Source organism: Stigmatopora nigra, chromosome 23 (assembly GCF_051989575.1).
Source record: "Stigmatopora nigra isolate UIUO_SnigA chromosome 23, RoL_Snig_1.1, whole genome shotgun sequence".
NCBI classification, from domain to species: Eukaryota; Metazoa; Chordata; class Actinopteri; order Syngnathiformes; family Syngnathidae; genus Stigmatopora; species Stigmatopora nigra.
In genome coordinates, this window is record NC_135530.1 from 3,196,123 (window position 1) to 3,320,432 (window position 124,310).

Here is a 124,310-nt window from a genome sequence, read left to right on the forward strand (position 1 = left end):
AGCACTTTTCCATCCGAATGGTGTCTAACACGCCGTGAAGACAAAAGTAAAAGACACCTGCACGACGCTCTGATATGTCAACAAGGAGCACGGCGGTCTGATATTTTCACGCCGTTGATTTTTCCCAGAAAGCCGTGGGAGTTTTCCCGGAATTCCGAATGTCACCAGCTGCGACAACAACAAAAAACGAGTCGTAAGCGCACGGGCGCAAATGGCCCACACGTGCGCCACCCCACGTTTTAAAATGAGACTACCGAATGTACAGAGTGACGTGATGACGCAATTAAAAAGGTGAATTGAATGGGGAAATTGAATGGGAACATCTGCTTGAGTGGAAAGTGGAATAAAACAGCAGAAGAACAAAAATGGACTTACCTTGACAAGATTACCATATGTACATCAAGGGGGTCAGACTTAGGCCGCATTAACGTCAACTCGGTTTCATGTGGGCTGGACTATTTTAGATATAATATTTAGATTTTTTTTTAAGAAATTGATTTAAAAAACTGGATGAAAAGACTTGAATATTCAGTTTTTTTATAGATCTAAAACAATGTTTATTTTTGCTTTTTAAAAATATTTTTAGATTATACATAATGATTTTTGAACTAAAAACACGGAAGAAAATTGATTAAAAAATGTCAATTATTGATTTAAAAGGGGGAAAATCAGTAAATTTAATATACATCGGACCATTTTAGATATAACATTTAGATTTTTTTATAAATGGATTAAAATCCCTAAATATTCAGTTTTTTTACAGATCTAAAACAATGTTTATCTGAGGTTTTTTTAATATATTTTTTAAATGACTTTTAAACTAAAAACACAGAAAAATGATTAAAAAATGACAATTATTGATTTAAAACGGGTAAATAAGGAAATATAATATACATCTATAATCTTCATTATAATTTGATCCTAAAACAGAAAGTCGCCACTCATGATTGACTTTCCCAGGCCACACAAAATGATGCGACGAACCATATTTGGCCCCCGGGCCGCCACTTTGACACATGCCGTACATAATAACTTTCACATCTAATGACAAGTTTTGCTAAATCTAAACGGCAGGACGTCATGTTTCCAGTCTAGTCATAATAAATATAAAAAAAATTGCCCAAATAGGCTCAAATTCTAAGACTTTCCCAAAAAGAAAACGTTAATAATCACCCGTTAAGGCTCCATCAACGAGAGAATACGTTTCAAGCTTGTAACGTCAAACACGTCAGCGGTTTTGAGACTCACCACAAAACGCCATTCGGCGTGGAAGTCGCGGCCCAAGCGTCCTCATTCCTCGTCTCCCGCCCTGCGTCACGTCGGCCGATTGGCGGCCGCGGCGCTCTGCGGGATTAACGCGTAATGGCCACCCTGTAGGGAATAATTATACGGTTAGCACATTTTTATCTTGGCAAAGAATTTTCTGGGATGAACATGAGGTGAAGAGGACGGCAAAAGAAGACGAGTTTTAGCACGGCATTGTGGGTAAAGTTGAAAAGTCAGTGAAACATTTTGTTATCAAAACAGGTTTAGGTAAATAACTCCATATTGAACATTTGTCTTGTCATTTTCCTTCAAAATGAACTTTTATTACCGTCAACCGTAATATTCTTCAATTATTTTGGTACTTTGTTACAAAATTGATGCTACTAAATGTCAAATGGCTCTTCCTATTTTTTGGGTTTGGCTTTTTAACTACGGATGACATCACTCCAATTTAGTCGGGGTGCATGAGCAACGCTAACAATAAAGTGTTTTGATAAATGTCTGCCTTGTCATTGTCCGTCAAAATGACAGCCATTGTCACTTTTCTTCCTGCAGAATTTTTATTTTAACTAGGTCTACATTGTCTTCTGTGTCTTATGTCTGTTTTGCTACTGCAACCAAGAAATGTACTGATTTTTATTTCAACTAGGTCTACATTGTCTTCTGTGTCTTATGTCTGTTTTGCTACTGCAACCAAGAAATGTACTGATTTTTATTTTAACTAGGTCTACATTGTTTTCTGTGTCTTATGTCTGTTTTGCTACATCAACCAAGAAATATCCTGAATAAGGGGTAAATATGAATAAAAATTCTAAAGTTACAATGTGTGTCAATGGGAAAGCAGTCCAGTTTTTAGAGAAATCCGGTTGGCCAAGTTAAGAGTAGCCAAGATTTTTTTTTTTTACATTTTTTTTTACTGGATTACAGCAGCAGTTTCAAATTACAAAGCAATCTCGCTGATGTCATCCCTGCCCATATCCATAACAAAATGCTCGGAGGGTGCTATGGTCAAAAGACTAAATACATTTTGCTTTTTAAACCAGGCATTCCGAACAATGCGCCATTTATCTTAAAAAAAAGATTTGTTGTTCATATTTCAGTGTACTTTTTTTGTTCATATCCTTATTTTTCACACTAGCTTAGTGGACAGGTTGAAGAGTTATAGATCTTAACTCTGAATGCATATTGCGGCTTCAGCACGGCCTTACTGTACATGACGATTTGAGACTACTACGTTGGGAACTCAATGTTCTGGGCGACCGCGGGCCGCTGCCAGCCAAGAATTTCTAGTCTGGATGTTGTCAACGGAGGCGCGCTCCAATAAGGGCAATGTTTCCTAAGCAAGGGTGCCGTGAGTGACGCTCAGGTGTGTCGTGGGAAATCCACATAGATGTACATGCATGCATACAGGAGGTCTTAACACTCAGCCATTTGTTTTGTTAAAGAGTCTGATAGCTGAATGGAACTATTATGAGGTTGAAATTGAAATATCAATTCATAGATTGTACTATAACAAGATTTGAATTGTAATATTATAAGATTAAAGTCATTGGGTTGCTTATTTTTATGTCAAGTAAACCGTTTTCTTCAATTATTGTCAACGTTAAGTTTGGCTTTTGTCGCAATGTTAGTAATATCGGGAAGAAAAAAGTTGTAATATTACGAGATTTAAGTCATTTTCCTGTTTTTGTCTCTGTGAGCACATAACTTAAGTCAAAAATTTAAATAAGGTTAAAACACATTGCACTTATAATTTTAATAACAGTCAGACTGACTTTTATGACGTTAGATTGGTGGGAAAAAATAGATTTTGTAATCATTTGTTCGGGAATATTTTATCCCTGCAAATAAAACTTTGATGGGAACGAGTTTACAATGTTAATATAGGTAACATTGTTTTAAATTTGAAGATTTTTAGATAGTTCTGTGACTTGAGGGTTGGGAAACACTGCAATTTGTCCCTGACAATACAGACGGACATTTTCTAACTCACTGCTGAACTCGTATCTTTACTAGCTTTCAAACTATTTCTTGTTCTCGCTCTAAAAAAATGGGTAGGGGTCATCCACAGGTTAGAGTACCTGAACTGAAGCTTTTGGGGGTTTCATTCTGATGAACGGCACACCACAATCATTGTTCAAGACGTTTTTATGTCCAAACAGAGACGTGGCAGTGGGTTTAAACGATTGCCCTGCGCTTTGATGTGGGATTAGTGCAGGTTGCACAACTCGAGGGCCAACCTGGCTTTTCTCAACAGTCTTGACAAGAGACACCGTCCGCAAGTTATGGACATTGTACGTTCTTACGTGCCAATTCTGGTCAGATATGAAACAGTACTTAGATATTAAACAGTACTTAGATATTAAACAGTACTTAGATATTAAACAGTACTTAGATATTAAACAGCACTTAGATATTAAACAGTACTTAGATATTAAACAGCACTTAGATATTAAACAGCACTTGGATATTAAACAGTACTTGGATATTAAACAGTACTTGGATATTAAACATTACTTGGATATTAAACAGTACTTGGATATTAAACAGTACTTGGATATTAAACGGTACTTGGATATTAAACAGTACTTAGATATTAAACAGTACTTAGATATTAAACAGTACTTAGATATTAAACAGTACTTAGATGTTAAACAGTAATTGATTATTAAACAATACTTGGATATTAAACAATACATAGATATTAAACTCTCTCTCTCTTAGATATTAAACACTCTCATGAATATAATTTTAAGAGCTGGTTTCAACATTCAAAACCATTTGACTGGCGACCAAACGTCCGAGCATCGATATGTGAGATTTTAATTTGTAGCGTTTAGATTGAGTTTCTTGAGAAAGTCGAATCTACTCTTGCTGTAATTTTGAATATTTGCGGTCATGTTGTCAAGATGCAAAGTCATTTCCGCTAGTTTGGAAATTGAACCGCTTGAATTAAAGCGTACGACAGGGTAATTAAAGCATTGTTTTTGTGGAATGACCCGCCGCCGACCCGCCTTGGATGACATTTGTTTGTACAGAGTTTAGCGACCAAAAAAAAAAAAAACGGTTGCGCAAACTTCACGTTTTGTTCTTCCTTGCGTGTTCCGCTGTACTTTTCATTTCCGATGAGATATCGCAAGAGCGTTTGAGATGGCGCCAAAGCTCGTTTTGAACATTTCGACTGAAGTTTCAAATGACACAAATTGATGCCGTGAGTCACAATCGGCTTGGGAAACGGCGCTTTCTCTGACAGGATTCCAAAGTGTGAAAAATGTATCGATTTACCGACGGAGGGCGTATTTCTCGTGGGAAGATGGCCGAGGCGCTGGTATTATGGTGATGTCATTCACCTGCTGTGTATTAGGGCGACAAAGGCTCCCTTTGTGCCTGGGCAAACACATTTCTTCCTGTTGGCCCTCACGTGAGCAAAGTCAATTGACTGCACATGTTGGGAGGATTCGGGGGGAGGGGCGGAGCCATTCATCACCGCTTCGCCGTCTCGTTGGACGAGGCGGAACACTTGCTCAAACCATGGCTTAGGGAAGGCCTGACTGGGCAAAAAGGGACGAGTCGTGTGGCGGTCAACGCGTTTCCCAGAGAAGGTGGATTACAAAACAAAGCTGTGGCCATGGAATGATTGCAACAATCCAATTAAAATATAAATCATTTAACGTCTTGTCTTAAAACATTGATTTGGGTAGAATTGAACTGGCTACCAATGTATAGGTCAACCGGATTTTGCTGTTTAATATACCCCTCATTTAATATACCCAAGTATATTAGATGGCAGGGGTATATTAGATGGCAGGGGTATATTAAATGGCGCACAAATGGGAAGGTACGATCACTTATTAACGTCAACTCCATTTCATGTGGATTTGAGATAAAATATTTAGATATTTTTTTTGTTATAAATGGATTAAAAGAACTGGATTAAAATCCCTGAATATTCAGTCTTTTATAGATCTAAAACAATGTTTATTTGATATTATTTTTAATATATTTTTAGATTTTACCAAATTATTTTTGAACTAAAAACTGAAAAAAAATGGATTAAAAAATTTCAATTATTGATTTAAAAGGTAATGTAATATAAATCTATACTCTTCATTTTAATTTGATCCTAAAACAGAAAGTCAGCACTCATAATTGACTTTCCCGGGCCACACAATATGATCTGGCGAGCCAGATTTGGCCCCCGGGCCGCCACTTTGACGCCTATCCTATAGGTAATATTGTAAAGTGTCGACACAACCATTGACTCCATGTTTACCCTCCAAACAATTTGTCTTATGTAGCGTCATGTCCGACAGCTGATTGGGGTCAACAAAGCACACAAAGATTACAACAACAACAACAAAAAAAATCAACCCACGTACGGGACTGAAGTGCACTTGGCGATAAGGAAACGCAGAGCCGGTTATGCGACGTTAATGCTAAACGACAGAAGCGTGAGGAAATGGTTTCGGTTCTTATCTCCACGGGTCAAAGGCTAACTAGTTTCGCCGCAAGGATGGAGAGCTCTCCATTGCATTCTTGTCTGTTTACAAGTCACGGATGGACGGATAAGCGAGAGGAGGCCTGAATTCTTGACTAAAACCTGAACTGATCTCAGTAAAATACACCAAAAAATACTTGAAAAACAGAAGGAGCTTTTCATGGAAGCACGTGTACGCCATGTTGTCCATCTTGGCTTGTTTTGACTTCTCAAAAATAGCAACGAGTCGCACTATGAACTCAAAAAGGACGTTATTATTTTCCCAGGAATTAGCGACGCACGCCAGCACGTGTTTGGCGATCGGCGTTCACATTTATGATGTTTACACTTAAAAAATAGGAAGTATACTTTGTTGAAGAAGTCACTTTTCCACTTAACAACGTGATGCCATTTTGGCTTTATCGAGAACTACACTTATGGAAAGAACACCCGATAAAAAGCAGTTTTTTTTTCTCTGCCAAGGTCAAGCGTTTGGCGAACCGGGAAAAAAAAACATGTCAACCTAATGCCCTAATGTGAGACCCCCGCTTTTATCTTCCGGCTTATTCTCACCATCCAATCCGGCGTTACGATTTGCCGGAGGTGGTGTTGACACAGCAAAAAAAAAAACCTTTGATTTTCTGTCAAAATGGGTCAAAAGACAAAGACACAAGGTTAGAATGTAAGGGAAGGGGACCAGGGTGCTTGAAAACGCCCCCCTTTTAGGACTATGCGGTCAAATGTAGAGCCACCCACGCTGAGTAGACGTGTCTACCTTGATCTATTCGAGGTTATAAACAAAAGCGGAGGAGGAAAGAGCTCTTGAAAAAAAGCTTTTATTTCAAGAATGTGTAAACTACAAGGAAGGCTAGAAATGTAGTTAACTGGAAATCTTTAAGTAGACAGACTGACCTGGCAACCTCGGACAATTGCTTCCCTTATTAATGATTGCAATTCTCCTTGTTAAAAGATTTTAAAAAGTTTATGAATAAACACTGAAAACTGAAAAATATTACCAGTGATTACAGATTGGAGACGAAATGGGTCCTCCCTTTAAATCAATAATTTACATTTTTAATCCAATTTTTTCTTTGTGTGTTTAGTCAAAAATATTTAGTAAAATTTAAAAATATATACAAATATTTTCGTGTTTTCCACTCCCTCTATCGTTTATAAATGACATTTTAATATTTCTTAATACTTTACTTTTTACTTGACTTTGTACTTTATACTTTTTACTTTAATGATGAGTATGTTAATACTTTAGTGCTTTTTTTCTGTTTATATTTCATATGTACTGTTAACGGATGCACTTTTTTATTTGTATCGTATCTTGTGTTGACCCGGCCCATCTGTCAATTTTTTAAAGTCAATATGCCCCCCCCAGGCCCAAAAGTTTGCCCACCCTTTCTCTAGTATGTGTCATGGTTTATCTTCAACCTACAGAAGGGACTAAAAATGGGAATTATGCCTGGGCTACAATCTTACATATTTACATATACATGTCAATTAACAATTAACAACTAACATGTCTGTTGGTGCAGCAGTTTGTTTATTTATTTTTTGTCCAATAAGGTCAAAGTAACTGTCGAAATGTCGCCTTTCCTACATTTGTAGTAAATCTGAAACATTTTGACTCATCGCCTATTATTCTAAGTCAAATTTTGGTATTTACTTTGGTGGAAAAAATCAGCAAAATCTTCCGCAAAATTAACTGAAGTCCAACTTTCTTTCAGATTGGAAAATAGTTGTGTGTCACCACCACGTTTTCATTAGCGATCCGTGCCTGCCTGCGGTTTGACAATTTTTGCCACGCTTGCTCGGAAACTAATTGGCAATCTCCACTTTTTACGTTTTTTGGAGATTTTAAACTGGTCGTACGTTGGTTCTGGCCTCGTATTTCTGTTCCGATGCTCAAATGTACTTGTCAAAATCATTGACTTGGACTTTAGTGTAAATAGTAATTTTGCGGCTATTGGCGCTCCGAATAATCTCAGCTGCAGAAAAACTGGATGAAACCCGAAACCGTGTTCTTGGATGCGGTGCTAGCCACGCCTCTTCCAATCGGCCATGTTTGAGAACGCAATACAAGCTATTGCATTGTTCCTATCCAAAGTGGCATCACCAATGCTGGCATGTTAGAAAAGAACGGCCAGTTTGTTCTCGGTTTAATATTTTCATACAAAGAGCAACGTGACTCATAAGCTCTGTTCTTTTATTTATTTTTATAAGGTAAAGCAGTGAAGTTGAGACTTGTTTTTCTTTGTAATTGACGCTCCTTGAATAAACACGCAGTTTGAATGAATAAGACTGACACGCGTGTTTTAATTGGCAAGTCAATGAATGGTGGATTCATGCTGGTACTAAATGACCATTTACAATGTATTTTTTTTAATGTTTTTTCTTGTGCTTTTTAAAAAAATATATAATTATATGCATGGCAATGACTGCTGTAAATTTGTTAACATTGTGAAGCAGAGGAGCTTTTTTTAAAAGAAATAAATATATTTTTTAAAATTATAATTATATGCATGGCAATGACTGCTGTAAATTTGTTAACATTATAAAGTAGGAGAGCTTTTTAAAAATATTTATAATTTTTTTTAATCAAATTGTATTTGTATGAATGGCAATGACAGCTGCACATTTTTTATGTAAATTTGTTAACATTATAAAGTAGGAGAGCTTTTTTAAAAAAAATATATAATTTTTTAATCAAATTGTATTTGTATGAATGGCAATGACAGCTATAAATATTTTATGTAAATTTATTAACATTATAAAGCAGAGGAGCTCTTTTAAAAAATATATATAATTGTTTTTATCAAATTGTATTTGTATGAATGGCAATGACTGCTGCAATTTTTTTATGTAAATTTGTTAACATTATAAAGCAGGAGAGCTTTTTAAAAAATATATTTATATATTTTTAATCAAATTGTATTTGTATGAATGGCAATGACAGCTGTAAATATTTTATGTAAATTTATTAACATTCTAAGAAAACGGCACTCACTTTTTTTGCAGAAAATGAATAAATGAATGAATATTCAATGTCTTTTTTGGGTTGAATTAATACATTAGACATCACTATCTTGTATAAAACATGCATTTTAGAAGCTGGCAGTTAAACACTGAGCGCCAAACCACAAAAAAAATTATCCACTTATGTTGCCAGCAGTTTCTTTTTCCAGGAATGGCGTCCAACTTCGATACGAAGGGACCCAAAAAGCCCAGGATACACAATTTTTTTTTTTAAGTCTAACCACACTATGTAATGTATGATGTGGTCCATTTTTTTACAGGCTTGTGGGAAAACGAACATGTGTGTTTTTTTTGCTCGTGGGAATTGTGTCCCACTTTGCTTTTTGGTTTTCCAATACATTTTATGGCTTTAAATGGGATTTACGCTGGACTAGTAAGAATTAAAGCTATTAAAGTTCATTTGGTGCAAATGACTTTGACACACAATTGTGCCTTTTAGTCGACTGGTGTGCATTTTTTTGTTCAGATAGGGTGACGACATCCCACTTAATTGGAGTGAAAAAGCCAATGTGGGTTTTTTTTTTTTTTTGCTGAAAACACCTTCAGATTTGAAGGTATTTGAGTAGGTGAAGTGTTTTAACTTATCAACACTAATTTAAACAAGAACAGTCAAGTGTATTTTAAGTTTTTGTTGGACTACGGCCAAAAGTTTGCCCAAAAGTTTGGTTTAGTGTAATAAATTTCAATTTGTAATAATTTTTGGAGGGTTTATTTGATTTAATTCCTATTTTTCTAGAAAAAAATGAGAATGACTTGATATGGATCCTTTTAAATATGCAAGATTTTCACTTTTTTTCACTCAAAAAAACTCTAAAGACATAAAAAGGAGCAAACGGAATAACAGCGTCAGAATAACGAGCCTTGACCTTGACCCTTGACCTATGACTCACACATTGCACAGATTTGTCGTCGTTGGCGTTAAATCAGCGATCAAAAGAGCTCCCGAAACGACGAATTTGTCTGCATTGTGTCATCGTTTCCGTCCAGACGGTAAGAAGCGTGTCGAAAAGTAGCAGGCGCGCTTTCTGCTGGGAAATCCGCCAGCTGTTTTCCATTTTTTTTTTTCAACATATAGGCCTCCGCTTGAAAAATGGACCGACTTCACCGTGGAAACCGGACGGAAACCGACAAAGAATCGTGGATTGATGAAAGTTTCGGCGGTAGTGGTGAATTTCGGGGTTCTTTAATCCATTTACATTCCCGGCCTTTATGTCATTACATGTTGATTTATGAAGCTCGTTACCCAGTCTGTGGTTTTTAGGATGAGCTCGCTCGTACGGGAAAGCGCCGTTTGCATCCTTTTGCGGGTCACAACGAGCCAAGTGCCGTGCAATTATCTCCAAAAACGACTGAATAAGAAGGATTTGATTGGGGGGGTCGCTTCTACGCCGCCACCGCCGCCATGGCGCCCTTGCCAATGAGGGATTTTAACTCTCACCGTGTGAATACAAATCGGGGTCATTTCTCTAATGTCGGATTGGATTTTGGAGCTTTGAAATGTTGGGTTTTTTGTGAATGTGTATTGGTAAAGTTGGCTTAATTTGGAGGTGCTGTTTTGTATTCATGCACTTTCTTTGTAGGGCATGTATTGACTTATTCATTATATCTGTATTTTGAATAATAAGGGATTGGAAATGATATCAATTGGCTGATGTCTATTGTAAAAGTTATAGCTGAATGAGTGTGAATTAAATCTGCATTTATTAAGGTTTTTTTTGCTGATTATTGCTATTTTTTGCTTGATTTTTTTTCTTGTTTCCAAAAATAATTGCACAAATATAAAAGGTAACATTAGATTTCTTCTTTGTACACATGTATTAACTTATATCTGTAATTTGAATAATATGGGATTGAAAATGACATCAATTGGCTGATGTTTATTGTAAAAAATATAGCTGAATATTTTACATCAGTGTGAATTAAATCTGAATTTATTAAGGGTTTTTTTGCTGATTATTACTCTTTTTTTGCTGATTATTGCTCTTTTTTGCTGATTATTGCTCTTTTTTGCTGATTATTGCTCTTTCTTGCTGATTATTGCTCTTTTTTGATAGATTTTTTTCTTGCTTCCAAAAATAATTGCACATATATAAAAGTTAACATTAGATTTCTTTAAGGTAGTGTGCTTTTTTTGGATGCCGCTTTATTTAAAAACTTCTTTGTGCGTGTATTTGAAAAAAAACATAGGCTAGGCACATTTTATTTTCAATTTAAATGTCTTTATACATTTTATAGTACTTCTAATTGACCGCATTTTATAAAAATGACTCATTTTCTGACCTTTGAGACTTTTTAAATGTATACATAACGTTAATAACCCAGTTTTTGTTCAGATTAGATTATAGATTAGATTATATTAGATTAGATAGATCTGACGTCCATCCAAGTATACACCAGGCAAAAAAATACGGCTAATACGTCTCCAGGCTTATGAAATTGTATTATTTTTAATTTCTAGAGCAGTCCTAATACTGTCAAAATATCAGAGAACACTTTAAAAAACGCCATCTGGAATTGGGTGTGTGCAAAAGTCCACGACAGAATTATATAACCAAAGTAAGAAAAGATGAATGCACTTGACAGGAAAGCAAAGTCCGATCTGCCGGCCCTTTAAATGTCATCAGGACGCGTCGGGAGACGAAGGTGTCGTCCGTTACGTAAGATTAAACGTGGAAAAATCCTTTGGCGTACGATGGGAACATTTCACGTGTCATTTACATGTTTGTCACTCACTTAGAAAGGGAAGAGGAAAAAGATGGCTGACCTAAAATATCCGTTTTTTCCATTGCATTTGTTTTTCTCTGCCTTGATTTCAGAAGCAGATTGGCTTTAGCCAAACGCCATTTTTTTTTGGAAAATACGGAAAGGCCGAAGCCATTTTTCTCTTAGTTTTGCGTTCTACTTTTTGCTACTTGATTTGGTACACGTGCCTTGGCGTGCTAATCTTAAAAGCCCGAAGAACGACGCAGACTTTTTACAGTCTTGTAAAAATGTTCACGCGAGGTCTGACTTTTTAAACGTCCACAGCTGCCCAAACAATCTTTCTCTCGGCGGCGGCGGTGGCGGCGACGGCAGCACTTTTCGATTCTCGGCCAATATTTACTTTGTATCAAAAGTAGAACGTCTCGGGGAAAACCTATAATAATTGATTTGTGGAGATGAAAAGTGGGCGCGCCCCTGTTTTGACGCCATTTTTTTTTTTTAACTCAAAGGTCGGGAAAGACCAGTCTAGACTAGAGCAAGGGTGTCAGACTCGGGTTGGTTCGCGGGCTACGTTAAGGTCAACTCGATTTTATGTGGGCCGGACCATTTTAGATATAATATTTAGATGTTTTTTTAATAAATGGATTAAAAGAACTGGATTAAAAGCCCTGAATATTCAGTTTTTTATAGATCTAGAACAGGGGTAGGGAACTTATGGCTCGGGAGGCATATGTGGCTTATTTGATGGGTGTATATGGCTTATGTGGGCTTTTTAAATCATATTTTTTCTTCATTAGAGTCTTATGCATGCATCTTCTCATTGATACTCATTGATTAGCAACAGTGAAATAATGTTCTCAAAAGAATTCAGACTTTTTTTCTTACTTTCCAAGTGGTGAAATGAATAATAAAGGCTCACATTTTTATGTATTTTGACTTTTAAATTCTGAGTATGGCTCTCAAGGAATAATGTTTGAAAATATAGATTGTTTATGGCTCTCTTTGTCAAAAAAAGGTTCCCGACCCCTGATCTAGAACAATGTTTATTTAAGCTTTTTCTAAATATATTTTTAGATTTTACAAAATAATTTTTGACCTAAAAACACAACAAATTGATCAAAAAATTACAATGATTGATTTAAAAGGGACAAACTCAGAAAATGTAATATACATCTATACTCTTCATTTTAATTTGATCCTAAAGCAGAAAGTCGGCACTCATGCTTAACTTTCCCGGGCCACACAAAATGACGCGGCGGGCCAGATTTAGCCCCCGAACCGCCACTTTGACACACGTGGTCTTGAGCTTCTAAACATTTTAGGGTCCCCTTCAAAAACGCAAAGAGCCGACCGGTCATCTGCATTATTCCACTTTTAAATGAAAACACATTTGCCATCTCTTGTTACATATGCCAGCTTTCCGAGCATCTAGCGGCTAGCCCCTGGTCCCAGACATCCGACACCCCCGACATCCCCCCCAAACCCCCTCCTACACCCTCCGCCTTCCACAGAACCCCAAAATGGAAAATTGCAGCCTATTGACTGCACCATTTGATATTTTGGAAGCATCTTTCAGCGCCATCTCAATTGCCTTTGCAGACGTACGCTTTCTAGACATGACTCAATATCCTGAGGGAGGATTTTGGCCTCTTGCAGTCGCATTCTAATTGTAAACATTGCATTTGTACTTTCTACATACGTTTTGTGTACCCCGACATTTGTGCCATTGGAGCGCTACTAAAAGTAGGTTAATTGCAGTGGTATGGAGGCTTTCCAGTATAATGGCAGTCTGGCTTTCTTATCCGTCGCGATTTTCCAACTTTTTACAGCGTGGAAAGTGCAAAGACGCGTCAAAATAATCTTTTTGCGGCAGGCCACGTCGTCATTTATACTTTTATTCGGGACTGTGGCATTTAACTAACTTTATATTTGCATATTATAGAGGATTTTTGTTTTTTTATCACATAATTGACCTAGATTTTGTCCTTGGAAAATCTTCTCTTAATATATATTTTACGATTTCTTTAAAAAGAGTGAATAAGCTCTTTGGTCATTATACACATAATATTTTTACTTGATATTTATTTGTATTTTGATTTTTTTCAATGAGAAGAAAGGATAAAGAAATAAAGCTGGAAATATTGCGTTTTAAATGCACTTTTGTTTGAATTTAAAAACAGCAAATATTATGATATTGATGTCATTTTTATATTTCTCTATTTTGGATAACAAACAAAGAATATAATTAATTTTCTTTGAATTCTGTGGTCCTTAAATCTAACTTGAAACTGCGTGGCATGAGGATAATATAAAAAAAATGCTATTAAAATGTTTTCAAATAACTAACATAGCCCCAATATGTCAGCTGTCAATCAAAAACTCACCTCATTCTGCACAACAGTGGATTTATGATCATTATGTCATAGCAAAATACTTTTGTGACGGCTAGTCATGTTAATTAATGATATTAAAACATTTTTAAATGACGCAATCAAAAAATACACCTTACCTTGCATGTTTTGGAATGTGCTTGAAGAAATGTCAATCATTCGTAGCCATTTTTGTTGCGTACTCTAAAAAATAAGAAATAAATATATTAGTTTTCAGTCAGTATTAAAGATTGTTGTTTAAAAAGTCAATTTTCTTAATCTTGCATGCACAAATACAGAATAAATGGTACTAAATATAGTGTAAAATCAATATTGTAAAGGACATGTGTCAAAGTGGCGGCCCGGGGGCCAAATCTGGCCCGCAGCATCATTTTGAGTGGCCCGGGAAAGTCAATCATGAGTGGTGACTTTCTGTTTTAGGATCAAATTAAAATGAAGAGTATAGATTATTAAATTTCCTGATTTTTCCCCTCTTAAATCAATAATTGTCATTTTTTAATCCATTTTTTCTGTTTTTAGTTCAAAAATCCTTTTGTAAAATCTAAAAATATATTAAAAATAGCTAAAATAAACATTGTTTTAGATCTATATAAAAATGGCATATTCAGGGCCTTTACTTAGGTTAATTTAATCCATTTATAAAAATAAAAAATCTAAATATTACATCTAAAATAATCCCGCCCACATAAAATCAAGTTGACATTAATGCAGCCTGCGAACCAACCCGAGTCCGACACCATTGAAACAAATCTTTACAAAATGTTAAAGTGGGCTTTTACTGCACCTTTAAATCCGACTAATTAGTGTCTTAACTTCACAAAATCCCCCAAACATTTTTATCTCTCGACGGAATTTGAACACCTTTACACACAACCTTTACAGGTGGAATAAAAACCAAAACATTGACCTATTTAGGGCGTGTCTTACCTACCAGTTATCTAACAATCACATATTCAATAACATCATAAAACAATGTAATCATCATCACAGATACCACAGCTATGCTTCTTTTTGTCCCAACACAAAACTAGCCAATCAGAAACATCCCATCGGGCAATAAAGAAAGTTTTATGTAATATAATGAAGAGGTTGCTGATTTTATGAGTAGGCGTGGCAACCTACTTTTCCATTCTTTCCTTCTACTAACATACTTTTTTTTTTTTTTTTTTAGACCAGGTTAGCAGAACAAGCGTCCATCTTGTGGTATTTAATACCTGTGGAACATTCTGTACTTCTAAGAGTACTATAGGGGGAGGGTTAGTAAGTTCACAGACTTGCTGGAAAGACATCCATCGTATCCATAATGGACATCACATACTGTATCCTAATTAGTGGAATGTGAGATTGTCGTGCAAAAGTCTGTTTTAAATGTGGTTGACGTATAAATTCAATTAAATTTCATGAGAATAACTCATGAAAATGCTGAGCCAGCATCTGCCGTCATAAGTACTGCAATGCTATGCACAAATGGAAAGTCTGCAGACCTGAATTGAACTGTATTTTTTTCTTCATTTGCATTGTAGACTAGCCAAATCCCCAAAATGGGGAGTTGGAGGTTCTTTCTTGGAAAAAAAAAACATGTCCCCAATTTATGTGTGCGTTTTTTTTAATTTTTTTATGTGTGTCCGTTTTATGGTTAAGAGCCGCTTTAAGGTCAACTCGATTTCATGTGGGCCGGACCATTTTAGATATAATATTCAGATTTTTTTTTAAATAAATGGATTAAATTAACTGGATTAAAAGCCCTGAATATTCCGTTATTTATAGATCTAAAAGGATGTTTATTTTAGCTTTTTAAAATATATTTTTATATTTTACACAATGATTTTTGAATAAAAAACTGAAAAAAATGATTAAAAAATGACAATTATAGATTTAAAAGGGGGTACATCACAAAATTTACTATACATCTATACTCTTCATTTGAATTTGATCCTAAAAAACACAAAGTTGCCACTCATGATTGACTTTCCCGGGCCACAAAAAATGATTCGGCGGGCCACATTTGGCCCCCGGACCACCACTTTGACACGTGATGTAGACCATGTGTTTGGATTAAAAAAAAAAAATATATATATACACTTTCATAATCTAAATACAAAAAAAATGTCCAAGTTAGGTCATTATTTTTAAGGTTATACTGTATGAGCATGTATATAAAAATGAGTCACTGTTATAGATTGTGCACATCTGCAGCTCATTTTTACGGGGGTGGGGGGGTTGTCAGTTTTTTCGAGGGGGTAGCAGTGGACCATCACGGCATTCAGCTCACTGTTTATCTCCTGATCCCCAAACAAAAGCCTCCCGGTTCCTGTCTGTGCAGGGCCTCCAATCAACACAAGCAATCTGCTCTTTACTTTCTGCCAAGATGGACCCCCCTCAGTCCCCCTCAGTCCCCCCCCACAGTCCTCCTCCCATCCCAGTTCACGGTACTCTGAGGAAGACCTCCTAGTTGTGTTTTTTTTTACAGTTTGGTGCAAAAGCAGCAGGTTGCACGGATAAGCAAGCACATTTTACAGAAGCTGCTTTGAGCCTAAACAGTGACTGGTCGCCATTCTATCGTTTTTTTGTGGAGGTACGATTGACTGTTGATTTGGATAATAAGTAGTCATTAATATGTATCACCTAATTACATTTTCTATTCAGTTATTGTCCCTTCAATCAATGCAAGTATAAAAGTACTTTTTTTTGTTCCTTGGAACAGGTGTGTCAAAGTGGCGGCCCGGGGGCCAAATCTGGTCCGCCACATCATTTTGTGTAGCCCTGGAAAGTCAATCATGAGTGCCGACTTTCTGTTTTAGGATCAAATTGAAATGAAGATTATAGATGTATATTATTTTTCCTGATTTTCCCCTTTTTAAACCCATAATTGTAATTTTTGAAACATTTTTTTTGTGTTTTTAGTTCAAAAATCATTTCATAAGCCCTGAATATTCAATTTTTTTATAGATCTAAAACAATGTTTATTTTAGCTTTTTTATATATATTTTTATATTATACTAAATGATTTTTGAACTAAAAACTGTGAAAAAATGATTAAAAAATGACAATTATTTATTGAAAAGGAGGAAAAAAAATTACAAAATTTAATATCCATCTATCCTCTTCCTTTAATTTCACCCTAAAACAGAAAATCAGCACTCATAATTTACTTTCCCAGGCCACACAAAATGATGCGGCGGGCCAGATTTGGCCCCCGGGCCGCCACTTTGACACATGTGCCCTAGAACAATCAAATACCAACGTGAAGGCCGAGTGTGCAGAAAATCCCTGCGAATGTGCCAGTGAGCTCTAAAGGTAACAACACTGGGGTGTATGCGTTCAGTTACATAAATATATTACATAACCTGTACTTACTTGATGCTTACTTCTTCCTTAAAGCACAGCAGGCTCCCTGCAAGAAAAACAGTACAGTAGCTTACTTGCAATCCAAGTCAACATATGAAAAAAAGGGGAGAAAAAATATCTTCAACACGCCAACTTTATGTTTTTACAAGACATTGTGTTTTAAAGATCAACTACTACAATCAGAAAGAGTCCAAAACATATTTTATGAGTACATATAGGACCCCGTCGTACAGTTCAGCTGAATTCAACATTGAGGACAACATATTTAAAATACATTTTTGGTCAATTATCATAAATTAGGGATCTGTTTGAGGGGATTTAGATAGATATTAGAATCTGATGTCAATTTTTGACATTTTTAGGTATTGTAAATAACGTAAAAGCACTATAAATACAGTAAATCACCAAAAAAATAATCCTTTTTGTGCTAAAAATTAAGTAAATACTTCATTTATTTTAATCACACACCCCCAAAAAATATAGATTTTTGGATATTAGAACCTGACATAGATTTTTTGACATTTTTAGGTAATAGTAAATAAAGTAAAAGCACATTTCACCAAAAGAATGTATCACCCCCCCAAAAAAATATCATAAAAATCATATAAAATGTCAAAAAAATCCACGTCAGATTCTAATATCCAAAAATCAATATTTTTTGGGGGGTGGGGCAAAACTATAATGAATTTATTAAGCAACACAAATTAATATTTGGCGCAAAAATGATTTATTTTCCAAGGCCTAATATTGTCCCACTCCAGTCCCGCAGCTCTATTAAAAATGAATACAAAATAGAGATTTGACACATGTTATATTGTTTTACATCTTCCCTGAATCAAAAAATAATGCAACTTTAAATTGTAAGACCAAATCTTTAGACCTCCCCAACCCCCCACTGTTGAAGTATTTTTCACCTTACTGAAATTCCTCACATACCTTCCTTGTTATCCACCTCAGATTTGAAGCAAAAAGATTTTCCTTATTTAACAAGTCTTATGAGCGTATTTGGAGGTAATACAGATAAGGTTTGAATTTACACCCGAACGCATATAAAAATGTACTTTTAAATGACAACTTTCTACTTTTTTTAGCCCTATGGCAAGGTACATTGAAGTAAAACATATGGTGGAATTTGACCAAAAAACAGGAGGAGCTAAAAATAGAATATCAGTAAATATTCAGTGTTCTAAAAATGCAACGTGGCCTATTTGGGCCGGTTACAAAAGACCCTCTTGAAGGAGGTCATGTCAACAAAGACAAGGATCGAGGCGTTTAAACAACTTCCTAAATCGCTGTTCTAAAATTAGTGCTTGACTGTTTTTGGAAGAATAAATAGGCACGCAACGGTCAACTCTATGTCTAATAAAAAACGGAGTGGAGCAAACAAATGGAAGCATCTGGGTAATATCAATGGATCTTATTTGACAAAACCTGGAGAATTTACATACCATAATATTTGGGAATTGTTGTTTCCATCACAAAAGGGGATGCTTTTTTTTCCTGATAATCCTCCATGTATCTTCATTATCTGTGTAGCAAACACCTAATAATGTTATCTTTTTCATAGTCAAATGCATTTAAAGCCATCAAACACAATTGGAATAAAACAACTGGATTAAAAGCCCTAACTATTCCATTTTTTTATAGATCTAAAACAATGTTTATTTGAACTTTTCTTTCTTAGTTAAGGAAAATCACTTTTAATCATTATGTTTCATATTATAGTGGAAAACAGAAAATATTTTTTATATATTTTTAGAATTTACAAGATTTTTGAACTAAAAACACACAAAAAATGATTTAAAAATTTGAATTATTGATTTAAAAGTGGGAAATCAGGAAATATAATATACATCTAAACTCTTCATTTGAATTTGATTTTAGCTTTTTTATATATATTTTTAGATTTGACAAAATAACTTTTTGAACTAAAAACACAGAAAAAAATGATTAAAAAATGACAATTATTGATCTAAAAGGGGGAAAATCAGGAAATATAATATAGATCTATACTCTTCATTTGAATTTGATCCTAAAAAAGAAAGTCGCCACTCATGATTTACTTTCTCGGGCCGCACAAAATGATCCGAAGGGCCATATATGGCCCCCGGGCCGCCACTTTGACACCAGTGCACTAGGGATTGAATCTGGTGTATAGGAAACTGTTTTGTGTAATGTTCATGTGCAAAAGTACATGACTTAATCTGTGGGTTTAAAAATAAAAGTCTTTCTACTTTAACTCTAGCTGTCATTGATGCCGATGGACATCCAATTTATATTGATTAGGAAGGCTGGCAGCCTCTCCAACTTTTTCTTACAGTCAAAGTTAAATAAATCAACGACATAAACAGACAATTATCTAACTACCATGTGCAACTACTGGATTCATGTGGAGCTTTGTTTCTTTAGGAGCTTCCAGTTGTTTTTCTTAAGACCATCATCATCATCATCATCATTCGTAGCGAAGGTAGCCGATAATGAGCTTCGGTATCTGGAGTTGACCTACGACCTTAAGGCTTCTGGTGCCAACTTTACGCCGCACTGCTAATCTGCTGAGTTGCTGAAGATTCAGAGGGTTGGCTGCAGAATATAAAAAAATTGTATATAAAAAGAGGAAAACTCATTAGGTTGGCTATTGTGCGCCATCTGGTTGCAACGTTATGTCACTACAGTACTTGTTTTTGGTTGAATACATTTTGTGGAGGGGTACCTTCATAGGAGTGCAGGCAGGAAGCAACTGGAGAACCCGGTGTGGCCAAATCAATAGGTTTTTTGTCGTGTTTATCTCGGGCGTAAACGTTGGCTCCGAACTCCATGAGGGTCTCGATCATTTCTACTTGCGCCCCCTTGGCGGCGAGGTGGAGCGCCGTGCGGTGCAGCCGGACGGCATTCACGTTGGCGCCTGAAAAAATACCATTAAATTCAATACAATCATGAATAGTATTCAAATAAAAAATGTAAAATATACATAAACATATATAGAACATCTCATAAGTCACTGCATTGATCTTATAGATCTAAAACAATGTTTATTCTAGCTTTTTTATATCTTTTTAGATTTTACAAAAGGATTTTTGAACTAAAAACACCGGAAAATGGATTAAAAAATAACAATTATTGATTTAAAATGGGGACAATCAGGAAATGTAATATACATCTGTACTCTTCATTTTAATTTGATCTTAAAACAAAAAGTCGGCACTCATGATTGACTTTCTCGGACCCCATAAAATATGCGGCGGGCCAGATTTGGCCCCCGGGCCGCCACTTTGACACCAGTGCACTAGAGATTGAACCTTCGCCATTCTGCCAAAATATAACTTATTTAAAAACATTTTTCCTACACTGTTTTTTCCCCCATTTTTCACATGGAGAAACAACTAGTGTGACACTTACCCGCATTGAGCAGCTCTTTGACACAATTTGCATGTTGATCATTACACGCGACGTGCAGTGGCGTTCCGCGGTAAAGATCGTAAGCCTCCAGGGAAGCCCCCTCGGCAATCAGGAGCTTCACACATTCCGAGTTGCCTGCCAGGATTTTTACTCCATTAGAAGACTCTAAAGTGGCAGGCTTGCAAAACAAAAGTGCTCACCTCTCATGCAGGCCTCGTGAAGCGGTGAGGCCGTCCGAGAGGTCAATGAAGGGTTGACCTTGGCGCCTCTCTCCAGCAGTAGCTTCACGCAATCTAGACTGCCCACGGCGCAAGCTTCGCACAGAGGAGTGTTGCCGTCCACATTTCTCGCATCAACCTAAAATGCATTAAAGGACAAAGTTTTGATCGTACATCACTATAAATAATTACAATTATTGATTTAAAAGGGGGAACATCAGAAAATTGAAGATACATCTATACCCTTCATTTGAATTTGATCCTAAAACAGAAAGTCTGCACTCATGATTTACTTTCCCAGGCCACACAAAATGATGCAGCAGGCCAGATTAGGGCCCCCGGGCCGCCACTTTGACACATGATCTACTGTATTCGTACTTGTGCCAGGGAGAACTTTTCTTACCTGTGCTCCCGCATCCAGCAGCAATTGTGCACACTGAAACTGACCATGGATGCAAGCCTCGTGTAGGGGAGTCATAGAATCCACGGCCACCACGTTGACAGACGCACCCCCCTCAATAAGATGCTGCAGACGCCAAACCTGACCCAACGACGCCGCCTTGTGGACATCGGTTCTCTCGCACCAACAACCTGCACGGTTAAAATAGGAATCTCAAATGCATACTATACCCTGTTCTCAAAAATGGAAGATCGGATCATCAACATCAACGAAAGACTATGAGTTAATTGCAAAAAATAAAATATTTATTAGTATTTCATTGTTTTTACAGTGCATTTACCTCTTCATTCTTTTCGACTAGTGGACAAACATTTGGATCAAATCAGTAAAACCTGCACTGCCTTAAGCAGACTAGATGACTACATTAACACATGCAATTTTGCTCAATAAAGCAATATTTGTGGTTTGATTTTATACCTACCAATATCTCCAAAATAATACGATTGCGTGTTTTCAAAGTCCATCATTGCCATCCTGTGCACCACAGCCGCAAAACACTCCGCTGATTGACATGCGTTGGTTGTAAACAGGAAGTAAATTACATGTGCCGAGGTTTTCTTCGCTGTTGTTTTGTGTTTTGAATACATGACCGCCACCTTTTGGTTGTTTTAAAGAGTGCATGCTACAAAAAATATATAAAAATGAAAACCACCAACTTCTGGAGTTTATCAAATAAAGATCACCATGATCATGAAAAAATTGAAGCTTTTTGTCAGAATAATAACTTTAAAAAATGATGAATGTGGGAATGCAGGTATAAATATTGATAGCAATATCATATAGTGATGATAGATAATGAAAAACAAAGATTGTCTGATTTCCCAGTTGAAAGAAGGGAAAAAGAAGCAATATATTTAAAATAAAGAATATAGAAGTATATTAAATTTCCTGATTTTCCCCCTTTTAAATCAATAATTGTCATTTTTAATCCATTTTTTTGTGTTTTTAGTTCAAAAACATTTTGTAAAATCTAAACATATATTTAAAAAGCTATAATAAACATTTCTTTAGATCTATAAAAAATGGAATATTCAATGCTTAATTTATTTAAGAAAGTTTCACACTATCTTGCATACAAAATGATTCAGTCAGTATTGCTTCACATAAGCACACACAAAGTCTGTAAAATACAATATACCACACTTTCAATTACAGCTGGTAACTACGTTTTTTTGCTTCAGCTTTTTTTGTCATTAGTACTGAACCAGGTCCCAGTATATGGATGGTCCCAGGTGATAATTTTTGGCCATTGCACTCATATGGCATTCTTCTCCCGTTACAGAAGACAAATAGTCTTCGGACCACCGTTTCGGAGTCTGTCTGAAAAGATCTTGCTTTTGGGATGAAGATTCTTTGGGCAATAAAAGGGAAGCTTTTAGTTTAAATTTTTGTTTAACGTCTGTGGATGAAACACTCACCCGTGTCATGTTCCACCAAAATGTGTCGGGCTACTCGGACCTTTTTGTCCGTATTCATACAGCGCCGCATGATAAGTAGAGCCAAACACAGCTGTAGAGCAAACGTCAACACGCCGAGTATGATAATAACGTTGTTTTCTGTTGGGGGAGAACAAACAAAGATGACATTTACATTTTTTTTAAAAGTCATTCTTTCAAAGTAAAATAAAAGGATAAAATGATTATACAGACGCTCCCCAATTTACGAGTTAGGTTCCGGGCGCTTGTTCATAAGTTGAAATAGTTCATAAGTTGAAATAGTTCATAAGTTGAAATTGTTCATAAGTTGAAATAGTTCATAAGTTGAAATTGTTCATAAGTTGAAATAGTTCATAAGTTGAAATTGTTCATAAGTTGAAATAGTTCATAAGTTGAAATTGTTCATAAGTTGAAATAGTTCATAAGTTGAAATAGTTCATAAGTTGAAATAGTTCATAAGTTGACATTGTTCAGAAGTTAAAATTGTTCATAAGTTGAAATTGTTCAAATTAAAGATGATTCAGTGCTATATTTTGAATTTTAATTATTGTTTAGGGCCGATATAAGTATATTGAAGGTTAATATAAGTGCATTTGTATGTTTAAGGTTTGTATAAGTAACCAGCATTGGTTTGTACTTAAAAAAACATTTAATAAATGGAGATAATACATACAGTACTGTATATATACATTAGAGATGGAGAGAGATTTACTAGAAACTGTCCGAAAGAAGCAATCTAATGACGATTGCACAGTTTACTTCTTTTTTTCATCATAAATGAAGTGGTAGCACTGCATGGCATCATTCAATTGATTTGCAAACCTTTGTGCAACGTTCAATATTTGCTCGATCTTTCTGTTTATAAATGGTACTGACGTTTCAAGTTGTATTCCCGTGCAACTCTCACCACTTTCTCACGCACATCAAGCTTCTTTATTATTGCCACTTTGGTTTCAAATAAAATGCTGGGTGAGCTGAGCTCTCACAGCGCACTTACGAACATTTTTCGACATAAACGCAATTTGCAGACATGTTCATATGTACTGTTTGTTCGTAACTTGAATATTCGTAAGTAGAGGAGCATCTGTACTGACCATACGCTGATAGTTTTGGGGTCAACTCCCAACGAGAAACGGCAAAGCTGGCAAACCCCTGAGTAGAGTTCTGGTTCTCCATGATTCCCATTTGTCAAGCAAATGCAACTCTGAAAACATGACATTTTCAAGATGAAAAATATAAATTCAAAACACAAACATATGGATATTTTTGATATTCCAAATAAGGCCAAAAAAAGCTCCAAAATAATGACTGAATTCTACCCAAACAATGCATTTCTAAACCACTCAACTGTTGTTAATCTAATCACACGTTGAAGCAGAATTTATCTTGAGTGAATAATTGTTTTTTAAAGGCATTATAACATCAAATTTACCTTTTTTGGAGTTATCAAAAGCACTATCAAAGATCCCCAAAAATCTCAGACAAATATGTGATTGACTTAAACATATTTGAAGCTACATTTCTTCTCATATTTATACATATATTGTCCTAACAGCTGTATACAAAGACATTTCCTTTCCATGCATTATTAATAACAAAAGTTAGTAACTCTTACTAACCTCACTAATGACGAAACTTTCCGTTTTCTCTTCTTGTCCAAGCCTGTGTAGTTTAGAATTTAACCTCAGGAGAGAATCCCCTCAAAGCCCCTCATTAAAGTTCCCGGGAAGTTTGTTTTTTATGCTCACACCACATGAGGTTCCTTGAATTTTTCTCCCTTTTTTTTGGTTGTAGACAGCTGTGCCTTTGCTTCTTTTTTTTTAGTCAACATTCAGTTCATTTTGGGACAAAATAGTTCATCTGAAGGGGCAGGTAGTTAGTGGCAATGAGTAAACTATCTAGAGGACCTTGTTCAGTGGCTTCAGGGTTGGGCGTAAGTACCGAGTAACAGTGCCTGTCATTATGCATTGTAAACAGCAGAAAGCTTGCAAAGTGACAACTTTGACCCCTTTTTTCATACTAAAGACACTATTTTGACTTAAAAAATGGACCTAAACATGACTGAAAAGACTCAAAAATGGATGATATCACAAATAATATTGATAAACTATCTTTCCTAGTGGTTTTTAGTCATGGATCACATTTCATTGTCATTAATGGACATAAAAGTCCAATTTAGTTTGCTATAAAATGTATTATTGAATAAAAAAGTGATAGTTTTTGTGGGAATGTATTGGATTTTGTTCCTATAAAATGGGGATTTCTTATTTGATTAGGAAAAAAAAGGTTTTGCAACAATATGTGTCAATATTTGTTGAATGGACTTTAGTGTAGGACAAAAAAAGGCCAAACTAAAATACTAAATGAGTTGGATAATATTCCCTTGCATAACCAGCAGAGAGCGTTAGAAAACATAGCTACCAAAAAAAATAATAATAATAAAAAAAATGTAGTCCAATATTTTCTCCCAAAAACAATTTTTTCCAATAAACATATCATTAACTGCATTTCACTTGCACTAGATTACATAACTTTAAATCACACAAAAACACTTCATCAGCCATTTCATCCCAAAAAATACACTTAACATAAAAACCCGACCTGTCAATCAAATTCACCTTTTCATATCCTAAAAGGGTCACAAACACACACTTTTATACATCAAAAAGCAGTTTTTTTAACAATAACAGCGTTCACACGTGTTAATATTAATCCGAGCAACATCTATCAATCGCAAGTGACAGTTTAAAAAGAGCAAAATGTCATTTTTTTAAGGATTACTCTTCCATGTGGTGCTTGTGAAAATTCCATTTTGATTATTAAAAGTAGAGGACAGTGAAGGCAAACTGTTTTGTTTGCCATTAAGGCCACCCCCTTTCCACCCTTAAGAGGATTATAACGGACACACACGAGTAGGATTTATATAAGGCTGTCAGGGGAGGATAATATGGGACATTTCTGCAATATCCAACATTTTGGCAGATTGAGAAACAAGTGGATGTGAAGGGGTGACCATCGGAGCAATAAAGTCAGCGGGGGGGATTTGACTTCAGATGACTGAGACTGTGCGACAAATACCGTGATCTGTTGGTCTCAGAAATTATGCCCCATCGATTGGGTGGTCTGGTGTGTCATCATTTTGACAGAGATAAGTTAGCAGTGATTAACGTCAACTTGATTTCATGTGGGCCGGAGCATTTTAGATATAATATTTAGATTTTTTTTTAAATGGATTGAAAGAACTGGATTAGAAGACCTGAATATTCAGTTTTTTTTTATAGATGTAAAACAATGTTTATTTTATTATTTCAATATATTTTAAAAATGATTTCTGAATTAAAAACTAAGAAAAGATGGATTAAAAAATTACAATTATTGATCTAAAAGGGGGGAAAATCAGGAAATTTAATATACAGCTATACTCTTCATTTTAATTTGATCCTAAAATAGAAAGTCAGCACTCATGATTAACTTTCCCTTTTATTTTAGCTTTTTTAAAATATATTTTTAGATTTTATAAAATTATTTTTGAACTATAAACACAGGAAAAATGACAATTATTGATTTAAAAGGGGGAAAATCAGGGAATTTAATATACATCTATACTCTTCATTTTAATTTGATCCTAAAACAGAAAGTCGGCACTCATGATTTACTTTCCCTTTTATTTTAGCTTTTTAAAAATATATTTTTAGATTTTATAAAATGATTTTTGAACTATAAACACAGGAAAAATGACAATTATTGATTTAAAAGGGGGAAAATCAGGGAATTTAATATACATCTATACTTTTTATTTTAATTTGATCCTAAAACAGAAAGTTTACTTTCTTGGGCCACACAATATGATGCGGCGGGCCAGATTTAGCCCCCGGGCCGCCACTTTGACACCTACTAACAAATGTCTATCATTTGTAATACATATTTTGCATTTTATGAGGTATTAACTCAGGTTGAATAAGGAATTATTAATTCTTCTTCGGAAAACCACCATGGCTATTAATGAGTTAAAGTACTTACTTAGTTTCAACATAAACATTGTGCTTAAATGATTCAATTACAGTCCATAAATTGAACAAAACAACTATATAATATTAAATGCATCTCTTTGGCAATAGTCAATAAAATATTTGATGTCATTCCACTACATTAGCTTGTATTTCACTTTTAAATAGTTGGTGAATCAGCAGAATTTCACGGATATATGATCTTAAGTGTTGAAGGTAATAAAAACACGTGCAGCAAAAACCTCCAATCAAACACGGACGGTTTTGTTTGCCGGCACAAAGCCAAGCTTCCCATCTGAGCCATGGAATTAATCCTGTCCGTCTCTCATTGGTCACTTACCACCACATATGGATCACGTGCATTTCGAAGAGCCTTCTTCTGCAAACATCGGAAATGAAACACAGAAAGGCTTCCTTCTTAAATGTCAAGGAACAAAGGGCCTTAGAGGAATGTTTGCAGGCATGCACAATGTTATAAGATAGCATGGTGCACACTTTCAAATGCCAAAGTCTTGAAAATCCAGTCAGGATTTATAAAAACTGGACATTTTGAGCTCAAACCGACATTGCAGTTTTCCCTATTAAGATGTGGTAAATCAATGATATCTATATGCACCAGGTTGCCAGATAATATCATTTTGTGAGCTTCAATTTGTTCCTAGATGCATTGGAGTGCATTGAGATAAGATAATAACATCTTAACGATGAGGTTAGATTAGGGGTGGGCAAACTTTTGGGCCTGGGGGGGCCATATTGACTTAAAAAATTTATGATACAAATAAAAAAGTGCATCCGTTAACAGTACATATGAAATATAAACAGAAAAAAGGACTAAAGTATTAACATACCCATCACTCATCATTAAAGTAAAAAGTATTAAGTAGAAAGTAAAGTAAAAAGGAATGTATTAAGAAATATTAAAATGTAATTTTAAAATAAGATAGCGGCTATAAAACAAAAAATGATTAAATCAAGGTTATGGTTTATATGCGCATAAATTAGACTTGTCATGCAGGAAACTGTCAAAAAACTGCCTTTGCTCGCGCAGGGTGCTGCCATCTTACCTTTTACATGCTTTGACGGGCCAGTTTAGACTCGAGTAGCCTTGATAGATGCTCCAGCACCCCACGCGGTCCTTGTTAAGATGATAAGATGAAACGGTTCAGAAAATGAATGAATGATATAGTTTATATATCAACCGATGAGTCAACATATCACAAAAATAAAGATAATAATTAGTCGTCTATTAAAATAGTTATAAGCCGCTTAATGGTGTAGTGGTTCACTTACCTGACTTGAATGTGGCCAGGCGTGGGCTCGATTCCCGCTGGAATGGATGAAATGAATAAAATAATGACTTGTTCTGAGTACAAGAAGGTAAATCTCTTTTTTTATAACGTATTTGGGGGCCAAAGGCACTCAGAAGAAGGTGAAACACAAAAGTCAAGTTAATTAAACAGAAGGAGCCATTTGCCAAATGCTACCATTAAACTGAACGCACTTCCATTAATGTTGCTATTTTAGCAACACGACCGATGCTTTCATTAAACTTTCACCAACAGTTGAATTACTACCCTTCAGGAAATTATTACATTTTAGCCCAGGCGCTGTGAAGATGAATGCTTTGGAGTGAATATTGATCAAATCAAGATTCATTAAAGCCAAGCACTGTCTTGTCATCTAACCTACATGTGTCAAAGTGGCGGCCCGGGGGCCAAATCTGGCCCACTGCATCATTTTGTGTGGCCCGGGAAAGTAAAAAATCATGAGTATATATAGATATATCTATATCTATATATCTATATCTATATATATATCTATATATATATCTATATATATATCTATATATATATATCTATATATATATATATATATATATATATATATATATATATATATATATATATATATATATATATATATATATATATATATATATATATATATATATATATATATCTATATCTATATCTATATCTATATCTATATCTATATCTATATATATATATATATATATATATATATATATATATATATATATATATATATATATATATATATATATATATATATATATATATATATATATATATATATATATATGTATATGTATATGTATATGTATATGTATATGTATATGTATATGTATATGTATATATATATATATATATATATATATATATATATATATATATATATATATATATATATATATATATATATATATATATATATATATATATATATATATATATATATATATATATATATATATATATATATATATATATATATATATATATATATATATATATATATATATATATATATATATATATATAAAATATAAAAATGCCTTTCCTATTTCTGCATACTCACCCTCTTGCTATATGTATATATAGTTTTTTTTTTTTTTATTTGGGTCTTTTCCTGAAAAAAACGGATCTTATGGAGAAGCACTACCAATTTCGTCATACGTAGTTTCTGGTTATGATGGCAATTAGGTCAATGTTGTTGTTGATGATGATGACAAAGCCTATGTCCGATTATTATTATATATTGGTAAATGTTAGCAGACCAATGAATGGAGGTGACTGGCATTCAATAAAAATGTGGGGAAAGCAGGTGGAGAATAGGAGGCGCTCAGTGGGATTGGCCAAATAAACACAGGCACAATGTCTGTGAAATTGCCGGAGCAATTTTATAACGTCAAGTAGAGACTCTATAAGGCACGTTTATATGAAATGTACTTGCAGGCGTGCGATTATGTTTGACATGTTCTTTGCTGAGAAATGAATTTCATCTTTGTAAGATCTGCGGGCGAGCCAGGGCAAGCAGAGACTTTCCAGGCTGTCCGTTATGAAAGCAGATGAACGATAAGAAGTCATGTCTTTTCATATTGGCGGGACTGGATTGAGATCAAGACCGTGCTGTGTTTATGTAATCAGGATCTTTTAGTGGAAAAGCAAACTCACTTATATGATGACACCATGTGTGTGTGTATTTGTATATATTTGTATTTATACTTTTTACTTCAATGATTAGTGATGAGTATGTTAATACTTTAGTCCTATTTTTCTGTTTATTTTTCATATGTACTGTTAACGGATGCACTTTTTTATATGTATCGTATCTTGTGCTGACCCGGCCCATCTGTCAAATTTTTAAAGTCAATGTGGTCCCCCCTGGGCCGAAAAGTTTGCCCACCCTTGATCTAACCTCATGTCACGACCCCTCATTAAAATGTGGTTGTGTAATCTTATAATAGCTATTTTATAGTACAGCAAATACAAATTATAGTCAAACGTGGATGTCAAATGCAGTGAAAGAGTTAAACCTGAACGTGTTAAGATGTGAAAAACACCTTGAGAGTGATATTTCCAGATTGGTCCCAAATAGATCCGTCAGAAATCCGCCTCCATTCAACAACAGCCAATTTCCTCGTCCTTTCTGGAAAAGTATCTTCATGTCCACTCTGCTTCTGAAAGGACGGCATAGTCATGTCAAATGTTTCAAAAAAAAAGACTAGCTTTCACGTTTCACTTTTCCACTATCAAATGAAAAGGCCTTTAAGAGGATTTTTGGGTAAATTGCGATCTGCTGACTCACTAAGAGGTTATTTGCTCTGTTTTAAAGCCTTCTGATGTAACAGGACTTTTCATTTATATCATCCAAAATAGATGAAACATAGCATACAAACAATGCAAGAGTGCTAAAAAGTCAAGCTTTTTATTTGCAAAATGTGCAATATGAAGCAATGAAAGAAGACGCATGTTAATTGTAATGAAACAGGAAAACTAGACAATGTCATACTACGTGCAGAAGCAAGGACAAGCTTCTTGGCACCTTGGAAACGACAGCACACATCTAAAAATATCAAACAAAGGGAGAATGTAGGTCACACCTTCCTCATTGGTTGACACCGACACGACCTGAATGGCACTTCACTCTGGCACCTTTCTATTCGCTAAGGGTCAATCCTTCCAATACTGAAAACAGTACAAAGAGTGACTGGAAAAATGGGAAAATTGGACACATCATCCCACTTTTCAATACAAAAGACAAATGTTGCATGTAGTATACAGTGTTCCCTCGGTCATCGCGGTTAATGGGGACCGGGAACACCCGCGATAAGTTAATTTCCGTGAAGTAGGGATTCCCCTTCAAAAATGCTTAATTTGAATTTAATTAAAAAATATATTTTTTTTTAGGATTTTTTTTGTTTAATTTTTTTTTGTTTCATTTTTTTATCCCCCTGTATACAGTATACCATATAGAATACGGGTAGAGAGAGTAAAATTCATGTTACAACAAAAAAAACTGTAAAATATGTTGTCACAATGTAATATTTGTATTTTTTTTTTTCCCAAAACAATCCGCGAAGCTCTGAGTCCGCGGTGGCTGAACCGCGAAGTAGCGAGGGAACACTGTACTTTCTCGGTTTAGTATTTAGGATATTTCTTAAGCGAAATGATGACCTTAGCTAGCCATTTTTTTTTTTAAAACATGATACACACAATGCATGCGAAAATGTGCATACTCCATTGTGGTTGTAGGGTTGGTATTATGACATGGAACTAAACATTACACTATTGTACATCTACAAATGTTCATGATTGAAAGAATTCATCACAATGAAATAGTTGCTTTTGTTGGAATCAATTGCTACAATATACCAACTCTCAAAAAACAGGCCAATAGAGTATCAGAGGTTGTCAAGAAATGAGCAATAGTATTCAGTCAGACTTGACAATAAAAGCTTCATTCAGTTTGTTTTGCCACCTGAACTTACAGTATTTTCTCGCATATACGCTGTATTTGTCGCAAAAAAAATTAGAAGTTAGTCTTTTGGATGGAATTTCAGGACGTTTAGGGTGTTATACAATAAGCCTGGTGTCTGTGAGGCCTTGTCCCGCTGTCCCACTTCCGTTTTTAAGTATTCCCTCAGTAATGGCAAGACTTGCGTTGATGACCGGTGACTTTGCGGCAGCACTATCACAATCCTCCATTTGTGGCTCTAAAAACGCTACCCTTTTCCCATTGGCGCGTCGCTGACCCGACTCCACATCCCTGGGGTCCGAGCAGAGGATAATAGCCCGCCCGCCGCATCCTCTGGAGGCGCCGCCTCGGTTTTCCCTACACCGGCATGGCGTCAAGTACAAGTAGAGGAGGACCAGTATGATGCTCACCACACAGGACGCCAAGGTGGTGAAAGCCGTGTTGAAATGCTCGCCTCCACCACGATGGACTAAACCGCTAGCGGGGAGGGAACTCACGTTTCCCACTACCACGTGGACTTCCGGGGACGCTCCGGGGCGGAGACGCGCCGCCACGCATACGTAGACGCCGGAATCCTCCGTTAGTGCCCCTCGTATCTCCAGACCGCCGTTAGGGAGGACAACCAGGTGAGAGTCTGGATCGTGCTCTGACAAATTCAACACTGTAGTGGGGGTCACCCAGAAAACTGATGGATCTCTGGGAAGGGACGAGGAGAAGCCAGGACATGGCAAACGCAACCCTTTTCCAGGATCCACTTGGTAGCTTCCCACCTGGACGGGAAGTTCCTCGTCCATGCTGCAATTTAACGCGAACGCCATGTCATCCTTGCACTTGTAGTCGTCTTTAAAGTCCAAGAAAGGGAGGTACTCTCGCCAAGTCCAGTACTGGAGTAGACCGAGTAAAGCACAGTTGCAGATTAGTGGGTTTCCCTGCAAATAAATTCCACCTTGTCGGCTCAGGTCGAGCAGCGTGTTGACGTCCACCCTGGCGATTCTGTTAGAGGACACGTCTAGAAAGGTCAGGTTGAGCGGACCCCCTCCGTCCGGGAGAATAACCGGGAGTGATGTCAAAATGTTCCCAGACAAGTAGAGTTTGACCAGACTGCGTACGCCGACAAAGGCGTTAGGATCGATCTGGGAAATCTGGTTACCGAACAACAGAAGCTCTTTTAACTCAGCCAGGCGGCTAAAGATAGACGCATTGAGACGCAATAGTCGGTTAGATGAAAGATCCAAGTGTAGAAGACGAGGTGTGGCGGCGAAGGCGTCAGCCTCGATTTGTCCGATGCGATTGCGGCCTAGGAGAAGCACAGCCAGCCGGCGAAAAGGCCGTGGCGTCCAATCAACGGGAAGGGCGCTTAGGGAATTATGGCTGAGGTCTAAGCGTGCCGCGTAGTCCGGTAGGTCGGGGGGCAGCGTTGACAGATTGCAGCCGCTGCAGGAGACGATATCGCTGGCGCAAATGCAACCGGGAGGGCACGCCAATGCCCACGGCGGGAAGCCCAGACAAAGGGAGAGTAGCAAAGCGGCAGCCATGGGATGGACGCCGCTGCTTCGGCGCGGGAGATGGAGCGCACTTGGACACATCCTGTTTTTTTCCCTCAGGGACGAGTATCAACTTGCCGTCTCACGTGGCTTGCACATGTCCAACGTGTGGATAGAAAGCTGAGGAGGAATCACAAAGAACAGTCTTTATTTTGATAGTATTAGTCTTGTATTGATTACTATATTTGGCCTACTTTACTATTTGACTATGATTGACAGTATTAGGCACAGTTATAGGCATTAAATCTATTTTTAACTGTAAAGTGCATTGAAACCAATGCCATTTTTGGGGGGTTATTGGCATCCAATGAGGTCATTTATTAATTAAATATTGGATTCATGTGAATGGAAAGAATTTTGGTGATGGATGGGTTTCTTTAGGTTGAGTTTTGGAAGTGGTAAAATACTTTAATATACATAAATACTAGTGAAAAGTCAATGTATACAAGCAGACAATTTGTGCCATTTGGTGTTCATTTTAAGAGTTTTATTAATTAATGGCGCCAAATGCGTTTAAAAAGAATTTAGTGGACATATCATAGGAAAAAAAGGTTAACTGTTATTTATTTTGTTTTAATGCTTAACTCATGTTTAGTGCAGGTGTTTATTCAGGTACACTTTGTACAGGAAAGTTTAGTATATAATGTGTAGGATTAGCAATTCTGGCAAGTTGTTTCACAGAAAATGTTCTATTTAGTAAAATTATGTTCTGAACAATATTTAAGGAAAACAAAATGGACTTTCAGCATTATGACAAGACCAAATGAAATGATTACGATCATAGAGTACCGTATTTACACACATTATAAGTCAATGACACATTTTTTTTCCATGTATAAATCACACTGGATTATAAGACGCCCTGTTTAATTTGGAGAAAATGTAAGACTTTTAAGTCCACCTTATAGTCATAAAAATACGTTAATCCAATTAAAGTACTACGTATTAATACTACTATGAATTAACACATTTGAATAGTAATCTTTAAAATGGCATTATTTCCTATTATATCCAAGGAGAGCACACAATGTACAATGACTGATTACCTTAAAACTATCCAGCATTATAATTTCATAAGACTTGAATTTAACAAAAGTCACTAAAGTGTCAAGTTTAAAGTCTTTTCCCAAAATCCTGCTACCAGTCCTATCAAACCAAACAATACACGAGGGATGCTTTCTACAACTCCACATGATATTGACAAAGGATAAACAAGCTGAGCGCTCACCTTGACGCCCACGACGCTGCCTCCCGTTTAAACAACGGTCATCCTCTCGTCCAATGATAACCTCGCCATCCAAGGAGCGCAATCCTCTTTTTTTTGTGGACCTCAAAGCTCAGCGCGGCGGGTCTTTTCGGAGGGGAGCGCCATTGTGTGTGTTGCCTGAAAAGCAGACAGCCCAGGGGTGGGTCTGACTGAATGGATGCATGGATGGATGGATGAATGGATGGCGAGTGTGCGCCAATGTGCGCAAGTGGCGATGGGAAGAGGGAAGCTGCATATGAACTGTTCACCTGCAGGTCGAGTTGCGTGAGTGACGCCAGAGGGAGGGGACGGACGGACGATGGGGGGGAGCCAGAGCTGCACAACATTGCACGCACTCACGCCAGTGAGTGAGTGAGCGAGTGAGTAAGTGAGTCATAAGTCATAACACTGCCCAAACCATAAATGCAGGCGACTGCTGCAATTAAGTCCAACTTTTTAAATTCAGCAATATTTGTCTTTGTTACATACAGCACGTGGCAATGTTTCTATTTTTTTCTCATTTGGCAACCATTCATTCATTCATTTTCTGTAGTGTTAATCCTCACAGGGGTCGTCGGAAGAAGTAATTACAGTTAACGACACATTTTGAGTTGGTGGTCAGCCAATCAAAGGGAGATGGACAACTATCCACTTGATCCAAGGGGTGAATATGCAAATTTCAGTCTAATAGGCAACTAATAAACGATTATTTTTATCATCAGTTGAGTAATTGGCTTATGTATTAATATTTTAGGTAGAAATATACTGTAATTGGACTATATTTAGATGACCCATACTGTTTTTTTCCCGGTACCTGGATGTTTGGTCGACGGACATTTGGTCGAACAGACGTTTGGTCGAACGGATAGTTCTCTCTCTCATTATTATAATTTTGAGAGCGAGAGATTACTTGGTTTATCGCTTTCAATAGTAAACTCTCTCTCTCATGATTATAATTTTGAGAGCAAATGAAACCGGCGACCAAATGTCCGTTCGACGAAACGTCTGGGGACCAATCTGCTTATGTAATAACATTTTAGCTAGAAATATACTGTAATTGGACTATATTTAGATGACCCATATTGTTTTTTCCCAAAGAATAAAAAGAGTTTGCTCCCTTTTGAATTTAGAATATTTTTGCAGTTTTTTTAAAAAGAAATGCATTTTTCAATATAAAGAAGTTGAAAAAAGGGAGGATTTTTAACCTAACCATCTCTTTTTCAAATAGCTATCCATTCATTTGAATGAGAATATAATAGAATATGAAAATAGTCAATATTCAAGCCACCATTTCAAGGCTAAAGTTTTAACTGTGCAGATTATGAGCAAGTATAACTTAGATACGTTAATAAATCCTGATTTTTTTCATGCAATAACTGCAGTGCTCTAGCAGACTTGAACAAAAAATGGTAACCACGCTTTCCCCTTGAAAAGGAATGATGCTGCCGTTAGCACAAGTCAAAGTGATCCTGCAGAGATGAGCCAAAGTGATAAACAACCCTGCCATGCAATGCAATTCCCCTGACCTGCTGGAGTGAAGCCTATTATATACATTTAATCGTGTCTTTTCAGGGAGGATTTCTCCTATTAAAGATAGCATCATAGCAATTAAACATGCCTGCCCTTGAAAATGCCTTTTCCCCCCATTTCCCTCCTGCAGCCTCATTATTTACACAGTAGGTCGCATGATGTGGTTTTAGAGTCTAGAGAGGAAAAGGACAGAATGATGGCTCTGTTTTGGCTAATGTTTTGGGATGGAACAACATGAGGGTCAGATGGATACTGGCAGAACAAATAGAATTGGATGGAATAGGATGTCAAAAGGCAGATGGCCTTCTTAAATGAGTACAATTCATTTCAAGCTCTGTAAATTATCGTATTTTCTCACATTTACGACGTTTTTGTCGGAAAAACAGAAAGACTGAATCGAGGGTACGGCTTATATGTGAATAAATTAGAATTGACATCCATGAAATGGCAATGACGAAACAATATGACGCAAGACAAATTAATTTTGATGTCTATGAATGAAATTCAAGAAAAAAAAAATATTTTTCATAAAAAAAAAACAAAAAAAGGCACTTACTTGTGCCTGCTGTTGCTCGTTTAGGGCGCCGCCATCTTACCTAGCGATGACAAAAGACAAAAATGGTCAAATTCCACAAATTGAACCCAATTTTAAAAGTACAGCGTATACTCAAAGGCGGATAATATGCCATAAAATGCGCTAACTCTCTGCTTTTCTGCTTTTTAGCTCAAACCGACGATGTCTATTGAGAAAGAGGAGGGAGAGAAAAATCTATTAAAATTGTCCTTGCAGAAAGACGAGTACGTTTCATTGGCCGAATGCCACGTGAGAAAAAGGCTTGATGCCTTATTACTGACTCCAGTCTAATCACAAAGCTCCGGTAATTATGGGCTTTCCACCCAGGGCAGCGTGACAGACGATTGGGTGGATGTTTCCATGGTGCCGACCATCAAAGGGGAAGGCCATGGTGTCCGTCTTCCCAGGCAGAATCTCGGTGACGGCTTATTGACAATCGGGCAGCCTTTCCGATGACGACGCCACGCTGTCAACTAATAATAATCGGACATAGGCTTTGTCATCATCATTGACTTGACAAAAGCCTAATTGTCATCATACCCAGAAACTGCATGTGACGAAATTAGTAGTGCTTCTCCATAAGGTGCGTTTTTCCGGCAAGACCCAAATATGTGATAATTTCGGACTCCTAATTTGGCATTTTGCTGTTATATAGACATCGCATCACCCTCACTTACCGTGTTTTCACGACTACAACGCGCACTTAAAAGTCTTACATTTTCTCCAAAATAGACAGTGCGCCTTATAATCCAGTGCGCCTTATATATGGAAAAAACAGAAAACCAAAAACAAAAAAACACCACTGTCGGATATTAAAACAACACAAACGCCTGAACTGAAACAATACTGTTAAATATGCAGATGCCATCTTAGTTTACAAAATCTTCCATCATATAGCTCCTCCCCAATGCAAGATTTTATACAAAAAAAATGCAAAACATCAACAATGCCTGGCTCTAGAGGTGACTGTAGTAGTGAGTGCTTCAGTGAGTGTAGGGGGAAAAAAAACTGTCCTTAAGCCTATTTGTCCATACTTTGTGAGACCTATAGCGTTTGCCAGAGGGCAGTCGCTGGAACAGATTGTGACCAAGGTGGTATGGGTCCCCGATAATGTTTACGAGGGCTGCCAATGTCTTCCAGTGAGGGCAGAGTGCAGCCAACAATCTTCTGGGCAGTGTTAATCACTCTCTGCATGGCCTTTTTGTTTGCTGCCATACTTCCAACTGTTTGAAATGCGAGAGACAGAAGCGTTCTAAAAATAAAGTACACGTCAAATTTCAAGATTTGTCACTTTGCCGTTCCCCACTGCAGAGTTTTTCAACAACTCCAAGCACTTTTTGTTAAAACCTGGTACTCCACTTTCCCCAAAAATATGGTAATACCTAATGCCTCGTTAGGAACACTTTGTCTGCGGTAAAACAAATGTTAGGTGACGACATGTTCTTCTCTGCAGAAATTGTCTTTGCTGTCGCATGACTGGACGCAAGGAGAGTTATTATGACGGCAATGTGCTGGCTTCAAAAGGAAATGTGGATATGGCGCTTCATTTTAATGAAGTTAGAACGCCATGCGTGAAGCGTAGGGTCGAAAAGGGGAGGCAATTTTCAGGTTTACTGTTATTTAAAGGTACGCCGAGGTGCGGCGGATACTGGGAAACCAAGGAAAAACAAGTCTGAGATGAAAAGGAAGGACGTCGGCTTGGGAGGGGGGAGGAAAAGGAAAAAAAACTCTCCTTTTTACTCAATCTATTTAATTCCGTATGAAGAATGACCACTGAAAAAAAAGTATTTCTTTCCAAAAGCTTTCTGCCACCTGCTAGTGTTTGCATTGTTTGGGTATGAATAATGCACAGGGATTTGTCAATATTAACGTCATTAGCCCAACATTTGGCCTTATTTGTTTGGTGCAATTGAATGCAACCACAGACACAAAATGGAGACGATAGAATTGATGGCTCATTGACGGCGTTAGATGTCTAATCCATTCGAGGTGGAGAGTAAATGGACTGGATGACTATAGTGTTTTGTTAAATATTTCACACAGGAGTGTGTAAATATGTACATAAAAAATAAAAGTATTTAATAATCTGTTAGAATTAGGGGATGTATTATAATTGGTTGTTGTTGTGTTCATTATTTCATAGATGACTGGTTAATATATTTTTTTAAAAGGGCTCTATTTGAAGGACTAAATGTGGTGGCGTACTGCCTTCAAGTGGACATTAAAGATATCACTATTAAACTCATTTTTATTAGATAAATCTATGTATACTGTATTTTCTCGCATATATGTTGTATTTGTTGCTCAAAAAATGATGACTGAACCGTCAATGTATATGTATATGTGTATGTATGTGTATGTATATGTATATGTATATGTATATGTATGTGTATGTATATGTGTATGTATATGTGTATGTATATGTATATGTGTATGTATATGTGTATGTATATGTATATGTGTATGTATATGTATATGTGTATGTATATGTGTATGTATATGTATGTATTTGTATGTATATGTGTATGTATATGTATATGTGTATGTATATGTATATGTGTATGTATATGTATGTATTTGTATGTGTATGTATATGTATGTATATGTGTATGTATGTATATGTGTATGTATTTGTATGTGTATGTATATGTATGTATTTGTATGTATATGTGTATGTATGTATATGTGTATGTATGTGTATGTAAATGTATATGTGTATGTATATATATATATATATATATATATATATATATATAAATATATATATGTATTTATTTATGAACTTACTTATTAACTATCTATTTATGTCTAAAATGTCTTTCCTATTTCTGCATCCTCACCCTCTTGCTACTGTGACAACGAAATTTCCCCGAATACGGGATGAATAAAGTTATCCAATCTATTGTTAAAGCTGTGCAAGGTCGGCTGAACTTGAGCTTCTTGTATGGAACATGTCCAAAGATACTTTCAATCTTTTCCCACGGCCCACAAAAAAAAACGGGTGGTCAGGTGTATTTAAGATCATATTAGATATTGTGTCATTCTTAATGCTCATATGCACATAACAAAACAAACCTTTACAATCCGTTTGCTTTCACAGTGGCCAGACAAACATGATCTTAAAGTGACAAGCGCCCCAGGTGATAAGGCCGTGTGCGTCATACGCTATAGTTAAAAAAAAAAATTGTGATTACATAAAGGCATAGCGTGAGTGCATTTCTCACCTCTGGCCAAAAATACTGCAAGGACAAGAAAGTAGAGATGAGCCAATGGAAATTGGTCAGATACTTACTCCTCTTAAGAAGTGTGTCATTTGAAGGCTCAGGAAACAATAGCATTCTTGCTTAGGGGACCTGAAGGTGCCCCTGACTCCCTCTTGAGTATACGGCCAAAAGCTAGAAAAACACACCACCTGGGAAATGATGCCCAATATTTTTGGGGACAAATGAATTCATAAAAATGTGGTGTTAGGGTTATTAATGTTACATTATTATAGATTTGCTTTAACTTAGCTTATTAACATTAATAAAGTCCTTATAGTCCATCTGCTTGCAAGCCTGATTTACAATGGGAAGGTCCAAAATTATATTCATGGGAGTTTAATATCTAAATATCTAGTGTTGATTCATGAGAGTTTAATATCTAAGTACTCTTTAATATCTAAGTAGTGTTGAAAACAGTAGATATTAAACTTTCTCTCATGAATATAATTTTGACAGCTGGTTTCAACAGTACTTAGATATTAAAGAGTACTTAGATATTAAACAGTACTTGGATATTAAATAGTACTTAGATATTAAAGAGTACTTAGATATTAAACAGTACTTAACTTAGATATTAAACAATTCTAGTTCTATTTAACACATTTTAGTATGCTATTAAAACACTAGTTATTTGTTACTTTAATATATGGCAAATTAGAACAAATTAAACATTTTTTCCAATCCAATATTCTGTTTTTGGTGTTTTTTCAGGTTTGGAACAAATTAATTTTACTTCATTTCTACTGGACTACAACTTTGGCTAACGCAGGGCTGGCCCAGAAAAAAAACATTTGGATATTCAAAAAATGTCTTCAATCCCTTTTAATTTATTACAGCAATAATAGGAAGATGACCAACAGTAAAAATGTTTTGGCTTTCATTGATGCGGATACAGGCGTACAATCCAAAGAGTTACTGTATTTTCACGACTATAAGGCGCACTTAAAAGTCTTAAATTTTCTCCAAATTAGACAGGACGCCTTATAATTCAGTGTGCTTTATATATGGGAAAAACAGAGTGTCATTCATTGAGGGTGTGCCTTATAATGCGGTGCGCCTTAAAATGTGGTGCGCCTTGTAGTCATGAAAAAACGGTAATTGGTTTGGGGGTTGTAGATGACATTGTTTTTGTAAGGAATGCATTGATGTACAATGGAAAAAAAACAGGGTGTCTTTATTTAATAAAAAAAAAAACATTTGGTTGCCATAATCATATTAAATAAATGACATAATATCCTGGTTTTAACATTGTAACCTTTAACCTTCTTCCCAGTATTCTGAAGTTCACCACATGAACCTCTGCGTAGCGGCGTTATCCGGCCAGCGGAAAGTTTTGGTGACGAAGATGTAAAGCGTAGCGGCGTTGACGGCTGTGTAAAACAGGAACTCCAAAACAAGTCTGGGCATGGAGGGGAGTGGCATATGTACACGGTACATTAAGTACGGGATGATGAAATAACGGAACTCCAGGAGCTTCTGAGGGACAGTGGCAGCCATGATGCATACGACCAATGATAACGTCCAGAATAACGAACGTGACTTGAGTGAGTCCTGGAAATGCCATGCGGTGAAAATATAGACCGGGATCAGGAGGAAACGTAACATTTGATGCCTTTGGAAGAACCGCTTCCAAACGTAGAAGGTAAAGTGACGGTTATCGGCAAGAAGGTACTTGTGAACGGCGGTGAACTTCCAAACCAGGAGGACGCAAATGATGGTAGCCAGTAGGAAAAGGACGGGTTGCTTTTTCATGGCTTGAAGGAATCGTCGAATGCGGCGATGGCAGAGAGAAACGGGCATGGAGAAGAAGAAGGAAAAGCAGAGGAAGTAAAAAATCTGCGGGAAGTTGAGGCAGGCTTCGTGGTTGGCGCGGTCGCCCACTACCACGCCGCCATTGCGCCACAGAAAAACCACGAACCCGGCAGCGACAAGGGCGTAGGGCCACGTCGCTGACAGCACCGCCTTCAGGTGTCCGGGGGAAGTGAAAAAATCCAAACTGAAGGCCGCGACACGCTTGAAACCACTCAGTGATAACGGAACTTGCATGCGGGTTGACTTGTCGTCAGTCTTTTTGGAATGTGCTGCTCTCCATGCTTCGTCCATCTGGTTGGCAACCAGGGTGCCGGCGCAGAACGCGACCCATACTATGTTGGTTTGACGGAAGAAGATGGCGCAGGTGGCCAGCAGAGCCGAAGTTTTGTGGCAGCTGTGGAGTGTCATGACGTACGTGAAGAGGATGAAGAAAGTGGAACCGGCGTCCGTGTAGTAGAGGAAGTTGAAGAAGTAGAGTACGGGGAAAGCGGACAGGGATAACGCGGAGAGAATCCGTCGAGCTGTTGTTCGCGTCTGGGGGAGAACGTGGAAATGTTGGAATTTGAGTAGCGTTGTGCTAAAAAGACTAAAACATTAAAAAAAACTGCGTAGTGATACTTTGGTACCTCAATCACTGTGTCACGGCTTGGATGCGAATATTATCATAACAAAGTACCATACAGTATCTGTTGAATCTGGTTGCAACTCTTTGTAATGTTTCTGCGAGCACTGGGCGGAGCATTGCATTTTTTCCAGTGTTTTATATTCGTTTTTTTTTTTACTTTAAGTGGTTATGCATTATCCTAGTGAGGATATTTTTGTGCATCATTTTCGGAATATTTTGAAGGGAATACAAACTCAAACAACCCTCGATATTGACTGAAAGTCAGAGTGGAGGCGGGGCATAAAAGAGCCAACCCGGGAGGAGAAAAGTATCAAAATGTCCAACAAAATTGGAATTAAATTTAGTGTTAGGTTTGATTAAACTTATTTTGAAGTGTGTCTGCATCGAAGTCTAAGTTTATTTAAATTTCTTTGCTATGTTACGAGCGCATTGCCGTGCAAAAAGTTGATTTCTCATCACATGTACCTTCTCCTTAGGATGCAACTTGCAGATGAGCCGGTAGAGCAGGTAGAGATTGCCGCAGTTGAAGAGGAGGTTAATAAAACGTAGCATGGCTGTGGAACACACCACCTCGCCTCTCATGTTGGCGAGACGCACAGCAGGTTTGATGATACCCACGGAGACCAAATAGAGGCCAGGGAGGGTCGTGATCATTGGGTCCCACTGTGAAAATAGAAAAAATACAACTTTTAAACACCCAATTAATTTAGAAAGAAATATTGCTGGGAAATGTAGTACCAGCCTACAAATGAGTGGATTTCCTTCAATGGACAGAAAAAAACCATGGGGTGATTTTATGTTATTTCTTAAAAGGATGACGTTTATCTGTCGATATGGCATCTTTACATTTTTAATTAAATTACAATTCGAATGAGATGGACAGCCGCTCACTTGACCGCAATTCCGGATTAGCCAATCAGACAGTCCCAGCTAATCTCCAGTCCAAATGTTTTAAAGAGTTAATCCTACCTGGTTGAATTTCCCGTGGCAATATTTTTGAGCTTGTGGAACATGGAAAATTTCGTCCATGTATGGTTCTCTTTGCTCTCTGGTGACTTTTGAAAAGATCAGGCAGGACACCAGAAAGTTGGTGCTGCACAATGCGGTGAAGATGTAGCCTTCAAATTTATCCATTATTTTCTAAATGCGATCTGATCGCAAATACTACCTGGTGCTAATTTAGGATGATAACCAATCGTTTCAATAGCATTACTTCCAAATGCACGACTAAAGAGTAACAAATACTACATGCGTAGGCTATTGTTCATCGTGCAGAAACCAAGCGGAAGCGCTATTATTATTGACAGCAAGTAGTCCGCTTTGAAAATAAAACCGTTTAGAAACATGTATTTATTATTATTTTTCTTCCTAGGTAAAGACTTTAACAAGAAAAAACATAAATCCCCGTATAAAAATAACACCTTACAATAACACTTATTTAGATTTATGAGCGCTTAATAGCATTTAGTTTATATATCCACAGTCTTGTAACATGTTTCGTGTATAGTAAATTTAGATTTCCGGTGTTACATTGTTATTAGTCCTACATTCTGTCGCTCTATCCTCTGTCATGTGCTCATTATTTCTTTAAAATGCATTTATCGCATCAATTAGAACTTTTTCCCGAAGTCAGCGTGACTCAAATTCTGTTTAAAGATGTAAAAAATGCGGCTGATCTGAGGAAAAACGCAATCGATGGTGAAATCCAAGGTGCTCTGATCAACCCAACTATGGTGAGATTTGATTGTTCTCTATTTACAATTTGATGCAAAACATACTGTGTGCGCACTCATTGTTTTTCATTCAAAAAGTATACAAGAAAAATTGAATTAACAACGTATCATTATTAAAAACAAGTTACTTGAGGAAAACATTACATACTAGAGATGCTGGAGTTAATCTATTGCAAAGATGTAGAAAATAAAACTGACCTGGTTCACTTCTGACCTATATGGTGAGGTCAAAGGTCAAATATTCATGTATTTGAATCAAGATAATGATGAACTTGAACTCTTTTGCAGCTACTGAGTCCTTTCCAAGTGTTGGTGGCTGCCAATAAAGCTGTCCACTTGCAAAAAATGAACAAAATGAAGACAAAAAGCTTGTTTTCAGAGATTATCTTCAACCTGTCACCAAATAATAAAGTAAGTTTGCCTTTCCTAGTTTGGAAAAAAAGAAGACAATTAACCAGAGCAAATAATTCATTGACAGATCTCCGAAGCCTTTAAAACATTCGGCATTTCTGACAGCGATAACTGCGTCCTGGTTGTCCTGGTTCACGACAAAGATGAATCCCAACTCAGGGCGGACATCACAACTAAAGTGGACGGACTTCAGATTCCAGTGGATGAGATGACCTCATTCTCAAACGTTGAAAAGATTAAAAAGGTACGTCCAAATAATACACTCAGTTTATCTCAATGGTCCATTCATATTACTTTTATTTTTGTTTTTTGCAGCTGTACAAAGTCACTCCTGAGGAAGAGGAATGTGGTACTCTCCAGGACGCCATTATATGCAGAATGGCTATAAAGGATGTTATGTAGCTAGAATACATTATTAGATTTTTAAGAAAAATATATTTGTCCTTAACTACACAAGGTTTTGTGATAAAATGTTGACAAAAAACAATAAAAAAACACAATTGCCTCTACAATTTAGCCTTGTGTGTTTATTGGTGAGTTTATTCCTATCAAACAAAATAAATAATGCCTTACAATAAACTGTCTTTTTTTATAAGAAAAACAGGCCTTAGTATAAATACTATAAATATCCATGCTTATCAACGAGGAATCATCCTGAAATAGTTCCGGACTGACTCACGTTTCAAGTCGGACGTATTTCTTTTACACACCCTTCCCACATGGACCTGCTCAATAACACTCGATAAATATTAAAATCAATGTAGTTTTTTCGCGATCTTAATTATTTGAAGAAATGGGCGTGATTAGGCACGTCGTGTGTGCCATGTCGGGTGGTGTTGACAGCTCAGTTGCGGCTTTGTTGCTGAAAAAACGAGGTATCAATCACACTCACACTAACATATAACACTGACCGGGTAGCCACTTTATTAGGAACACCTTCATCATAATAACCTGTCCAATGTTAACAATGAGCAATCTAATTTCAGGATATAATGTAACTGGTGTTTTCATGAAGAACTGGGATTCCCTGGATGAAAGTGGAGTTTGCATTGCAGAAAAAGATTGTGATGATGCTTATAAAGTTTGCAAGATGCTGGACATCCCCTTCCATCAAGTGTCATATGTTAAAGAATACTGGCATGAAGTTTTCAGGTACACAAAACCACCACGTTTGTCTGATAAAGTCATTTAACTTCTTACCAAAAAGCATTTTTCTTCTTTTTTAGTTATCTGTTAAAGGAGTACGAAAAAGGAAGGACTCCTAATCCGGATATTCTCTGCAACAAACATATAAAATTCAACCATTTTCACAAGTATGCAGTCTTAACTCTAGGTATGTTTATATACTTCTATAAATATGGCATCTGATAATGCAATATGAATCATTTTCCGTCTTATTTATCGTCTAAGGGTCGCAGGGGTGCAATAGGTGTAAGACATCCTTAAATGATTGCCAGCAGATGTATTAATATATATTTTTAAATGTATTTTTCCCCCATAAAAATAACATAACTAGTGGTTTAATGGTATACTAAAATGTGTTTAATAGATTTAAAATTAGACAGATTTTGCAGAAGGTAGAGAATTAGAAATAAGTATTTGCTCAAAATTGTACTTATATCTCGAAATATGTATTTGCTCAAAATTGTACTCACATCTAGAGATAATTTTTTGCTCAAAATTGTACTCTTAACTCGAAACGCTCGTATGTCTTGACCACTCTTATATCGAGGTACCACTGTATTGGTATCAGGAGCCCAAATATTGTATTGGTGCAACACTAATGTCTAAATTCATCATTTTTCTTTAAAAATTGTGACATTTTTTGATTATTTTGCAGGTGCTGATGCAATGGCAACCGGGCACTATGCTAGAACGTCCCAAGAGGATGAAGAAATTTTCCAGCAGACCCCCAAAAGTGCCCCCTTTGTGCTCTTCAGGAATCGATTTGACATCCGAAACCGTACGTCTTTTTTAACATTTTTATTATTATTATTTTTTCCTCACTCACTTTCCCCCATCCAGCGGTACGGCTGTACAAAGGAGCCGATCTCGCCAAAGATCAGACCTTCTTCCTTAGCCAGATCTCCCAGGATGCACTGCGGCAGACCACGTTCCCCCTTGCTGGCTTGACAAAAGATTTTGTGAAAAAAATAGCCACAGAAGCGGGTTTTCACCATGTGTTGAAAAAGAAAGAGGTATACCTTGCAATAAAGTTCCACTTTAGCAAGTTTGCTAATATTTTGTTATTTCAGAGCATGGGTATCTGCTTCATTGGAGAAAGAAACTTTGAAAACTTTATCTTGGAGGTAAATTGCATTGTAGATTTTGTGTCTATATTTTATTTACAAAATGTCTTTTTTATTTTAGTACCTCAAGCCTAGACCGGGTAACTTTGTGTCCATTGAGGATGGGACTATAATGGGAAAACATAAAGGTATGTAAAGAGAAAAGGGTTTTTTTTTTTTTATCAAGGGCGGAATAAAGGAAAGTACAGTGGTACCTTGAGATATGAGTTTAATTTGTTCCGGGACTGAGCTCGTATGTCGATTTTCTCGTAACTAAAACGAACGTTTCCCATTGAAATGAACTAAAAACTGATTAATTTGTTCCAACTCTCTGAAAAAACACCAAAAACAAGAAATTCGATTGTAAAAAATGTTTTATTTGTTCTAATTTGCCATCTATTCACAAAGTAACAAAACTTGAACTTGCGTATAAATGTGAAATTACTTAATAAAAATCCAAATTATGAAAGTGAAATTACTTAGTAAAAATCCAATTTATAATAAGTAATTTTTTTAATAAATATAATTTTCCCAGCATACAATTAAAACTATTAAACATTTGCAATCAAGTAATCCTAAGAGACATATTCAATATTCTTTTTTTCTTCTGAAAATGCAGAACACAAAACAGCAATTAGAAAAACTTGACATCAAGTTGAACACATCACCTCAAAAATAGAACAAAAATCTGTTTCAAATTAGTGGTTTAATAGTACTAAAATGTGTTTAATATTATTAAAATTAGACAGATTTCGCTGAAGGTAGAAAAGGCGCTGTTTCCATTTGTTCTGCCACTGGATTCAATTATTAATTTCTCAATTTTTTTACATTTCTGTCCAGGTTGGTTTACTCTAACATTGGGCCAAGGAGCGCGAATAGGAGGTCAAAAGGAGGCTTGGTTTGTTGTAGACAAGGATATCAATTCAGGTGACGTGCTTGTGGTAAGGTTCTTTATTTGACTGTTAAAACAAAATTGACTATTTTTATCACTAAATTCTCACAGAGGTTTTTGGCCAACAGGCTCCGTCAACAAACCACTCGTCGCTTTTCCGCGACACTCTGCGGACAGATCGCTTCCACTGGATCTCTGAAGAACCGCCTCCAGAATTGGCACACACAAAAATGATGGAATGTCATTTCCGATTCATACACCAGATGCCATTAAGTGTGTGCATTTCATGTTTTAACAGTAATACAGTAGTACCTCGAGATACGAGCTTAATTCGTTCCGGACTGAGCTCGTATGTTGATTTTCTCAGAACTCAAACAAATGTTTCCCATAGAAATGAACTAAAAACTAATTAATTTGTTACAACCCTCTGAAAAAACACCCAAAATAGGATATTGGATTGGAAAAACATTTTTATTTGTTCTAATTTGCCATCTATTAACAAAGTAACAAACAACTAGTGGTTTAATACTACTAAATTGTGTTTAGTATTATTAAAATTAGACAGATTTTACAGAGGGGAGAGAGACGAACAGAGAGAAGGCGGGTGTATTTTTGCATGGCAACGCGCTCGTAACATAACATAAACAAATTTAAATTAACTTGCATTACGATGCAGACACACTCAAAAATAAGAAAATCGCAAAGTAAGGTCAACCCTATAATAACAAAAAAAAAAAATCCATCAGTGCTGAGTCCTAGTAGCCTTCCGGGCCTTCCGCTGAGTTATTTTTTCATATATCCTCAGTTAAAAATATTATTTTGGGTGCCTTCCAGCTCCCTGCACTGTGACTCTCAACATGGACGGTTCAGTGTGGATCTCACTTGTGCATTCAGTCAGAGCTTTAACTCCAGGACAGGTAAGGAATTCATTCAAATTTGTGTCCTTTTTTACATTGTTTAAAACTCCTTTTGTGCTTAGTTCGCAGTGCTCTACAAGGGTGATGAGTGTCTGGGAAGTGGGAAGATTATCCAGTTGGGACCAAGTGATTTCACCATCCAACGTGGTCGGGAATGTTCAGCAGCCGATCAGCTTAAAAAAGACAAGCCAGAACCGGTTAGATGACCTGATGAGACAGAAGAGCAAAACATGGCAGGTAGAAGAGGTTTGCTAAACTGTTAATTACTAAGTACTAAATACTTCAATGAGAAATTTCACAACCCATTTTCTGCCCCAAAAGAAGAAAAGAAATAACTTACTGTTAATCAGGAAAAAAAATACCTTTTTAATTTTAGTTTTTCTTTTATTACCCATTATGCATGAATGAATACTATGCAAATGTCAACACTTTTGTGATGATTTTTTGTGAAGCTCCAGTATTTGTATTTACCATATTTTCACGACTATAAGGCGCACTGCATTATAAGGCGCTCCCTCAATGAATGACAGTTTTCCCATATATAAGGCGCACTGGATTATAAGGCGCACCCTCAATGAATGGCACATTTTAATTTTTTCCATATATAAGGCGCACTGGATTATAAAGCGCCCTGTCTATTTTGGGGAAGACTTTTAAGTGCGCCTTATAGTCGTGAAAATACAGTACGTTTTTTTTGTAGGATTTTTTTTTTATTTTATTCTGCGTGGAGGCCACTATTGGTTGAAGTACTATTGTTTATTCAATATATTTTTTTGCATTTATCAGTGTCAGTACAGATTTTGTTGTTTTCCAGCCTTATTCTATTTCAAACTTGACTGTAGAACCTAAATACCGTATTTTCCATATATAAGGCGCACCACAATATAAGGCGCATCGCATTATAAGGTGCACTCTCAATGAATGGCACAATTTTTTTCATACATAAGGCGCACTGTCTATTTTGGAGGGAATTTAAGACTTTTAAGTGCGCCTTATAGTCGTTAAAATACGATAATCAATAAATGCGGTTAGGAATTGGATTGTACCCCATTTTAGTGCATTTTTTTTGCCATATAAAAACCCAAGGGACATGTTATTAAGACCATTTTACAGTTTCTGTCCACAAGGTGGTAGACTCACATAAAATAACTCCAAATTGCAGTCAGGCATAGACGCTCGCTTGAATATTCCACTTTTTTAATCGGATAAAATTAAACTCTTTGCTCAGCAAATATATTTTTATAATGTGCTGCAACTTATCAAATAGTATAATGAACTTTTAATAACGTTTTTTTATGGCATTACTGTTGGAAAAGCAGCAAAACTCTTTAAAGGGTATTTGGATTTCACCTTATTGTCATAACAATGGATTTACTTTACGCGCATTGGTTACCCGGTTCGGGCCACTTCCGAATCTCCATGAAAAGAGGGAGGGTGGTAAAGACCCCCACCTCACTAAAAGCGTCCTACTGGGGATCTCAGCAGGTTTATGCAAATGCCCTCCTCAGCAGGAGGAGGAGGTTTTGGAGGAGGAGGAGAGTAGCGAAGCCATTTTGTAGTCATTTAAAACGACGTGTGCGCACTGTGGAGCTCCTGACATCATGGATATGAATGGAGTTTTTTCCCCAAGTTAAAACTTCCAAAATGAAGGATAAAAGTGGTACGCCACATGGGGAGTGGGAGAGCTGCCTCGGATGATACTTTTTTGGTTGTTTTACTGGAATTCTAAAGGTGGTTGGTGATGTTTTTGAGCATGATTCTGTGGAGCGCGTGGATTTGGGTTTACGTCCTCCTCAATGTGCCGCACTCTGTGGGCTTGGACATCCATCTGAAGGATTCTTTACCAGCAGGGAGCTTTTTGGCTAACTTGTCCTTAGGACCAGGCTGGATGTACAAAGTGGACAGGACTTTATCACCAGAATCCATGTGGAGTTTTTTCCAAGTTGGGAAGAATAGTGGAGTTATAACACTTTCCACCACTGTGGATTGTGCGCATGTTGTATGGAATCCAGCGCAAGTGTATTTTAAGAGCACTTCATTGACTTCTCAAGATGTCATTCTAACACATTGGAACGTATATGTCCATGGACAGAACTGTTTTATCAAATACAGGAGAAAGACTTCTCAAATTAAGCCTGATATTCATATTAAGCACCATTTCAAAGTGGAGAGTACTTCTTGTATCCATTTAGGCGGTCTTCTTTTTAATGTAACAGATTTTTTACCGGATTTCATAAGGCAGGATACTTTCTTGGACACCATGTGTGTTGGAGAGTTTGTCACCGCATTGCTCAGCCGTGGAGCTTTGTTTTTAGCCAATGAATTATGTCCGGAGAGCATGAGAAAACAGCCTGAAGTGGATTTAGAATGTACAATACGCAGGTTTGCAGGGGAAAGTCTTAACTTGAGGTTTACATTGCACTCTGGATCTGTAGTAGGGGTTGTTAAATCCGCCCGAAGAGGTAAGCGACAGGTGAATGCTTCCCCAATGTTCCAGCTCCCTAACTATCAAGTGTCAGTGCCTGAAAACGAGCCGGCTGGGACGCAGGTTATCACCCTCAAAGCCACCGATCCAGACGATGGCGAAGCAGGGAGGCTTGAGTACATCATGGAAGCTTTATTTGACAGTCGATCCAATGACTTTTTCACTATTGACCCTCAAACGGGTGGCATCACAACTACTCAGGCTTTAGACCGAGAAGTTAAAGACACACATGTTTTTAAAGTGACTGTCAGTGATAACGGTACACCGAGAAGATACGCTACTTCTTACCTGACCGTGACTGTGAGCGATACCAACGATCATAGCCCTGTTTTTGAGCAATCCGAGTATCGAGTTAGTATACGGGAGAATGTAGAAGTTGGGTTTGAAGTGATGACTATTCGTGCTACTGATGGAGATGCCCATGCCAACGCTAATATGATCTATAAAATCGTCAATGACGATGGCGTTAACTCTGTTTTTGAGATCGATCCACGCAATGGTCTGGTGAGGATACGAGAGCGGCCAGATAGGGAAACCCGGGCTCAATACCGGTTGACCGTCGAAGCCGACGACCAGGGCAAAGATCCGTGTCCCCGCCAGGCCACCGCCACCGTTTACATCTCTGTAGAGGATGAAAACGACAACTACCCTCAATTCAAAGAGAAGAGGTATGTCGTCCAAGTCCTGGAGAAAGTGGCCATCAACACCAAAGTCATCCAAGTGGAAGCGACGGACAAAGACGAGGGGAATAACGCTAAAGTTCACTATAGCATCATCAGTGGCAATGTTAAAGGGCAGTTCTACATTCATTCGCCTACTGGTGTGATTGACGTTATCAATCCTTTGGATTACGAGATGATTCGGGAGTATAATCTAAGAATCAAAGCGCAGGATGGTGGAAGACCCCCGCTGATTAACGGCACCGGAATGGTTGTCATCCAAGTGGTGGATGTGAATGACAACGCCCCCATGTTTGTCAGTACACCTTTCCAGGCGAGTGTATTGGAGAATGTCGCCATTGGATATTCTGTCATCCATATTCAAGCGATTGACAGCGATTCAGGGGAAAACGCCCGATTGGAATACCGGTTGACTGACACCGTTCCCGGTTTTCCTTTCACTATCAACAACAGCACCGGGTGGATTACAGTCAATGAAGAGTTGGACCGAGAAACTACTGAGTTCTACAGCTTCGGGGTTGAGGCCAGAGATCACGGCGTCCCCGTGATGTCTTCCTCAGCTAGCGTCAGCATCACCGTCCTGGACGTCAACGATAACGTACCCACCTTCACCGAGAAAGTCTATTCGCTGAAGATTAACGAAGACGCCGTGGTGGGGACTAGCGTGCTGACAGTGACCGCTCATGACCGCGATGTCAACAGCGTGGTGACCTATCAGATTTCTAGTGGGAACACCAGGAATCGCTTTGCTATCACTAGCCAGAGCGGTGGTGGTCTGGTTACTCTTGCTCTCCCTCTGGACTACAAACAGGAACGTCAATATGTTCTTACCGTCACCGCCAGCGATGGAACCCGATCAGACGCAGCACAGGTGTTTATTAACGTCACCGACGCTAACACGCATCGGCCAGTCTTCCAAAGTGCCAATTCCCAAGTGATGCTCAGTGAGGAACAACCAGTGGGTTCAAGCGTAGTCACTATCATTGCGACGGATGAGGATACAGGAGAAAACTCACGTATTACGTACATGATCGAAGATAGCGTTCCTCAGTTCAAAATCGACCCTGATACTGGCACTATCACAACCCAAATGGAAATCGACTACGAAGACCAAGCTTCTTTTACACTGGCCATCATCGCTAAAGACAACGGCATCCCGCAAAAATCCGACACCACCTATGTGGAAATCGTCATCCTGGATGCTAACGATAACGCCCCTCAGTTCCTCCGAGATATGTATCAGGGTAGTGTGTTTGAAGACGCACCCGTTTACACTAGCGTACTCCAGATCTCCGCTTCGGATAGAGATTCCGGTTCAAACGGAAGACTGAGCTACACTTTCCAGGGCGGTGATGATGGAGATGGGGACTTCTTTATCGAGCCGTATTCTGGGATTATCAGAACGGCTCGTAAACTAGATCGGGAAAACGTTCCCGTCTACGAACTCAAGGCCTTTGCTATCGATAGGGGAGTTCCGCCTTTAAAAGCCGCCATCCCCATACATGTTGTAGTCCAGGATATAAATGACAATGCTCCAGTGTTTGAAAAAGATGAGCTTTTTATTGACGTAAATGAAAATAGTCCGGTCGGATCTGTTGTGGCTCGGATCACTGCCACGGATCCGGACGAGGGTACGAATGCTCAAATTATGTATCAAATCGTTGAAGGGAATTTCCCGCAGATTTTTGAGCTGGACATTTTCAACGGAGACCTTGTTTCACTCATTGAACTAGACTACGAGGCTAAAACTGAGTATGTCATCGTGGTACAAGCCACTTCGGCACCACTTGTGAGCCGGGCTACCGTCCACATCCGCCTTGTGGATTTGAATGACAATCTACCTGAGCTGAAAGACTTTGATATTATTTTTAATAACTATGTTACAAACAAATCCAACAGTTTTCCATCTGGAATAATCGGAAGGGTACCAGCTTATGATCCGGATGTTTCTGATAGGTTAAAGTACGTCTTCGTGTCTGGAAACGAGCTCAATCTTCTGCTACTGAATGAAGACACGGGGGATCTAAGGCTGAACAAGGCTCTGGATAACGACAGACCGCTCGAGGCACCCATGATTGTCTCCGTCACAGGTAAAAAAAACCTTTTTGTTGTCATCTAAAAACCCAATGCGCTAGATAATTGTCTTTATTTGTAAACAACGTCGGATTCGTTTTCAAAGTGAGGTTTGAGTGCATATGAAATTTGTCCTTACTGATACAATGGCAGGTTGTTTTCTCTCATGAAAGTCAATTCAAGATGCGCCGTTGGCTCTTTTCAGGAACCGGTTCAGCTGCTTTAGTGTCGTTTAGGTTACAAATGTAAGTAGATGGTTCAGGTCATAAAATGCGCTATTTGGAGGTTTTCCACATATTTAAGCTGTTTTTGTCGTCGAAAATTCCTTGTTCAGACTCAGTATTTTTCCCCAAAGCAGACTTTGAGCTATGAAAGTTAAACATTAGACTAATACAAACATCTGGACATCACCGGCTCAACCAATCGGCTAAGGTCGCCGATATTGGCAAGTACACAAAACAAGCAAATGTTACGAGTGCCATTAATCAGGCAGTCAGACAGGATCAATCTAATACCCTGATTGAATAAACTAGCCAGGCATCTCCTGACAGCTGCTTGCTGAACCTCCTTTGTCTTTCTTCATGTGAATACCCCTCCCCTTGTTCTCAGTTTTAAGTGGGCAAATAGCCCAACCTAGATACACTCCTCCACTCTTGTCATCTATTTCCTCTCCCAAAAAGCTGAGCAATACCACTACGCCAAACGAAGAATGAAAATAGCTTTCTTTCTACCAACTAGGCAAAGTTGCACCTTCGATTCTGATTACGGTTTAAAATTAACATGCAGAAACTTCTAGGAACTGAAGAAACAATGGTGCTGCTATAATGCACACATTAGGTGGTGGAAGTCTTTTACCTTGCAGTGTTGTTTTGCTAAGTGACTAGCTCACTGTCTTTGTCCCAAACAAAAGACAGATTGTCCTTTTTATTGCTTTTAAAGACAACCCACAGAGGGTCCAGGGTTGGGTGAGGGAGGGTATGTGGTGGCTGACCTTAATAGTACCAGACCGTATAGTTGTGACCCCCACCAAGCCCCCCTACACACACACTCCTGTTTGTCAATAACAGCTGACAGGCTTTGGTGTATCCCTGACAACAGTGACCTTTTGAAGGTCCCAATGGGGTCTGCATTTAGTAGTAGCCCAGTCCAGTTTTGCCCGAAAGTGGAACATTTCAGACTTTTGAGATTTTTCCCAACTACTCTCTCGTATTCCGGCTTTTGTTTTGGTACTTACAAGGCATGGGAAGGTTGCTCCATCCCCCCCTTCAGAATTCCCTGGTATCTCTCCAGAGATATACTTGCTTAACACATTGAACTAGCCACAACACTGTCCCATCTGTACTCAAGAGATAGAATAAGAGAGCAGAGAGTTGAGGTGTACATGTTGTTTTTGTCAAAGCTCTAATCTAAGCTCGTCGAATTTCACGTTAAAACATTTGGCCGGGTTCTGGTTAATGATAACTATCTGAAGAGGTTTTTTTTTTTTTATACTATAATCCACCTCTTTGTTTTCTTTGAATTGCCCTTAAGTTTGTGGGTGTTTTTTGTTGTTGTAAATTTAAGTTCTTAATGGATAATGCTGTCATCCAGAACCACCATGTTACATTTTTATCAGTTTATTTTCTCTGGTTAATATTTGTCAACTCAAGGAATCGTGTACAGTGATACCTTGAGATACGAGCTTAATTCGTTCCAGGACTGAGCTCGTCAAGGTACCACTGTATTTTGAAATTTGCATGTATACCTGAAAGAGGGGCCTTCCAGGCTTGAAAAGTTTAGTTATGTTATCGTTAAAAGATTAGCAGTGATTGATGCTTCACTGTCTTCTGATCTTCTCTATGACCTTGTTGAAAGATGACGTGCTGCTACATGCACCCCCCACCTGCCCATCCACCCACCTATACTTTCCCCCCATGGGGCTTTAACTGCCATGCATCTGGTTTGCTTCTTAATCCGGTTCAAAGAGTTGCACAGCTCAGCTTTTTCTTTCTCCTCTTCTCAATCCCTCCGAATTTCAACTCCCACTTTCCCTCTCAGCCGTCTTTTTATGTTTGAGTTGAAAAAGCACTCTATACGAACATGTAATTATAGCAATTGCCTAATTTTGGACAGATGTGCTGTCCCGTTTATTTAACTGTGCTACATTGAATATGATCTTTTATGTTTACTAGTTTTTTTTAAATCCCTCTGGCATGCTGTTTTATGGTAGGTTGCCTCACTAATTGGAATTAAGGGTCCACTATACCCACGGTTTGATAAATTGATCTTCACTGAGTCACAAACTGGAGCTATTTTCTTTAAGAAATAAACCCAAAAAGCACAAAACACTGTTTTAATATCATTTCAATGTTCACCAGGAAGACAAATAACATGTTGCCAATGACTAGATGAGGTCTACTCCTATAATTTCAATAGTCATAGTTCTGAGTGAGTCAAATACTCTTTCACAAAATTCCACTGTTTAACTATTGTGTTAAAACCCGTGATTGTAGGACGTTGACATATTTCCTGACATGGTTCTAATGGCCAGACAAGAAATGTGACTTCTTACCTAACAAGCGTTTTGCAGACAAATCCCAACACTGGGTTGTCCCACCTGTGAGATGAAAGAAGACAAGGACTAGGATTGACCCTGAACTACTCTACACACAACCTTTCACCTTCTACTGTTAGATGCAGCAATAGCACTTCTACTAATGAGGGTGTGTGAAAATAGACAATAACAGAATGTTCTGACCTGGAAGCAACATAATCATAGTCGCAAGACCTCTGTTAATTGGTTACAAAAGAGTAAAATAGCAAGTTTGATGTGTTGAAGTCAGTCAGAAACGAGCTATGGAACTTTATTTTTCACTTGTGCCTCAATCTAACTTCTTTTAGACTCTCATGTTAGTTTTCAAAGTGTCTCTTTGTGTGTGGCCAAAGAAGTTTTTCCACGTGGTTGTCATGGCTAAATCAAGCATCCTTACTGGCTGCAGAATTTTATTAGATTAAACTGCCCTCTTTGGGTTTTTGTCTACAAGTTTCTCCACTAAACAAGCAGAACTTACTACTACTATCTGTTGAATTTAAAGTGAGTGTAATTATCTGTGAAATACACCAGGAAGATTGCAGACACTCTGCCTTGAGGCTGTTGGTTTGAAGCGTAAAAATACCATAGGCGACCTGGTAGGCTGGTTAGTGTTGGACTTCACTGCAGTTTGAATTCTCAATTACAGACCAGAGATGTTTGGAAAGGCTTACAAACAGACTCGTTTAGGAGAAGAGTGACATTGGAACACCCTGAATCAGATGTAAAGATGTTTTTTTTTCTGGGTAAGGGTCAAGTGGTCAACAGGAAATCTTTGTTAGGGGGCGGTAAGGCGGAAAGTGGACGTTCCAGTGAGGTGTTGTCTTGTCATGCCGGGCCTGTTTGCTGTGGGGATTTCAAAGAGTGGCCTTGTTTGTTTGCAAACGTAAGGCCTTCAGGCAAAAGGGGGTGGTAGGTCGGACATTAAGGTGGAACAGGGTTTTTACCTTGCAATTTTCTTTAACTTCGATTATGACATTTATGGTAGAATTTTAAAGAAATATCTGCAGGAAATAAACAGGGTCCTCTAACCTGATACCCCCTCTTAGATCCCAACAGGTTTCCAGGGTCCTCAATCCTTATACCCCCACTTAGATCCCAACAGGTTTTCAGGGTAGAGCAGGGGTAAAAACCTATGGCTCGGGGTCCTTATGTGGCTCTTTTGATGAGTGCATCTGGCTCTTTGCTAACTTGTGAGCCAAAATATGGAAAGCGCTGGTGAAAGAATTGAGATACTACATCTAGAACTGCTTTAATCTTCATTTTTTTCGCTGTATACTCTTCTGGAATACATTGTACAAGTCATTGATTGGCAACAGCATAAGAATCTTTGAAAAAAGTTTTTTTTCCACTTTAAAAGTGGTGAAATTACAAAAAAAAATTGAAAAAGCACTGGTTAACATATATGTATTTTGACTTTTAAATTCATAGTATGGCTCACAAGAAATAACATTGGAAATATGATTTGTTTGTGGCTCTCTTCCTCAAAAAAGGTTCCCGACCCCTGAGGTAGAGAGTCGTAACCTGAAACATGTCTTTGCTCTCACTCAGATGACACAGTACTCTTCTTTGTTCACTATTGATAAAATTAAAAGAAAATGCCTGTTAGCACTCTACGAGTGTGACATTGCGTGATGACTGTCTGTAGGAATGTTAAGTAATGGTAAGGCAGAATGAGGGGGGTGAGTGTGTATTATATGTCGCCTGGCTGAGTGACAAGTGTGGGAAGTAGAATGATAGCATGGTAAGCTTCTTAGAACTTTTCTATGTACAGGCTGAATTCGGTTACTTGGAACTTTACTGGTTTTGGGAATCGGAATGTAACATTTGCTCTACGTTTGAATTGATGTTTCCATTTGGTCACAAACCAGGCAATCATCTTTTATGCCAAGCATTCCAAATATGTCTATAGAGAAATTGTGGCTACTGTTTTAACCTTTACAACTCTCAGCATGTAGACTCTGCCCTCAGGCAATGCAATTGTTGACGGGAAGGGAGGAACACCCATGAAGTCCAAAGAGTCTGGACAAACTCACTTGTTGGTCTCTCAGAAAGTTTGGCTAATGTTGACTGACCATTAAATAATTCTGAATCATGTCTGACATGACATCTGGGTTAGACAAACCATTAATCTGGTAGTTATTTCAATATATATCTAATTAAATGTCTGTCACTTAGTGCTAAAAAAGCATGGAAGATGACACTGTGCAATAATTTGAGTTTAAAAACAGATCATAGCCAAGTATTTATCGAGCTCTTCAACACTTTTGGATTTGGTGACAGGTGTACTGTCTGTTAGGCAAGGCATGTGTTTTCTCTCAATGGATTTTTCCAATGGTGCTGGATATGTTGATCTAACGAGTAATCCAGAAGGATTACTAATATTTGATTGGCTAGTTTTTCACTCAATGGTTTAAGAGTAATGGACAATATGATGTGTGGAAATGGTCATGCAGGCGTGATGTTTGTCAAATTTTCCAAGACAGACTGTTTTTCATACTCTAAGGCAAGGGTGTCAAACTCTGGTTCGCGGGATGCTTTAATATCAATTTGATTTCATGTGGGCCGGACCATTTTAGATATGATATTTAGATTTTATTTTATAAACAGATTAAAAGAACTAGATTAAAAGCCCTGAATATTCAGTTTTTTTTATAGATCTAAAACAATGTTTATTTTAGCTTTTTTAATATATATTTTTAGATTTTACAAAATGATTTTTGAACTAAAAACTGAAAAAATGACAATTATAGATTTAAAAGGGGTAAAATACGGAAATGTAATATAAATCTATACTCTTCATTTTAATTTGATCCTAAAACAGAAAGTCGGCACTTATGATTTACTTTTCCCGGGCCACACAAAATGATGCAGCGGGCCAGGTTTGGCCCCCGAACCACAACTTTGACACGTGCTCTAAGGCAATTGTGATTGGGTAGCATTTTATTTGAATGCAAAACGACGCTGGTTGAAATTTTCTTCAAGGCTTTAGGCCTCATATTTTAGCAGCTGGAACTGGAGCTCACTCAGATGTATTAAGTTTACCTTCTGACTTCTTTGAACTGTAAGGTCTTTTTACAGACTCGTATGCGAGCACACGGGCTCTACATAAGATGTTTTTTGGCCGTAGTCAACATCAGACAGCAGCTGGAGCGTCTTCGCCCTGCAGTGTTAAGACAAAGTTTCACACACGGATCCCTTTGCACCTTTTATCCTGCTTACAAAAAGCACCCAACCCTTCCAAACGCTTCTTCAATTTCAAGTCTATCAAAGTTGTTGCGACATCATTCCCTTATTTGGGAGTTGTTTTTAATGTCCCATCAATATAGTTGGTGTGTTTATTTAGATGTCACAATGTTGTTGACAAGAGCTGTTCTCACAAATGCTTCCCTGTTAGTATGGGATATTTAAAAATTAGACACATGCTGCTGCCAACCACATCCCTTTATCAACTTATCGCCTCGATCACCCCCCAAAAAATGGCTTGTACCAGATTGGGACAGTTTTAAGATCTCAGTCCTAGCCTTGTTTTGTCTTTCTTGTTTTCACCTTCACTGGTGGCACCATTCTGGTAGCTTTGAGTTGAAGCTGTGAAGTTTGTCCCCAATGTGTTGAGTGTCACGCTTCCAGAATGAGTTTCTATGATATAGTATAGTGGAACCTCAAGATATGAGCTTAATTCAGTCCGGGACTAAGCTCGTATGTCGATTTTCTCGTAACTCAAACGAACATTTCCCATTGAAATGAACTAAAAAGAAATTAATTTGTTCCAACCCTCTGAAAAAACACCAAAAACAGGATATTAGATTGGAAAAACATTTTTAATATGTTCTAATTGGCCATCTATTAACAAAGTAACACATAACTAGTGGTTTAATAGTATACTAAAATGTGGTTAATAGTACTAACAGTACTTTTTGCATGGCAACGCTATCGTAACAACATAAACAAATTTAAATGAACTTGGATTACGATGCAGAAACACTCAAAAATAAGTTGAATCGAACCTAACACTAAACTTAATTCTAATTTAGTTTGCATACATGGTTGTTCCCAGTCAGTTTTATGTACCGCCAATCCGTTCTTGCCCCTGATAGTCACTCATGTTGTTTTTCACCATTGAGTGTGGGAGGGGTCAAGACTTGCAATGGTCTGTTATTACCAAAGTGATGACAGTCTATCTGGCACATACCTTTGACACTGTGTAACTGATCCGATCACTCCCTTCTACCCCTTTGTCTTCCTTCGGCGACCATTTTGTGAATTACTGTCTGATCTAAGATGTCGACATCTCTTCTAGAATTGGCACATTTTGCTGATGCAATTCTATTTTTGACAATAAACGGCAAATTAAAGGCTTGATCTAAAACGATGCCCCAATCTTAATTATATATGGCGTCATAGATTTATGCATGGCAGATCGGCCACAGGAATGCAGATAAAACTCGAGCAAAAAAGACATGACAGTGTGAGAATATTTTAGTTTTTGTGTGGAAAAGTGTGGAATCACAAATGTGTCTGTTTGGGGCAGGTGTGTGCTAGTATATCAAACCGAAAGATTTACGTTGTTCTAATAAAATTCCCTTTAAAGAACGGCGGAAGTGGGAGTGTGTAATTGTAAAGACACCTGGGACTGCTGCATACAACTTGGTTTTTGATTGATTTCTTTCTCTTTTAATGTTAAATACTGCTGTCCTAGTATGACAGTTCAGTGGCTTAGCAGAAGCCATACTTTGTGGTGACAGTAATTACTACCTGAAGAGGATATCAACCATTTGTCAAACCTAATTCTCACTAGCTTGAACACAATTATCCCCACGTTTGTGTCCCTGGAAACTCTCTTTCGTGTATAACAGATATCTACGAGCATTGGGCGGAGCATTGCATTTTTATAGTGTTTTTTTTTCAGGTTAGTCAGTGCGAATGGCGGAACTTCTTTGCTAATATGAGAAGAGTATATAATACTTGTCGTTGGAAAGTGGTCGTGCGTTTTCCTATTGTGAGGACATTTGTGTGCATCATTTTCAGAATATTTTGAAGGGAATTCAAAGTCAAACAACCCTCGATATTAACTTTATTACAAAATTAGAATTAAGTTGAGTGTAAGGTTGTATTAAACTTATTTTTGAGTGTCTGCATCGTAATCCTAGTTCATTTAAATTTGTTTACGTTACGAGCTCATTGCCGTGCAAAATTTCTCTCGTCCTGTGAAATCCGTCAAATTTTAGTACTATTAAGCACATTTTAGTACTATTAAACAAGTAGTTACTTGTTACTTTGTTAAAAGATGGCGAATTAGACGAAATACAATATTTCTTCCAATCCAATCTCCTGTTTTTTGGTGTTTCTTCAGAGGGTTAGAACAAATTAATTTGTTTTTTGTTCATTTCAATGGGAAACATTCGTTTGAGTTACAAGAATATCAACATACGAGCTCAGTCTCGGTACGAATTAAGCTCGTATCTCGAGGTACCACTATATAGCCGCAGCCCTACTTTAAACACACAATATTCCACATTTTTGTTGTTTTTTGCTGTCTTATTGTGACAGACCACGGCACATCCTGACTCATTATCACGTTATGTTCTCGCCAGCGGTGTCACGCAGCACAATGCTGACACTTGAGTGACCCTGGCGGCAACTGACGAGATGACCGTTGCTTCTGTGATAAGAGTGAGAATAAAAGAGAATGAGCGTGGTGATTTAAGGCAAGGAAAGAAGAAAAGGAAGGGAAGAAAAGTGGGTGGTTCTATTTTTACCCTCACATTCCCGCTTTTGCTCCCCGACTTCAAAGAATCTCCTGGAGAGAGGGAATTATTCCCCTCCATTCAAGCGTGTCGCTGTTCTCTCCTCCACTTTAGCTTTTCAACACCCCTAAAGCCTTCCAGGAATGATGCATTGGGGGTCCAACTTGTAGTTAAAGCAGATCAATCTGGATTTGTATCAAAATTGCCGCTATATACCGTATTTTCACGACTATAAGGCACACTTAAAAGTCTTAAATTTTCTCCAAAATAGACAGTGCGCCTTATAATCCAGTAAGCCTTATATATGGAAAAAACAGAAAACCAAGAACAAAAAACCACCACTGTCGGATATTAAAAAAACAAAAACGCCTGAACTGAAACAATACTGTTAAATATGCAGATGCCATCTTAGTTTACAAAATCTTCCATCATATAGCTCCTCCCACACTGCAAGATTTTATACAAAAAAATCCAAAACATCAACAATGGCTGGCTCTAGAGGTGACTGTAAAGTAGTGAGTGCTTCATACATGGAAGTCAATAGCAATTACCGTATTTTCATGACTATAAGGCGCACTTAAGAGTCTTAAATTTTCTCCAAAATAGACAGTGCACCTTATAATACAGTGTGCCCTATACATGGAAAAATTTCATTCATTGAGGGTGCGCCTTATAATGCGGTGCGCCTTATAGTCTTGAAAATACGGTAATCAATTAATTTAATGTTCCACTTGACTGACTACCCTCCTAACAGGCATTATGTTGGACTCATTGTTTTGGGCCCATGTTTGCCAGGCTTCCCAGCTGGCTCGCGTCGACCAAACAGCTGACAACATGAGCTAAAAGCACGTCACGCACAATACGTTGTTCAACCTACGCCTCGTGGGGTATTTGAAATTCCACCAAGCGCTGACTCATTGTCTCATGTTACGAAAAAGCTACACTCGTCTAATCTTGTTCACCGCCATGAATCATGCCAAAAAACATGCTTAGAGTTTGATTCAACTTTTTTTTGTTGTTGCTTGATTTACTGTACTAACTGATAATTGTTAGGCTTCAACATTTTTCTGTTTAATAGTGCTTTATGCTTTGGGATGTTGACAGCATTTTAAAAGTAAGCCTTCAGGCTTTGAATTTAACATAAAGTACTTGGGTGCATAATTTGTTTTTAGTTTTTTTCCCCCCAGAATTCACTTTGTCTCTTATGTTTGGCTTTCTAGACTTTAGTTTCAGCTTTGTTATCCAATGTTTTCTCATAGTTTTTATTGCAATTTTCAATAATACAGTGGTACCTCGAGATATGAGCTTAATACGTTCCAGGACTGAGCTCGTATGTCAATTTCCTCATAACTCAAACCAACGTTTCCCATTGAAATGAACTAAAAACGAATTAATTTGTTTTAAACCTCTGAAAAAAACACCCAAAACAAGATATTGGATTGGACTGTAATAATAATAATAATAATTTTAAATGAGTATTATTGATAGACAAATATTTTTTTTACATTTTTATTACATTCAAATAGGACAATATTGGCAAACCTGTGGCCCATGTGACAATATTTTGACCTCCAATTTAAGTATAAATATTATTCAATGAATTCAACATTCCATATTGTAGGAAAAAGTGTTTTTTATCAATTTCTTGTGACCTCATAGCTAAACTCTAGCTCTCATTTGATTGGCTATAATGTAAAATGACGGTTGGGCATTCATCAGGTGTCTATGGGGGTGTTGCAAGGGTCAGTGTCACGCCATCTTTGTCCACCCTAATCAAGTTGAAAGACTTACTCGACTTTCTATTTAGCCACATTTAAACACAAGTCTCACGGTAACCCGTGGCGACAGCCCCCCTTGATGCCTACTCCATCCCCCCCTCCTTTCCAGCACTTTGTTGAACGAAGCCAATGGCGTGTCGGTTGGTAACCAAGCACCCTATTTATCAGTAACCAGCACCAACAATAACTGCAACAAGAAACCTCCTTGGAGAGAAGAGGAAGGCATAGAGAGCTGGAAAGAAGAAGGGTGGAGGTAGAAAAACCTAAAACAAATTGCAAAATGCAATTTTTTAGTTCCAAAGTGTGTCACAAAGTGCTGATTAGGCACCGAGTGCAATGCGCATTGTTTGCGTACATTCTCGGTCTTAGTTGAGTGATCGCCCTCCCTTTGTAGGGCAGGCGTGTTTGACTCTTCACCTAGCTCTAATGTGCTGGGAAATAGGACATGAGAATGAGATAAGCATCCTATTCAGATGGCCACACACTTGGGATAGTTTTGTAATTGAAACAAAATCTCAACAAAAACTAAATAATTAGCCTAGAACACAATTATACATGGGAATATCAATCTGACTACATTTGAATGCCACTTAAATAGCTAAAAAATACATGATAATTCAAAAAAAATACATGATAATAAAGATAATTCAAATCAAATTCTAAATGTAAATTCCTTTGGTTTTGGAGCAGTGGCTCCTAAAGTTCTCAATTTTGATTTATATATTTCTCTTTTTAAATGAAACTTTAAAAAAATATATAATACATATATCTTGTTACAACAAATGTAGTTTCACAAAGTATTTTTAGCTATTTTATCATCTGAGCATGCCTGAAAAAAAGAAGTTTACTTGAGGAATACATTTTTCTACCATAAATAAGACTAAATATCATACAAAATACTTAATAACTTCATATTTAAAAAAAGGGAATCTTTTTGGTAGCGTGACCATTCAAAATATTCTTAATTTTGTCATTTACTTTAAAATTGAAGGCCCTGTGACTATCCTTTTAAATGTGTCAAATCCAAAAATAAATATTAAATCTATTACACATACACAGACACACAAAAAAAACCCATAGATTAACAGATTGATTCTAATCCCTTTTAAAAACACTACAAACCTTTAGCACTATTCAACTTCATATCCTGTGGTAGAACTGATGAAACGATGCCTTCAAGGATTACGGTACCCATAGCGTTCCTTCCTCTCACGTGGAACAGTGCTTCCATTCTGCCAATGTCGACACCCTACCCAAGTCGGTCGGCTCTGGGCCTCATGGTTCAGGGGGCGCTCTCGGATTTTAATGGCGGCTCATCGAGAGCACTTGTCTTTGACTTGTGAGAGGCTATTCAACTCGGAGTTGATATGGTGGAACCAGCGGGTTGCTGGTTTCAAGCGTGCGTCAAGTGAAAGGTTAAGGGTTTTACTGTGGATACTTCTCAATACTTAACTCTGAATGAAGGTCATATTTTACCTGAATTGAAAATTCAAGCTGGTTCCTTTGTTGAACAAACAGGTTTTTTTTCCTTACTTTTACTACACAATACAGTGGTACCTCAACATATGAGCAATTTGAGATGTTTTTCTTGAGATACGAGACAAATTTTGATATACGAGCAGATAGCGGACGGCAGAGGCTGCTCATAAATACATCATGGCCACTGTCTCTCTCTTTGCAAGTAACTTGTGCTATGTCTCTACGAGCACTAGGCGGAGCATTGCATTTTTTTCAGTTAGTTTTTTTCCCCGTTAGTCAGTGCGAATGGCGTATATAGTACTTCTCGTTTGCCTGTGGTAGTGTGTTATCCTATTGTGAGGACATTTGTGTGCATCATTTTGGGACAATTTTTAAGGGAATACAAACTCAAACAACCCTTGATATTGACTGAAAGTCAGTGTGGAGGCGGGGCAAAAAGAGCCAAACTGGGAGAAGAAAGGTATCAAACTTTAATACAAAATTAGAATTAAGTTTAGTGTTATGTTAGATTAAAATGTATTGTTGAATGTCTGCATCATAATCCAAGTTCATTTCAATTTATAAAGAAAGGTATCAAAATATCAAACTAAATTTGAATTAGTTTAGTGTAAGTGAAGTTTAGTGTAAGGATAGATTCAACTTATTTTTGAGTGTATTTGCATCATAATCGAAATGCATTTAAATTTGGTTATGTTATGTTACCAGCGTGTTCCCGTGCAAAAAGCCCCAATAACCCCCCCAAGCCCCTCTCTACCCTCCACAAAATCCGTCTAATTTCCACTCGACGCCATCACTTCTGACAGGCGACGAACGAACTCTTTTGTGTGAAGAGGGGGGCCCCGAAGGGACCCCCCTGAAGAGTTGCAGGTGTTGAGGGGGAAATTGGGCTCTAACAGCTGTGTGTGCAGACATACTGATATATGGTCACACATGCACACATAATTCTTGCACCCAAATACGCAGACACAGCCTATGTTTTTTTATTACCTTTCTTCCCCACACTCAGCTTTAATAGTTAAGCATTTTTTCCAATGGCTCTGATGTGGTTAATGATCAACTCTCTGTCAGGACTTGTAGTATTTATCCATATAACCTGAGGGGTACTGTGAGTTTTCATGTAGTAAGGACTATTACGACCTTTATAGCCTTGACACACATTTATAAATAGCAAATTTATTTTTTATGTCAGTGTTTATTATTATCATCATGTTTTTTATATGTAAAAGTAGTCCAAAAAAGGACTTTTTTAACTGGTTTATATATCCTGCCTGTGATTGGTACAAAGGCTTTTTGTCTTTTTTTTAGTAAATGTTTCAAATGGGAGAAACTTGCTGGTGGCTTTCAAGTATTTAAAACACCTAAAACAAGAAGTTCCTGTTGCTTATTTGCTGTAAAAAATGTGGTAAAAAAATGTCAGTGCAGAGAAAGATTTTTTTCTCTAACAATGCATTGACGTTTAAGCTTCCTGCTTTTATAAACTCCTGTTAGTTCAACATTTTTCCGCTCAGACTTGCCTTTGTCTTTCAGGGTGATAAATGTCAACAGTAGTCAGAAGTGTGTGCATGCTAATCGAGTAAGTACTGATACGTAACAAGGTGTGAAGATCAAGTGTGTCTTCCCAGCTTGCCTGCAACCTGTTGAATGGTCTTTTTGTTTGTTTTCTGGTGCTTTACAGCCCATCCTGCTCACTAAATCAGTAAAAAGGCCTTTTGTTTTTGTGCACTAAAGTGGCCACTGGAGTTGTATTTTATTCAAAATGATTTGAAAACTCAACATTTATGGAAAATCAACATAATCCTGATCAGTAAAGATTTATATGTGTCAATGACAACCATGCAGGGAATGCATTATGTATAGAAAATGTGTGTGTGTGTGTGCATATGTTGAGTATGTGTGTACTCACTCACAGACAGCTGTTACAAAAGTGCATCCTCATGTTTTTTTTTTCGCTGTTAGCATGTGGGGTCATGTCCTGCATCCTAATAAAATGGGTTTCTGGTATTGGGTTGTTAAAAGTTATGGTAATACAGTGTTACCTCGAGATATGAGCTTTATTTGTTCCGGGACTGAGCTCGTATGTCAATTTTCTCATAAGTCAAACGAATGTTGCCCATTGAAATGAACTAAAAACTAATTAATTCCTTCCAACCTTCTGAAAAAACGCCAAAAAAAGAATATTGGATTGGAAAAAAATGTTTTATTTGTTCTAATTTGCCATATATTAACAAAATAACATAATTTGTGGTTTGATATTACTAAAATGTGTTTAATAGTACTAAAATAAGACAGATGTCCTCACAATAGGATAACGCACGACTATTTACTAGAGGGCAAGTGTACCTAATCTTGTGCATGGTAAAAGTGTCTGTTTTTCCATAGCATCTGCATTTGCCACACCCGTCAGTTACATGGTTCAGCCCATCCTTTGTGCATATGTGTTATTTGTTAGCAGCTGGTGGGATCTATAAATAGCAAAGGTAGGCCCCCCACGGAATGAGAGATGAATCATCAGCTTAACACATAATGCTAGTTCACTTGGGTGTTTTTCCTTGACTTTTGTGTGGCTTCTAGTGCAGAAAATACGGTAGTACGGTGGTACCTCAAAATAAGAGCTTAATTCGTTTCAGGACTGAGCTCCTATGTCGATATTCTTGTAACTCAAACAAACTTTTACCATTGAAATGAACTAAAAACAAATACATTTGTTCAAATCTTGGCCACCTGGCTTTCTCGTATCTCGAAATTCTACTCGTATCTCGAATTGGTTGTATGTCGGGGTGTTCGTATGTCGAGGTACCACTGTAGTACATTCATTTTGATAGGATAGGTTCACTGCTATGTTTGTCAACCCCCAAATCGGCCATGGTGGCACCTGTTGCTCCAGCATGCATTCAACAACTTCCAAATTTCCTTGTTGACATAATTTTTTTTCTCCCCGTCAACGGATCTTTAATCCAGAGTGGAAAGCTGCTTTTAAAAACGTTGGCGTATGTGTGGACATAACCTCAGTCTTGCCCCTGGTCAAGCTATGATCTATTTCATGCTGCCGCCACCACCTGTTGTTAACTTTATGTCAGCATGGCCTTACGCTGCCTATAGACATCACGAGACTATAGTAAGAAATTGGTATGCGACTGCATGCAAAGGATTAAGTTACAATGGGTAGTGATATGCACATAGAGGAGGAGCTATATGATGGAAGATGTTGTAAACCAAGATGGCATTTGCATATTTAACAGTATTTTTTCAGTTCAGGCGTTTGTGTTTTTTTTAATATCCGACAGTGGTGGTTTTTGGTTTTCTGTTTTTTTTTCATATATAAGGCGCCCTGGATTATAAGGCGCACTGTCTGTCTATTTTGGAGAAAATTTAAGACTTTTAAGTGGGCCTTATAGTCGTAAAAATACAGTATTTTTACTTTTAAATTCTGAATATGGCTCTCAAGGAATAATGTTTGAAAATATCAATTGTTTATGGCTTTCTTGGTCAAATAGGTTCCCGACTGCTGATCTAGAGAACAAAAACATCTTGTGAAACTCAAGTTAGTGTTACATTTGTATTCCAGATGGTATCCACACCGCCTCTGCCCGCTGTACTCTCCGCGTCACCATCATCACCGACGACATGCTGACCAACAGCATCACGGTGCGCCTGGAGAACATGTCCCAAGAACGCTTCCTGTCACCCTTGCTGGGTCTCTTCGTGGACGGCGTGGCAGCGGTGCTCTCCACCAGGCGCGATGCCGTTTTTGTTTTCAACATCCAGAACGATACCGACGTGCAGGGATCCATCCTTAACGTCACTTTTTCGGCGATGCAACCTGGCGGAGGACCTGGAAAGGGAGCCTTCTTTGCTTCAGAGGAACTGCAGGAGCAGATTTATCTGAACAGGACTCTGCTCAGGATCATATCCTCTCAGGAGGTAAAGTCTAGTATATATAGGCGTTTGTACATACAGTGGTACCTCGAGATACCAGCTTAATGCGTTCCTGAGCTCGTATGTCGATATTCTCATAACTCAAAAGGACGTTTTCCATAGAAATGAACTAAAAACAAATTAATTTGTTCCAACTCTCTGAAAAAACACCAAAAACAGGATATTGGATTGGAAAAAATGTTTGATTTCTTCTAATTTGCCATCTGTTAACAGAGTAACAAATAACTAGTGGTTTCATATTACTAAAATGTGTTAAATAGTTATAAAATTATATGGATTTTGAAGGGGGGAGAAACGGACAGCGAGGGGGACTTTTTGCACGACAACGTGCTCGTAACATAACATAAACAAATTTAAATGAACTTTAATTACGTTGCAGACACACTCAGAAATAAATTTAAGATAACCTAACACTAAACTTAATTCTATTCCCAAAATAATGCACACAATATCCTCACAATAGGATAACGCACGGCCACTTGCCAACTAGTAGCATATATACATTTCGTATTAGTGATCGCCTTGCCATTTGCAATGACTAACAGGAAAACAAAAACACTAAAAAAATCCAATGCTCCGCCCAGTACTCACAGAGACATAACACGAGGCAGTTAAGACCAGAAAGACAGTGGCTATAACGTTCTTATGAGCAGCATCTGTCTGCTCGTATATCAAAATCTGTCTCATATCTCAAGATAAATATTTGCTCCAAATTTTACTCAGATCGCTCATAATAATATAATATGAATTGCTCATATGTCGGGGCACTTGTATGTCGAGCTACCACTGTACATGAAATGAATGGTATTTTTAATACATAACTGTTGGTTTACTTTGCAGGTTCTGCCATTCGATGACAACATCTGCCTTCGAGAACCCTGCGAGAACTACATGAAATGTGTTTCCGTACTCAAATTTGATAGTTCACCCCCCTTCATCACATCCGACACTGTCCTATTCCGGCCCATACATCCCATCAACGGGCTCCGTTGCCGTTGCCCGGTCGGTTTTACGGGCGACTATTGCGAGACTGAGATCGACCTCTGCTACTCTGGGCCTTGCAAGAATAACGGACGCTGTCGTAGCCGAGAGGGCGGCTACACTTGCGAGTGTCTGGACGAATTTACTGGTAAGAGAATCTTTTCGGTTAAGCATTACTCTAGGGGTATTTCCCAGTACTTCACCGGATACTTGCCTCTGTCTGTCTTCCTAATAGGTCAAAACGAGACAGCCTTCATCGCCCTATGCCCGCCTCTCTTCCTCCATCTTATCTGATCTAATTACCCCAATTATACCCATCTCTATCACTCACTGCCCTGTTCTTGCCTTCGCCCAGTTTTGTCCCCAAGCATGTTTTTTTTGTACCCAAACTCAAGGTCGCAGATCAACACTTGGCCCATCACGGGTCTATAATTGCGTTGATGACAGTGTTCTCCTCAGGTTTCCACATTATAGGGAAATAGATACTTATAATTTACCCCATGGAGAATGGGATTATACCGTAGAGAGAAGGGCTATTACCTGGTTCCAAGGCTTTGGAGACCTAACCGTGTCTGGAAAGTCAGGAAAAAATGTTGGTGATAAGAAGTGGAATTTCCATGACTGATTTATGTTTCGATTATTAATAATTTGACCCTTTTCGGTTTGTAAGCAGGAGACACAAAATCTAAAAACACTGTATAGCATGCATGCATTTGTTATAAGACTTCTAAGTGAACGGATTTTAGTTGTCAGCTTTTTTAACCTAAACAAATTTAAATAGATCTTCCCATAAATCAACTTTATTATCAAGTTCTTCATCTGCTAACCACTCTTTCTGTCTTTAACTTGTTGGCCTTTGCTATTGAAGTTATGATGGATATGAAGCTGAAGTGGACCCACTATGCTAAATCACCCCTCTATTTTTATAGGCGAACACTGCGAGGTGAACACCTGGTTGGGTAGCTGCGTACCAGGCGTCTGCAAAAATGGCGGCGCATGCGTGAACCGGCTCACCGGTGGGTTTGTATGCCAATGTCTACCCGGCGAGTACGAGAAGCCGTACTGCGAGATGACCACGCGCAGCTTCCCCGGACAGTCTTTCGTCACCTTTAGGGGCTTGCGGCAAAGGTTCCACTTTACCATATCTCTCATGTAAGTGATTCATTTCTCATTTGGTAATCTGATTGGTTAAAGCAACAGTCTTATGGACGCTGGTTCAAAGCAGCAGAGCCTGCAGAACTGATTGTGAAGGCCTTGAGGCAGATTTATGACCCTGGCAACAAATAATGGCTGAAATGTGATTGGTTAAATGCTTCAATATGAAAACACACATCTGGAAGCAATGCAACCAGAGGGGAAAAGCAATGAAGAAAGCTAACAGACAATTTGGAATTATTTAATAAGTATTCATGGACAAAATATAATGTATATGATTCTGATATTTCTTAGGCCAGCTGAGAAGGCCTTGAAGACTGCATTTGACCTTGTAATGAAAAAAAACAGTTACAGTTAAGCACTCAGTTGGTTTCGTAATAGAAAATTTTGCTTATTTTGCTTTTTGTACAAAGGTAGGAAAGTTAGCGCAATAATGGGAGTTGATCCATCGTACGATGGTGAAACAAAAAAACTGAAAACAGGAAAGTCTTTGTGATGAGTTTCCCTTATCAGCGAATGGCTTCAGCTTTGCCGACTTCCTGGCTCGCTGGCATCTGCCGGTTGACTCCCCTGCCCTCACCTTGCATTCCCGAACAGCTCGCATGTGAACTTTGCTCACGAGCCGCCAGGTTTCCCCCTTAATGGCGGGGGAACCTGCTTTCCTGCCCATAGTCCATACGCTACTCATTTCCGGCTTTTTCTTGTTTAATGACTTTTCTTCAAGAGCCTCTGCGTCACAAAAATGCACATACACAAAAGGCCATATTAAGCAAGCTGATTTTTATTTGGTTTTGTTTTGTGTTTTTACCAGGTTTGCAACCAGAGAAAGAAATGCCCTGCTTCTCTACAATGGCCGATTCAATGAAAAACATGACTTCATTGCTTTGGAAATCATTGACGAGCAGGTTCAACTTACCTTCTCAGGAGGTGGGGCTTGTTTTCTTTTCCATTTATTATCAGCAGTTCCTGAACGTGCGTCCAAACCTAATGTTTGCCTTTCTTTTTATTTTTTACAACTTCCCAATGTTATCTCAAAGTGACCAACTCCATCTTAAACAAACACACACACACGTTTGTGTGTAGTCTCACAAAGAAAATACTGATAACCATTGATCTAACGGGTATGGGCTTGCTTTTTGACTCCTCCCCCTACTTTCCCATGGTCCAATAAAGACTAAAGGAGATTCAGTTTAATACGATTAGTTGAATCCTTTCTTGGGACTACTGCCAAATCTAAAATATGACTTAAAGTTCAAAGTTAATTGCACTTATTATCAACTTAATCATGGATTACGACCTAATGAAAGGCAGAGAAGGTCAATCTCTGATTTTGCTTTCAGTTTTTATGTGTAAACTATGAATCTATGACATCATATTGAAATATTAGGTCAGATATTTCATTGTGGATTTTACTGTCAACAAATATGAGAAAAACCTTGGCTAAGCAACACACTTACACACGCACAAACGCGCACAAAAAAAATAAAACACACTTGTCAACATTGTGGATTCCTGCCTGGGGGCCACTCCTTCCTACCTTTGACAAACAAAGTCATTTATCAGAAATCCAAAGTTTTGTGCCTTGCGTTAAGGCTAAAGTGGACAAACTGACAAGACAAATGACGCCATGCGCAATTGGTGATTTATGATCAAATTGTTAATCCTATCATTTTTCTACTCTTGTCCTCTAGGAGAGACCAAGTCCACTGTGTCCCCATTCATCCCGGGTGGTGTTAGTGATGGCCAATGGCATTCCGTGCAAGTCCATTACTACAATAAGGTACGGAAATATTAAGACATGTTTAGTCATGAGGAGGCTATTGCATATTTGTTCTTATTTCTTTTTTGTTATAGTCAAACTGTAATGATTACAGTGGTACTTCGACATAGGAGTGGCCCGACATACGAGCAATTTGAGATGCGAGTAAAGTTTTGGGCAAATATTTATCTTGAGATACGAGACAAATTTTGATATACGAGCAGACAGCGGACGTGAGATGCTGCTCATAAGAACATCATGGCCACTGTCTTTCTGGTCTTAACTCCCTTGTGAAATGTCTCTACGAGCACTGGGCGGGGCATTGCATTTTTTCAGGTTTTTTTAGTCATTGCGAATGGCGAGGCGATCACTAATACGAAAGTTATATATACTACTTATCGTTGGCAAGTGGTTGTGCATTATCCTATTGTGAGGACATTTGTGTCCATCATTTTCTGAATATTTTGAAGGGAATACAAAATAGATAAATAGTAGCCTGAAATTTTACTCGTTTCTCAAATTTCTCGTATGTTGGGCCACTCGTATGTCGGGGTACCACTGTAGTAACAAACTATAAATCTAAAGCAAGAGCACCACGGACATGGACCATGGTTTCATGTTTTACATTTCAAGCATAAACCGTGTAGCTTTCACTGCTCTTGACAGGTCCGCATTCATCCCACGTGACGAATGGACGGCAAACATGGTGTCCATATTCGCTGCAGGGTCTCTTTCATAGTCATTGTCTGGAATTTTAAAATGATAGGGATTGGCTAAAAAGAAGCACAGAATCATAGATGTTGACATATTTTGTGGCTTCTTAAGACATCGCCATAGAAACCGCAGATGAATTTCCGCTCCATTCCATGCGCGTTTGCTTTGATTTCACGTTCGTTGGCTCATCTTTTTAGCTTTGTTTCTTCTCTTTTTTTGCTTTGAACACATTTTTCAGGGTATATAATCACAAGCACTAGTAGGCGGGTCCATAACATTGTCACAGGGTGATTTACAAAGTGCCTAACACATACCGTCACATTAGCCAGGGGGCTGACTAGAATGGCACATGGTCATCTATTTCTTCTTGCTGTGTTAAATCATCAGAAAGTGTAATCTAATCTCTTTGTGTAAAAGTATACAGCCGAACTCTTACAATAGGCGTGTTGACAAATGAACTTGCACATTTTTGTGATGGTGCCACTAAAAAAGACTTTTAAAAGTAGAATATAATCCTAACACTGACTTTGATCAGATTCTGGGATTCTTTGTTTTGCAGCAGCTGTATTAAACACGCAAAAAAGCAATTTATACTGGCGTATTTTCCTAATTATGTAAATCTCAGAAGCAGCTACTAATACGAATACATTGTTCTGCTCGCACGAACCCACTCATGTGTTAACATCCCCTAATAATTAAACACAATACATGCACGCACAGAAGGTTATTTAGTGGGTCAAATGATGAGGCGGTTAAAGATTGCACAGGGGGTCCGTAGACAGCCCTCCACTCATTCTGACCCCACCCCTTTCTTTTATTTTTATTACAACTGCTCTTCAGAAGACCAGGGGTGCCTTGGCTCCAAAACAATAGGTCAAAAGTTTAAGGGAGGAGGGGTTGCCTTGGAAACAATACATGATTTTGTCATTGTTGTGTCCATCTGAAGCAATCAGACAGATAGTTTGTCCAAAAAAAGACTTTTTTTCTATGTTACTGTAAAGCTTTACAGTGGTACCTTGACATACGAGTGCCCCGATATACGAGCAATTTGAGATAAGAGTAAAATTTGGAGCAGATATTTATCTTGAGATACGAAACAAATTTTGATAGTACTACTTCTCGTTGGCAAGTTGTCGTGCGTTATCCTATTGTGCAAAAATACCCCTCTCTCTCAGCCCCCCCTTTCGAAATCTGTATAATTTTAGTACTATTAAACACATTTTAATAATATTAAACCACTAGTTATGTGTTACTTTCTTAATAGATGGCGAATTAGAACAAATACAAATGTTTTTTTTTCCAATTCAATATCCTGTTTTTAGTGTTTTTTCAGACTGTTGGAACAAATTAATTAGTTTTTAGATCATTTCTATCGGAAACGTATGCTTAAATTACGAGAATATCAACATACGAACTCAGTCCCGCAACACATTAAGATTATATCACTAAATCTATATTTTTCTCAACATTCCTCAACAAAACGGACCACCGAGTCTTATCACTCAGCTACAGTGGCCAAATATTATTGCTTCTCCTGGCCTTTTGCTCTTTCTTACATGCGTGCCATTTCAGGCAGGCATTGAATCATCCAAAACATACTGTATGTGCTAAATGACTTCACAGTGTAGTGCAAAATACTTAAGATATAGCCTATGCATTTAGTATGTGTGCTACTTTTTGTGGTACTGGCCTTTGCTTTACTCAATTGTCCTCTTGTTTTCTTGTCATTTAATCGGACTTATTTAACGTAAAGAAGATATTTGAGATGAATAGTTGGTCATTTATTTAAATCACAGTCTTGTTGAGTAGAGGTTGTGTAACCATGATGAAAACTGATAGGTAAAAATGCTGGGATGAAGTTGTGTTGAAGGACTTTGCAGAGAAGTTAAGCAGTTGTTTTTGAGTTGGACACAAAGGTCTATCTAATGTGTGGTGTCTCTCTCTTGGACCAGGACGGGGGGAGTTTGGTGGACTCCAGTGGGCTTGTGAGGCTACCGCTGTATACTGCCTGGCTGGAGCTAATGCAGAAGGAGGTAACCTTTGACCTCTTGAGTAGTCCTCACTGGTGGATTCTGTAATTGCTGTAGTGGTTGCTTTTGGTGGTTTGGTGTTGTTGTGAAGTTGTTGACAGACTTTTTTTTTTTGGTTAACACCATTCCCTTTTGTCTTTTCCTTCTTTTTACCTTGTAGTGAGTCGTATTCATTTTATAACCATTCCACTTCCATTTCTTATCTCTGACACGAGGGTGTTTATTGCAGTCAAACAGAAACAGAGATTGTACATATCTGAAATGCTCTTATCTGGTTATTTTACGAATCAGATGAATGGCTTATATCTTCAAACTGATTCACTAAATCACTTAAGAAGTCGTTCTGGAAAGGTTAGGGTTATTGTTCCTTTAGTTTTGACACATTTGAGTTTTTTTGAGGGCCTGTTTGAAAGCCAACATTGGTTGGGAACAAAAATACCTGTTAACTTATGTTTTTCCCATATTTTATACATTTTTTTGATCATTTCAAATTGTGTAGGCCATATAACAACTTTAGTTTGGGATTTTTTTGGAGTAATTGGTCGAGGTTGACAGGTATGAACAAATGTAGGCTCGCTGGTAACATATATGTTTGAACATGGGATATTAAAGCCCTTTGTGCGTGTGAATAATTCACACTTCTAGTTTTACACAGCCACAGGGCAGATGAGGTAATATGGGTTTTTGTGTTTTCGCTAGCGGTGTTACATTCGAACCTGTATGTGTAGTGACATGAAATGATCATTTGGGGAGGAGAGATTTGTACTTTGGCTGTCACTTTAAGTTTATCACTTGTTGATGTCCTATGCATTTGACTAGTGGTTTCGATAGTAGCTAAAGACTTAATAAGTTACCAAGGAGTGCTAAGATCTAATTTAAAAAATAATAATAAAAACAGTGGTACTTTGACATACGAGCAAACTTATTTTTGAGTGTGTCTGCATGGTAATCCAATTTCATTTAAATTTGTCTATGTTATGTTACGAGCGCGTTGCCGTGCAAAAAGTTTCCGTCCCTCTCTCGAAATCCGTATCATTTTAATACTATTAAACACATTATAGTCATATTAAACCACTAGTTATTTATTACTTTGTTAATAGATAGCGAATTAGAACAAGTAAAAATGTTTTTCCAATACAGTATCCTGTTTTTGGTGTTTTTTTTTAAAAGGATTGGAACAAATTCATTTGTTTTTATTTCATTTCAATGGGAAATGTTCGTTTGAGTTACAAGAAAATCGACATACGAGCTCAGTCCCGGAACAATTTAAGCTCGTATCTCGAGGTACCACTGTACAAAAACAGGGAAAAAAAACAATTTCAGTCCTTCATTCTTTGGACAAGATTGGATCAGTTTGGATTGAAATTTAGTCTGCTTTTTGCAGATTTAGTTCCTCTTAATTCTGGCTTTAGGCGACTTAGGGAAATCATCACCTTGACAAGAAGATGATGGTTTCAGTGAGTGGAATCGAATGTACTTGTAGATGAGCTTCGTGAGTATCTCTTGATATCTTTTCCACACTGAGAACCCGGCACCCCCTCGTCTTTTGTGGTTAGCCTGGGGGGGATCAAGTGCGTCACCATGGCTGTGGCAGGCCCATCGCCCCTGGAGACGACACCTAAGGGAATTTTAACTCCTCCCAGTTAGCGGGAGGGTAAATAAGAGAGGGAAAAAAAGCCTGACAATATATGTGAGAAAATGTTGTGCTTCAAATTATTGCAAGGTATAACTTTATACACCGTTAGATTTATCTTTTTCTTGGAAAAGCTGACTTTCAGTTGTTTCATTTAGTTGTTTTTTTTTACATAAACTTAAGAAATTCAACTTTACTATTCCATTCATTTTCAAGTGATGATTAAAGCAACGATATAAAGTGTTTTAACACCACACTAAAATAAGGTAATTTATTTGTACTTTTGACAACTACTGTCATATTCCATTTCCCAAACTTTAGGTGGTCTGAACTCAAAATTTGTCTCGTATCTCAAGATAAATATTTGCTCAAAAGTTTACTCGTATCTCAAATTGCTCGTATGTCAAGGTACCCACGTCCTAGTTTGTCAACTTGTCAAATGTCTTTTCTTGTACTCCAAATTGTAGTGGCCATGTTGCTCACTTTAGCTTTTTGACCTTTCCCACATCATTTCTTACATGAATTAACAGAATGGAGCTACTGTATGATTTATTACATATTAACCAATCCTATTACTTGAAACGTGTCGTTTTAAACCCTACCGACAACCTTGTATTGTTCATAAACTTCTCATGTTTGATATTATTAAAGAAAATTAAAAAATAAAGGGATTTGCTCGGATGATTTTCTAAGCTGATCCACATTTTAGTTATTTGGGTATTAGCCTAGTTTGGAGTTGGGAGGTGAGAACTAAAATGTAACAATGGGTTTATTTGTTCAACGAATGATTGTGTTTCAGCGACATTGAAGTCGATAAACATGGATCACAATGGCAGCTAATGTCTTCATGTCATTTAACTTCCAAAACTTATTTTCTAGCCAAATATCGGGCGTCTGGGAATCCCCCATGGACCCTCCGAGGAGAAAGTAGCTGTGGTTGCTGTGGACGACTGCGACATATCCATGGCGATTCGCTTCGGAAAGCAGATCGGAAACTACTCGTGTGCAGCCCAGGGAACGCAGACCGGCCAGAAAAAGTAAAAAAACAACAAAAAACCCTATTTCCCAAGTCAATGTTGACCCTAAAAACGCACTGTTTATGTGAACACATCCTGCATTCAGAGCTTAAGACTTTCTTTGAAATCCCACAAAAGCTGTTGCGTGTTTTCACTGCCCTTTCTTGAACTTTACCTCATTTGGCTTTTTTCTCGGAAAGAAAATCTTTTTTTCGTGATCTCCTTTAAGGTCCTTGGATTTGACTGGCCCCCTTTTACTCGGAGGCGTTCCTAACCTGCCTGAGGATTTCCCCGTGCGGAACCGAGACTTTGCAGGATGCATGAGGAACCTGAGTATCGATAATAGGCCTGTTGATATGGCGGGTTATATTGCCAATAATGGCACTACTGCAGGTTAGAATTGAGCAGTGATTTGTTGTCATGTGAATAGGCTGCGACCTTAACTTTCTGTTTTTGCTTCACACTTCAGGGTGTCCTGCAAAAAGAAACTTCTGCACACCGAGTGTGTGTCTAAATGGAGGCGTGTGTGTCAGCAAATGGAACACGTACACTTGTGACTGTCCAACGGGGTATGGAGGCAAGAACTGTGAACAAGGTTAGCGCAAGCCCAAAAGTACTTGTTTAAATTGTTGACAACGCAAAAATCATGTGTATACATGTGTATACATGTGTATACATGTGTATACATGTGTATACATGTGTATACATGTGTATACATGTGTGTACATGTGTGTACATGTGTGTACATGTGTGTACATGTGTGTACATGTGTATACACGTGTATACACATGTACACACGTGTATACACATGTACACACATGTACACACATGTACACACATGTACACACATGTATACACATGTATACACATGTATACACATGTATACACATGTATACTGTACTTGCTTCTACTGGGGTATACATGTGTATACATGTGTATACATGTGTATACATGTGTATACATGTGTATACATGTGTATACATGTGTATACTTGTGTATACATGTGTATACATGTGTATACATGTGTATACATGTGTATACTTGTGTATACATGTGTATACATGTGAAATCATGTGTATACATGTGTATACATGTGTATACATGTGCATACATGTGCATACATGTGTATACATGTGCATACATGTGCATACATGTGTATACATGTGCATACATGTGTATACATGTGCATACATGTGCATACATGTGCATACATGTGCATACATGTGCATACATGTGCATACATGTGCATACATGTGTATACATGTGTATACACAGTAGAAGCAAGTACATTATATGTGTATACATGTGTATACATGTGTATACACAGTAGAAGCAAGTACAGTATATGTGTATACATGTGTATACATGTGTATACATGTGTATACATGTGTATACATGTGTATACATGTGTATACATGTGTATACATGTATACACATGTATACACGTGTATACATGTGTATACATGTATACACATGTATACACCAGTATACACCAGTATACATTATGTATACATTTATTTATTTTGACGTCTATGAATGAACTTCAAGAAAAAAAACCGTGAAAAACTCACAAAAGAACATAAAATGTTATGACCATGCTATAAATTGACAAATTCAGATATTTATCATTTTCCAGTGGTGCTGCAATTATGTCTTACATTATTTTGGTCCAGGGACTAATACATAAGAACTTATACCTATGTCAAGTTCAGGGAAATGATTCGTACTGGTGAAAACTGAACACACAAATGTTGCCCACAGTGATGCCCTCGCCTCAGTTCTTTGACGGCAGAGCGCTGGTGTCGTGGACCGAGCCAGATGTGACCATCGCCATCCCCTGGTACATGGGTCTCATGTTCCGGACCCGGCAACCAGCGGGAACCTTAATGCAAGCCAACGCTGGCTCCTCCTCCACCATCAGCCTCATGGTGAGCCACAGGGAACCCGATCGCTAGCTTCGTTTATTCTTTGTTCTTAAACCTTTCTCTCGATGTAGGTGAGCGAACAACAGGTTCGAATGGAAGTGTTGCAAAAGGAACAAATGGTGGCGTCTCTGAGTTTCCCACAAGTTCGAGTCAACGACGGGGAGTGGCATCATCTTTTGGTCGAGCTGAGGAGTGTGAAGGAGGGCAAGGCTATCAGATATGTTGCTGCAGTGTCCGTGGACCATGGCATGTACAAGGTAGCAAAAGAAAAAACTGACCACGACAGTATTAAACTTTATACCAGAACTTCGAGTTACAGTGGTACCTCGAGATACAAGCTTAATTCGTTTCGGGACTGAGCTCAAATGTCGATATTCTCGTAATTCCAATTAATATCAGCGGGGAGACTTTTTGCGCCGGTGACAAGATATATAACATAAACAAATTTAAATGAACTTGGATTACGATGCAGACACTCAAAAATAAATTTAATCTAACCTTACACTAGACTTACTTCTAATTTAGTTTTACATTTTATACCTTTCTTCTCCTGACTGAGTTGGTTCTTTTTGCCCCGCCTCCGCTCTGACTTTCAGTCAATATCGAGGGTTGTTTCCGTTTGTATTCCCTTCAAAATATTCCCAAAATGATGCAAACATATGTCCTCACAATAGGATAACGCACGGCCACTTGCCAACCAGAAGTAGTATATACTCCTCTCGTATTAGTGAACAAGCTCCGCCATTCGCACTGACTGACAAGGAAAAAAACACTGAAAAAATGCAATGCTCCACCGAGTACTCGTAGATATCTGTTATACACTAAAGATATGCGGCAAAAAAGACTCCTAAACAGCCTCTCATGTCTTGGCCACCTGGCTTTCTCGTATCTCGAAATGTTTCTTGTATCACTAGATAATTATTTCCTCGAAACTTTACTCGTATCTCGAATTGCTACTATGTCATGGTGCTCGTATGTCAAAGTACCACTATATTGTTTTCTCCAACAGAAGTCTGTCGTGATTGGCAACGACCTGCCAGGTTTAAAGCTCCAAACACTTCATGTCGGAGGTTTACCTGGAGAGGGCAATCATGTCAGAAAAGGATTTGTTGGCTGCATACAAGTAAGTGTACATGTTTCTAGCATATATTCAAATATTTATGTGAAATATGATTCCACTTTTGTCCCTTAGGGCGTCCGAATGGGGGAAACAGCTACCAACTTGGCCAATGTCATCATGTCTCGCGGCTTAAAAATCCGCGTGGAGGAAGGCTGCGACGTTTCCGATCCATGCGATGCCAACATTTGCCCTGAGAACAGCCATTGCAGCGAGGAATGGACAACGCACACGTGTGTCTGCGACCCGGGTATGGACTGCCACAACATCCCAAGAATAAATAAACAGAGGCCTAACACTGAATGACGTTTTGTCTTAAAGGCTATTTCGGTAAAGAGTGCATCGACGCATGTCAGCTGAACCCGTGTGAGCATGTTTCTACCTGCGCTCACAAGCCAAGTTCTTCGCATGGCTATACTTGCGAGTGTGGGCACAACTATTATGGACAGTACTGCGAAAATAAGTAAGTCATTCATTTGAGATAGCAAATTCGTTGTTAGTAGAAGCAAATACAGTGGTACTTCTAGATATGAGTTTAATTTGTTCTGGGACTGAGCTCGTATGTTGATTTTCTCATAACAAAAATGAACGTTTCCCATTGAAATGAACTAGAATTGAATTAATTTGTTCCAACACTCTGGGAAAACACCAAAAACAGGATATTGGATTGGAAAAAACATTTTTATTTGTTCTAATTCGTCATCTGTTAACAAAGTAACAAGTAACTAGTGGTTTAATACTTCTGAAATGTGCTTAATATCATTAAAACTAGACAGGTTTTGCGGAGGGTAGACTTTTTGCACGGCAATACGCTTGTAACATAACATAACCATATTTAAATGAACTTGGATTATGATGCAGACACTCAAAAATAAATTTAATCCAACCTAACACTAAACTTAATTCTAATTTTGTTTGACATTTTGTTACCTTTCTTCTCCCAGGTTGACTTTCAGTCAATATTGAGGGTTGTTTGATTTTGTATTCCCTTAAAAATATTCCCAAAATGATGCACACAGATGTCCCCACAATAGAATAACGCACAATCACTTGCCAACGAGAAGTAGTAGTGCCCAAATTTTTCCTCGTATCTCGAATTGCTCGTATGTCGGGCCACTCGTATATCGAGGTACCACTGTAACACCTTAAAGATCAGACCTCCCCCCCAATTGAAAGGCGTCATATATCCCTTCCTGTCTGAGGCAGGATGTTGAACCTCCCCGCCCCCGTCCCGCATGACTTGTTTTTCAAAGGTGTTTAGTCTGTGTTGTCCACCACTCCTGCATCATTCTGAATGTTTACATATAAAAATGGTTCATTCAAGTTAAAGAATGTTTACTGGAGATACTTAGATATCCTTTTTATACTTTTGTGGTGAACTAGGATTGAGAAGCCATGTCCGCAAGGTTGGTGGGGAAGTCCAATGTGTGGACCCTGCGGCTGTGACACAAGCAAGGGCTTTCGCAGTGACTGCAATAAGACAACTGGAGAGTGTCGTTGCAAGGTGAGATCACGAGTACAGTGGTACCTCGAGATATGAGCTTAATTTGTTCCGGGACTGAGCTCGTATGTCGATTTTCCCGCAACTCAGACAAACGTTTCTCATTAAAATGAACTAAAAACAAAGTAATTCGTTCCAACCCTCTGAAAAAAACACAAAAAACAGGATATTGGATTGTAAAAACATTTTTATTTGTTCTAATTTGCCATCTATTAACATATTAACACATAACTAGTGGTTTAATATTACTAGAATGTATTGAATAGTAGTTTTTGCACGGCAGTGCACTCAAAAATAACAAACAAATTTAAATGAACTTGGATTACGATGCAGACACTCAAAAAATAAGTTTAATCAAACCTAACACTAAACTTTGTTTAACATTTTAATGACTTCGGCTCTTTTTGCCCCACCTCAACACTGACTTTCAGTTGTTTGAGTTTGTATTGTATTATAATTTTAATTATATCTCAAATTGTATGTCAGGCCACTCGTATATCAAGGTACCACTGTACTTTTTTCCCCTACTCAATTATTTTCCAATTAATTATTAAATCAACATCCTTAACATCAGGAGAACCACTACCGCCCAGAAGGTAGCGACACCTGCTATCCTTGTGAGTGCTTCGCTACTGGTTCCGTGTTTCGAACCTGCAACCCAGTCACCGGGCAGTGCCCTTGTAAAGGTGGCGTCATCGGTCGCCAATGCAACCAATGTGACAACCCTTTTGCTGAGGTCACCCACAATGGATGTGAAGGTATGTCAATATGAATATATCAGTTGAATCAATGGTTTCAAAACAAAGATGGATGGTCCTTGTGTCAGTCACATCTGCTGGTACTGGAATCGAGCTAACTTTCCGTCTTTGTTGACGGCTAGTCAAGCAGAAGAGGCGACTCTAGCGTTCTTTTGGCAGTGAGAGAGCTGCTACACAATACAGTAGCGCTGAATAGAAAACTAAGAAGAATAGCAACGGCACTCAGCTTTTGACCTCATAAAACGTGCTCAGACTTTGAATTGACGGTCAATGTGGAAATCATTTGGCTGACATAAACTCTCTTTCCACAGTGGTGTATGAAGGCTGCCCTAAAGCGTTTGAAGCCGGGATTTGGTGGCCAAAGACGCCATTCGGGCGCCCGGCCGCTATGAATTGTCCCAAAGGATCTGTTGGTGAGTCACGTTTACTGGCATATGTAACATAGTTCGCCAATGTCGCCATGGCAACCCTTTTGTTGTCGCAACAGACTCAATTGGGAATTTTGTTCTCTGACTTTCAATCTTTTAGTCTTCTGTCACTGCAATGAAGGAAAATAAGGAAACATAGCTTTGTTAATCCAGCAGATTTGATAGTGATAAATGAAGCAAATTTGCTGTAAAAAATAATTTACATTTATCAATAAGTAACTGAATGTAGTACATTGGTACAGTATTAAACACATTTAGTCATATTAAACCACTAGTTATTTATTACTTTGTTAATAGATAGCGAATTAGAACAAATACAAATGTTTTTCCAATCCAATATCCTGTTTTGGGTGTTTTTTCAGAGGGTTGGAACCAATTAATTAGTTTTTAGTTCATTTCTATGGGAAACGTTTGTTTGAGTTATGAGAAAATCAACACACGAGCTCAGTCTCGGAACGCATTAAGCTCGTATCTCGAGGTACCACTGTACAGGAAAGATTAGGATATGCCACAGCGGATAAAATGTGACATTTTAACTCAATCACTCAATGTTTTAGGCACTGCCATTCGGCACTGCAGTGACGAGAAAGGCTGGCTCGCCCCTGAGCTTTTCAACTGCACCACTGCCTCCTTCGCTCAGCTCACAAAACTGGTAATTACATTCCAAAAAGTAAAAGAAATGACACTCAGTAGTGTCCATCCTCACCTAAAATTGCACTAAAAATCAATTCCCCTTCAGCAGAACGAAGATCTACGTCGTAACGGCTCCAGGATGGACGCTGAACGCTCCAAAACAATGGTCCGCTTACTCCACAGCGCCACCAATGATACCAAATCCTACTACGGCAACGATCTGAAAACGGCAGCCCGACTATTGAACCACATTCTACAATATGAGAGCCGGCAGACGGGGTTAGACTTGACCGCTGCGAGGGATGCAGAATTTAACGAGGTTAGGGGAGATTATGACTTGTTAATAAGAAAAATGGCAATTCCTGAACTACCACTTCTATGATTCAATTTCTAGAATTTGGTTCGAGCTACAAGTGCCATACTAGACCCGGACACTAAAGCGCACTGGGATCAAATCCAGAAAACAGAGGGCGGTACTGCTCACCTACTAAGAAATTTCGAGGACTACGCAAAGACTCTTGCGCGGAATGTCAGGAAAACTTACCTGAAACCCTTCACCATAGTTACAGAAAACATGAGTAAGTATGACAACGCACTTTATTGGAGCTTTTATTCTTGATTAAATCTTCTTTCTCCTTACTCCAGTTTTATCAGTAGACTACTTGGATGTGTCGGACCCCCAGAAAGCGACATTCCCCCGTTTCCAGGACATCCAGGAAGAATATTCAGGCGATCTAGGGTCCTCCATACACTTCCCATATTTCAACTTACTGCGTCCACTCCACAAAGGTAAGAAGACCACTCGAGAATATTCCCTGTTGTACATGTTCTGCACTTTTTATTAATCTGGACATAATTTTTTTGCATTTGTCTGAATCTGTAGAGCCCACCACGCCACCCACAATGCAAACCGAGACCCCCTTGGTGGTGGGTTACACGGCAGCATCTGACAGGAGCCGCCGCTATCTTGAACCACCAATTCATCTACCGGTTGCCGTGGTTATAGTGTGCAAATCGCTAGGGAGGCTGCTTCCGGAAAGATTTGACCCGGATCGCAGGAGTCTAAGGTAGCGGGCGACTTGTTCTGATTGTTTCTTCAAAAAATAAATGTTGTTACGTCACATACGGGCTATTCGAGATACGAGTAAAATTTCTAGCGAATAATAATAATAATTATCTCGAGATAAGAGACAAATTTCGAGATATGATGAAGCAAGGTGGCAAAGACATGAAAGGCAGTTTTTTGCCGCATCTCTTTCGTGTATAACAGATATCTACGAGCACTGGGTATTTAGTACTTCTCGTTGGCAAGTGGTCGTGCGTTATCCTATTGTGAGGACATTTGTGTGCATCATTTTCGGAATATTTTGAAGGGAATACAAAAGTAAACAGCCCATGGATAGTGAAATGATCCAATTCCATCCTTTGCCATTTCTCCAGGGTCCCGAACCGCCCGGTCATCAACACGGCAATTGTGAGTGCCACAGTCCACAGCGAGGGTCCTCCTCTCCCGTTGGTCCTGGACCCTCCCATCACTCTGGAGTACTCGCTACTTGAGACCGAGGAAAGGACCAAGCCCGTCTGTGTCTTCTGGAACCACTCCATTGCGTATGATGGACTAGAAAGAATCTTGGAAATTCCCTCAATGTGTCTTTCATTGCTGATGTGTTGAATTTGTGGCTGTGCTTTCAGGGTCGGCGAGACGGGCGGGTGGTCCTCAAAAGGCTGTGAGGTGCTCGAGAGGAACAATAGCCATATTAGCTGCCAGTGTAACCACATGACTAGCTTTGCTGTGCTCATGGACGTATCCAAGAGAGAGGTAATGAGTATGACAGGCGTGACTGGACGTTTGGTTGCCGGTCTTTTGGTTGCCGGTCAAATAGTGACAGAGAGTTTACTGTTGAAACCAGCTCTCAAAATTATATTCATGAGAGAGAGTTTAATATCTAAGTACTGTTTAATATCTAAGTACTGTTTAATATCTAAATACAGTTTAATATCTAAGTACTGAATAATGTCTAAGTACTGTATTATATCTAAGTACTGTTTAATATCTAAGTACTATTGAATATCTAAGTACTGTTTAATATCTAAGTACAATTTAATATCTAAATACTGTTTAATATCTTAGTACTGTTTAATATCTAAGTACTGTTTAATATCTAAGTACAATTTAATATCTAAATACTGTTTAATATCTTAGTACTGTTTAATATCTAATTACTGTTTAATATCTAAGTACTGTTGAAACCAGCTCTCAAAATTATATTCATGATTGAGAGTTTAATATCTAAATATCTACTGTTTCCAACAGTACTTAGATATTAAACAGTACTTAGATACTCAACAGTACTTAGATATTAAACAGTACTTAGATATTAAACAGTACTTAGATAGTAAACAGTACTTAGATATTAAAAAGTACTTAGATATTAAACAGTACTTAGATATTAAACAGTACTTTGATATTAAACAGTACTTAGATATTAAACAATACTTAGATATTAAACAGTACAGTACTCTCTCTCATGAATATAATTTTGAGAGCTAGTTTCAACAATAAACTCTGTCACCATTTGACCGGCGACCAAATGGGACCAAAAGACCGGCGACTAAACGTCTGAGCACCACAACAGGGGACCTGGAGTCTTTTTTTTCATTGTATTCTAACTTTTGTAACAGCACGGCGACGTCCTCCCATTGAAAATCGTCACCTACGCCACCGTATCCATCTCCCTTTTCCTGCTCCTGCTCACTTTGATCCTACTTTGCCTACTTCGCCGTCTACACTCCAACCTTCACGTCATCCACCGGAACCTGGTGGCGGCGCTCTTCTTTTCCGAGCTCGTCTTCCTCCTCGGTATCAATCAGACGGACAACCCGGTGAGAAAAAATACTGTGAAATAATATCATAGTCAAAGCTCTGAACATTTACAGTAGACACATAAGGGATCATAAGATGTGGGTATACTTTGAAGTCTACATACACATACACACCTCCCCAAGTGGAGACATGCTGCGACTGGTACCTGTCTCGAGAAGCAATGGGCCCTGAGGCAAGCTTTCTAATTCAACCTGATAAATCTCTCCCATGTGTGCTTTTTTTGGGGGAAGGTTGTCTTTTACAGGCATTAGGGAAGGATTTAAATGTCCTTTTAGTCTACCTTGGTGTAGATAAGAACTCTTTGTAGCTCCAGAAGGGATAATGGCTCATTGTTGACTATATGGAACTTCTCTATTTCACGCCAGAGATGTTGGAATGTTATTGTTTTTTTTTTTTCGCTATTTGACAGCGGTTTATTCATGCAGACCATCTGCAAGGTGATTTATCAAACTGCCAGACTCTGTGATCTTTTTATATTGCAATTCTTTTGACAAAGTGCAGAGAATAACGTCATGGAAAGGTATGTTGCTGAATGGATGCTTTTTTTTATAGTTTGTGTGTACAGTCATAGCCATCCTGCTACACTACTTCTACATGTGCACCTTTGCATGGATGTTTGTGGAAGGCCTTCACATCTACCGCATGCTGACCGAACTGCGGAACATTAACCATGGACACATGAGGTTCTACTACGCTATAGGTTGGGGAATTCCGGCAGTCATCACAGGTAAAAATGAGTAGTGGGACGGAGTTATGAGACTAAGCAACCAAATTCAAAGTGTCAGGCTATTTGTTATACAGTGGTACCTCGACATATGAGACATTTGAGATACGAGTACAATTTTGGGCAATATTTATCTTGAGATACGTGCAAAAATTCACATTTTAGTATACAATTAAACTATTAGTTGTGTTACTTTGTTAATAGATGGTGAATTAGAACAAATTAAAATGTTTTTTTTCAATCCATGATTCTGTTTTGGGTTGGAACGAATTTATTTGTTTTTAGTTCATTTCTATGGGAAACGTTTTATTTGTTTTTAGTTCTTTTCTATGGAAAATCCACATACGAGCTCAGTCCCGGAACACATTAATCTTGTATCTCAAGGTACCACTATATTAGAAAAATCATTTTCTGACCTTTGACCTCAAAATGGAATCACTTCTTCCATTTAATATTGCCAACTATCATCTAAGTTTGATAATATATTGTCCCTTTCTGTGTTGTTGAGTTATTGTTGCGAAAATTCCATTTCTGACCTTGTGACCTTTAACCTCATTACCACCAAAAATGTGCTTTAAAAAACAAAAAAAATGAAGGTCTGGCTGTTGGACTGGACCCTCAAGGCTACGGGAACCCGGATTTTTGTTGGCTGTCAGTGCATGACACGCTTATTTGGAGCTTTGCCGGACCCATTTTTGTTGTCGTCTTGGTACGTTTATCCTTTTCTTTTTTTTAAAGAATGAGGACAAAATGATCAAACTTATTTTTTATTTTTCTTCTGGCAGGTTAACATCGTTATTTTCATCTTGGCTGCAAAGGCCTCCTGTGGTCGTAGACAGAAGGCCGTTGAGAAGTCTGGCGCTATGTGAGTAAATTCATTAGATGCTATAGTGGTACCTTGAGATATGAGCTTAATTCGTTCCGGGACTGAGCTTGTATGATGATTTTCTTGTAACTCGAATGAACTTTTCACATTGAAATGAACTAAAGACAAATTAATTTGTTACAAACCTCTGAAAAAACACCAAAAACAGGATATTGGATTGGAATTTTTTTTTGATTTCTTCTAATTTGCCATCTGTTAACAAAGTAACACAGAACTAGTGATTTAATATTAGTTAAATGTGTTTAATAGTACTAAAATTATACAGATTTTGAAGGGAGGAGAGACTTTTTGCACGGCAACGTGCTCGTAACATAACATAAACAAATTTAAATAAACTTTTAATTCAACTTACATTTTCCTGTCCATTTTGATATATTAGCCCAGCTCTTCGCATGGCCTTCTTCCTCCTGCTCCTCATCAGCGCCACCTGGCTTTTAGGTTTAATGGCAGTCAACAGTGACGTGCTTACCTTCCATTATCTCTTTGCTGGTTTCAGCTGTCTGCAGGTGAGTTGATCTTGACACCATAAACCACTCCATCAGGACACTACACGCACATTTATTTGTATTTTTTTACCTCCACAGGGTGTTTTCATCTTCTTCTTCCACATCATCTTCAACAAAGACGTCAGGAAGCACTTGAAGAACGTCTTCACAGGGAAGAAAAATCTCCCGGAGGAGACAGGCACCATGCGATCATCTTTACTCACAGTCAGGCTCACTTTTAGCCTTTTTTTCTCCATCTCCTACCCTATTTTTTTGCTGATTTCACCATTTTTTACAGCGTTCTCTCAACTGCAACAACACAGACGACGGCCCCATCTACCGGGCGGCCATGGGCGAGTCTACCGTCTCTTTGGACAGCACGTTCAGGTCAGGAAAGAGCCGCAATGGCTACCTGGCTTACGCACTCAGGAGGTACAGCACGCTAACTGACCGCATGGCCGCTTCTAGAATTTAGATGCATGAATGAGTGACACTAACTAGTTCACCTCTTTACACCAAATCTTTTCTACATTTTCCAACTCTGAACTAAAATACATGCAATGAATTTATCATGCCGTCCACTACATTTGAAAGTGGAGGGTACGCTGCTGTCTATACGGTGGTACCTCGAGATACGAGCTTAATTTGTTCCGAGACTGAGCTCGTATGTTGATTTTCTCGTAACTCAAACAAATGTTTCCATTTAAAATGAACTAAAAACGAATTAATTTGTTCCAACCCTTTGGAAAAAACACCTAAAACACGGCAACGCGCTCGTAATATAACATAAAAAAAATTAAATGACGCTGTCTGCTCATATATCAAAATTTGTCTCTTATCTCAAGATAAATATGCTCAAAATTTTACTCTTATCTCAAATTGCTCCGTATGTCGAGGTACCGTTATAGCAGCTTTCAAGCATTTTTGCCAACTCACTGAATAACTGGCGACCAATCCAAGGTGGAGTACCTCAGTTTTTTTTTTTAAATCCACTCCGTCAGTGGCGATACATTTTTTCTAGAAGATGTTTAGCCGGTATTAGATTTGGCCTGCGCTCGTAAATCTGTCAACAGAGTAACGTGAGCTGACCCCGGGGTTAATGGCTGCCATGGGGGTGGCGACGTGGCGTGCCGCCTTGTTCTGGAGGCAAGAAATCTGGCTAGATGTTTGCATGAGATGGAAGCATAACTGCTTAGATGGGAATTTATGACTTACACGCTTGCATGGAATTGTCCTCCAGTCAAATTCTTCTCAGTTACAAGCGGTGAAGATTGGACGCAAGAATTGTTTGTCACAACGTGAATCATTCCGGAATGTTTTTTGCTTCTCCACCTGAGCAGGGAGGAGTCTGGACAAAAGCCTAGCGTCGTTTCAGGAGTGGCTAAAGGACACACTGATCTGGACGGGCCTCTGTTCCACAGAAGTGGCTCCAAGGCAGACGGTTAGTTTGTTTAAAATTCACTAGAACTAACGTTTCAACTCACTGAACGACCCATCTGTCAGACTCCGACACAGACAGCGAGCTTTCATTGGACGAGAACAGCTCCTCCTACGCGTCATCCCACTCATCGGACAGCGAAGACGACGATGTGGACGTCAAGCCCAAGTGGAACAATGAAAGACAGCCGGTTCATAGCACTCCTAAGGGTAGAGGTCCGGTGGACTCGGTGTCCAACCACGTGGCGCCATACTGGCCAACTGATGCCATGACGGCCAGCGATAGCGAAGACCCCAGCGCCCCGGAAAAGCTAAGGGTTGAGACCAAGGTCAACGTGGAGCTCCATCCGGAGAACAAGATCAACCACATGGTTGACCGGGATGGAGAATCGCCTCAGGATGGAGATAAGCAGGCTAGCGGACGCGCCAATGAGGCTATGACGCCAACTGCTCAGACCAATAGCAACCAGCCACCGGAGCAGAGGAAAGGTATGAGAAGATTGGGTGCTCGGACGTTTGGTCGCTGGTCTTTTGGTCGCTGGTAAAATGGTGACAGAGAGTTTACTGTTGAAGTCAGCTCTCAAAATTATATTCATGAGAGAGAGTTTATTATCTAAGAGAGAGAGTTTAATATCTAAGTACTGTTTAATATCTAAGTACTGTTTAATATCTAAGTACTGTTTAATATCTAAGTACTGTTTAATATCTAAGTACTGTTTAATATCTAAGTACTGTTTAATATCTAAGTAGTGTTTAATATCTAAGTACTGTTTAATATCTAAATATTGTTTAATATTTAAGTATTGTTCAAAAACTAAGTACTGTTTAATATCTAAATACTGTTTAATTTTTAAGTACTGTTTAATATCCAAGTACTGTTTAATATCTAAGTACTGTTTAACATCTAACTACTGTTTAATATCTGAGTACTGTTTAATATCTAAGTACTGTTTAACATCTAAGTACTGTTTAATATCTAAGTACTGTTTAATATCTAAGTACATTTGACCGGCGACCAAACGTCCGGTCACGGAATATTGACAGATTCAAGACGGTGTGTGACTGTGTTTGTTCCTCTCAGGCATCCTGAAGAATAAAATCAGCTACCCGCCACCTCTAAGCGACAAAAACATGAAAAACCGTCTCCGGGAAAAGCTGAGCGACTACAACTCCCCCACCATAACTTCGCCACCGCCGAATTACAACACAGCCACGTCCCCGTCCCCCGTCAACATCATGGGGCCGCCGTCCCGTCAGCCTTCGTCGGCCTCCAACGACGGCAAACGCCCCAGTAACAAGGGCAACGGGTCCCTGGTCAAGCCACCCCTCGCACCTCGGCCGCAGATTGGCGTCGGCGGCACGTTGCCGGCGGGCGTGTACCGCGACACTAATGGCGGGGTCGCCATGCACTTGAAGTCGGGGACAGTCAACGGCACCAATGGCACTGATTCAGAGTGAGTATTTTCTCTTATTTCACTGATTCTTCGTCATGCAACAATTGAAAAATAGACATTTCCCATTGAAATGAACTAAAAACAAATTAATTTGTTCCAACCCTCTGAAAAAACACCAAAAAACAGGATATTGGATTGGAAAAACTGTTTTATTTGTGCTAATTCGACATCTATTAACAAAGTAACACATAACTAGTGGTTTAATTTTACTAAAATATGTTTAATAGTACTAAAATTATACAGATTTTGAGTGCAGGGGGGATAATTTTTGCACAATTTTTGCACGGCAACGCGCTTGTAACTTAACATAAACAAATGTAAATGAACTTTAATTATGATGCAGATGCAATTTTACTCCTATCTCAAATTGCTCGTATGTCAGACCACTCTTATGTCAAGGTACCACTGTAATGTAATGATACTTCGATCTCACCTGTTAGGGACATCCAGACCAGCCCGCCATTGTGAGAGGAGGAGACCCAATACCAGGAGACCCACATCCATCCCATGTCTGTCTCCTCCAGAGATCAGTATTACCCAGCGGAAGGAAAAGAAAAAAAAGGAACAATAAAGGGAATAAAAGAGAATACGGTGATGGAACCTGAGTGCCAAATGCATCAAAGGAAAAAAGCAGGGGAGCAGAAACTCAATATATGAAGACTTTCCCCTCTTGGAATGTATTGCAAAAAAAGGACTAGAAAAAGACAAGTTGGTACATTTGTAGTCCAATAGGATTTCATGGATGGATTTTTTTGTTTTTTTCCATCAAGCTTCAACAATTTAGGAGGCCTTACAAACATATTTGGACAGATCAAGAGCACTAGTAGAAGAATGGATATGTTGAAGCACTATAAGACCACTTTTTACTTTTTGTGAAGATTCTGCTTGTTTTCTTTTCAGGATTTTTCAGTTAAAATGTGTCATCGCAGCTAAACTTTTAAGTTATGTTTACCAATCACAAGGTGCCTTTGTCCTTGTTTTCCACCTGTGTTCTGCCTGTGTGATCAATATTGTTAATATGTGGTTATTTTTCGAATGTTCGGACACTGGAAAAGTTTTGTAACATAATGTATATTTATTTTTTATGGTTCTGTGACACTGGAGTTCAAAATTTATCTAATTAAAGATGTCGGATTTTTACACACTGCTTTTTTTTAGTGTTTGCTGGTTTGGAAATGGGAGAATAATGTTGCTGAGTGCAGATAAGGACGTTACCTTACAAGGTAATGGAGTTCTTCCAGGCTCCCTTGACATTATTTGCATTTTTTTTTCCACAGCTCAGCCCACTTAAATGCCGGCATTTTGCTTTAAGCATGAAGATATGGTAGAGCGTTTTTGGACTAAAGTTTTGTAGTGAATTTCCTACCAAAGCCTTCAGTTGTCTGAATCAATCCAACCTTCAAAACTATTTTATGGCTAGAAAATGTTGACAGCTGCGACACATAAAAAAGAGCATCAATAGTAACCTCATATAATTTATATATATTTTTTATGAATATTACCAGATTTTACTCACCAAAAATCATTTTTATGTCCTGTCGTATTTCTGGCATACGTTTTTATCCGATTTAGTGCTGAAAATATTCTTTCCCGAGACATCTGGAAGAAGCACAACCAGGGGAAAAAGCAATGAAAGGAACCTGACTGAAAATTTTGAATTATTAATTAAAGTATTCATGGACTAAACATAATTATCATCAATCTGTGATTCAGATATTTTTTTGGCCAACAAAGAAGGCCTTGCAGGCCCTGACTGACGGTCCACCACTGGTATTATGTGAAAGCTTAGAAGGCTGGGTCATATTTCAGGCCGATTAGGGCTTCTGTTGTCATGGCAACCTCTGCCATCACGTTGTCTTGACAACCACGATGCAATACCGCCCTCTAGCGGAGAATTTCCAAAAACGCCTTCAACCTACTTTTATTCCGTTCTGCTTCCACTTAGCGGTCACAACCGGAATAAACCATCTACCATTGGATGTTGTCATCCAGGGCATCCCTCCCATTGAGCGGCACCCATAACGTCACTTCCCCGGGCCCTTCCCTTAGCTGTCAACCAGAGCGAAAGCAACAAGAGGCGACGGTAGCGTCTCCCCCCGTTAAGCCTCGGCCTAAAGCTAACGGTGCTGCCTGGCCCCGGTAGCTCTCCGCTCCCACCACGGTGGAGGGACAGGGACACCAAGATCTATTTAACCGGACTGATAAACGGGAGCGATTTCATGGGGATCTTCTCGTGATGGATTGACCGAGAGGCGCAGTATTTTTTTTTTCTGGAGATCCGGAGCAGCAGCAGGTGTACTGACGAATAATCGAAGGCCAATCTCAGTGTTCATGAAACTTTGCTACGATTTACGTGCAGGGTAAGTCGATATTTATAGGAGTTTAAAAAAAGATCGCTTTGCAGGGTTTAATATATTGCACACGTGATATGGCAAGGTTAAGTAAGATGGCATTAAAATGAAGTGAAATATGTTTTTATGTAAGATAAAAACACCATACTGACTGAAAATTATTAATTATGACAGATGGGCCTTCTGTGGTTCATCAAAATATCATTTAATTATTTTTGTGTTATTAATTAAAATATGGAAATTGAAGAATAGTGATAAGACTTGAGTTCATTATTATAAATTCATGGAAATGATTTAAACTCATTTAAATGTCCAAAAAAATGTATAATTATTAGTAACTCCACCTGCAGTTATTTGAATACTAGTATAAAGTATAATTATTTTTATTACTTATTATTTGTAATAATTTTAGACATTTAATCGAGCATTAATGCAAATGACTAGTTTGGACAAATGTTGCACTATTTGTAATAAATTTAGACATATTTAATCGACTATTAATGCAAAATGAGTAGTTTGGACAAATGTTGCACTAAAACAAGTTCATTTTAATGGTTTTTATTTATTATATTCCAGAATGGGTTAACTATTAAGATCAACAAAATAAAAATGAGTTATCGTGCATAATAAAATGCAAAATAGATTTAATTTTCTAGCATGTCAGCCTAGTGATATTATTGGATGGTTGCTTTAAAAACTAACAGTAAAAAAACATAGAAAAAAACAATATTGTGAAAAGAATCACAATCAGACAAGATGGATAAAAAATTCTCATTGTTTATTTTTTATTTTAGCCCGCTTGCCCTGTCCTATGACTATTTTTACCAGAAATTGACCTGTTGTCCCCAATTTATTGATCATGTCTGTTTATGTAACTCCTGGCCGGGGTGATATAATCACATCTGCAACCTTGGGTCATCATTAGTAATTACATTCACTAAGTGTCATTGCTTTGAGTGCTGATTGACTGAAATAAACCCAGACGCCAATCCTTTTTTTTCCCAAGTCAAGCCCGAATAATTAGTGAAAAACTTTATATGCTTTTTAACTCATACAATGCCATTGACAGTGATAGGCGCCCAATCCATTTAGAGGGGACTAATCACAATGATATTCATGACTGTATTAAAAAATGCAGACTTGTAGGTTAACTCAGATGATAGTGCTACTATTTGTGTAAGTCAAATATATTCCTATGGGATTTTTGAGTTTGATTCTATTTTAGACTGTCTAATATAGGCCAGGTTTACTTCTGTGTCTTTTTTATAGCTCTTAATCCATGAGCGACTGTGATTGGCTAGTGTGCTGTCTGTGACCTTTGCGGCTCATCTACTACAGGTCATTGATGTATATCTATCTATCTAGCTGGATCAATCTAGCTGGATCTATTTAGCTTGATCTATCTAGCTGGATTCATCTTGCTAGATCTACCTAGATAGATCTAGAAAAATACACGGATTTAAGTAGCTCTAGATAGCTATAGATATAGATCTGGATACTCTAGTTAGATCTAGATAACTCCAGATAGATCTAGGTATATATAGATAGATCATTATGGCTCTAGGTAGATCTAGATAGATCCAGAAAGCTCGAGATAGCTCTAGATAGCTCTAGATAGCTCTAGATAGATCTAAATGTATCTAGATAGATGTAGATGGATCTAGATGGGTCTAAATGGATCTAGATGGGTCTAAATGGATCTAGATGGATTTAGATGGATCTAGATGGATCTAGATGGATCTAGATGGATCTAGATGGATCTAGATGGATCTAGATGGATCTGGATGGATATATATAGATTTAGATATCTCTAGATAGCTCTAGATAGCTCTAGATATCTATGTAAAAATAAAGATGAACTGAATGAACTGAGCAGGTTGCCATAATTGTGTCGCGTAGTGAAATACTCGACTGTTGCTTCTGTTGCATCTCAGGCCACCTATTTTATTGGCATGCCTCTACATTCATATTTCTTTTTTCTATTCACAGCAGCAGTATTATGTAAGGACATAAATGTTTGATGAGATCCCAAGCATTTGCTTTTAAAGTGACAGTAGAATAAATGAAGAATCCAGTTGGACTCTCCTATTTTTTCTCCCAACTTCTTTTGGAGCATTTTAGTGAGAGTTTTGGACTGCCTTCTTGTTTTCAACGGGTTGGTAGCACTCTGAAGTGAGCTTGTCAACAGTCGATATGGCGTTATAGCACAACACGGCCATTATGTCTGCACCCACGGAACCACTCTAGCTGTAGAAATGAGGCCAACTGATGCGCTGTGGTCAAATACGTGTCAGACGGTTAAAAGGATACGCTCGTCACGGGTTACATCCTGTGTTGGCTGACTTTCACTCTTCTGTCACCCTACAGGGTTGCCGTCCGCCATGTTAAGCTAAAGCCTAGGTGTGCGGTGTTGACCATGCTCAAGCGCCTGGACAAGATCCGCTTCCGAGGCCCGAGGACGCGGGACGACTTCCCGGAGCTGGGCGACTCGCCGCCGGCATCCGACAACGAATGTAGCGACGACGTGCCGGCCAAGCCACGCCCAGCTAACGACGAATCTCCACGAGACCCTGTAGGTGACACCTAATAATGAGATTGCGACACTTAAGTCGTTTAATCTTGACTGTGGGAAGGAAGTTGGTGTTTTGATGCTCTTGTCAATTCTTCTGCTTGGTTTTGGACCTCTAACCTCATCATAGTTATCACTTTTGCAAAAGCAGATGATGTTTTTGATTCATATTTATATGGAGGCTTAGTGACGTTGACTTGTATAGAGTTAGGGGATGTTTGACAATAATCACTTTCTTCGTTCTTGAGTTATCTTCGACACAAACAGCATGACAGTTCATAGCTAAATATGTAGTACAGTGGTACCTCGAGATATGAGCTTAATTTGTTCCGGGACTGAGCTCGTATGTCGATTTTCTCGTAACTCAAACGAACGTTTCCCTTCTTTTTGCAAGGCAACGTGCTCGTAACATAACAAACTAATTTAAATGTACTTGTATTATGATGCAGACACACTCAAAATATAATAACTTTACACTAAACTTAATTCTAAGTTTGTTTTAAATTTTGACATTCTTTTCCTATAAAGGCCTATAAAACTGATAATAGTTTGATGACCATTAATAACAGTTTTTCAATTCATAATATTTTCATAAAATAATCACTATAATTGTATCATAACTTCAGTGATAGTACTCATAAAGATGTAATCTACAAACTACTCACATGCTCATTTTAAAGTATGAAGATGCCAAACATACAAATAAAGTACTTAATTAATAATACCTTATATACATTTATCTAAAAAAATGCATAAGTTAAGTCCTTTCTATCAAAGCGCCCTAAAAAAGACGACACCCTTACATCCCCCTTAAACGCAATGAGGGTGAGCCGATGCTCAACCTGACCTGACGTAACCCCGCCACCCCCCGCCAAGACAGAATCGGCCAACCAATTGATGCGAGAGCGGGTGTGCTACGAATTCCAATAGGTATTAATACCCCTGCGAGGCACTATACCTCATTAGGTGATGCATGTTCCTCAGTATACATCACACTCTGGCATATTTCATCAGGTTTGACTCATTTTGCCTCCTCCGAGTCCTTCCCCCAAATGAAGCGTATTTGTTTCACGTCTCTTGAAACGCATTGGCGCTGGCTGTTGGCGGGGAAAAGCCTCTGCAGTGTGTGCACGCGCATACGTGCCTGTCTGGTTTTTAAAGGAACCGTGTTGAGCAGCGGATAACCTGCGGTTGTCCTTTTGGGGCGAGCTTTCCTGCTTAAGCAACTGTCTTTTCATCATGTGACTCATACTGTTTGTTTCTATGTATAGGCTGGTTCGGGGTCTCCCATCATGGCAGCGGCAATTCAAGACTTTCAGAGATCGGAATCGGACCGACTGAATGAAGTTAAAGGACACTTGGAAATTGCCTTACTGGAGAAACACTTTCTACGTGAGTATATTGTGTGTGTTTTGCATATAATGAACATGAACTGTGTTAAAGTGAGTTGAGGATTGACTTATTCCATTTGTTTTGTTGCCATTTTTTGTTGGGATATTTTACAAAAAAATATAGTGGTACCTTGACATACGAGTGGCCTAATATACGAGAAATTTGAGATGCGAGTAAGATTTCGGGTAAATATTTATCTTGAGATACGAGAGACATTTTGATATATGATCATAGTTCTTTTTTTCTGTTTATGTTTCATATGTACTGTTAACGGATGCACTTTTTTATGTGTATCGTATCTTGTGCTGACCCGGCCTATCTGTCAAATTTTTAAAGTCAATATGGCCCCCGAGCCAAAAAGTTTACCCACCCCTGGTTTAGCATGTAAAAACTTTAAAATACTAACTAAAACTAACAAATAGCCAGACTTCCATTGCTAGTTTCATGCTGTATTCTGAACCAGGGCCCCTTTTCAGTCCTTCTTTGTCCTTTTATCACTTCATAGCGATTAGGAGGAGAACGAGGGAAGGATAAGGAAGCGCGTGAGAGAGAACACCTCCGGCTATGTCCTCTCGTTGCTAATGCGCCCTGCCATTGGTTAAAAAAAAAAAAAGACAGATTTATTGTCAGCCTCTCAAAATGGGTACTCGATGACAGATAATTCAGCAACTCCATACGGGGTGGTCTTGCTTCCTCAATAGATTTTCCTTTGCTTCTTCTAGTGGACTTTTGCATTTATGCTGGCTCCAAGACATGATAAACAAATAGGGCAATTAGTCTTTAAGATCTTGGTATTCATCTGACTTTGCTTTCAAAGGTCTTTTGGCTCGCCTTCCTAAAATAATGCCAGGACCTACGCTGGCCTGGGAAAACAAACATCCCACTTAGAAGTATTGTGTTCAGGCCCACACCGGACGTAAAAGTTTCCATTCAAAATAGTGCATGCAGACACCATGACCCGTGTGGCCTTCCTTTGGCATTGATGGTCACTGTTGCTATTTTCAGGGAACTTAATTGGTTAATATGTAACCACCTAGACATGAAATCACATAAAAGATGCTGCTTCATCTGTTTTGTTTAGTTTTTTTTCCATTCCGGTCATTTGTCATTAAGAAATAGTTTTTTTATGTTTATCTGGCAATAATATCTTTATTCAACCACTCTGTAACTTGGTTAGGTGTCAGTTCATAGTTTAGTGGTCATTGGGTAGCGTTTATTTCCTGTTTGGTTCCTCTTGACTGCCTCTGTTGGATTGTTTCCCCAATCAAGTTGTCCTACTAACCACCTACTCTTTCCTCTTTCTATTTTTGGTCAAGGTGTTTTCCTGTTAAGGAGGTTTTTGTTTCTGTTGTGGCATTGACAAATGACATTAGGCTTAGGGGTTAAATATAAGGAAACAAGAGCATTTCAAAGTCTTTTCCATTGTGTGACAATAAAAGACATGCCTAGCTTGCGATAAATAGAGCAGCAAATAGAAAGCCAATCGATGCTCGTCATGATTACGGGAACTGTGTTTATTTTTTCCAGAGTTTTTAAGAAGGACAGGTTTTGGTGCATTAGCCACATCGATAGTACGATAGCGTGACCTCGTACTGGATTCGACCAAGATGCTTAAAATGTAAACAAAGGTGGACATTGTGCCGACTTGTATTTTTTTTACAGTTTAACAGAATGACCATTGTCGTTTTTACTGAATTGGTTGTGAAGTGGTACATCTGGGTCCTTTTCATGCAGGCTTATTTTCTGGTTTTTGGTGTGTTAAAAGAGTGGCTAATTTAAGTCAGTGAAGTATGAGTGATAGTTTATGAGATTGAAGATGGCAGGTTTTCAACAGCCAGTCACCTGGTGGCCTTAGGGAATGGATTAAAATTAAAGCAAAACGTAGAAAAAACTTTCAGGTCCTATAACACTGCCTGCAAATACTTGAGTTTGTGCATCCTTTGCATTTAAAAGCGCATACACAGATTTACAAGCACTTTAAGATGATACTAGGGATGATACGCTTGTGTAAGGTACAAAAATCAAGGTGAATTGTTTGTTAGCTTGTCCATTTTCTTCTGATTTACACATTTCTTGCTTGCCATGGCTTGGCTCAGTGCCGCTATGGAGGTCACAATGGATCTATATAGTGGTACCTTGACATAACAGTGGGTAGACATATGAAAAATTTGAGATACAGGTACAATTTTGGGCAAATATTTATCTTGAGATACAAGATGGCTGCACGGTATCGTACTAACCACCTACTCTCCAAGAACAGAGGCAACCCGGGAGAAGAAATGTATAAAAATGTCAAACAAAATTAGAATTAAGTTTAGTGTAAGGTTACATTAAACTTATTTTTGAGTGTGTGCATCGTAATACAAGTTCATTTAAATTTGTTTGTTATGTTACGAGCTCATTGCCTTGCAATAAAAGCCCCCTCCTCTACCCTCTGCAAAATCTATATTTTTTTAGTTCTATTAAACACATTTTAGTATACTATTAAACCACTAGTGATTTGTTATTTTGTTAATAGATGTCAAATTAGAACAAATAAAACTTTTTTTCTGTTCCAATACCCTGTTTTTTGGTGTTTTTTCACAGGGTTGGAACAAATTAATTAGTTTTTAGTTTATTTCAATGGGAAACGTTCATTTGAATTACTAAAAAATCAATATACGAGCTCAGTCCCAGAACAAATTAAGCTCATATCATGAGGTACCACTCTAAACCTACAGTATATGTATTGTGTGTATGCATTGGCGAGTGAGGTTGTTGTTGTTTTCCAAGAGATGATTGAAAGTGATATTGTGCAGGGTCGCGTAAGGAAGGTCATTGTGTGCTCTATACTAGGCGATCAATGCGGTGTCCTAGCTGCTGTTCCACTTCACGCTGAGATGAAAATAGCCCCTCCCTACCAACTACATTAACTTCTGCTTTGGAAAATCATCGTGTAACTTAAAGTCAGTTGCGTTAGAGATCAATCACATGGTTATTGTTATTTACAATGCCACTTTTTGGATTATTCTGGTGATGCATAATTTTGATCATTTTTGTACTTCGACCCGTCACATGATAAAGTCAATGAGTCTCGACAACTAGTTTCTAGTGAGTCACATGTTTATTGCACAATTTCAATAGTTTTGGATCTGTGTGTTTGTCTTGATGATTGATTTTTCAATATTATTTGATAAAATACAATCAAATAAGGTTGAATTTAGGCTACTTTGAGTCAAAAGGCCAAAGCTCATCAAGTCACAAGATAAAATAAACATGGGTTACGCTTCCTTCTTTTTTTGTCTGTTGCAACTACGAGCAAATCACAGTGTTGTTTCATTTTTGGCATCACAAGAACAGAGTTATACTTCTCTCTGTCTCTTACGCCATGACCCTTAATGACCTCCACCTTCACATCATGAAAAGCGCCATTGTCCCAACTGCTGATTGGGAAAGTTCTCACAGTACTTTTCTCTTTGAGGCCTTGGCAAAACTTGCTACATAGTTGCTTTGCTGACTTGTACAAAATAGGATACATAACCCTAACCCAAAAACGTGAAAGAAGCTAAGCTCCAGTCTGAAATCAGAACAATATACCGTATTTTCACGACTATAAGGCGCACCGCATCATAAGCCGCACCCTCAATGAATGACATTTTTTTCCATATATAAGGTGCACTGTATTATAAGGCACACTGTCTATTTTGGAGAAAATGTAAGACTTTTAAGTGCGCCTTATAGTCGTGAAGATACGGTAAATGCTATTAACTTCCAGGTATGAAGCACTCACTACTTTACAGTCACCTCTAGAGCCAGCCATTGTTGATGTTTTGGATTTTTTTTGTATAAAATCTTGCATTGGGGGAGGAGCTATATGAGGGAATATTTTGTAAACTAAGATGGCATCTGCATATTTAACAGTATTGTTTCAGTTCAGGCGTTTGTGTTTTTTTTAATATCCGACAGTGGTGGTTTTTGGTTTTCTGTTTTTTCCATATATAAGGCGCACTGTATTATAAGGCGCACTGTCTAGTTTGGAGAAAATTTAAGACTTTTAACTGCGCCTTATAGTCGTGAAAATACGGTACTATGTAATGTACTTCTGAGCGATTATAGATTCCAACCCTTCTTATGGTGGAGGCCCCACCTCTGGGTACCTTCAGTGCCGCCCTCCTGTAGTTGCCCAAATCTACTCAAGCTAATACTAGTTGCAAATCACCTGGACTACACGCAAACGGAGTAGTTTTCGCCCTGGAGGAAAACCATGTAGACGTTGAAGGTGTTTCAAGGATTTGGAAAGTTTTCAGTGAAACAGGAAAGAAGTGGCAGCCGTGGCTTGCTTTCAAGACAGGCCCAAAGCGGCCTCCCTACCAGCTAACTCTTGTTCCAGTGTTCCGACAAGTGGTCGGCTCCAGAGGCGGATGGGGGTTTGCAAAGTGGACGACTTCAGCTTTGACAGCTTCGAGCTGTTGTACGCTGGAGCGGTCGAAAGGCTGAAAGGCCACAAGGGTAGCAGTGGTCTCAGTGAGTTTGTCAGCGATTTTTTCGTTTAATGGAGTCCTGAAATGGTGTCCTGAGATGAAAACTTGCACATATACATGTCTGTGATCCAAATTTACGAAGGGAATAGAGTTTAATGCGAAGAGCCTGGGAAGAACAGGATTGCCTATAGTAGGGGGAGGGAATCTATGGCCCGGGAGCCACATATGGCTCTTTTGATGGGTGTATATGGCTCTCCATTAATCTCTGAGGTTAACTATGGAAACTGATGGTGTGAAAGTGCAGGAATAGGAGCGTTACGTTGGTATTATAGCATTGACATTATAATAATTTGTTTTTGTTTACACTTTTTTTGCAAGGATTTTGTCATTGATACTCATTGATTAGCCATAATGTAAAAAAATGTTGAATTTAGAGACTTTTTGGACTTTAAAAGTGGTGAAGCGACTAAAAAAGGCACACAATTTCAAGTATGTTGACTTTTAAATTCGGACGAAACATGGCTTTCAAGGGTTAACATTAAAAAAAATATGAATTGTTTATGGCTTTTTCCATTAAAAAGGGTCCTAACCCTTTGGCCTATAGTCTTCTATTTGAAACATGTCAAAGTTCTTGGTCCAAAGTCTCAGGTGGGAACTTTGTCTGGTAAAAAAATGAAGGTTATTGATCTGGAATTGCCAAGGTTTTTAAATCAGATTTGAATTTCAGTCTCTGGCGATATCACCACCAATCCAATCCGTGGGTGCATCATTTCAATGCGCTCATTTTCTAATAGGTTTACCTGACGATTGCTGCTCTCCTGGCACCGATAAGCTAATCTCCTTAGACCGTAGAAGCCTTTTTTCCTGACCTTTCTGACCTATACAGACATATTTACTATATCATCTCCCCAAATGCTGAAACCAATCATTTACAGAATTCAAAACACAATGTGTGAAACTTTCTCTAAAGGAAATGTCAGCTTGATAAAAAGTATCCGCTACCATGATCACTAATGGTGTCAAATGAGTTAAAGTTCAATTAAAAAAAGAAAGGACTTTTTATTTTACTTATATATTAAAAAGAGACACATACTCTGCCCCCCTCTGTGGGTATTTGGACTTTTGTTCTCACTTTATTGCCTTCCGTCCTTAAATATTCATGCATCCCTTTAGTCGTTGGACAAAGGAGTGAAAAGAAATGTAGCCCATGTTGTTGTAGAAAGTCCTGATACCTGAAACCACTCGTTCCTAGAGACTGACGGGGTGGATTATTGGGTCACAGCTGCAGGTGAAAGACCGAATGTTTGGTGATTAAACAAAGCCAAGACTTTGGGTTACTTGCACAACAGTTGCCCATTTAAGGAGATCTTGGTTGTGTTGTTATTGTATTCTATTACACAGTACGTAGGGTTTCCACAATATCGTCTATGTATAATTTTTAATCCTGGATTGCTTTGCTTTACCATCAACAATTATTTTATTGATTTGTTTTCCAGAGGAGGAACTGAGGAAGCTTCGCGAGGAGACGAATGTGGACTCCTTACGACAGGAGTTGGAGAGGGAGCGGAGTAAACGCCTGGATCTGGAGCAGAAGATGGGTGACGTGCTTAAAACCAGGTAAAAGACAGCAGACAAAAAAAATGAGTCAATAAGCATTGACTTCATTGTCTCTACTTGATACTTATAAACAATGTAGACATTGAGATAACATTGAATGTGATCCCAAACCGGTTGTAAAACCGGTTTTGTTTGGAGTGAACATTCGTGGCAGCTGTTGAAAGACACTGATGTGAAGCTAAGACAAGTAGCGGAAGATAATAACAATTCCGTTTTTGCTCTTAAAGAGACAATTATTTGAATACGGTCATTTTCAGAGAGGCTTTATGGGTGAGAAATACTGACAGTGATATAGTTGTACACTGAGTTAGTTCACCAGAATTGATTATGTTTCAGCGTGACCGGACGTTTGGTTGCCGGTTTTTTGGTCCCTTTTGGTCGCCGGTCTTTAGGTCGCCAGTCAAATGGTGATTGTTTAATATCTGAGTACTGTTGAAAACAGTAGATATTTAAATATTAAACTCCCATAATATAATTTTGAGAGCTGGTTTCAACAGTACTTAGATATTAAACAGTACTTAGATATTAAACAGTACTTAGATATTAAACACTACTTAGATATTCAACAGTACTTAGATATTCAACAGTACTTAAATATTAAACTTTCTCTCTTAGATATTAAACTCTCTCTCATGAATATAATTTTGAGAGCTGGTTTCAACAGTAAACTCTCTGTCACCATTTGACCGGCGACCAAATGTCAGAGCAAAATATTAACCATGTTTGCATGCTATTATTTAACCGACGTTGTGGTAGTTTCTATTCTCTAAAGCTCTTGGAGCACAACTGGGAGCGGTTAAGTCAAGTTTGATAGAAGGTTGAAACACATTGAATATTAATGACACTGAATAATAAACATCATGAGGCTGCAAAATGAAAGGCATCTTTTTTGACTTGCTAATGCAAATCACTCTATTAAAAGGTACTCTTGTGCTTTGGTTGCCATTCTAATGGCTTCTGGTACTTTACTAGCATTACTAATGTTGCTTCATAAATCACATGTTCTACTCAAAATAATTTCTGCGAGTCTTCCTAATATTGAAACGGTAAACTGTCGAGGGTTCTACATTTTGTGCAACATTGTCAAGGTACTTTGTTGGTGTTCTTGTTGCTCTGTAACCGTGACAGCTTGCCATCTGGAAAATTCCACCAAGGGATTACTGGCACAAAAATGTGAACTCTAGTACTTCAAAATGCCAAAGACAGTTCAGTGGATTGTCTCGTTCCCTAGTTTGAGAAATAGTAAACATCCATTGGAGGTTCTCGCCAACCACCGAGCAAGGCGTCAGCGGGCTACGGGATAAAAATAGACTATTCTGGTTACGCTGGGAAGTGTTAATGTGTGAAGAGAATTGTCTTAGTTAAAATTAGTCACTAATGCCTGTCAGTCGACTGGGGTGTCCTAGATACAGTCTGAAAATTTCCGGAAGGCTTTAAGCGCTTATCTACGCTCATCTTTTGATGGTATTGTCACTCAGGTCAAGATTTGATACCATATTGCTTGGTAAAATAGTTACATTTTACAAGATTTTTTTTTTTTTTTAGTTAGTGTTTCATGTACAGTGGTACCTCGAGATATGAGGTTTATTCGTTCCGGGACTGAACTCTTATGTCGATTTTCTTGTAACTTAAACAAAAGTTTCCCATTGAAATGAACTAAAAACTAATTAATTGGTTCCAACCCTCTGGAAAAACACCAAAATCGGGATATTGGATTAGAAAATATGTTTTATTTATTCTAATTTGCCATTTATTAACAAAGTATCAAATAACTAGTTGTTTAATATTACTAAAATGTGTTTAATAGGCCTAAAATTAGACAGATTTCGCGGAGGGTAGTTGGTTTGCGGTTAACATGGTTACAAATGTATGTAAAACAAACAAAAAAAAACATTTCACATGATTTAAAATACATTTTTCATCCTGACACAGTTATGGGAAATTGATGTCATGTGACTTCTGTTTTTCCACCAGGCTAGAGGATTCTCCACCGGAACCTCCTAGAAAACAACAGTCACCTTCTAATAATGGAACAGGTAAGACTCCCAAAGGGGGTAGAGTGTGAGGGTCGGCAGGGAAAGCCCACTTAAAACAAACAGGAACTCCGAAAGTGTGTATGTAGAAGATACTATGCGGGAAATGGAGTGTTAGGGAAGTACAGGTTATTCTTAGATGTGTTTGTGTTGAGTGTCTTTAATGTGATAGGGTACATTAGTGCACAATGATCTGTTGCTATTTTAGGAAAAAAGGGGGTATGTTGGTCTTGTTTTGGCCTATGTGGCTATAATTACCATGGATTGACCTGCTAGTAATGCTGCTTTCAATGTGGCCCATCGCCAAAAGCTGTTTTGTGTCCTATATGTCCCCAATGAAATGAATTATGTGGACCTCAAACAAATTTATGGTTCGCGTTTTGGGGAATTAAGAGTAGATTGCGACTTTTCTCTTCATGTATGGCTTCATTCTTGCACTTTAATATTTCTTGCTCTTCCTGTAGATTAGGGGTGGGCAAACTTTTGGGCCCGGGGGGGCCAGATTGACTTTAAAAATTTGACAGATGGACTGGGTCAGCACAAGATACGATACATATAAAAAAGTGCATCCGTTAACAGTACATATGAAATATAAAGAGAAAAAAATGACTAAAGTATTAACATATTCATCACTCATCATTAAAGTAAAAAGTATAAAGTACAAAGTCAAGTAAAAAGGAATGTATTAAGAAATATTAAAATGAAATTAAGAAAAAAGGGCTGTAAAAACACGAAAAACAAATAAAAGTGGACAGAGCTACTGCCACTGGCTTCCGCATGACGGCACCATCTTGGAAATAAAAACATTATTTGGAAAATGTCGGCGGGCCGGATTAAATGTAGACCCTTCTTTTGTGAATATCATTGAAATGAAATGTTCCCCTTTTTAGCGGACAAGCAGCAGAAGGAAGTATGGAGCTCGCGGCTTCAAAAGTGGTTGTACGAACGCTTGGGCGTCTACATCGAAGACTTCCGCTTCCAACCCGAGGAGAGCACCGTGGAGGCTGAGGAACCTCTAAGTGCTAAAAGGTGGGGAAGCGGAGTATGAGAACATGACAAGTATTGATTTTGCAGTTTTGGTCAAGCAGATTTATGGTCACTCTGAGAATGGAGTGGATTGTTTGAGAGTTATAACTTACTGTATTTGTCTTCTCACTAGGTTGACGGAAAACATGAGGAGACTCAGTAAGTACTCGCAAGTCGGTAAATGACATTTGACTGGATTTTTAACTCATTTAACCGCTTGGATATGTCTTTCCCGTTGCAGAGCGAGGAGCTCGGCCTGTCACCAACTTCTTAAGGAACCTCTCCGCCTTATCCAATTGGCACTCTGTCTACACCTCGGCCATTGCCTTCATTGTGAGTGTCAACTGATGGCGTCTTTTCTTTATGACCATGGTTTACATTAATCAAGGAATTACTGTATTTTCACGACTATAAGGTGCACTTAAAAGTCTTACGTTTTCTCCAAAATAGACAGTGCGCCTTATAATACAGTGCGCCTTATATATGGAAAAAACTGAAAAGCAAAAACGAAAAAGCACCACTGTCGGATATTAAAAAAACAAAAACGCCTGAACTGAAACAATACTAGTTTACAAAATCTTCCATCATATAGCTCCGCCCCCCCCACTGCAAGATTTTATACAAAAACATCCAAAACATCAACAATGGCTGGCTCTAGAGGTGACTGTAAAGTAGTGAGTGCTTCATACCTGGAATTCAATAGTAATTACCGTATTTACACGACTATAAGGCGCACTTAAAAGTCTTACGTTTTCTCCAAAATAGACAGTGCGGCTTATAATCCAGTGCGCCTTATATATGAAAAAAAAACAGAAAACCAAAAACGAAAAACCACCACTGTCGGATATTAAAAAAAACAAAAACGCCTGAACTAAAGCAATACTGTTAAATATGCAGATGGAATATTTGTTTACAAAATCTTCCATCATATAGCTCCTCCCCCACTGCAAGATTTTATACAAAAAAAATCCAAAACATCAACAATGGCTGGCTGTAGAGGTGACTGTAAAGTAGTGAGTGCCTCATACCTGGAAGTCAATAGCAATTACCGTATTTTCACAACTATAAGGCGCACTTAAAAGTCTTAAATTTTCTCCAAAATAGACAGTGCGCCTTATAATACAGTGCACCTTATATATGGACAAAATGTCATTCATTGAGGGTGCGCCTTATAATGCGGTGCGCCTTATAGTCGTGAAAATACAGTAGTCTGGCATTGTCTTGTAAAGGACAGCAAAATGAAATTTCAAAGTGGCTCAGCCAATGACTGAAGACGACTAATCAGATCTTGTTCATAGCAGGTTCCACTTTGGTGCCATTTCTTCCATTATATGACAGTCAAATCCTATTAGCAGGATGTTACATTAAATTATTGTGTTGCAGATTTACATGAATGCTGCTTGGCATGGTTGGGCTTTCCCCATGTTCCTCTTCCTGGCCATCTTGCGCTTGTCTTTAAATTACCTCATCGCAAGGTAATGTGATTGCGCTGAAGAAACATGTCCAAGTTTAATAGAGAAATTCATATATGGGTTTTGGTTTTGTAGAGGTTGGAGGATCCAGTGGAGCATTGTACCTGAAGTCTCGGAACCTATGGTGAGCTAAGTGTTGTTTATGTAGTATTTTCCATTAGTGTGTACGTTCTAGATACAGTGGTACCTCGACATATGAGTGGCTAAACTTACGAGAAATTTGAGGTATGAGTCAAATTTCAGCAAAATCTGTCTAATTTTAGTACTATTAAACACATTTTAGTAATATTATACCACTAGTTTTGTGTTACTTTCTTAATAGATGGCGAATTAGAACAAATAAAACTTTTTTTCCGATCCAATATCCTTTTCTGGTTTTTTTTTTAAGAGGTTTGGAACAAATTAAATTGTTTTTAATTCATTTCAATGGGAAACGTTCATTTGAGTTACGAGAAAACTGACATATGAGCTCAGTCCCCGGAACTAATTAAGCTCATATTTCGAGGTACCACTGTACATAGTATAAACTGTTTTCTCCCATTTTCTGTTAATTATTAATGGATGTTCATGATATTATGTTTGTTGTCTGTGCCCTACAGGAACCTCCAAAAGAAGACCTGACTGTCTCAGAGAAGTTCCAATTGGTCCTTGATGTTGCACAAAAAGCACAGGTGGTCCTATTTCTATGAAATATCTAATTTTTGATATTTGTTTTGCTTTCTACGACAGTCTCTTTTGCTATTCCACTTAAAAATATAGTTCATTAAAATGACAAAATGTGGCTACAGTAATTTAGAGTTAAATAATATTCCATGTCGCCACTAGATAGAAGTAGATCTTCCAAAAAAACACCATTTGAGCACTTTACAGACAAACCATAACAATGCCACTCCTAATGATAAATTTAAGAATCTAAATTACATTCAAAGTTGTTGTTTTTTTCTAATCAGATTCCTTTGTTTACTCAATGAATTATTGTAGAATAAACTACAATACTTGTGATTTATTTATAGAACCTCTTCGGGAAGATGGCCGATGTTTTGGAGAAGATTAAGAAGTAAGATTAGCCATTTGCCCTTTCTTCCTGTCGAATTATGGTCTCATCTGCTATTATTTTCCTTTTTCTTCCAGTCTCTTTATGTGGGTACAGCCCGAAAGCACCCGAAAACTATACATCTGCTTATGGGTGGCTTTCATCACCTCCTGCGTGCTGCCGTACAAACTCATGGGCTTTATGATCGGTAAGACGTGTGCCACAAACAACAAACGCGTCTTTATGCCTTGTGTTCCCTTCCCCACACCCTCCGAATGAATGCAAATTCTTTCAGGACACAAACGAAGGCATTCACACACTAATCGGTGCGCGCAGGCCTAAAAAAGTACAGTGAGATTATCATATTTTTCCACAATTTCAGGCCTGTACGCCGGCATTAAGTTCTTCATTATAGACTTCCTGTTCAAGAGTTGCCCCAAGCTACGTGACAAGTACGACACGCCGTATATTGTTTGGAACAGCCTCCCAACAGACCCCCAACTCAAGGAGAGGACCAATGCAACTGTGTCTCGCCGGGTAAGTGAGGCCTACTCGTTTCTTTCTTTCTTTCTTTCTCTGTATTCATTCTGGGCCCCGAAAGGGCTAAACTGCAAGGTGCTGGGACATTTGGTCGCCGGTCTTTTGGTCGCCGGTCTTTTGGTCGCCGGTCTTTTGGTCGCCGGTCTTTTGGTCGCCGGTCTTTTGGTTGCAGGTCTTTTGGTCGCCGGTCTTTTGGTCGCCGGTCTTTTGGTCGCCAGAGTTTACTGTTGAAGCCAGCTCTCAAAATTATATTCATGAGAGAGAGTTTAATATCTAAGAGAAAGAGAGTTTAATATCTAAGAGAGAGAGAGAGATTTTAATATCTAAGAGAGTTTAATATCTAAGAGAGAGGGAGTTTAATATCTAAGAGAGTTTAATATCTAAGTACTGTTTAATATCTAAGTACTGTTTCATATCGAAGTACTGTTTCATAACTAAGTACTGTTTCATATCTCAGTACTGTTTAATATCTCAGTACTGTTTAATATCTCAGTACTGTTTAATATCCAAGTACTGTTTAATATCCAAGTACTGTTTAATATCCAAGTACTGTTTAATATCCAAGTACTGTTTAATATCCAAGTACTGTTTAATATCCAAGTACTGTTTAATATCCAAGTACTGTTTAATATCTAAGTACTGTTTAATATTAAGCACTGTTTAATATTAAGCACTGTTTAATATCTAAGTGCTGTTAATATCTAAGTGCTGTTAATATCTAAGTGCTGTTAATATCTAAGTACTGTTTAATATCTATGTAATGTTTATTATCTATGTACTGTTTAATATCTCAGTACTATTTAATATCTCAGTACTGTTTAATATCTCAGTACTGTTTAATATCTCAGTACTGTTTAATATCTAAGTATTGTGTAATGTCTAAGTACTGTGTAATGTCTAAGTACTGTTTAATATCTAAGTATTAGAACAAATCACAATGTTATTCCAATCCAATATCTCTTTTTGGGTGTTTTCTTCAGAGGGTTGCAACAAATTAATTAGTTTTTAGTTAATTTCCATGGGAAACATTCGTTTGAGTTACGAGAAAATCGACATACCAGCTCAGTCTCGGAAGGCTTTAAGCTCGTATCTCAAGGTACCACTGTATTCGTGGGTGGTGTGGCATCAGTCACAGGATTTCTTCTGTCCTTTCTCTCTTTTAGCTTTCAGCCACAGAGAAGGTATGGCCTTGTATGTACGTTAGCGTGTCACCTGTTGAAAATGGCTTACTGGCTTCACCGGATTTTAAATCCATAATGAAGTGAAGCCTTTTGTGATAGGAAACCAATGGAGTTGAGCTTTTTATCTGTAGTTCCTTGCTTTCCTTAAATAACCATTCATGTGATGTCAGTTCCTAGTAAAAAAAATGTGGTTTGTTTGAGGGCTAATTAGAGTAGAACATTTTTATTAGCATAGTGGTTCCCCTCCCTTGCCCTCGTTTACATTTTTAATTTTTCTTATGCATTATTTCCTTCCATTTTGGGGTCCATGTCCCATCTTTGATTTTTTTTTTGTTCTTCAGGTCCAGCCAGTTGCTTCCAGAGGCAGCTTGGCAACGGTGCCTTGCGGCGTCAACCGGGACGAAGATGCGGGTCGATCCCACAGCACCAAGAAGGGCGCTTTCCACGAGATCTTCAACCTCCCGGAGTCTGAGCGCCCTCTGGCAGGTGATAACCTCACATTGCAGCTTATACAAGCTATACTGGAAGACCTTGAGTTAGCGACGTAACTCGAATTTTCGTGATGGATTTAACTGGTTATATCAAGATATTCTGCCAAAATACATTTAAGAAAATATCCTATATTTTACATTAGTGTCGATAGGAGGGAAATGGTCCATTTGTACGTTTTTTTTAAAAGAAATATAGTTATTTTTATTCAAAATTACATGGTTACAGAAATTTGCTTCATAACGACAATTGACAGTTTTGAAACAAATCCAGTTTTAGTCAATATTGGCTCCACAATCTTTACAAAAATAATCAACTTTATTTAAAAAATAAAGCTGCTTTGCAGGGCAGAAATGGGATCAATCTTCCCTCCATTTTTTTATTATAAAACATGCTGTAAAACACAAAAAACATAAGATTGGACAGCGCTACTGCCATTGGCTGCCACGTAAACGGCGCCATCATGGGGAAAGGAGTAAAAAACAATAAGAAAAAGTTTGGATTTTATTTACTGCGCGTCATATGATTGCTGCTGCGCAGAGAAGACAAGAGTAGTGCGCAATTGTGCTCATTTTAGAGGGAACAGTGAATGGGATTAACAAAATGTGTGTTGCCAGTGTGTGAGAACGGCTGGAGGTGTTGCTTGATAAACCGAGACCGAAAAATGCCCACAGACTACATCAGGAATGGGATGCTGTACGTCACTGAGAAGTAAGTGGAACACCTCTCGCAGGAATTTGTCTTTTTTCCTATCAAAAGATGTTGAAAAAGGCAAATGAATGTCGCTACTCTTTCTTTGTCTTCTAGTTATTTGTGTTTCGAGAGCTCTAGTTCCAGATCAGGCTCCTCCAAGAAGAATAAAGTCATTAAACTGGTGGATATTACTGATATACAAAAGGTAAGTACTGCTTAACAAAATCTTGTTATAGAATTTGAATTAATATATATGTTTTTTATGTCTATAGTACAAGGTGCTTTCTGTCCTCCCGGGAAGTGGAATGGGCATCTCAATAGCAACTCCTTCCACCCAGAAGGTACATTTTTTTAAGCATTTTTGGACTAATTTTCACTATTATGGACCTCTAATTAAAAGTTATGGGAAATATTGATGGATTGGGTGTCTATTATTGTCAATGGTAGGCAAAGAGTTGAGATATGTGGGTTTTTTATAGTTATAAAACTAAAATAAAGATTAAATTCCAGAGCAAAATACACATTAGTATCACTTTTTTGAATGTTTGTTTATTTATTGTTTGTAAATCCATTATATTATTCATGTGAAATGTAAATGATTGAATATCTACCCAAAATGGATTCTGTATCTAGTTATTTTTATTTTAAATGAATGGAATTAGTTTCATTGCCCATTACAATTTGTGCAAGCCACACTAGTACAGCAAGAAATTGGGGGTCAAATGGGGACCACAGTTTATAAGACCGCCATCTTTTACAGTGGTATCTCGACATATGGGCTTAATTCGTTCCGAGACTGAGCTCGTATGTCTTTTTTCTCGTAACTCAAACAAATGTTTCCCATTGGAATGAACTAAAAACGAATTAATTTGTTCCAACCCTCTGAAAAAACACCCAAAACAGGATATTGGATTGGAAAAAATGTTTTATTTGTTCCAATTCATCATCTATTAACAAAGTAACATATAATTAATAGTACTAAAATTAGACAGATTTCCAGGAGTGGTGCGAGAGAGAGACAAAGAGGCGGGGTGGGTTGATCAGAGATAGTAGTAGATAGATAGTAGTATAATAAGTTTTTTTTCTTCAATTATGGCACAATAGGATAACCACTTGCCCACGAGAAGTAGTATATACTCCTCTCATATTAGCGAACAAGCTCCGCCATTCACACTGACTAACTGGTTTTAAAAAAAGCACTGAAAAACTGCAATACTTTGCCCATATCGACATACGAGCTCAGTCCCGGAACGAATTAACCTCGTATCTCGAAATACCACTGAATTGCTTTCCCTTAATTCAAACCAATGCATTCAAATCATCAAAAATCGGGATGCTCTTGTCTTGTTTAGCCGCTGGTCTTCGGCGCAATGATCCACAGAGACGAGGCCTTCGAGGCCATCTTTACGCAGTACAACAAAGTGCTCACCAGCAAGCCACCAGCTACAGAAACCAGAGTTGGTGCTGTTGAAACTTAGCAACATCTTCTAGGATGCTTCTTTTAATTTTCTTTTTATTTTGTTTTTTTAATTCACTAAGCTAAGAGGCCGGTCCTCTGAGGTCAAATGACTTCTCCCTCTATATGTTGCATGTATGACAAATACTTTTTCTTTTTTAAAACCTCATAACTGGAGTATTTTTATCTGATCATGTTTAATAACTGTGAAAATGACACAAAGCCTTTGCGTAATTTACGGTCAGTTACTTTGCTTCAGTGTTAATTGTGCAAAATGTGAAATAGGAAGCGTCATTTTATCCATTTTTTTTGTCCCGATATGCCTTTTTTAATACCTTTTTTTGGGTCGATAACCGATTTGAGCACAACAAAACATCTTGTATTTCGGCACAACTTGGTACTAAATAGGCTTCTATTCCCTGCACTTTACTACTAAAGGGTCGTTCAACTGGACTCAAAATCACTTTTTGGTCAAGTGATTTAAACAAAAAGACATAATAGAAAGACAAGTAAAGCTGGTCTTTACTCTTATGACATGTTTAAATGTACTGCTCACTAGGTTTTTGTTCTCTTTTTTAGTATTTTTAGGTCATTTCTCGCCAACAGATTCTCTCAAAACACATAAAAAGGCCTTGACATTTGAATATTTTTTTCAGCCAAGTCATGGTTAAACCCTAAGGTCCAAAGTAAAAGGACATTTAAAAAATGTCAGGGTTCCACAGGTCATTTTGAGATCGAAGTAAACCGGGTATGACGTTGCCGTAAGTGTAATTGACCGGTTAAACAGTTTTGTCCTATTTTTTTGGTTGTTTTTTGTTTTTTTTGGTTGTTTTTTTTTTGTGTTGTTAGCACGATGTGATTGTGATGTCGTCTTAAAAGCTTTCTTACCAGAAGCCTTTTTTTTTGTAGTTTGTTTCAAATGAGAAGCACAGAATGTATCTTTTTATTTTATTTTTATTTTTTTTTGCCAAATCTTTTAATCTGCCATATTCTGCCTCAACATGTTTTTACACATGTTTGTGAATTAACTTTTTTTTTTTTAGCAGTTTGAATTCCTTTTTATTTTAGGAGTTTTGATGACTGCTTTTTGGATTATTTGACATTATTTTTAATCTTGAAACTAAGCATAATTACCTTTTTTTTCCTTTTTTTTTGGTCCAATTCAACATTTTTACATTGGGTTTTCATTATTATTATTATTTTTTAAATGTCTTTTAATGGAAAATGCTCACGCCAACATTGAGTTATTTTTAGGAAGAAAAAAATTTCAAAAGGAGTGCATTCATATCCTTCCAAAAAATATATTTTGGCAACTCTCAGTTCTGTTTTAAGGGGCTGAAATGTTCATTTCTAAAAATACAGTCAATGTACTGTGTAAGGCAATCATTAGGATATGATCATCTCCTTGTTTTTGACTGATATTGTGATTTGAAGTTGGATACAAATGTACAGTGAAGTCCATTAAAAGCCTGTGGGTTTAAAAAAAACATGTTTTTGTTGAAAATATATCGAATAGGACAAATTAAAAAAAACTGACACTGTAATAAAGAATAAAACAAAGCAATGTTTTGTATAGAAATGTTTAATACTGGATGAAATAAATTAAATTTTTGATTTCATCTCTAAAAAATATCATTTTTAAAAGAGAATCCACAGAATGTTTTAAACATACTGAATAATACAGTTAAAAATAGCTACTTTTATATGAATATGTCAATTTAATATATTTATATTGCTGTTTATATAATTGTCAATTAGTAAATATATTTATCTTGCTTTTTAAAACCAGGCAATCAAAGCATACTAACCAATTTTATTCATTTTCACTGCAGTACCAAATATGTCCACTGGAGGTCAAAGAAGTACTATATATCATGTTAGTTTCCAACATTTTTAACATTCAACTCTTTTTATATATCACAAAACCGCTTGCATTTGAAAGATGTCTCACTGCATATTATTTTAAAAGGATAAATCCATTTTTCTTTTCTTTAAAGTCAAAATAGCCTCAAATTCATAACAATTTGACTCTAATAAATGATATAATTTTTCCCTGAATTTCCTATAATAATTCAACTAAACCCAAACCCCTGACAAGCTACTCTCATTGCTAATTTTAGAAAGACTAACATTAGCCCGTGAAGATTAACCACCAGGGAAGCTAATGTACCACCAATTTTTTTTATCATGATGACAGGCCGATGATAGAAATACGTAATATAGATTAGACCAAGACAAAAAAAAAAGAAGCCACTTGAGCTGCTTAATGTCCCCCGCGTCTTGTGTGATGTATCGAACACAATAAGTTATGTTAATGAGTTCATTAATTAAGCTAATTTGCATTCATTAGAGAATCATTCCAAGTCGGTGTGCTTGTCCTCGTATAATGGACAGTACTAATGAAAGCTCTACATTTTTACTTATGTTGAAATGAGTCGTATATTCTTGTCTAAATTTATCTGGGTACTTTTTTCATACTATATTTTTATTGGAGGAATTATTATTATTAGGAATGTTTATCACTTGTAGACGTTCTATCCATTCAATGTAGGAATCTGGCAATAAAAATATGGTAATATGGAATAAAAATAGTAAACTACAGTGGTACCTCGACATTTGAGCAATTTGAGATAAGAGACAAATTTTGATATATGAGCAGACAGTGGACATCTCTCCCCTCCGCGAAATCTGTCTAATTTTAGTACTATTAAACACATTTTAGTAATATTAAACTTTGTTACTTTGTTAATAGATTCCAAATTAGAAGAAATAAAACATTTTTTCCAATCAAATATCCTGTTTTGGGGTGTTTTTTCCGACGTTTGGAACAAAGGAATTTGTTTTTAGTTCATTTCAATGAGAAAAGTTCATTTGAGTTGCAAGAAAATCGACATACAAGCTCAATCCCGGAACAAATTACACTCATATCTCAAGGTACCACTGTATTTTAATTGTTATCTATCCTTGCTTCAAAATCATTACATGCTAACTAGCAAATACATGAAAATACTTCAACCATGCTAAAGTACAACCTCACTTGAGGCGGAATTGAACTTTATTATTATAAAAATAAAATAAAACAACAACAATACAAGCATCCCGCTAATTAACTGTCTTATATGCAAGTATAGAAAGTTGTCATGTGGTCTTAGGCCCTACCCACGCAAGTTCTATTCTCCAGTGTGTGTGTATATGTGTGTGTTTTTGGCAATATATCGATGGTTGTACTTTGTATAAGTACAGGCATGCCTGGAAGCTAGTTGGCCCTTGACGAATCCTACATAAAACCCACCAACTCAAATCCGTTTGGATGCTAATGATGTTACTTTTAATGATGTTTATCTGGCGTCTGCCATGATGGGATGTCGGCCTCTTTGCACTGAGCCAAATATGTCATCATCTGTGTTTTGATGGGTTAGAGCCAATTGAGGTTTGTACTCAATTCAAAGGAGTTGCTCACATTGGGAAAACAATCTAGTCATCCTGATGTAAAATTGATCACTGTTTTGAGCTAAACTTGAGTACTGGTTTTTTTTTAATCCCTAGAACAAATACTTATTAGAGGGAAGATATGTAAATTAAAATTATCACCCTGTTTTATCAAGTCATTAGTAGTTCCAAATTGGACTTTTTTTTACAAACATAGCCACTAGGTGGCAATGTTGAAACATGCGGGGATGAAAAGATGAGGTGGTCCTGATGCTGAGTTGGTGTTCAATAATATACTCGTCAATTATCAAGGCTTAATAAGTCATTTGTTCCATTGACGGCAATAGATGATCAATCCATTTGAGTATTTGTATTTGCACCAGAGTTGATAAAAATGATTATTTAGAGGAACTAATCACAGATTTGTTTAGAAAATAGTCACATCTTCAGCAAGTATTTAAATGGATTTTCTTTACTTTATCATTGTCTTGCATCGTAAAAGCGGATGGAGGTAAATACTTGAAATGAATTAAAAAGATAATCATCTGCTTTCATAGACAAACAAACAAATTAAAATGAACTTGAATTACGATGCAGACATGCACAAAAATAAGTTTAATCTAACCTTATACTAAACTTAATTCAAATTTTGTTTTACATTTTTGTACCTTTCTTCTCCTGGTTTGGCTCTTTTTTCCCCGCCTCCAACCTGACTTTCACTATCGATGGGCTGTTTGCTTTTGTATTCCCTTCAAAATATTCCGAAAATGATCCACAAAGTCCTCAAAAAATTTCAATTCGCGCTGAGTGACGGAATAAAAACACTGAAAAAAATGCAATGCTCCGCCCAGTACTCGTACATATCTGTTATACACGAAATAGATGCGGCAAAAAAAGACAATGCACTAAAATCATAAACAGCCTCTCATGTCTTGTCCACCTGGCTTTCTCGTATCTCAAAATTTGTCTCATATCTAGAGATAATTATTTGCTCGGAATTTTACTCATATCTCGAATTACTGCTCGTATGTCAAGGTATTAATGTAATAATGGAAATTAAATAAAAAAAACATCTTGACCCTCACTACCAAACCAAAAAAAATGGCTACCTTTGACATCTACTCACTATAAAGTGGACCGCATATGGACGACTGGACGTCTCCAGTTGTCAACGTCGGTGAAAAAGTTGGAGGTGTTCGCGTTAATGTGTTCGGAGCTTCTTGTTGCCATGGCAGCATGTGGAGTACGTAGAAAGAGAGAGGTGTTGTTGGAAGAGTGAGTGGTGAAGATGAAGATGAAAGGTGGTATAAGGCCCTAATCAGATTGTCTCCTTCGCTCGCACTTTGGATCCATCTTCTCCCGTCCGCTGGCCCGCGTCCCGCTCGCCCGAACCCGCCGCCACATAAATCACAATCGGCCCACGAGTCACCTCTTATTGCGGCGCCGCAACACACATACACACACGTGGACAGGGACGAGATTGGGGGGTTTGTGGGGTTGGTGGGGGGGCATCAAGCTCAGGGCCGAGCTCGGATTCGGGCGTAGGAAGGCCCAGGCGGTCCTGGCCTCGCTCTACCTCATTTCACCCGCTGACTGGCGTCGGAGTAGGGGTGGGGGGTATCCGACGTTTGTTTTCTGAGACTTTTTCCGAGCGCGCTCAAATGAAGACGGATGGGAGGTTAACCCCGTAATGATTTTGATTTACAGACACCTCGCAGGCACTTTTCTCGCTGTGGCCGAGGGAGGCTTGTTGTTTCTCTCCAAGTTTTTGCTAGGTCTTTCTTATTTCAACTTATTTAAATATCTGCAGGCTATTTCAGTTATACAGAGACATTTTAGTGGTAAAAACTTCCAAAATATAAAAACAGCTCATACATAATTAGACATAGTTACCTTGTACAGTTGACCTCTTTGAGGCCGGAAAGAGGATTTTTCAGCGTTAACACTTTTTTGCATGCACATTTTGTGTTTATTTACTTCCTATTTCCAAATACTATATTGTTCAATTGTTTTCCTTGTTTATATGTGTGTTTTCCACAATGTATGGGATATATATTTACATGTGTGTATATGTGTACATATATGTATATGTATGTATATATATATATATACATATGTATGTGTGTATATGTGTACATATGTGTATGTATGTATGTATATATGTATATATATATATATATATATATATATATATATATATATATATATATATATATATATATATATATATATATATATATATATATATATATATATATATATATATATATATATATATATATATATATATATATATGTATGTATGTATGTATGTATATATATATATATATATATATATATATATATATATATATATATATATATATATATATATATATATATATATATATATATATATATATATATATATATATATATATATATATATATATATATATGTATGTATATATATATGTATATATGTGTATATATGTTTATATATATGTATGTGTATATATGTGTATGCATATGTATATATATGTATATGTATGTATATGTATGTATATGTATGTATATGTATATATATGTATATACGTATATATATGTATATGTATGTATATATATGTATGTATATATGTATATGTATGTATATATATGTATGTATATATGTATATGTATGTAAATTTAAAACAAAATTAGAATTAAGTTTAGTGTAAGGTTAGTTCAACTTATTTTTAAGTGTCTGCATCGTAATCCAAGTTCATTTGATAGCTCTAAAACCTTTACTGCAGTTACAGCTACTACACTGAAAAGGAAATGCTGGTTGAGTGTTGTTATACATTGAGGAAAGATCCACGGGCATGGCTCAGTCTTGGCAGCCCCTTAGCCAAATATGCCATGTTGCCATGTCCAACATTGGCAGTGGAACATCTGGTTCACCTTTCGCAGACTCGCCTGCATGTTCGCTGGACTCGTATCTGTCCTCTGTGAGTATATGCCAGCCCAACCAACTGGCAGAGCATACGGACACATGCTGGAGTTTTCCATGGCCGACACATCCCCGAGTACAGGAAATAAAGCAGTGCCGTCACAACTTTCTATCCCTAACAAACGAGAACACGACGGCATTGACCTTTCTAGTTTCAGGATCCGCGCCTGTCCGCTAATGACGCTACATAAATTGAGTGTTCTCCTAGACTAAAGCACAAAAAGGAAAGTTCAGAGAGTGTGCGCGTTTACACGACAACGGCGAATCTCCCTTGACATTTCGCCAGCACATCTGTGACGCTTCCTCTAATGATGCTTCGGCACTCCCTCGTGTGGCAAAATCTAACAATTAGTTCCAGTCGCATCATAATGTTGGTTTCATAGTCGGCTGATCATGAGACAACACCACGGCAACCAGCAGACGGTCTTTGTATTTAATACTTAGATTTTGAATATATACTAGGAGATTTATGATAGATTTCGGGATCCCATCTTTTTCCATCCGTCATATTCAAAGTTAAAACATCTCCATAGTGCTGATGATTTTGCATGATACAACCATACCGTAAGACTCTAAAGCTACCAGAACGCGTTACTGTTGTATAGTAATACAGTGGTACCTCGACATAAGAGTGCTCCGACATACAAGCAATTAAACATATGAGAAAAATTTTGGGCAAATATTTATTTTGAGATATGAGACAAATTTTGATATACGAGCAAACAGCGGACGTGAGAGGCTGCTCATAAGAACATCATGGCCACTGTTTACTGGTTGCAACTCCCTTGTGTAATGTCTCCGTGAGCACTGGGCGGAGCGTAGCATTTTTTTCAGTGTTTTTTTCCCATTAGTCATTGCGAATGGCGGAGCTTGTTTGCTAATACGAGAAGAGTATGTACTACTACTCGTTGGCAAGTAGTCGTGCATTATCCTGATTTGTGAGGACATTTGTGTGCATCATTTTCGGAATATTTTGAAGGGAATACAAAAGCAAACTACCATGTTAAAGCATGTTAAAGTCAAGGTGGAGGCGGGGCTAATAGAGCCAACCCAGGAGAAGAAAGGTATCAAAATTTCAAACAAAATGAGAATTAAGTGTAGTGTAAGGTTAGATTAAATTTATTTTTGAGTGTCTGCATCATAATCCAAGTTTATTTAATTTGTTTATGTTATGTTACCAGCACGTTGCCATGCAAAAAGTCCCCCCTCTCTTGAGCATGAAGGAAATTCAGTTGCTGATATTTTCAGCCACCCCATTGCACTCCATATAGTACCATCAAACCTACTTGTTACCCTCAGGTTGTGTGTAAGAACCCCCCCTCCGTGCGAACCCACCACCCTTGAACTCTGCAAGACATGGAGAAAGGCGCTCTGCAGGCGCCACGTGCCATACGCCTTGACTTTTAATGACCCGTCTGCTCCTCCGGGGGCGCCGAGACGAGGAGAAACCAAAGAACATCCAATCTCTCTGAATGTCATCAGGTCGTCCTCAGCACCCTGACTATAGAACACAAGCTTCTGCGAGGATGGTAATGAAGGAGTGCCATGCGTGTCAGGTGTGGATTCTCACAAAGGTGACAAGTTTTGGAGATTGGCTTGTGGTTTGAGCCCAGATTCTACACAGACTCCCTCACGGCGAGAAAAAGTATCATTTGTAGCGGTCTTGTGCGTACAACTGGATTTGTCGGCATGTTGTCCGGTTGTGAACGTCCATTCTGATGGTGTGGATGTGTAAATACTGTCTGGTTGTTTACAGTGGTTGAAGTGAATGATTGTGCCTCGTTTCTATGGGCTTTGCTCATTGTAAATTTCTAAGATTTCTTACTGGAACTCGGGAACTGTCACGCTTAGTGTTGCAGTCTTTTATTTTTTCATGATAGAACACACGGCTGAATAAAATTGGAGTGAGTGAAGTCGGAACTCTGCATGATATTTTTTGGGGGGCGTGATGGTCTTTCAATTAGTGGAGTTTAAGCTTGCAGTATAGCAGTAGATGATTTTTGGAAAATCTGTTTGAACGTTTAAAATAGCTATTAGATTAGTTAACAAAATGACGTTTGGAACACAGTCGGGCCTCCTGTTTAACTTGTGCTTTTTCTCTCAGTTTTGACAGATAACTGAGAAGCCATTGGTGATTCTCTGATATTGGTGTCATGCAAGGACATAAGAAACTATCACAACAAAAGTGAATGTCAACATGGATGCATTGGAATATGTTATTAAGGTATTTAGTGCGAATCATTTGTCAATATATCTTTTCCTATGAATCATGGAAGCAATAGTCTAATAGTCCTTGTGTCTATACAGTGGTAACTCGAGATATGAGCTTAATTCGTTCTGGGACTGAGCTCGTATGTTGATTTTCTCGTGACTCAAACCAACGTTTCCCATTGAAATGAACTAAAAACAAATTCATTTGTTCCAACCTAAAACACCCAAAACAAAATATTGGATTGGAAAAACATTTTTTTTGTTCTAATTTGCCATCTATTAAGAAAGTAACAAATAACTAGTGTTTTAATACTACTAAAATGTGTTTAATAGTACTACAATTTTACAGACTTCGCAGAGGTAGAGAGAGACGGACATCTCTGCCTATCTCTGTCTTTTCCCCCCTGCGAAATCTGTATAATTTTAGTACTAATAAACACATTTTAGTAGTATTAAAATACTAGTTATTTGTTACTTTATATGTCCAGGTACCACTGTATACTATACTAGTGCAACCTCTTTTGTATTGTATGGATTCGCTTACAAAAGCATGTACAGTTTCCGATTCCGAATATTGAAGTGAAAGTTTCTGAGGTGAGCATGTATTCGTGCCTTTTTAAAAATTTACTCAACACTTCCAGAATGGTTAATATGTATGGCTACCGACACGCTTGGTCTTTCATGGACGCATGTTTGTTTCTTTTCCCTGTACTCGTGCAACAGATGCAGTTTCATCTGTGTGCACATCAAATATGGCCGAGCC

At 37.9% G+C, this 124,310-nt stretch overlaps 8 protein-coding genes and 1 long non-coding RNA gene across 13 annotated transcripts in view; 4 read left to right on the forward strand and 5 right to left on the reverse strand.

Annotated features, from left to right (window-relative positions):
* asb13a.2 (ankyrin repeat and SOCS box containing 13a, tandem duplicate 2) overlaps positions 1–22,143 on the reverse strand; it is a 40,802-nt gene extending 18,659 nt beyond the window's left edge. Inside the window, exons 1-6 of one of the 2 annotated variants that reach the window (XR_013324676.1) lie at positions 21,725–22,143; positions 21,291–21,434; positions 18,678–18,757; positions 17,239–17,275; positions 14,001–14,064; positions 1,249–1,371 (exon numbers count right to left, since the gene is read on the reverse strand). Coding sequence is in view for 1 of the 2 variants with exons in the window: in XM_077709849.1 (XP_077565975.1) it covers positions 19,682–19,809; positions 19,940–20,131; positions 20,626–20,760; positions 20,826–20,982; positions 21,247–21,434; positions 21,725–21,890 (966 nt within the window). In the remaining variant the exon portion in view is untranslated. Of the gene's footprint in view, positions 1–1,248; positions 1,372–14,000; positions 14,065–17,238; positions 17,276–18,677; positions 18,758–19,157; positions 19,810–19,939; positions 20,132–20,625; positions 20,761–20,825; positions 20,983–21,246; positions 21,435–21,724 lie in introns of those variants that run through there. The other variant, XM_077709849.1, reaches the window with a different exon arrangement.
* Positions 22,144–22,317: 174 nt separating this feature from the next.
* On the reverse strand, positions 22,318–24,932 carry LOC144181505 (uncharacterized). The gene is made up of 3 exons (XM_077710048.1): positions 23,834–24,932; positions 22,722–22,859; positions 22,318–22,654 (listed from the first exon to the last, which is right to left on the reverse strand). Exons 1-3 carry the CDS (start codon positions 23,922–23,924, stop codon positions 22,497–22,499), a joined length of 387 nt encoding a protein of 128 aa, XP_077566174.1. The 5' UTR covers positions 23,925–24,932; the 3' UTR covers positions 22,318–22,496.
* A 2,643-nt stretch (positions 24,933–27,575) lies between these two features.
* LOC144181507 (uncharacterized) lies at positions 27,576–30,934 on the reverse strand. The gene is made up of 4 exons (XR_013324686.1): positions 30,651–30,934; positions 30,111–30,224; positions 28,037–28,073; positions 27,576–27,881 (listed from the first exon to the last, which is right to left on the reverse strand). It is a non-coding gene; the product is annotated as an uncharacterized LOC144181507 (long non-coding RNA).
* A 172-nt stretch (positions 30,935–31,106) lies between these two features.
* Positions 31,107–34,595, reverse strand: LOC144181504 (amphoterin-induced protein 2-like). Its single transcript, XM_077710047.1, has 2 exons — positions 34,298–34,595; positions 31,107–33,189 (listed from the first exon to the last, which is right to left on the reverse strand). Exon 2 carries the CDS (start codon positions 33,109–33,111, stop codon positions 31,624–31,626), a length of 1,488 nt encoding a protein of 495 aa, XP_077566173.1. The 5' UTR covers positions 33,112–33,189; positions 34,298–34,595; the 3' UTR covers positions 31,107–31,623.
* Positions 34,596–40,783: 6,188 nt separating this feature from the next.
* alg10 (ALG10 alpha-1,2-mannosyltransferase) lies at positions 40,784–43,445 on the reverse strand. Its single transcript, XM_077709459.1, has 3 exons — positions 43,089–43,445; positions 42,585–42,782; positions 40,784–42,028 (listed from the first exon to the last, which is right to left on the reverse strand). Exons 1-3 carry the CDS (start codon positions 43,251–43,253, stop codon positions 40,967–40,969), a joined length of 1,425 nt encoding a protein of 474 aa, XP_077565585.1. The 5' UTR covers positions 43,254–43,445; the 3' UTR covers positions 40,784–40,966.
* Positions 43,446–43,636: 191 nt separating this feature from the next.
* On the forward strand, positions 43,637–44,779 carry tprkb (Tp53rk binding protein). The gene is made up of 4 exons (XM_077709460.1): positions 43,637–43,852; positions 44,141–44,263; positions 44,331–44,507; positions 44,579–44,779. The coding sequence occupies exons 1-4, from the start codon at positions 43,712–43,714 to the stop codon at positions 44,663–44,665; spliced, it is 528 nt and encodes a 175-aa protein (XP_077565586.1). The 5' UTR covers positions 43,637–43,711; the 3' UTR covers positions 44,666–44,779.
* Positions 44,780–44,968: 189 nt separating this feature from the next.
* On the forward strand, positions 44,969–48,937 carry trmu (tRNA 5-methylaminomethyl-2-thiouridylate methyltransferase). The gene is made up of 11 exons (XM_077709463.1): positions 44,969–45,138; positions 45,250–45,415; positions 45,490–45,596; positions 46,104–46,226; positions 46,289–46,461; positions 46,519–46,572; positions 46,634–46,700; positions 47,392–47,492; positions 47,572–47,716; positions 48,278–48,360; positions 48,423–48,937. The coding sequence occupies exons 1-11, from the start codon at positions 45,057–45,059 to the stop codon at positions 48,564–48,566; spliced, it is 1,245 nt and encodes a 414-aa protein (XP_077565589.1). The 5' UTR covers positions 44,969–45,056; the 3' UTR covers positions 48,567–48,937.
* Positions 48,938–49,941: 1,004 nt separating this feature from the next.
* celsr1a (cadherin EGF LAG seven-pass G-type receptor 1a) lies at positions 49,942–93,761 on the forward strand. The gene is made up of 35 exons (XM_077709461.1): positions 49,942–53,615; positions 68,737–69,092; positions 69,948–70,236; positions 71,018–71,240; positions 72,055–72,170; positions 72,935–73,023; positions 78,259–78,416; positions 78,625–78,788; positions 78,865–78,990; positions 80,157–80,323; positions 80,392–80,577; positions 81,330–81,443; positions 81,513–81,687; positions 81,759–81,900; positions 82,821–82,941; positions 83,513–83,696; positions 84,008–84,109; positions 84,682–84,776; positions 84,867–85,076; positions 85,152–85,335; positions 85,403–85,546; positions 85,641–85,824; positions 86,198–86,365; positions 86,450–86,576; positions 87,440–87,640; positions 88,194–88,368; positions 88,962–89,074; positions 89,151–89,230; positions 89,631–89,757; positions 89,836–89,961; positions 90,035–90,168; positions 91,077–91,177; positions 91,240–91,662; positions 92,255–92,627; positions 93,068–93,761. Exons 1-35 carry the CDS (start codon positions 50,102–50,104, stop codon positions 93,093–93,095), a joined length of 9,219 nt encoding a protein of 3,072 aa, XP_077565587.1. The 5' UTR covers positions 49,942–50,101; the 3' UTR covers positions 93,096–93,761.
* An 892-nt stretch (positions 93,762–94,653) lies between these two features.
* Positions 94,654–116,426, forward strand: gramd4a (GRAM domain containing 4a). Of its 4 annotated transcripts, XM_077709907.1 has the most exons (21): positions 94,654–94,987; positions 96,248–96,316; positions 97,346–97,550; positions 98,819–98,939; positions 104,896–105,016; positions 106,991–107,052; positions 107,940–108,078; positions 108,209–108,234; positions 108,317–108,408; positions 109,459–109,550; positions 109,623–109,671; positions 110,147–110,218; positions 110,561–110,604; positions 110,679–110,788; positions 110,963–111,117; positions 112,284–112,301; positions 112,643–112,787; positions 113,408–113,501; positions 113,598–113,688; positions 113,756–113,824; positions 114,836–116,426. In XM_077709907.1, exons 3-21 carry the CDS (start codon positions 97,395–97,397, stop codon positions 114,959–114,961), a joined length of 1,782 nt encoding a protein of 593 aa, XP_077566033.1. In that variant the 5' UTR covers positions 94,654–94,987; positions 96,248–96,316; positions 97,346–97,394; the 3' UTR covers positions 114,962–116,426. The 4 variants fall into 4 exon arrangements, with proteins under 4 accessions (XP_077566033.1, XP_077566031.1, XP_077566032.1 ...); XM_077709905.1 differs by lacking the exon at positions 96,248–96,316; XM_077709906.1 differs by lacking the exons at positions 96,248–96,316; positions 112,284–112,301 and having other exon boundaries at positions 94,655–94,987.
* The last annotated feature ends 7,884 nt before the right edge of the window (positions 116,427–124,310 follow it).

Bases quoted from the DNA above. Each gene is read 5' to 3' on its own strand.
- trmu (XM_077709463.1), top strand. From the start codon at position 45,057: ATGGGCGTGATTAGGCACGTCGTGTGTGCCATGTCGGGTGGTGTTGAC. The intron at 46,462-46,518 runs GTATACCTTGCA...TTGTTATTTCAG, and splicing joins ATGTGTTGAAAAAGAAAGAG to AGCATGGGTATCTGCTTCAT. The intron at 47,493-47,571 runs GTAAGGTTCTTT...TTTGGCCAACAG, and splicing joins ATTCAGGTGACGTGCTTGTG to GCTCCGTCAACAAACCACTC.
- gramd4a (XM_077709905.1), top strand. From the start codon at position 94,959: ATGAAACTTTGCTACGATTTACGTGCAGG. The intron at 108,235-108,316 runs GTAAGTACTCGC...TTCCCGTTGCAG, and splicing joins GGAAAACATGAGGAGACTCA to AGCGAGGAGCTCGGCCTGTC. The intron at 112,788-113,407 runs GTGATAACCTCA...GTGTGTTGCCAG, and splicing joins GTCTGAGCGCCCTCTGGCAG to TGTGTGAGAACGGCTGGAGG.
- tprkb (XM_077709460.1), top strand. From the start codon at position 43,712: ATGCATTTATCGCATCAATTAGAACTTTTTCCCGAAGTCAGCGTGACT. The intron at 43,853-44,140 runs GTGAGATTTGAT...ACTCTTTTGCAG, and splicing joins CTCTGATCAACCCAACTATG to CTACTGAGTCCTTTCCAAGT. The intron at 44,264-44,330 runs GTAAGTTTGCCT...ATTCATTGACAG, and splicing joins ACCTGTCACCAAATAATAAA to ATCTCCGAAGCCTTTAAAAC.
- celsr1a (XM_077709461.1), top strand. From the start codon at position 50,102: ATGTTTTTGAGCATGATTCTGTGGAGCGCGTGGATTTGGGTTTACGTC. The intron at 78,991-80,156 runs GTTAGCGCAAGC...TGTTGCCCACAG, and splicing joins AGGCAAGAACTGTGAACAAG to TGATGCCCTCGCCTCAGTTC. The intron at 80,324-80,391 runs GTGAGCCACAGG...CTCTCGATGTAG, and splicing joins CCTCCACCATCAGCCTCATG to GTGAGCGAACAACAGGTTCG.
- alg10 (XM_077709459.1), bottom strand. From the start codon at position 43,253: ATGGATAAATTTGAAGGCTACATCTTCACCGCATTGTGCAGCACCAAC. The intron at 42,783-43,088 runs GTAGGATTAACT...CTATTTTCACAG, and splicing joins GCCACGGGAAATTCAACCAG to TGGGACCCAATGATCACGAC. The intron at 42,029-42,584 runs GTACATGTGATG...GTTCTCCCCCAG, and splicing joins AGTTGCATCCTAAGGAGAAG to ACGCGAACAACAGCTCGACG.
- LOC144181504 (XM_077710047.1), bottom strand. From the start codon at position 33,111: ATGTGTCCAAGTGCGCTCCATCTCCCGCGCCGAAGCAGCGGCGTCCAT.
- LOC144181505 (XM_077710048.1), bottom strand. From the start codon at position 23,924: ATGGGAATCATGGAGAACCAGAACTCTACTCAGGGGTTTGCCAGCTTT. The intron at 22,860-23,833 runs GTCAGTACAGAT...CTCCCCCAACAG, and splicing joins CCCAAAACTATCAGCGTATG to AAAACAACGTTATTATCATA. The intron at 22,655-22,721 runs GTGAGTGTTTCA...TATTGCCCAAAG, and splicing joins TTTGGTGGAACATGACACGG to AATCTTCATCCCAAAAGCAA.